This window comes from Carcharodon carcharias, chromosome 19 (genome assembly GCF_017639515.1).
Source record: "Carcharodon carcharias isolate sCarCar2 chromosome 19, sCarCar2.pri, whole genome shotgun sequence".
Taxonomy (NCBI): domain Eukaryota; kingdom Metazoa; phylum Chordata; class Chondrichthyes; order Lamniformes; family Lamnidae; genus Carcharodon; species Carcharodon carcharias.
In genome coordinates, this window is record NC_054485.1 from 92,059,975 (window position 1) to 92,180,528 (window position 120,554).

The window sequence follows — 120,554 nt, forward strand, 5'->3', positions numbered from 1 at the left end:
CTGCTGCCAGGTAGATGGAAAATAGCAGTCTGTTATTTCTCAGCTCCACAAGGCAATATTACAGGTTCTAGCAAAGTGGTAAGCAACCTGCATGCAGCCCAACAGGGTTCTAAGTGCAGCCCATGAGATATTTTGTTGATCGTTGTCCACATGCAGGGCAGCCAGATTCCACTGGTTTCTGCCCGGGTAGCTTTTTTCCTACCGGTATTAAAGCGATACTCACGCAAAGCAAGGGCACATGAAGTGAGGTGCATGCTGATTGCAAACATTGGCTGCGAGAGTCGAGAGCTCCCTCTACGTCCAAAGTGCTGCATTGGTTCAAACGGCATGCCCCACAAATTCTGATTCATGAGGTCATGGTTAGAACACATGCCCGATTTCAATCTTGCAGCCCACTGAGATGGAGGGTGACTCATGCAGCCCACTCACTAGCTTCGGTTGCCCATCACTGTTCCAGCAGCTTGGGAAGGGTGTCATGTGACATGATTCCCACTTCACCTTGGTTTGGACAAAGGATGTTTATTCCTTGTCTCGATTCTTGAGATAGTTAATGTTTCAACAATTAATAATTTCAACAGAGGTTTCTGGGTTCTTTCACACCTGCCCCTGCCCTCCTGCAGACAGATCATCTCCAGTGGCCAAGAGCCTGGCCTTAGAAATGGAAGGGCCTTTGTACAAGTCTTGAGGATTTGATCTCTGCAGTCACAGGGGCATTCACGCCTGTTTAAAGATAATGAGGTTGCTGCCGTTCTGAAGGACAAAAAAATCATTTCGGATGAGTCATAGCCCAACATGGCTTCAGTCAGTTTAAAGCCTTTGTCCAGTGTATATATGAGCCTACCACTCCACAAGCATGGGGCAAGACGAGGAGGCAGGCCTACATGAACTACCACAGCTGGTACAGGGATCGAACACATGTGGTTGGCAGAGTCACCATCTCGCAGGGAAAAAATTAAGGGACACTGATGTGGGGAACCGTATAAGCAGGGGGTTGGGGGGGGGAATGTGCTGGTGAATCTGTCCAATCAGGCAGCCAGGACCACTGCAACTGTGATGCCTGCTGCACATGCACAAAATTTAAATGCAGTGAAATACAATCCGGGGCACAGGTCAATCACCTCTATTACAGGACAAACCCGTTAAACCCAGGACGGTTGGCCATCCTGGCACTTGGTGACATTGTTTAGATGGCTAAAGTGTGATGTACAATCATTCACCACCACACACTTTTTCTTGCCACTCAGCCAAATTTGTATCTATGCTGCCACTATCCCTTTTATTCCATGGGCTTCAATTTGTGGCACTTTATCAAAAAACTTTTAGTAGTCCGTATATACCACATCAAACAACTCAGTAAAGTTAAAAACAATTTGCCTTTAACCAATCTGTGACGACTTTTCTAGTTAATCCACACTTGCTCGAGTGACTACATACATACGAACATACAAATTAGGAGTAGGCAAGCCTTCTCTATTTGATAAGATTGTGTCTGATCTGATTGTGGCCTGAACTTCATTTTCCTATTTACCCCTACACCCTTTGACCCCCACTTGTCAATCAAGAATCTATCCAACTCAGCCTTGAAAATATACAATGACTCTGCCTCCACTGCTCTCTGGGCAAGAGGATTCCATAGAGTAACAACCCTCAGAGAAAAAAATTCTCATCTCCATCTTAAATAGGAGACGCCTTATTTTTAAACTGTGTCCCCTAGTTTTAGTCTCTCCCACAGAGATAAACATCCTCTCAGCATACATCCTGTCAATTACCCTCAGGATCTTACATGTTTCAATAAGATTCTTTTCTTTTCTTTCCAATCATATTCTTTTGAACTCCAATGGATACAGGCTCAGCCTATCAAACCTTTCCTCATAAGTTTACCCTCCTCCGTCCCAGGAACAAGTCGAGTGAACCTTCTCTGAATTGCTTCTAATGGAATTATATCCTTAGGGTCAAAGCTGTACACTGTACTCCAGATGTGGTCTCACTAACAACTGTAGCATAACATCCCTACTTTTATATTCCATTCCCCCTGGCAATAAATGGCAACATTCCACTCGCCTTCCTAATCACTCGCACTGTTAATTTTGTCCTGGAATATCGGCTCTAAAAGCTTTCCCACCACTGAGGTTGATCTGACCAGCCTGTTGTTGCTGGGTCTATCTTTACATTCCTTTTTGAACAAGTGTAACATCTGCATTTCTGAAGTCCTCTAGCACACACCCATATGACTGAAGAAGAGTCATACGGACTGGAAACGTTAACTCTATTTCTCTCTCTACGGATGCTGCCAGACCGGCTGAGTTTCTCCAGCATTTTTCTGTTTTTATTGCAGTGCTCAACTGGTGGTTGTCTCAACTTTACTCTTTACTCTTTCGTAACATTCTTGCATTTTTCTGTAAATAGCATCGAAAGTTTTGCTCTACCTACTGGCCCTAGGAATTCCATTTCACACGTGACTCAGCAATGTTGCCTCAAACACTTCTTGTGCAACTAAATGACAGCCTACATAAAACAAACAAAGACTTGTTCAAGGCCTTTGGAGAGGATCAATAATATGGCAAAACAGGATCACATTGTTCCAAGACATTATAAAGAAACTAGTGTACTAAATGCCACAACTGATCACAGGCAATGTTGAATATAAGCTGAACAGTGGCACTCTATCCCTCGCAGAAATACAATTGAACTGCCCCGCAAGAGTACCATTCAGCCCCCGGTCCAAACTTGACAACACTGCAAAACAGTGGACCAGGTCCTCTTGCATCAGATTGGACTTCTATCCAAGTTTCAAAGTCATTTCTCAATTGAATTAAATAAGTCCTGTTCTCCGGCAGATCAGAAAAGACTGCTGCAGGTGGCAGAAGGTGGGGAACGAAGAATTAAATGAAAGGGATTCTCTCCCATTCCTTAATAGTTGCAAGATATGATTCCTGCTGCCTCCTTGAATTTGGCTTTGGGTGGATTTGAGATTCATCTGCCAATAGATTATAAAGGTAAGCAGGCAGGAACCGCCAGTAGGAAGCACTTTCCTCCCAGGAAATTTGTCCTCAGTTCCGGGAGACTCCTGGTCGTCACATTCGTTCAGGAGATTTCACCGTGAAATTATTACATTCCTCAGTGACTATTTTACTCATGGGTATAATGTGGAAAAAGATGGCACTTCTGACAGTGCAGCACTCCATCAGTACTGCAGTGTCAGCCAGCATAAACCCTTACTTATTTTTCTCAGCCAGTGCGGAGAGCCAGGTTGGAACTCTGGAGTGGCACATCAGCCTCTGACATGTCACTTTCAGGAGAGTTGGGCAGGAAATTATCGAAAGGAAAAACGAACCGGAGGAAAAGTCAAGGTCATTCAACATTTGACTACAAACAAAAACCTTTACAAAGAGCATTAATAGTTAATGGTTATGTAGGCTGTAATTCAGTGAACAGCAATGCCTCAACGTGCAGGGAGCACCCAAGGTAAGAAAGCAGACGAGACCATCAGGGAGTGATGGTTCAGTGGCTTCAAAGACAAAGGAATGTGAGAGCGTTTAGAAATTCCACGAGTTTGAGTGACGAGGAGACCTGAGGAGGAGCAGTCAGACCACACAGGAGTGATCCTACAGAGATGGATGGTATGACCAGCAGACTCTCCATTCTGGCTGATGTGACCGACCAGTCACGTGCTGGGTGCGTCTGTCTGGTTAAGTGTCTGACGCAGCTCTGTTAAATCTACGCTGACGTGTCCCTGTTTTTGAGTCGTTAACAAGCCCTGCCTTACCTCCACCCATGCCACACAACCTCCTCCGGGTCCCAGCCCCCATTCTGCAATGCCTTCAGCACCTGTATGGCGGGGGGGGGGGCCTCTTGCTTTACAACAGCCGGACTCTTACCCAGTGCCCCGCACACGACCCAAGCAGGGCCGTGCTGCCCGCTTTCTCAATGAGGGTGTGGGGATTTCGACTGCCAACATCCCTGTGAAGCATCTTGGACATTTTTACTATGTTAAAGGCAACACGTGTAAATGCAAGTTCCTGACGCTATAACGCGTTGTGCTTTGTTTATTTCTCATGGATCCTGGTTTAAGCCACCATCGCGTGAATGTTCCAAAAACTCTTGACAATCTGAATTTGGTTCGTTTATTTACATAATCTGCAACTGAATATCGTACAGGGCTGGGGGTGGTGGGGTGGAGAAAGAGAGAGAGAGCCCTCGCCCTGCAATCGGCCCATTAGTTGCAAGAAGTAATGCACATTCCGACCGCACTCACAGCCCAGCTGCCACCATGTCCCATCTAACAGTCAGTCTCAGAGGCTTCATGCTGGGGCGAGGCACCATCAAACCAGCTCCTTTAAACCAGTCCAAGCTCCTGCCACACACTTTGAGCTCTCCTGCGATTAGGAGTCCTCCTTTTCTTGGTACCTGAAAGGATGAGATACAACATCAATGCGTTGCAAAGCCAAGATTATGGTTACAGGAGAAACGGTGGTGCAGTGGTCATGTCACTGCACTTGTAATTCAGAGGCCCAGCCTAATGGCTCTGGGGACATGGGTTCAAATCCCATCATGGCAGCCGGTGTCATTTAAAATCAAATAATGTAAAGCTAGTCTCAGTAATGGTGACCGTGAAACCATCATCAATTGGCATAAAAACCCATCTGGTTCACTAATGCCCCTTTTAGTGAAGGAAATCTGGTGTCCTTACCTGGTCTGGTATACATGTGATTCCAGACACCATGTGATTGACTCTGAACTGCCCTCTGCAATGGCAAGTCACTCAGTTCAGAGGCAATTAGGGATGGGCAACAAATGCTGGCTTTGCCAGCGACTCCCACATCCCATGAAGGAATTAAAAACAAAAACACCATTGGTTGAATCTATTGACCAACTGCACCTCGCTCCCACCCTTCCCTGAAACCAGCCAACTCGCCCCACCACCCCCCCCAAATTCCTGGAGACACGTCTCACATAGCCTTAACCGCACTCCACCTCCGCTCCCCCTCCCGAACCTTCCCCACAGCCCCCCAAAACAGGTCTGCGCCACTCTCCGCGAATTCCTCCGTCGACCCCCACCCAACCCTGTACCCACCTGCAATTCATGCACGTGTAGAACACAGTCTGTCCTTCATCTGCTGAGCGGGTCTGCCGTGTGTGATACACCATCCCGTCGTGTCCACAGCGTGAGCACTTCCGGTCCACCTGGAGGCAGAACACACTCTGGTTTGAAAGCAGCAAATATCACCACTCCACACCCACGCCCCCCATCCCCCCCCCCACCGCCCCCTCCTTTAGTGTCTGAGACTGGGGAGCCACCACCGATAGTTTGCACCCTCAAGCCCCTGCGCCTCTTCCACCTCTTCCACCTTCCCACAAGTGGGTCTTAACCTGTTCGCACAATTCCACACACCTCCGCCCCCCGCCCCCCCATTCACCACCTAACACACCATCCCCTCCATTCACATGGAACAGGAGATGGGAATGAGGAGAAACTCTCTCTCTCAAGAGGGTCGTGAGCCTTTGGGACTCTCCTCCCCAGCGAGTGGCAGAGGCAGGGTCAGTGAATATTTTTAAGGCAGAGGTAGACAGATTCTTGACTAACAAGGAAGTCAAAGGTTATCAGGGGGTGGGGGGGTGGTGAGGAGAGTGGACTTGAGGCCACAGGTAGATCATGTGGCAAAGCAGGCTTGAGGGGCTGAATGGCCTACTCCTGCTCCTAATTTGTATGTTTGTATATACGTCATTTAAGTCTCCTCCTGAGACTCTTCCGCCATTCTTGGCTGATCTTTGACCCAAATCCATTTACCCTCTGTTGCCGGATATCCCTTAATACCGTTGGTTGACAAAGCTTTATCAATCACAAATTTAAAATTATCAATTGACTTCACAGAAGAGTGGTCCAAACTACCACAACACTTTGTATGTAGAGGTGTTTCCTAACTTCACTCTTGAAAAGTCTGGCTCTTAGTTTGTAGACCAGAGCTCCTTTGTCCTAAAGCAATGCCCCACCCCTCCCTCTGCCATCCCCATTTCCCCCAAAAACAGGTAGAGGAAATAGTTTCTATCTACCCAATTAGTGTCCCTAAATATCTTGAAAACTTTGATCAAATCATCAATAATCTTCTAAATCACAGGGAATACCACCCGAGTTTGTGTAGTCTCTCTTCATAATTTAACCCTTGCAAGTCCAGATTTCATTCTGCTGAATCTCTGCTGCACTCCCCTCCAAGGCCAATATATCCAGGATTCCCTTTCAGGGAATCAAGGGATTTGGGGAGCGGGCAGGAATGTGAAGTTGAGGCCTCAGTTGACCCTCCCACTCACCGCCTATCTAGCCTCTCCCACACTGCGCTCCTCCTACTGCCTCGTTCGCTTCTTTGCTCACTTCCTCCACCCGCGAGCCTCTCACAAGCCCAGAGCCACAGCAAAGAAAACACAACAAGAGAAGGGGCAGATCTTGATTTTAAGGGAACGAGGATGGGCAGGTGGAAGAGGTCATCAATGGGAGCGCACAATTCAGAATTCAGTTAGATTTAGCACACTTATGGAAAGAGAATTGGCAAATGGAAGCGAGCGGTTGGGAAAGGCAGCGCTGTGTTTAAAAAGACAAACCGAGCATGCACAGTTGCCACGTGGCTCCCGGCACACACGTAGTAACAACGCTAAAACGTAAAAGGGGACAGCGGTATTGGGGTAAGTTCCACAATTTACAAATCCCGCTTAAGTGAAAATGCGTTATTAGAATGCGCTTTAAACGGGGGTATTCCCCTATAAATATAGGTGCGAAATTAAAAATTAAATTAGGAAAACAAAGAGGGGGCTTGAAAAAATATTGGCAAATAAGATCATGGAAAATCCAAAGGTGTTTTATAAACACTGGACATTGCGTCTCCTGCCAACGCAAGACGGCCCCGAAGATGGCTCCTGCCAACAACAAAAATGGCTGCCGATAGCTGTCCGCACACGCTCAGAAAACCAATGATGTCATTCCGCTGCGCCCGGCCTGCCAAGGAACTTGAGATAGAAACTTAAGCCTGATTTCATTGCCCTGCTGCCCATCCACTTTTCGGGATGATGGCGAGAACTCTGGGTTGTGCATTTACATCCAAAAACACATCTCCTCCCGTTTCATTAGGTTTTACATGTTTTGGGAACGGGCTGTCAAAACATTTTATGTAACTCCGGGTAAGCCCCTTAAAGTGTCCACTAGATCCGGGCGATGAGGGAATACCAGTTAAAGAAGCAGAAGTTGCAAAATACCGCCCTGCAACTCCAATAACTGTTTGATAAGCACCTCTGCTCCTCCTGGCCGCTGCCTACTCTGTCGCTCGCGGTGACATCACGGAACAAAACACCAGAGCTGCGCATGCACGGCATTGGCCACAAACGCAGCCAACTCTTAAAGAGCAAGAGGACAACGAAGGCAAGTGTAGAGCCTATTCAAGGAAATCATTATCGTGACCTGTGTGCGGAGGTGCAAAACGTGGGCATGGTTCCAAATTAATACTTTGTGACTGTCATCACAAAAAGAGGAGGAAGGTACGGGAATTGCAGTTCAGGAGGAGTGTGAAATATTGGATGGGGTAAACACAGTGAGAGGGGAAATATTAAAGGAGTTTAGCATCTTTGAAATCGGATAAACAACTAGGCCTGAATGAAGTGTATCCCGAGCCATTCAGAGAAGCCAAGGCAGAAATAGCAAAGTCTCTGGCCATTTTCCAATTCTCTCGTCAACAGTCCTGCTAACATCGTGCAGTTGCTTAAGCAAGGGAGGAAGGGATAAACCGAGCAACGACTGGCCAGTCAGCCTAACCTTGGGTGGTAGGCAAATTATTAGAAACAATTTTGAGACAGGATAAATCTTCATTTAGAAAAGCACAGATTAGTCAGGGCCAGTCAGCGTGGATTTGTTAAAGGAAGATCACATCTGACTAACTTAACTGAATTTTTTGACAGAGATCACATGGTGTGTCGGTGAGGGTAGAGTGTTTGACATGGCCTGCATGGGCTTCTAGCAAGGCTTTTGACATGGTCTGACATGACAGACTGGTCAGAGAAGTAAAAGCTCATGGGTCCCAAGGTAAAATGGCAAGCGGGTCTAAAACTGGCTCAGTATGCTGGGAAACTGTTTCCACCGATTGGGGAATTGAAAACATGGGGGCAGTGTCTCAGGATATGTGGTCGATCATTTAGGACTGGGATGAGGAGAAATTACTTCACTCAAAAAATGGTTACAAATCTTTGGAATTCTCTACCCCAGAGGGTTGTGGATGCTCCATCGTTGAATACATCTACGGCTGGGATAGGCAGATTTTTGGTCTCTCGGGGATATGGGAAGCAGACAGGAAAATGGAGTTGAAGTCCAAGATCAGCCACGATTGTACTTCATTGCAGAGCAGGCATGTTGGGGCATGTCGTCTATGCCTGCCCCTATTTCTTTTGCTCTTACGTTCAGTGGCAGGAAGCCCCATCTGGTGGATGGGGGTTTCTATGACTGGCAGGCAGTTTGCAGTGGGGTTCCACACGGTTCAATACTAGGCCTCTTGCTCTCCGTGGCATATATCAACAACGTCGATTTAAATGTAAGAAGCACAATTTAGAAGTCTGCAGTTGATAGAAAAATTGTCAATTTATCCCCTTGAGCCTGTTCTGCCATTCAATAAGATCATGGTTAATCTGCGACGCAGCTCCACATACCCACCTTTGCCCCTTATCCCTTAACACCTTAATGCCCAAATTTAAAATTATAACTGATCAACTACAGTCCGTCGAAGAGAGTTCCAAACTTCTCCCGCCCTTTGTGTTTCCTCATTTCACTCCTGAAGGGTCTGGCTCTAATTTTTTACACCGTGTCCCGTTAGTCTTAGATTCCCCGGCCAGCAGAAATAGTTTCTATTGACCCCATTTGTTCCTCTTAATGTCCTAAAGTCTTTAATCAAAACACCCCTTAACCATTTAAATTCCACTGGATACAATCCTAGTCTGTGTAATCTCTCTCTGTAATTTAACCCTTGGAGTCCAGGTATCATTCTGGTAAATCTATGCTGCCCCAAAAGGCCAATATATCCTTCTTACAGAGATATAAAGGACAGCATTCTATTGGCCTTTTTATGTTACTTTCTGTACCTGTTCCTGACACTTTAGTGATCTGTGTAGAAGGGCACCCACCACAACCCCAGTCTCTTTGGATAGTCACTGTTTCTAGCTTTTCAGCATTTAGAATGTATTCTATCTTTTTAAGTCTAGTGAATGGCCTCACATTAGACTCTATATTGATAACCATTTACTATAGATCTGCCCATTCACTTAACCTATCAATGGCCCTGTAATTTTAAACTTCTATTGACACTTACAATACTGCCTATCTTTGTGTCAACGCTTCCCCCAACACATTTAAATTGCTCAACACACCTGTCATTACAACGTCCCAAAGTTCCCTTCTATTATGCCTCCTGATTAAAGGGCTCTTTTAATAAGTCCTCCCATTCAAAGACTGTTCCAAAATGGTCTCCCAAAGCCCACAGTGCCCCCACCACCCTGCCCGCGCCAGCCACATTTAAGTGTCTCCCTTCCGGTTGTCTCTGATTCACAAAAGCTCACGGCATCCCTGGTAACTCCATCATGGCCACTCACCACAGGTCCTTTCAGTTCTCCTTCCTCAACTGCAGCTGCCATGTTTAACTGCATAACTTCTGGATTGTTAAACACCATCTCCGAGCAGACCTCAGTTCCTTCAAACACTGCAAAAGAACAAAGGTAGCAACATGGAGCTCAGATTTAAAATACAGGCCATGGGCCTCAAGCCACTTCCAGACCAGTTGAAATCTAGGTCAAAATCAAACCCATCCCAACCTGGGGCCCTCAAACTGAAGGCGGCCTGAACCAGGGCCCTTAAACTAAACTCAGCCCCAAATAGGCCTCATATTAAACCAAACCCAGACTGTCAAACTAAACTCACCTCAAATCCAGGCCAACAAACCAAACCTGGCTCAGAGGGAGGCTTGCAAACAAAAACTTGACACCTCAAACTAAACCCAGTTCAAACTTGCCTTGGTTTCATGGGACAGAGTTGATAGCGGTGTCACTCTGTAACCATCCCTGTGCTCTATCTGCCCTGGGAGTGTTTGATGGGACAGTGTAGAGGGAGTTTTACTCTGTATCTAACCCCGTGCTGTACCTGTCCTGGGAGTGTTTGATGGGGACAGTGCGGAGGGAGCTTTACTCTGTATCTAACCCATGCTGTACCTGCCCAGGCAAGGTTTAATGGGACAGGACAGAAAGTTTTACTGTGCGCACAGCTCCTGTAACATTTACCCAAACAATCTTAAACACTCACTGTGAATACTGATTTGGAAATCACACTTGCGACAAACGACGTACTCCTCAAGGCCAGGCAGTGGCAGGATCGTTCCGCACTCAGGGCAGAAATCCGGGTCAGACTGGAAGCAAGAATCAGCCATGGTACTTCTGGAGAGGCCGAAAGAATTAGATTTTTAGTGCACATGGGACATGAGCTGCATGTACCCTCGTCTCCAGCAATGCAGCCTCTACCTCTCAGCTTCTAAATACTCTTGTTACCCAAAATCATTGCAAACTGTCTCTCCTCTCCCTCCATATTGCCGATGACTAATTTGGATTTCATGGTTCGCTTGGGGCTCCGGAATCGAGACTGCCATTCTCCAATGTCTCAGCCTCCACATGCCACAGAATCCCGAGTACACAGGTTTACAGTTAGTAGAAGATCCCATGCTGATGTACAGCAGGGGAGTTCTTCCTGGTGTCCTGGGCTAATACTTGCGGCTCAACCAACATCACAAAAACAGATTACACGGTCATTATCACATGGCTGTTAGTGGGAGCTTGCTGTGCGCAAATTGGCTGCCGCGCTGCCTACATTAGGGCAGTGACCGCGCTTGAGAGGGGCTCCAGTGGCTGAAAAACACTTTGAGACGTTGTGAAAGGCGCTATAGAAATGCAATATCTTCCTTTTCCCTTCGCTCCCCCCCCCCCCCCCCCCCCGCCAAATCTGCTGTTCAAATTCATTCCCTCTTCCTTCTCCAGCTGCTCCCATCGGGGCCAACCCAGCCCCATTAACCCGAACTGAAACATGAAAATCTGCGCCCCGGACAAAATCACCTTCGGCCTGCGACTCAGGCGCTGGGCCCAGAAATAGGAAACATCGCCCCCCTCCTCCTCCTCCTCCCTACCCACTCCGCCCCGCTCCAGGCGCAGCGCCACCGGGCGGTGGGGAGGAGGAGCCGCCAGCGACTGCGCCACCGGGCCGAGGGGAGGAGCCGCCAGCAACAGCGCCACCGTCCGAGGGGAGGAGCTGCCGCCAGCGGCGGCGCCGCCGTACGGAGGAGAGGAACCGCCAGCGACAGCGCCACCGCGCGGGAGGGGAAGAGCCGCCAACCACAGCGCCACCTGGAGGAAAGGAGAGAGGAGCCGCCAGAGACAGCGCCACCCGGCGGAGGGGAGGAGCCGCCAGGGACAGCGCCAAACGGCGGAGGAAACCCGAGAGAAATGATGGGGATTGTTGGATCAGTTATTTTGGTGAATGGCTGGTATTACGATCCCAGCTGATATTACTACTGAACAATTCCGTTCCCAGAGGCGAACCCTCGATAAATCCAAGCCTTTTTTTTAAAGAAATCGCGGAGGAAAGTTATTCAACAAATTCACTGGAATCTGGTGAATTTTTAAGCAAAAAATAAAATATTTATTAAACAAGAAAAATGAACTATATTACACCAGACAAAAATGTTAGAAAGATCTTAATACAAACATAAGAAAACGATTCAAATATTCACTATTCCCTCACCCAGCTATACCTTTGCAGACACATACAAACTCGGAACGAGAGAACATACCATATCTATCTTATACTATAATATTTGTGTTACATATGAACCAACTGTTGAAGTGTGGACAGATGCAACACGCTCCAAAGTAAATGACAGATGTGACCAAAGCCGAGTCTATGGATTTCTCAACAACCCACCCGGCAGCTTGTCGCACCGTGAACCAACCGGTCTCCCTGAAACTCTTGTTTTTCTCATGAGGGTTTCCAATCTCCACATTTGAGGAGCTCGCTCACCCGGGAATGCTCCTCACTGCCGCTCCCACTTGGACAACTTCAACAAGGGCCCACCCCGCCAGGGTTTCAATCCTGCCTTCCGAGATTCCTTTCCCTTGGACCTCCGAGGACACTCACGCTTCACCTTCCAAAGCACACTTCCAGATCTTTGGCCGTGCCAAACAGAGCACCACTGCTCCAAAAGGGTACCTTTGCCCCTAATGGCCCGCAGCACGTGGTCACCAACCTTCGGCCGCCTCCTTGGATCTCAACCCCGCTTCGCTTCAAATCTACTCCTCACAGCTCTTTCTTTAACTTGGAGCCTTTTTCCCAGTTCCTTTACCTTGACTCAGTGGGTGCTTTCTTTGATCTCCGTCTTTAACCCTGCCTGGGACTTTCTTCTGGGGCCTTTTTCTGTCACACTCCCTGGTTTGGGACTTCCTCCTTGATTTAAAATTTTTTTTCCCTAACTCCCCCCTCCATGTCCTGCTCCCTGGGACACTTTCTCTCTAATGGTGTTCCAGTTCCAGGTCACCTGACCTGCACTTTCGCACTGTTTCACTTCTGTGTAACTCTTTTCGCGATCAGAGTTTCCGAACACTGGAAATAGATAAAACGTGTGGCTGCAATTTTTTTTTAAACGATCTGTTCTCACCAACAACTTATATTGATATAGCTCCTTCACTGTAATAAAATGTCCCAAGGTGCTTAACAGAAGCATTATAAAACAATTTTTCTAAATTCATTCATGGGATGTGGGTTTCGCTGCCTGGGCCAGCATTTATTGCCCATCCCTAAATGCCCTTGAGAAGGTGGTGGTGAGCTGCCTCCTTGAACCGCTGCAATCTACGAGGTGTAGGTACACCCACAATGCTTGCTAGATAGGGAGTTCCAGGATTTTGACCCAGCCACAGTGAAGGAATGGTGATATATTTCCAAGTCAGGATGGTGAGTGACTTGGAGGGCAACTTGCAGGTGGTGGTGTTCCCATCTATCTGCTGCCCTTGTCCTTCTACATGGTAGTGGTTGTGGGTTTGGAAGGTGCTGTCGAAGGAGCCTTGGTGAATTCCTGCAGTGCATCTTGTAGATGGTACACACTGCTGCTACTGTGCGTCAGTGGTGGAGGGAGTGAATGTGGATGGGGTGCCAGTCAAGCGGGCTGCTTTGTGCTGAACGGTGTCAAGCTTCTTGACTGTTGTGGGAGCTGCATTCATCCAGGCAAGTGGGGAGTATCCCACCACACTCCTGACTTGCGCCTTGTCAATGGTGGACAGGCTTTGGGGAGGTGAGTTACTCATCGCACTATTCCTAGCCTCTGACCTGCTCTTGTAGCCACAGTATTTATATGGCTAGTCCAGTTCAGTTTCTGGTCAACGGTAACCCCCAGGATGTTGATAGTGGGGGATTCAGTGATGGTAATGCCATTGAACGTCAAGGGGTGATGACAACAAGCCACATAAGATGATAGTAAGGTCAGATGACTAAATGCTGGGTCAAAGAGAGAGGTTTGAAGGAGCATTTTGAAATAGGAGAGAGAGGTGTATGGAGGATATACCAAAGGTTAGAAACTTGGCAGCTGAAAGCACAGCCACCAATGATGGAGCAATTAAAATCGGGGATGCGCAAGAGACCAGAATCAGATGAGCACAGAGATCCTGGAGGACTGTCGATCAGAGATAGGGAGGGATGAGGGATTGGAAAGCTTTAAAAACAAGGTTGAGAATTTTAAAAACGAGGCCTTGCTTGGCCGAGAGTCAGTGCAGGTCAGCGAGTGCCGGGGGGTGATGGGTGAAGTGGAATTGATGCGAGTAAGGACATGGGAAGCTGCTGCCAGGATTTCCTCACAAAGTCACGTTTATCCATGTACCTTGTCCTTACTGACCTCCTTGGCTCTGCATTCCTCAGTGCGTTAACTATCAAGTTCTCGCCATCGCTTTACAAATCTCTCCATAATCTCAATGTTCCCTAATCTCGTCCACTGTATTCGCCACCACCTCCCCGCCCCCACCCCAAACCCCTCCTTCAGACCCTCTGTGGCACATAAGCCCTGCTGCCTCACCACATCTCTCTCCTACCACTGTCCTAAATTCCACCTTAACATCACTGCTTTCAGCCTCCACATCACCCCCCAGCCCCCTGTACCGTGTCCATGCTGTCAAGGAAGCATCTGCATTCAGGGTACAGCGTACAGACATTGGCAGTAATCACATGAATATCGTTCTGACTGTGAAGGATCCTCACACCTTCTATTAGGGGTCACTGACTGCAGTACTGAAGGAGCCCAGTGATGGGAGCCTCCCTGTCCTGGTTCACTGACGGCTGGGAGATCCTTGGTCTTCTAGCACTGAGGATAGCTGAGGCCGCTGTGTTAATAGTCACCAACTACAGCTCGTGAGGGAATCCAGTGGCAAGGCCTCTCAGTCCCGTCACTGAGATACTTTGACTTTAGGCCCCTGAGGGAATCCAGTGGCGAGGCCTCTCAGTCCTGTCAGAGACACACTGGCTTTAGGCTGCTGAAGGAATTAACGGATTTGTTTAGTAGTAAATTCCTCCCAGGGGCGAGAGGGGGTCGTTCCATTAGTAAAAGCTCCATTGCAAGTATTCTACACGAGCTACAGATATTAACAAACGAAAGACCGAGCTTTAACGGGAAGACAAGAGCATTTTTTTTTACACAAGTGGCAAACTTTATTTAAAACCTCAATAATCAGCAAGTCCAGGCTGCCGAGACACCCCGTGCTGCAGAAACTACACAGGTACAAAAGTGAACGAGTCCTGAGAATCAGTCACTGCTGCTGACTGAAGCTGAGCCCGGCTCTGTGATACCTGCTCCTGCGCCAGGCTCCCAAAACCACTGGGTTTTTGTCCCCGGTAACTCGCCCCGCTTGGTTATCTCGACCCAGTGCCTCTGATCCACCAGGGTGATTGCGGCATGGTGCCACAAGAGACTGCCAGGCCGCGGCCTGGTTATGGTGGGAGCCACCGTTGGTCGCGGGCCTTCTTCGCCCAGCCCCGAGCTGCCGCCTGCTGGGGCGAGGTAGAGTCCTCCCAGGGGCAAGAGGGGGGTCGCTCCAATTCAATCTGACCTAGGCATTGGACGCAATCCCGGGAACGTCAGTGGAACCCGTATTCAAGGTTATCTTCCATACGATAGTCAGTCTGTGCATAATGAACGACCAAGAACATTGACAGTGGTCCAAGGGTGACATGGAACTGCCCTGGGAGAGGGTGGGTGGGGGGGTGGGGGGGAGGGGAGGGTAGGACACACACGGCTCATGTTCCTGGCACAATAGGTTTGACCTCTGGGAAGCGCTGTCACCCTCAGCCCAGCTCCTCCCGGGTCTTCCCCACCTTCTTGGGCATCTTCTTGCTGGCCGCATCCTGCAGCTCTTTGGACTTGTAGTAATGGGGAGCAACCTCCAACAGCCATCCACTGTCGATCTCAATCACCTGCAACAGAAGGGCAGATTGAGATGGGTTGCGCGGAGTTAAAAGGTACCCGGCGTGCTGCGCAGACAGAGATACAGAAGGTGGTATGCTCAGTGAAGGGCTGGAGGGGGGGGTGGGCTGACTCATTACAAACCGAAAAGGCGCCAACACCATCATCAGGCTCCATCCATAAGATGGGGAACCCTTCCTCATTGGCCAGGTGTCGGTTGTGGCTCGGTGGGGGGTGCTCTCCGACTGAGTCGGGAGGTTGTGGGTTCAGGTCCCACTCCAGGGGCTTCTCCTGGTTGACACACCCAGCGCGGTGCTGAGGGAGTGCTCTTTTAGGAAGAGACATTAAACGGAGGCCCTGTCAGCCTTCTCGGGTGGGGAGGCCCTGTCAGCCTTCCCGGCTGGGGAGGCCCTGTCAGCCTTCCCGGGTGCGGAGGCCCTGTCAGCCTTCCCGGGTGCGGAGGCCCTGTCAGCCTTCCCGGGTGCGGAGGCCCTGTCAGCCTTCCCGGGTGCGGAGGCCCTGTCAGCCTTCCCGGGTGGGGAGGCCCTGTCAGCCTTCTCGGGTGCGGAGGCCCTGTCAGCCTTCCCGGGTGCGGAGGCCCTGTCAGCCTTCCCGGGTGCGGAGGCCCTGTCAGCCTTCCCGGGTGCAGAGGCCCTGTCAGCCTTCCCGGGTGCGGAGGCCCTGTCAGCCTTCCCGGGTGCGGAGGCCCTGTCAGCCTTCTCGGGTAGATGTAAGATCCCATGTAGCCACTACTTTGAAGAGCAACAGGGCGATTTCTCTCGCATCCACTGATTCTTCGTCAACCAATACCACAAAATATATATTTAGACCGGCTGAGCTAAACGGCCTCTTTGTGTGTTGTCTGAACATAAGAAACAGGAGGAGTAGGCCATTCAGCCCCTTGAACCTGCTCTGTCATTCAATAAGATCATAGCTGATATGATATGATTGCGGCTTTAACTCCACTTTCGGTCTGCACCCACTCCAAAACAACCCTTAATTCCCTTGTCAATCAAAAATCTGACAACCTCTGCCCTGATTATATTCAGCAGCCCATGCAGTCCATGTCTTAATGCAGCAAGACCCTGAACAATATCCAGGCTTGGGCTGACAATCGGCAAGGAACATTTGTGCCACACAAGTGCCAGGCAATGACCATCTCCAACAAAGGAGAATCTAACCATCTCCTCTTGACATTCAATGGCATTACCATCGCTGAATCCCCCACTATCAACATCCTGGGGGGTTACCATTGACCAGAAACTGAACTGGACTAGCCATAGAAATACTGTGGCTATAAGAGGTCAGAGGCTGGGAATCCTGTGGCGAGTAACTCACCTCCTGACTCCACAAAGTCTGTCCATTATCTACAAGGCACAAGTCAGGAGTGTGATGGAGTACTCTCCACTTGCCTGGATGAGTGCAGCTCCAACAACACTCAAGAAGCTCAACATTGTCCAGGACAAAGCAGCCCGGCTGAGTGGCACCCTTTCCACAAACACTCATTCCCTCCACCACTGACGAACAGTGGCAGCAGTGTGTGTACCATCTCCAAGATGCACTGCAGAAATTCACCAAGGCTCCTTCGACAGCACTTTTGAAACCCTTGACCTCTACCACCTAGAAGGACAAGGGAAGCAGATGCATGGGAACATCACCAGCTGCAAGTTCCCCTCCAAGCCACACACCATCCTGACTTGGAAATATATCATCATTCCTTCACTGTCGCTGGGTCAAAATCCTGGAACTCCTTCCCTAACAGCACTGGGGGTGTACCTACACTGCATGGACTGCAGCTATTCAAGGTGGCAGCTCACCACCACCTTCTCAAGGGTAATTAGGGATGGGTAATAAACACTGGCCTAGCCAGCGATGCCCACATCCCATAAATGGAAAAAAAACAGCCTCCACTGTTCTTTAGAGTAGAGAATTCCACAAGCTAACGACTCTGAGAGAAAGAATTCCTCACTTCCCTCTTAAAAGGGTTAGGCCTTATTTTCAAACTGTGCCCTCTAGAGGAAACATCCTCTCAGCATCTAGCCTGTCAAGTCCCCTCAGGGTCTTGTGTGTTTCAATACGATCACCTCTCATTCTTCTAAACTCCAATGAGTATAGGCCCGACCTGGTCAGCCTTTCCTCATAAGACAAGCCCTTCCTTCATCCCTCTCTGTGCTTCTGAAGTTGCCTCGGTGTGGGGATTGAGTTTGGGTTGGGGGGGTTGGGGAAGATGAGAGGGCAGGCTGGCCTGGCAATGCCCTCCACAGGTGAATAGCTGCCAATTCTCACTGGGCTGGGCTTATGCCCCAGGGTACTCAGGATGAGGCACCAGAGTCAACCAGCGCCCTGAAGGCTCCTGCAGAAGAAGCAGGAAATAGTAATGTAGAGAGAGAGAGAGAGAGAGAGAGAGAGAGAGAGGGAGGGAGGGAGGGAGAGAGAGAGAGAGAGGATAGAGGGAGAGAGAGAGAGGGAGGGAGAGAGAGAGCGAGAGAGAGGGGGAGAGGGAGAGAGAGGGAGAGAGAGAGGGAGGGAGGGAGAGAGAGGGAGAGAGAGAGGGAGAAAGAGAGAGAGGGAGGGAGGGAGGGAGAGAGAGAGAGAGATAAGGGGAAACCATACCTGTCTCATGAACTCCTTAGTAGTGAAGACGAGCTCGTGGTAGATGAGCCATCGGGGTTGCTCCTCGAACAGGCTGCTATTGGGGTGGATGTAGACCGCTTGCTGGTGCTTCACCGTCTTGTAGCCAGTGCGTGTGAGCCGGGCCGTGTGATAGAAGAAGCCAGCGGTGATGGCCTTGAGGCAGGGGAGTGAAGAACTGTATGTAAGGACACTGTCTGAACGCACCATCTACCCAACTGGTTCCAGTCACTGGGAGCCCATTACCCAGACCGGCTAATGTCCAGAATCAGCTATTCCCCCCTCATTCCCACTCGCAAATGACCACATCCGTTGAATAAAATTTCAAACAGCTGGACGTGGCGGGATTTCACAGAAAAATATACCAAAGAGGCCATTTGGCCCCTCGTACTCGTGCCGGCTCTTTAGCAGATCTATCCAATTAGCCTCACTGCCTCCGGCTCTTTCTCCGCCATCCTGCAAAAATGTTTCCTTTTCAAGTATTTATCCAAATCTCTTTTGAAAGTTAAGATTGAATCTGCTCCCCCCCTGCCCTTTCAGGCAGTGCATTCCAGGTAAAACAAAATGATCATCTCTCCCTCTAGTTCTTTAGCCATTCACCTTAACTTTACCAAACCCTCCTGCCACTGGAAACAGTGTCTCCTCATTTACTCAGTCCAAACCCCTCATAATTTTGAACAGCTCGATCATATCTTGCCGGAACCTTCTCCACTCTAAGGAGAGCAATCACCACTTCTCCAATACCTACACATAACTGAAGCCCCTCATCCCTGGCACCATTCAGGACTGGCCAATTTGAATTCACATCTAGCTGACACTATAATCACTGCACAACTGTATCCAATGCTCAACTCCAGTCAGACTGCTGTAGGATACAAAATCAACACCGGAATTGGTGCAAGAAATTTCATAACAGTTTCCCAACCAGAGTAATATGACCAGTCCCGTGTGCGGTTAGACAGATCTGGGGTAGGCAGCCTGGCTAGAGATGAGCACATTCAATGGTCCCCCAACTCTGCACAAACACGAGCAGCAGCCTCACTCTACCTGAATGTGACCACACTCCACAGTTTGTCACAGTCTGGGCCCACACAATGTGGGCTGAGGAGATAGGGAGGCCCCCACAGCTGCTTCCACCACCAAGTAGACTGGAGCAGGCTTCTGCATGCCCTTCGTTCACAGTAGCACCTCCTACTGATTCCCCATCCTCAATAACAGAACCACCTCCTCCCGACTCCCCACACCCTCAATAACAGGACCACCTCCTCCTGACTCCCCACACCCTCAATAACAGGACCACCTCCTCCCAACTCCCCACACCCTCAATAACAGGACAACCTCCTCCCGACTCCCCACACCCTCAATAACAGGACCACCTCCTCCCGACTCCCCACACCCTCAATAACAGGACCACCTCCTCCCGACTCCCCACACCCTCAATAACAGGACCACCTCCTCCTGACTCCCCATACCCTCAATAACAGGACCACCTCCTCCTGTCTCCCCACACCCTCAATAACAGGACCACCTCCTCCCAACTCCCCACACCCTCAATAACAGGACAACCTCCTCCCGACTCCCCACACCCTCAATAACAGGACCACCTCCTCCCGACTCCCCACACCCTCAATAACAGGACCACCTCCACCCGACTCCCCACACCCTCAATAACAGGACCACCTCCTCTCGACTCCCCATCCTCAATAACAGAACCACCTCCGCCCGACTCCCCACACCCTCAATAACAGGACCACCTCCTCCTGTCTCCCCACACCCTCAATAACAGGACCACCTCCACCCGACTCCCGACACCTTCAATAACAGGACCACCTCCTCTCGACTCCCCATCCTCAATAACAGGACCACCTCCTCCTGTCTCCCCACACCCTCAATAACAGGACCACCTCCACCCGACTCCCCACACCCTCAATAACAGGACCACCTCCTCCCAACTCCCCACACCCTCAATAACAGGACCACCTCCACCCGACTCCCCACACCCTCAATAACAGGACCACCTCCTCCTGTCTCCCCACACCCTCAATAACAGAACCACCTCCACCCAACTCCCCACACCCTCAATAACAGGACCACCTCCACCCGACACCCTCAGTAACAGGACCACCTCCTCCCAACTCCCCACACCTTCAATAACAGGACCACCTCCACCCGACTCCCCACACCCTCAATAACAGGACCACCTCCTCCTGTCTCCCCACACCCTCAATAACAGAACCACCTCCACCCGACTCCCCACACCCTCAATAACAGGACCATCTCCTCCTGTCTCCCCACACCCTCAATAACAGGACCACCTCCATCCTGACTCCCCATCTTCAATAACAGGAACACCTACCCCCTTTCCCCCAGTACCGGGACCAACTCCCACTACCCCCCGCAATACCTAGACAAGCTCCCCCTCCACCCCTCAATACAGGCAGCAGCACCCTTCCCCCCATACTGAGACCAGCCCCCCAATACCGAGACCAGTTCCACCTGCCCCCGATACCGAGACCAGCTCCCCTCCCCTGAAACGGAGACCAGCTCCCCTCCCCACAATACCGAGACCAGCTCCTCCTGCCCCCGATAGCGAGACCAGCTCCTCCTCCCCCTCAATACCAAGACCAGCTCCCTCCCGATAACGAGACCAGCTCCCCCTCCCCTGACACTGAGACCAGCTCCCCCTCCCCCTCAATACAGAGACCAGCTCCCTCCCCCACCGATACTGAGACCAGCTCCCCATCCCCCCTGATACCGATACCAGCTCCCCCACCCCTCAACACTGAAACCAGCTCCCCCTCCCCTCAACACTGAGACCAGCTCCCCCTCCCCTCAACACTGAGACCAGCTCCCCCTCCCCCTCAATACCGGGACCAGCTCCCCTGCCCCCTCAATACCGGGACCAGCTCCCCTGCCCCCTCAATACCGAGACCAGCTCCCCCTCCCCCTCAATACCGATACCAGCTCCCCCTCCCCTCAACACTGAGACCAGCTCCCCCTCCCCTCAACACTGAGACCAGCTCCTTCACCCCCCATCCGATGCCGAGACCAGCTCCCCCTCCCCCTCAATACTGAGACCAGCTCCCCCCACCCAATACTGAGACCAGCTCCCCCTCCCCCTCAATACTGAAACCAGCTCCCCCTCCCCCTCAATACTGAAACCAGCTCCCCCTCCCCCTCAATACTGAGACCAGCTCCTCCTCCCCCTCAATACTGAGACCAGCACCCCCTCCCCCTCAATACTGAGACCAGCTCCCCCTGCCCCTGATACCGAGACCAGCTTCCCCTGCCCCCGATACCGAGACCAGCTTCCTCTGCCCCCGATACCGAGACCAGCTTCCCCTGCCCCCGATACCGAGACCAGCTTCCCCTGCCCCTGATAACGAGACCAGCTCCCCCTCCCCTGATACGAAGACCAGCTCCCCTCCCCACAATACCGAGACCAGCTCCTCCTGCCCCCGATAGCGAGACCAGCTCCCCCTCCCCCTCAATACCAAGACCAGCTCCCTCCCGATAACGAGACCAGCTCCCCCTCCCCCGACACTGAGACCAGCTCCCCCTCCCCCTCAATACAGAGACCAGCTCCCTCCCCCACCGATACCGATACCAGCTCCCCCTCCCCTCAACACTGAGACCAGCGCCCCCTCCCCCCTCAATACGGAGACCAGCTCCCCCTCCCCCCTCAATACGGAGACCAGAACCCGCTCCCCCCGATACCGAGAAAAGCTCCCCATCCCCCTAATACAGAGACCAGCTCACCCTTCCCCTCCCCCAATACCGAGACCAGCTACCCCTCCCCCTCCAATACCGAGACCAGCTCCCCCTCCTCCCGATACAGAGACCAGCTCCCCTTACCCCTCCCTCTCTCAATACCGAAACCAACTCCCCCTACCCCCCGATAACGAGACCAACTCCCCCTCCCCCCCGATACCGAGACCAAAACCCCCTCCCCACCAATACCGAGACCGGCTCCCCCTCTCCTCCCCGCCCCCCCTCCCCCCCGATACCGAGACCAGCTCCCAATCCCCCCGATACCAGCTCCCCCTTCCCCCTCAATACTGAGACCAGCTCCCCCTCCCCCTCAATACCGAGACCAACTCCCCCTCCCCCTCAATACCGAGACCAGCTACCCCTCCCCCTCAATACTGAGACCAGCTCCCCCTCCCCCTCAATACTGAGACCAGCTCCCCCTCCCCCTCAATACCGAGACCAGCTCCCCCTCCCCCTCAATACCGAGACCAGCTCCCCCTCCCCCTCAATACCGAGACCAGCTCCCCTCATCCTCAACGCTGAGACCAGCTCCTTCGCCGCCCCCCCCACCGATACCGATACCTGCTACCCCTCCCCCTCAATACCGAGACCAGATCCCCCTGCCCCTGATACCGAGACCAGCTCCCCCTCCCCTGATACGGAGACCAGCTCCCCTCCCTACAATACCGAGACCAGCTCCTCCTGCCCCCGATAGCGAGACCAGCTCCTCCTCCCCCTCAATACCAAGACCAGCTCCCTCCCGATAATGAGACCAGCTCCCCATCCCCCCCGATACCGATACCAGCTCCCCCTCCCCTCAACACTGAGACCAGCTCCCCCTCCCCTCAACAGTGAGACCAGCTCCCCCTCAATACTGAGACCAGCTCCCCCTCCCCCCAATACAGAAACCAGCTACCTCTCCCCCTAAATGCTGAGACCAGCTCCTTCACCCCCCATCCGATGCCGAGACCAGCTCCTCCTCCCCCTCAATACTGAGACCAGCTCCCCCTACCCAATACTGAGACCAGCTCCCCCTCCCCCTCAATACCGAGACCAGCTCCCCTCGCCCTCAATACTGAGACCAGCTCCCCCTCCCCCTCAATACTGAGACCAGCTCCCCCTCCCCCTCAATACTGAGACCAGCTCCCCCTCCCCCTCAATACTGAGACCAGCTCCCCCTCCCCCCCAATACTGAGACCAGCTCCCCCTCCCCCTCAATACTGAGACCAGCTCCCCCTCCCCCTCAATACTGAGACCAGCTCCCCCTCCCTCTCAATACCGAGACCAGCTCCCCTTCCCCCCCGATACCGAGACCAGCTTCCCCTCCCCCCCGATACCGAGACCAGCTTCCCCTGTCCCCGATACGGAGACCAGCTCCCTCTCCCCTGATACGGAGACCAGCTCCCTCTCCCCTGATATGGAGACCAGCTCCCTCTCCCCTGATATGGAGACCAGCTCCCTCTCCCCTGATACGGAGACCAGCTCCCTCTCCCCTGATACGGAGACCAGCTCCCTCTCCCCACAATACCGAGACCAGCTCCTCCTGCCCCCGATAGTGAGACCAGCTCCCCCTCCCCCTCAATACCAAGACCAGCTCCCTCCCGATAACGAGACCAGCTCCCCCTCCCCTGACACTGAGACCAGCTCCCCCTCCCCCTCAATACGGAAACCAGCTCCCTCCCCCACCGATACTGAGACCAGCTCCCCATCCCTCCGATACCGATACCAGCTCCCCCTCCCCTCAACACTGAGACCAGCTCCCCCTCCCCTCAACACTGAGACCAGCTACCCCTCCCCCGCAATACCGAGACCAGCTTCCCCTGCCCCCGATACCGAGACCAGCTCCCCTCCCCTGATACGGAGACCAGCTCCCCTCCCTACAATACCGAGACCAGCTCCTCCTGCCCCCGATAGCGAGACCAGCTCCTCCTCCCCCTCAATACCAAGACCAGCTCTCTCCCGATAACGAGACCAACTCCCCATCCCCCCCGATACCGATACCAGCTCCCCCTCCCCTCAACACTGAGACCAGCTCCCCCTCCCCTCAACACTGAGACCAGCTCCCCCTCCCCTCAACACTGAGACCAGCTCCCCCTCAATACTGAGACCAGCTCCCCCTCCCCCCAATACAGAGACCAGCTACCCCTCCCCCTAAATACTGAGACCAGCTCCCCCCACCCAATACTGAGACCAGCTCCCCCTGCCCCCGATACCGATACCAGCTTCCCCTGACCCCGATACGGAGACCAGCTCCCTCTCCCCTGATACGGAGACCAGCTCCCCTCTCCACAATATCAAGACCAGCTCCCCTCCCCACAATACTGAGACCAGCTCCTCCTGCCCCCGATAGCGAGACCAGCTCCCCCTCCCCCTCAATACCAAGACCAGCTCCCTCCCGATAACGAGACCAGCTCCCCTTCCCCTGACACTGAGACCAGCTCCCTCCCCCACCGATACTGAGACCAGCTCCCTCCCCCACCGATACTGAGACCAGCTCCCTCCCCCACCGATACCGAGACCAGCTCCCCCACCCCTCAACACCGAAACCAGCTCCCCCTCCCCCTCAATACGGACACCAGAACCCGCTCCCCCCGATACCGAGAAAAGCTCCCCATCCGCCTAATACAGAGACCAGCTCACCCTTCCTCTCCCCCAGTACAGAGACCAGCTACCCCTCCCCCTCCGATACAGAGACCAGCTTCCCTTCCCCCTCCCTCTCTCCTCAATACTGAGACCAACTCCCCCTCCCCCCCGATACCGAGACCAACTCCCCCTCCCCGCGATACCGAGACCGGCTCCCCCTCTCCTTCCCGCCCCCCCCCGATACCGAGACCAGCTCCCAATTCCCCCCAATACCAGCTCCCCCTTCCCCCCCCGATACCGAGACCAGCTCCCAATCCCCCCGATACCAGCTCCCCCTCCCCCCTCCCGATACCGAGAACAGTTCCTCCTCCCCCCAATATCGAGACTAACTCCCCCTCCCCCCGATACCGAGACCAGCTCCCTCAACCCCCGATACCGAAACCAGCTCCCTCAACCCCCGATACCGAAACCAGCTCCCTCAACCCCCGATACCGAAACCAGCTCCCTCAACCCCCGATACCGAAACCAGCTCCCCCTCCCCTGATACCGAGACCAGCTCCCCCTCCCCCGATACCGAGACCAGCTCCCCCTCCCCTGATACCGAGACCAGCTCCCCCGATACCGAGACCAGCTCCCCCTCCCCCCGATACCGAGACCAGCTCCCCCTCCCCCGATACCGAGACCAGCTCCCCCTCCCCCTGTCACCGAGACCGGCTGCCCCTCCCACCGATACCGAGACCGGCTTCCCCCCGCCACCGACACTGAGACCGGCTCCCCCTCCCCCCGACACCGAGACCAGCTCCCCTCCACCACCAATACCGAGACCAGCTCCCCCTCCCCCCGACACCGAGACCAGCTCCCCCTCCCCCCGATACCGAGACCAGCTCCCCCTCCCCCCGATACCGAGACCAGCTCCCCCTCCCCATCAATACCGAGACCAGCTCCCCCTCCCCCTCAATACCAATACCAGCTCCCCCTCCCCGATACTGAGACCAGCTCCCCCTCCCCCCTCAATACCGATACCAGCTCCCCCTCCCCCGATACCGAGACCAGCTCCCCCTCCCCCGATACCGAGACCAGCTCCCCCTCCCCCCACTCAATACCAAGACCAGCTCCCCTTCCCCCCAATAGAGACCAGCTCCCCCTCCCCCAATACCGAGACCAGCTCCCCCTCCCCCTCAATACCAATACCAGCTCCCCCTCCCCGATACTGAGACCAGCTCCCCCTCCCCCCTCAATACCGATACCAGCTCCCCCTCCCCCGATACCGAGACCAGCTCCCCCTCCCCCAACTCAATACCGAGACCAGCTCCCCTTCCCCCCAATACAGAGACCAGCTCCCCCTCCCCCAATACCGAGACCAGCTCCCCCTCCCCCGATACCGAGACCAGCTCCCCCTCCCCCAACTCAATACCGAGACCAGCTCCCCTTCCCCCCAATACAGAGACCAGCTCCCCCTCCCCCAATACCGAGACCAGCTCCCCCTCCCCCGATACCGAGACCAGCTCCCCCTCCCCCAACTCAATACCGAGACCAGCTCCCCTTCCCCCCAATACAGAGACCAGCTCCCCCTCCCCCAATACCGAGACCAGCTCCCCCTCCCCCTCCCCCAATACCGAGACCAGCTTCCCCTTGCCACCAGTAACAGAACCAGCCTCTCACCCTCCTCTCAATAACGGGGAATGCCCTCAGGATCTAATCGAGAAGTTTAGGACTATTAAAGGAATCGATAAGACAGATGGGAAAAATTTTCCTCTAGTGCCAGGGTCCAGAATCCGGGGGAAATGACCTTAAAGTCAAAGGATAGCCTTTCAGGGGCGATGTGAGGAAGTACTTATTCACACAAAAGGCTTGTGAAAATTTATACCTCTCTGGCCCCAAATAACTGTGTAGGCTGGAACTCAAGTGGAAATTTCAGAACTGAGATTGAATGATTGTTAATGGTTATGGGTATTAAGGGTTACAGGCCCAGATGGGGTTAAGGTACAGATCAGTCATGGTCTAACTGAATGTCTCAAAGGACTGAATGATCCTCTTCTATTCTGATGTTCTGGCTCTAACCCCCCCCACCCCTCCGATAATGGGAGCAGCTCCTGCACTCGCCGAGCTGCTTACAGCGAGGTCTTGAGATCCAGTGAGCCACTGCTTCAGATCCACACACCCACCTTGCGGATGAGGATGTTATCGCCAGCGGAAGATTTCATCTCAACCTCAATCCTTTCCATCAGCCCCTCAAGCTGTTCACGCACATCCCTGGCTCTCCGCATGGAACGAAACTGAATGAAGTTCTCATAACACCACTGCGTTGAATAGCCGCTTTCAACCCACTGTAGGGGAGGGGGTACAGTTGGGTTTGGTGGGGGGGGGGGGGGGGGGGGGGGCGGGGAACAGAAAGACAGGTTTACATAATCCCTGAATACGAAGACATTTACACAGTCCCCAAATACAGAGAGAAATAAACAGTCCCTGAACACAGGGCGAATTACACAGGCCCTGAATACAGGGAAGATTACAGTCCCCGAATGCAGGGAAGATTACAGTCCCCGAATACAGGGCAAATTACAGTCCCCAAATACAGGGCAAATTACAGGCCTCGAATACAGGGCAAATTACAGTCCCCGAATACAGGGAGAATTACACAGCCCCCTGAATACAGGGAGATTTACACAGAACCCTGAATACAGAGAGATTTATACAGCCCCCTGAATACAGAGATTCACCTAGCCCTTGAATGCAGGGATTTACACAGCCCCCTGAATACAGAAAGATTTACATAGTTCCCTGAATAAAGAAAGATTTATATAGTTCCCTGAATAAAGAAAGATTTATATAGTTCCCTGAATACATAAAGATTTACATAGTTCCCTGAATACATAAAGATTTATATAGTTCCCTGAATACAGAAAGATTTACATAGTTCCCTGAATACTGAAAGATTTACATAGTTCGCTGAATACTGAAAGATTTACATAGTTCCCTGAATACAGAAAGATTTACAGTTACCTGAATACAGGGGAAATTACATAGTCCCCAAATACAGGGAGAATTACACAGTTCCCTGAATAAAGAGAGATTTACACAGACCCTGAATACAGAGATTCACACAGCCCACACACTTGGGTGACCTGCTCACCTGTGTATAAACATTCAGCAGCACCAGGTGGTCCCCTCCAGGTAGGAAGAAGTTCATGCGAGCATTGTCCGCATGCACCACCTTGTCTTTGGGTCGATAGAAAATAGCATTGTTGACCGACAGCATGGCTGCGATGGTTAGGATTTCCTCCGAGCATTGGTACCTATGGGGGCAGTGGAGCAGCAATGAGTGCATGGGAGTCAGAGGCAGCAGCCTGTTCACTTGGCTTTCCCCTCCAACACTCCCACAGCCAGGCATTCAAACATAGCTACGAGGAAACATTAGAAAGAATGAGGTTGTTTTCTTTGGAAGGCTGAGGGGAGTTTTAAAGGAGGTGTATAAAATTATGAGGGACATCATTAACCAGGGGGCATAGATTTAAAGAAATAGATGGAAGGGTTAGAGGGAAATTGAGGAGTAATTTTCTTTCACGCAGAGGTTGGTGGGGATCTGGAACTCACTGCCTGAAAGGGCGGTAGAGGTACAGGCCATCACAGTTAAAAAGTACTTGGATATGCACTTGAAGTGCTGAAGCCTACAAGGTTACAGACCAAAAGCTGGAAAGTGGGACGAGACTGGATAGCTCTGGATAGCTCTTTTGCGGCTGGCACAGGCACGATGGGTCAAAAGGCCTCCATCTGCGCCATAAACCTTCTATTTTTCTATGAAATGGTGTGAACAAATTAGCTGCTGCAAGATTCCACAAAAAGCAGTGGGGCTACAACCAGATAATCTGTCTTAGGTGTTTGTTGAGGGATAAATATTGGCCAGGGAGAGCTCCACAGCTGTTTGAACAGGGCTGTGGGATCTTTTACATTCACTCCCTCAGTACTGCACTGGAATATCAGACAAGATTTTGTGCCCAAGGTCTCTCGAGTGGGATTGATTCCAGAAGTCAGAGTATTAGTCACTGAATCATGACTGACGCCAAACAACAGAGACTCTGATCCACAGTGTGAGTACAGCTTTGAGATAAGGTATCAGCCATGATAATATCGAATGGCAGAGCAGGCTCGAAGGGCCGAATGACCTACTCCTGTTCCTATTTTCTATGTTTCTACATAAGTGGGATAAGCTGTAATGGTTAGAGAAACCAAATAGGTGTTTATAACTGAGATACACTAGCTGTGGAGGTGATGTTATTGAGGTATTTAAAAAAATTAAACAATACAGGTGAAGTAAACGCTAGATTACTACTAGCTAATGACAAGAACCAAACAGATTTTAATTAATCAAAAGCAACAGTTACAGATATCAAGAGGTACTGATCTCCCAGCAGGCTGGCTGAGTCAAACCTGAGAGGTGCTGGGAATAGTGGGTCGCTCAGCTAATTGAGTTAGAACAACCCTCACTGAGTTGAACGGCCATTTCTCTCCCTTACCCATGGCGCCAACAAGCATTAATCACTACTTACTTCTCAGAGGCCAGGATCATTTTGGACAGCATGGGGTCCACAGGGAGCTCTGCCATCCTGCGACCAAGCTGGAAAGACACAGAGACAAGGAACGTTAGGGAAACAGGACACAAGAGAACACTGCCTGGAATCGGGAGAGATGCCATAAGGGGAGCAGGAATGTTGTTGTAACGCTGCATTGAGGAACTCAGGTGGTGGGGGGGATAAAATTAAGCCCCTCTCCCTGAGATATATAAAATAATGCAACGATGCAGATGAATTAAATCCTTACAACAGCACCAGGGCTGACGCAAATCTGGAAGTTACAGTGAGTTGACACCAAGCTTGAGTTCTCTAAGCCTGCAAATTGTAAGAGGAGAGCACAACTGGAGGTGGTTAAAAGCTCTTGGGAAGAACAAGTTAGAAGTAGAAAATGGTGCAATTGAGTCTCGATTGCAATGTGGTGAAGGTGATGGATGGATGGGAAGGGGTATTTGCAGCTTTGTGGAGGGGAGGGTAGAGAGAAGGGAGGTTTCAGAAGGGGTTCAGGGTAGGAAGAGTTCCCACTAAACTCCGCTATCCCACCCTCCCCAGCCTCGTGCCTTACCTTGGTGAGCTCTCCGAGGTGGTTAAGAGCTCCCAGGGCGTACAGCTGCTCCAAGGCCAGCACTAGGGTCTCATGAGGAGGGGGGTCCATGAAATCAAAGTGGATCAAGTCGTTGATTCCTGGAAGAAGCAGAGGGCAGGTGTTAAATGGGCTCCCTGCTGCTAGCACCGTGAGATGGGCAGCAGGCAAAAGGTGCTGAACAAACAATAGCTGCGTTGTAACAGGAATCCAGGCAGCAACAGGCAGATCGGTTGCTGGGCAAGACCAAATCCACATCGGCTGCTCGATCATTAAACTCACCGTGCAGGGGGTCGGATAGTGGAAAGTCAAAACACAGACACAGGTGCTTTCTGGTCAACTCCTGAACTCACTCCATTCACCTGGATATTGGGCCAGTCAAGACACATTCATTGAGAGCAAGTGCCGGGTCACTGAAAGGATTTGTATCAAGCACTGAACAAAAAAACTCAAGCGTGAAACCCCAAAATATTACCAGGTTGAGCCGCACAAGTGACCATTTCCCCCATCACTCTCTCAAAGGTGTTGTTAAGGGGCCCTATCCTCATCCCACTTCCCCAAATACCCTCTTCCTTCCTTTAAGGCGACTCGCTGGGCAGCACACTGGCCTCCCAGTCAGAATGTTGTGGGTTCAATTCCCATTCCAGACACTGGAGCACAAAATCTGGGCTGACATTCCTAGGGGAGCAGTGAGGGAGTGCCACACTGTTTGGAGGCGCTGTCTTTCGGATGAGACGTTAAGATGTTTTCTCTCTCAGCGGATGTAAAAAGACCCCGTGGCACTATTTTGAAGAGGAGGAGGGGAGTTCACACTGGTGCAACGGTGCAATATTTATCCATCAGCCAACAATAGCATATAAAAATTGCTGAAAAGAGAGACATGTTGCCTAAGGTTCTCGCCTTGCACTCCATCAGGACAAATGCAAAAATGCCAAACTTCAGACGATCCCAACAATTTATACTACAAGAGAAAAGGGTGCTGATTCATTGGCAAGTCGACACTGACTGACCAAGGCGTTGCCATGGAGAAAGCAACAGGGGAGCTATAAATTCCCCAAGCTCTCGGGTAATTCAAAAATAGGGTACACAGTGCTGATTGTGGAATCTTGCTGTACACATTAGGCTGCTAGAGTAAAAGCAGTGACTATATTTGAAAAGGGCCTCATTGGTTGTTAAGCACTTTGAGGTTATGAAAGGTGCTGTATAAAAGCAAGTCCTTCCTCTCCTTACCTAAACTCTTCAGCAGCAGCACCACGTTGCCCAGGTTTGTTCGCTGTATTTCCGGGATGGATGTTTCCTCCATCTCATGCTTGAAGGCCCATGCTGTGTAGAGACGGAAGCACTTCCCTGCTGCCACTCGGCCGGCCCTGCCAGCTCGCTGGTTAGCCGACGCCTGGAGATACAAGGATTAGAGCGTCAATGCCTCTTGTGCCCAGCTTCCGCACAGGGGCTAATGCTTCTGGTGCTGTACGTGACTCCCCCACACGTTAACTCTGATGGCTGGGAAAATCAGGGCTGGGGCTATGGAGCGGTCAAAAATAATCGCTGTTCGATGGTCGTTCTTCCTACACCTCACAAGGCCCACTTCCCTCACGTTTTATACCCACTGCTTAAACATCAACTTGCCTTGCTTCTAACAGATTTAATGTATGCTGATGTCACTGGGTAGCTCTCTTGCCCCTAAGTTAGAAGGTTCAAGCTCCTCTCCAGGGCCCTTGAGCGCACAGAAAGACAGACATCTTTATATACTGTCTGTCACAATCTCGGGTCATCCCAAAGCGCATTACAGCCAATGAAGCACTTTTTTTGAAATGTAGTCACTGCTGTAATGCAGGAAGAGCAGCAATCAATTTATGCACAGCAAACTCACACAAACAGCAATATATTAATAACCAGATGGTCTTCTTTAAAGATGTTGATTGAGTGATAAATATTGGTCAGGGTGGGTAAGGAGTGGCAGGGGAGAAATAATCTAGGCTGACCCTCAAGTGCAGTGCTGAGGGAGTGCTGCGTCGCCAGAGGTGCCAACTTGCAGGTCCGATGTTAAACCGAGGCCCTGTCTACTCTCTCAGGTGGATGTAAAATATCTTGTGACACTATTTTGAACAGGAGTGGTTTTGTGTGTGTGTGTGTGTGTGGGGGGGGTGGGTGGGCGCATTGGTGAATATCTCTGGTGTCCTGAGCCAATATTTATTCCTCAACCACTCAACCAACGTTGCAGACTGATGATGTGGTCATTATTACATTGCTTTTTGTGGGAGCATGCTGTGCTCAAATTAGGTTGCTGCATTTCCAAGACTAAAACAAAAATTAGTTCATTGGCTGTAACACGCTTTGGGATATTCTGAAGTTGTAAAAGGGGCTCTGTAGACAAGTCCTTTTCTTTCCACGTTTTTCAGTTTTGCATTTCTCCCTGCCACTTGTGCTCCCCCCCCGCTTCCCAACCCCCAACACTTCCCACCCCCACCAGTGACCCTAACCCAGGACCTTCCACTAGGTGAATGTGTCACTTCAGTACTTACCTTGGAGCAGGGTGTGACGATGAGAGACTCCATGCCTGTACGTGCGTTGTAACTCTTCTGCTTGCAGAAGCCGGGGTCAATCACGTAGATGATCCCGTCAATCGTTAGGGAAGTCTCCGCGATGTTGGTGGCCACGACGACCTGATTGGTGAAGAGGCAATTGGGGAGGTGGGGTACCGGGGGAGAGAAGAGGGAGCTTGCATTAATAGAACAACGTCGAGCTTAATCGCAGTAGTGTTTCCATGTTCGGGGAATTAGGTCCCTGGAGGCAGCCTCAATCAGGTCTTGGGAGTCACAGACATCCTGTTATGTGCCACCCAACTTGCTCTTGTGTATGCTCTTTCTCGAAATCAGTGTCATGAAGCTATTAATCTGTATAAAGTTATTGGAAATTATTTTAAATTGGACTTGTAGGGTCTGTGGGTGTGTGTGTGTCTTAATTGGTTGAAAGCCAGCTAGGTGATTTGATGTATATTAGTTTTGCGACGTTAACAGTAAGGTAAAGGGTATGGTAAGGTAAAATGTATTTGCATTTTGTTGAATAAACATTCAAAGACTGGGGGTGAATTATTGCACCTAGCTAGGAGACACCAAGCAATATATTTATATTATGAATAAAACTGGTACTATGAAAGGGGTTTTATTGTTACAAGAGGTGGAGTTAAAAGGGCCTGGTGATACAATGAGCATTTACATTCAAAGGGAAGGCTAGGTATATACAAAAGAGCTTTGTGTAAGGCAGAGGCATGTAAGATCTAAGCCTGTAAGCCTACCACTGTGTCTGCGAAGGAACAAACTGAAAGGAACCTTATTTTGAATTCATAAGATAAAATGTGCTTTGCCTGGTGTCTATTTAAGTCTATGAGTTATTGTTGCTTTGGGGAAGATCACTTGGGAGTGATTAATTTGGAGATTTGTTTAGTAGTTATTATGGTAGACATTTGTAAACATGTGTATGTATTTAATACCATGTAAGATTAATAAACGTTTAACTTATATAAAAAACCTCTGGAAGCTTGGTGGTTTCATTTCTGAATTCAGAATTGTGTCTCAAACATACTAATTGAAAGTATAGGTTATGACAGTTGTTTAAAGTTTCCCTCTGGGATTTTAAATACCTCAGCCTTTACCAACTGCTGCGTCATAACACTCAGGATGAAAGTTTTTAAACATAAGCAACCTACTGACAAGGGAAATCTCCATCCACCCCCTGAGGGTGTTTGTTCCTAAAATTCTAGGTTCATTAGTCTTTTTTAAATTTATTCTTTCATGGCATGTGGACTTCGCTGGCAAGACCAGCGTTTGTTGCCCAGCCCTAATTGCCCTTGAACCTAGTCACTTGCTCAGCCATTTCAGAAGGCAGTTATAAGTTAATCACATTACTGTGAATTCTAGAGTTACATTTAGGCCAGACCAGGTAAGGATGGCAGATTTCCTTCCCTAAAGGACATTAGTGAACCAGATGGGTTTTTACAACAATCAGAGTTGCTTGGTCAGCATTACTGAGAATAGCTTTATATTCCGGATTTGTTAATTGAATTTAAATTCCACCAACTGCTGTGGTGGGATTTGGACCTGTGTCTCCAGAACATTTGCCTGGACCTCTGGATTACTAATCCAGTGACATCACCACTATGCCACCGTCTCCCCCAGAGAGAGATAACCAGTACACCTGGGACAGCTGCCAGTGCTTCAAGGGCTGGATCGAGGCCTGGGATGGGGTGCGGATGAGGCGGGAGTGGGTGGTGTGGGGAGAAGTTTTGATACGGCCCTAGGGTGATGCTCCTGTTCGAAATCAAGCTCTTCTGCATCTATCTGCTAATCTATTACTTTGACAAATCAGCAAGCCCAACAATTTATGTTGTGACCCGCAAACAATGTGCCCACCATGTGCACTTTTTATCAGCCAGATTTGGCACACCCTTCTTTATTCCTCTGTTATAGTTCATTGGGTAATCCTTGTACCCGAGCCCGAGGGTCATGGGCTCACGTCCCACTCCAAAGAGACTTGAGCCTAAGGTCTAGGTTGATGATGAGATGTTAAACCGAAGCCCTGTCTATCTTCTAGGATGGATGTTAAGTGATCCCATGGCACTACTTCTAAAACAGCAGAGGAGTTATGCAGGGTGCCCTGCCCAATATTTATCCTTCAATCAATATCACTATTTGGTCATTATCATATTGCTGCTTATGGGGGCTTGCTGTGCACAGATTGGCTGCCGCATTTCCCAACGTTACAATGCCTACACTCCAGTGAAGTACTTAATTGGCCGTAAAGTGCTTTGGGATGAAATGAGGTCACGATGGGTGCTACATAAATGAAAGTATTTCTTGTTCAAGGACCCTCACGTGAGTCATTCTTCCTGACTGACACAGTTGCCTCCACTTTCCCTCATTAGGGAGTGACGATCCAAATTGTCAGCTTTGCTAAATCTCGGTGGCCACTATTCTGTCCCTCATTTTCAACCCTCCATACACAAGTGAACGGCGCCAATTTAGGCCAAAAAAGTTATGAATTGTGAGGGTACGGGGCTCTCGCAGGTCAGTGGCAAGTGCCACTTCGAAGATAATGTTGGCAATCTTGGCCAAAGGAGGAAGCATCATGGCATTGCAGTTGAGGCGACAGAGGACAAGGTAAATCACACAGTGGTTGTTTATGGATGCCAAGCTGGTTTTTGTTACTGTTGGAGAAACAGGTACATGAGTGAGGCATTTTCAGCCCCTCCAACCTGCTTGACCATTCACATGCATCATGGCTGAGCGAGACTAGGTGATGTGGAAAATTTAGGGAGGTGAGGAGTCGCACATCGAGGAGGCCCTGGGAAAGAATGAGTGGAAGTAACAGGTCAAAGAGACATAGATAGCAGATTGAATGCAAGTGAGGCGGTTGGAATGCACCACTACCAAAGACCACGCCACTAGGTGGTCGAAGGGAAAAAAGAATAAAGGGGCACAGGTAAAGGCAGAGGGCACATGGATCATGGTTCACGTGAAGGTAAAACACCAAAGTTGACCAGTTAGGCCCAGCGCGCTGTTCGCCTGTTTTAATATCTATGAAATTCTACGTAAAGAGTGCCTATAATTTTTGTTATTGATACAATCATACCCCAGAAGGATATTTATTGAGCTATCGTGTCCCCATGCAACCATTAGTGACATAGGCACATTTCAGATGGATCCTAGCATTCTATACTTCAGCAAAAGGAAGTTTCCACGAAAAGTATCACATTAAAACAGTCTTATTGCAGGGATGCTTGCTCCTTACCTTCCTAGCACCTGACGGGGTCGGCTCAAAGATCTTGGCCTGCATGTCCGAGGGAAGGTTGGCGTAAATGGGCAGAACCAGCAGCTCAGCGATCTTGGAGCCCAGTCGACGGCATCGCTCCTGCAACATTTCGCAAGTGGTCTCAATCTCCTCCTGCACAGGAAGCAGAGCGGTCAGAACAACTAAACTCTGGAGTTCACACAAACCAAACGAGGCTGGGAATTCTGCGGCGAGTAACTCACCTCCTGATCCCTCAAAGCCTGTCCATCGTCTACAAGGCACAAGTCAGGAGTGTGATGGAATACTGTCCACTTGCCTGGGTGAGTGCAGCTCCAACAACACTCAAGAAGCTCAACATCATCCAGGACAAAGCAGCCCGCTTGATTGGCACCCCACCCACAAACATTCACTCCCCTCCACCGCCGGCGCACATTGGCAGCAGTGTGTACCATCTACATCACTGCAGCAACTCACCAAAGGTCCTTCGACAGCACCTTCCGAACCCGTGACCTCTACCACCTAGAAGGACAAGGGAAGCAGATGCATGGGAACATCACCAGCTGCAAGTTCCCCTCCAAGCCACACACCATCCTGACTTGGAAATATATCGCCGTTCCTTCAATGTCGCTGGGATAAAATCCTGCAATTCCCTCCCTAACAGCACTGTGGGTGTACTTACACCACATGGACTGCAGTGGTTCAAGGCTGCGGCTCACTACCACCTTCTCAAGGGCAATTAGGGATGGGCAATAAATGCTGGCCTAACCAGCAACACCCAAATTCCGTGAACAAAAAAGTGGAAAAAAAAGCAAACACTGGATAGTCAATGGGCCGCCAGGTCTGATTCAACACAACAAATGCAGGAACCAGGATTAACAGCATAATATTGGGTGTCAAGGAGCACCAAGTATGACTCACCACCACTGACGGGCACCAGCGGGGACAAATCCAGTCAGCATGTGGGTTTCCTGCGTAAATTGCTGACCCATGACCTTCCTTACCTGACCAGTGAGGAACACCAGAATGTCGCCAGGAGCTTGAGTGACGTGAATCTGTAGGACGGAAACCACGCAGGCTTCCAAATAGTCCGCTTCAGGGGCCTAAACAAAGAGCAACAGGGTCCTGTCAGTCAACAAAAATCTACTTGAGCAATTCAGAGTTTTCAATCACTTCCTTTCTGAGAATCAGCAAGATATTCAACCTTGGGCAGGGAGTCCAATGTACCAAGATTCTCATGTGCTATCTATGCACACAATCTGGTGCAGGAGCGAAGAACTCAACTGATTTTTATCCTCCTCAGCCCTGTGCTGAGGCCATTAGTGGCAAGCTAACTGCTGCTCCACCTGATGAGCTCAGGCACAGACAAGCGATCCACCCTGGGATCTTTCTAATCCACTGTTAGCTCAATTAGGAGTCTGAAAAGCAAACCGCTGAGGAATCACCAAGGATTCCGCACAACAGGGAGGTCACACTCTGCTTCCATGTGGATGACCCTATTTAGACATTCTCGGAGCGCAGGAGGTCATTTGGTCCATCGTACCCATGCTGGCTCTCTGAAACAGCTATACAATTAGTCCCACTCGTCTGTTCTTTCTCCATTCCCCTGCATGTTTTGAATTCCCTCTTCAAAGTTATGACTGAATCTGCTCCCGACGCCCTTTCAGGGTCATTCTGGATCACTGCGACTCGCTGCATAAGTAAATTTGCCAGTCTACTCTGGTTCTTTTGCCCAATACCTTAAACCGTCTGGTTACTGACCAACCTGCTGGTGAAGAGTCACCTCTTGATCTACTCTTAACAAAATCCTTCACGATTTTGAACACCTTGTGGACATCTCCTCACAAACCTCCGTGCTCTAAAGAGAACAACCCCAACTCCTCCAGTCTCTCCACGTAACTGACTGCTTCATGACTGATACCATTCTGGTAAATCCCTGCACACTCTTCAAGGCCTTGACATCCTTGTCTAAGCGCAGAGAATTTAAACACCAGTTACCCAGAGCCAAGGCTGACGGACAGCCCAACTCCTGCATCCCAGGGTTTAACACCAGAATAGAGCACTTTTCAGCTTTTTTGGCCAGCTGGTGCTAACCTGTTCGATAGGACTTGGCGCAGTTATCTCTTGATAATAGCTCATGAATGTACTCAGAAGCCCAGCCTGAACACCACCTGCACCTCTGGGTGTGAGTTGTCCGATTTTGTACGGAGGACCCCAAATCTGGGGAGGGAGCAATAGCCTCGGGTTCACCTTTCCCAAAACGCCTCACACCATCCCCACCCTTATACCTTTGTGTAGTAAATGTCGACAGGGAACCGCCGTCCCGGGATACGGAAGATTGGAGCTTCGTCGAAAAAGGTTGAGAATTTATCTGTGTCCAGCGTCGCACTCGCAATCAGGACTTTCAGGTCAGGGCGGAAGCGAGAGATGTCTTTAATCAGCCCAAAGAGAATGTCAGTATGAAGAGTGCGCTCGTGGGCTTCGTCGATGATCACAACACTGTAAAGATGCAGACACCCACATCAACCAGCACCCTGTGAACAGGCAAGGGCTATCCAGCACTACATGAATATAAGTGCGTTACCCGGCATCATGTGAAGAGACACACGTTACCCAACGCCGCGTAAAGAGACACACGTTACCCAGCACCGCGTGAACAGACACACGTTACCCAGCACCGCGTAAAGAGACACACATTACCTAGCACTCTGTAAAGAGACACACGTTACCTAGCACCATGTGAACAGGCACACGTTACCTAGCACTATGTGAACAGGCACACGTTGCCCAGCACCATGTGGACAAACACACATTGCCCAGCACCACGTGAACAGACACACATTGCCCAGCGCCGCGTGAACAGACACACATTGCCCAGCGCCGCGTGAACAGACACACATTGCCCAGCACCACGTGTACAGACACACATTGCCCAGCACCACGTGTACAGACACACATTGCCCAGCACCACGTGTACAGACACACATTGCCCAGCACCACATGTATAGACACACATTACCCAGCACCACATGTACAGACACACATTACCCAGCACCACGTGTACAGACACACATTACCCAGCACCACGTGTACAGACACACATTGCCCAGCACCACGTGTACAGACACACGTTACCCAGCACCACGTGAACAGACACACGTTACCCAGCACCACGTGAACAGACACACATTACCCAGCACCACGTGAACAGACACACATTACCCAGCACGTGTACAGACACACATTGCCCAGCACCACATGTACAGACACACATTACCCAGCACCACGTGTACAGACACACATTGCCCAGCACCACGTGTACAGACACACATTGCCCAGCACCACATGTACAGACACACATTACCCAGCACCACGTGTACAGACACACATTGCCCAGCACCACGTGTACAGACACACATTGCCCAGCACCGCGTAAACAGACACACATTGCCCAGCACCACGTGAACAGACACACATTGCCCAGCACCACGTGAACAGACACACGTTACCCAGCACCACGTGAACAGACACACATTGCCCAGCACTGTTTGAACAGGCACACGTTACCCAGCACCACGTGAACAGACTCAGATTACCCAGCACCACGTGAACAGTCACACATTGCCCAGCACCGCGTGAAGAGACTCACATTACCCAGCACCACATGAACAGACTCACATTGCCCAGCACTGCATGAACAGACACACATTGCCCAGCACCGCATGAACAGACACATCTTGCCCAGCACCGCGTGAACAGACACACCTTGCCCAGCACCACGTGAACAGACACAAGTTACCCAGCACCGTGTGAACAGACACACATTGCCCAGCACCGCGTGAACAGACACACATTGCCCAGCACCGCGTGAACAGACACACATTGCCCAGCACCGCGTGAACAGACACACACAGCCCAGCACCGCGTGAACAGACACACATTGCCCAGCACCACGTGAACAGACGCACATTGCCCAGCACCGCGTGAACAGACGCACATTGCCCAGCACCGCGTGAACAGACACACCTTGCCCAGCACCGTGTGAACAGACACACCTTGCCCAGCACCGTGTGAACAGACACACCTTGCCCAGCACCGTGTGAACAGACACACATTACTCAGCACCGTGTGAACAGACACACATTGCCCAGCACCGCGTGCACAGACACACATTGCCCAGCACCGTTTGAACAGACACACATTACCCAGCACCGTGTGAACAGACACACATTGCCCAGCACCACGTGAACAGACACACATTGCCCAGCACCGCGTGAACAGACACACATTGCCCAGCACCGTTTGAACGGACACACATTGCCCAGCACCGCGTGAACAGACACACGTTGCCCAGCACCACGTGTACAGACACACATTGCCCAGCACCACGTGTACAGACACACATTGCCCGGCACCACGTGTACAGACACACATTGCCCAGCACCACGTGTACAGACACACATTGCCCAGCACCACGTGTACAGACACACATTAACCAGCACCACGTGTACAGACACACATTGCCCAGCACCACGTGTACAGACACACATTGCCCAGCACCGTTTGAACAGACACACATTACCCAGCACCGCGTGAACAGACACACATTGCCCAGGACTGTTTGAACAGACACACATTACCCAGCACCGTGTGATCAGACACACATTACCCAGCACCGTGTGAACAGACACACATTACCCAGCACCGTGTGAACAGACACACATTGCCCAGCACCGCGTGCACAGACACACGTTGCCCAGCACCGTTTGAACAGACACACATTACCCAGTACTGCGTGAAGAGACACACATTGCCCAGCACCACGTGAACAGACACACGTTACCCAGCACCGCGTGAACAGACACACATTGCCCAGCACTGCGTAAACAGACATACCTTGCCCAGCACCGCGTGAACAGACGCACATTGCCCAGCACCGCGTAAACAGACACACATTGCCCAGCACTGCGTAAACAGACACACATTGCCCAGCACTGCGTAAACAGACACACATTGCCCAGCACTGCGTAAACTGACACACATTGCCCAGCACCGCGTGAACAGACACACGTTACCCAGCAGTGCGTAAACAGACACACGTTACCCAACATTGCATAAACAGACACACCTTGCACAGCATCGCGTGAAGAGACACACGTTGCCCAGCACCGCATGAAGAGACACACGTTACCCAGCACCACGTAAAGGGACACACATTACCCAGCACCGCGTGAAGAGACACATATTGCCCAGCACCGCGTAAAGAGACACACATTACCCAACACCGCGTGAACAGACACACATTACCCAGCACGTGAACAGACACACCTTGCCCAGCATCACGTGAAGAGACACACGTTACCCAGTACTGCGTAAACAGACACACATTACCCAGCACCGCGTGAAGAGACACACATTACCCAGCACCACGTGAACAGACACACGTTACCCAGCACCGCGTGAACAGACTCACGTTACCCAGCACCGCGTGAACAGGCACACATTACCCAGCACCATGTGAACAGACACACGTTACCTAGCACCGCGTGAAGAGACAAACATTACCCAGCAGTGCGTAAACAGACACACGTTACCCAGCACCGCGTGAACAGACACACATTACCCAGCACCGCGTGAACAGACACACATTACCCAGCACCGCGTGAAGAGACACACATTGCCCAGCACCGCGTGAAGAGACACACATTGCCCAGCACTGCGTGAAGAGACACACATTACCCAGCAGTGCGTAAACAGACACACGTTACCCAGCACCGCGTGAACAGACACACGTTAGCCAGCACCGCGTGAACAGACACACATTGCCCAGCACCGCGTGAACAGACACACATTGCCCAGCACCGCGTGAACAGACACACATTGCCCAGCACCGCGTAAAGAGACACACATTGCCCAGCACCGCGTGAAGAGACACACATTGCCCAGCACCGCGTGAAGAGACACACATTACCCAGCACCGCGTGAACAGACACACGTTACCCAGCACCACGTGAACAGACACATGTTACCCAGCACCACGTGAACAGACACACGTTACCCAGCACCGCATGAACAGACACACCTTGCCCAGCACTGCGTAAACAGACACACCTTGCCCAGCACGTGAACAGACACACCTTGCCCAGCACCGCATGAACAGACACACCTTGCCCAGCACCGCATGAACAGACACACCTTGCCCAGCACCGCATGAACAGACACACCTTGCCCAGCACCGCATGAACAGACACACCTTGCCCAGCACCGCATGAACAGACACACCTTGCCCAGCACCGCATGAACAGACACACCTTGCCCAGCACCGCATGAACAGACACACGTTACCCAGCATTGTATTGAGAATGATGTTCAGAATTTGTTGCTGGAAAAAACTCCTCCTAAGATACTTGAGATGTTGTGGGATCTTTTGTGGAAACCTTTCTCACCTATATCCAGCCAAGTCTGGCTCCGTGAGGAATTCGCGCAGTAACATCCCATCTGTCATGTATTTCAGCACTGTCCGTTCTGATGTGCAGTCTTCAAACCGGATACTGTACCCAACCTGGAAAGTTACAATTATAGGGTTCAGATGGCTACCTGCATTAATGCTCACAACACGTGAACTGGAAACATTTGAGCAGCAACTGCTCCTTTCATTATGCTCAACCAATCCTCCCTTTGCTATTTTTGTCCAGTGATATCTCTCTCCAACAGCTAATATTCCCACTCATTTCTCCTCCATCATTATTTTGGATTTGGAACAGGAATAGGCCATTAGGTTTTTGAGCCTGACCTGCTAATCATTTAGATAAAGCCTTTTTCTCCTAACTCCATTTACCCTTTTTGGCTCATTAATACCTTTGGCAAACAAAAAAATGTCTGCCAGCCGCCGCTCCCAGCCGCCGCCTATCACCGCTCCCAGCCGCCGCTTGTCACTGTCCCAGTCGCCGCCTGTCACCGTTCCCAGTCACTGCCTGTCATTATTCCCAGTTGCTCTCCTTAATTATTCTCTTTGCCCCTTTACTGTCTCTATTCTCAGTCACTGCCTTTCACTATTCCAAGTCACTCTGTCTAACCCTTCACTATCTTCAGTCTTAGTCACTATTCCCACACACTCCTCATTCTTATTGAAGTTCACTGTCCCTCCCCTGTATTTATTCCTGGTCACTCTCCCTTGCCCTTAGATGGGCCACTAATTCTTTAGATCAATACTGCTCCTGTTCCCGAGTTACGCTTTTCTTGGCTCTGCTCTCTCCGTAGCTTCTCTCAATATTCCACAGCTACATGGCGCGACAACTTACCTCATTTCCCAGTTTGACCCCGATCTCCTGTGCCACTCGAGATGCGACACTCATGGCCGCCACTCGCCGAGGCTGCGTGCACCCGATCTTCATCCCCCCGGCAGTGTAGCCCTGTGGAGACAGCATGGAAGCTCAAGACCAGCAGGTCAGGGAACGAAAGCATAGTAAAGCTCCAATTCAGTGCTAAAAACAACCAGCTCAGCACTGCTACTCAACCAAAGCTGCAGATAACACTGGCCACATTTTTAACCTGACCTAATCTGTCCAATGAGACACTGAGCGATAGGGTGTGCCCAATTTAAAAGCCAATGTCATTCTCCATTGAGGTCAACGACAATCAAAATTGAGTAGAGTGTAAATCCGGCAATCCACAAGATCCCATGGGATCTCCACCTTGCAATTTAAGTTTTAATCGGCCCAATATTTCAGGAAGTGAGTGGCCAATCTACAGAACGGGCTCCCGTGGGAGACGGAGGTGGGGGCGAGCACTCAGCATCAACTGATTCTGTTTGATGAATTTTTCAAACAAGCAACATTTCAGGGTACAGCACACAAGTAATTTGAGGCAAGACATGTGGTAAGTGTAGCAGGCCTGGGAGGAACAGTTTACTTTGTTTTCCAAAGCTCTCCACCACTGGGGTTTTATTCTGGACAACGTCCGAGACTGTTGCAGACAAATTGATAGACAATGACTGCTGTGATCAGCCGACAACTCTATTATCATTATATCGAGCAACTTCCAGTTGGGAGAAGGTGAAGTAGCTGAACCTTGGCCTCTCTTCATCAACAATTCCTGTGTATCACAATACTTTGTCCCTCCCACTGTCACACACATTCAACACAGTGCTGTGTCTTTCCCGCTGTCTCAGGTTGAACACAGTACTGTGTCCTCTCATTGTCTCACAGGTTTAACACAGTACTGTGTCCCATCTGCTGTCTCACAGGTTGAGCACAGTGCTGTGTCTTTACCGCTGTCTCACACGTTGAACACAGTACTGTGCCCCTCCCACTGCCACTCACAGGTTGAACACAGTACTGTGTCCCTCCCAATGTCTCATAGCTTGAACACAGTAATGTGTCCCTCCCACTGTCTGAGGTTGAATGAAGTGCTGTGTCCCTCCCATTCTCTTTCAGGTTGAACACAGTACTGTCTCCCTCCCACTGTCTCACAGGTTGAACAAGTAATGTGTCCCTCCCACTGTCTCACAGGTTGAATAAAGTACTGTGTCCCTCCCAATGTATAACAGGTTGAACACAATACTGTATCCCTCCCAATGTATAACAGGTTGAACTCAGTACTATGTCCCTCGCACTGTATAACAGGTTGAACACAGTACTGTATCCCTCCCACTGTCTCACAGGTTGAACACAATACTGTGTCCCTCCCACTGTCTCACAAGTTGAGCACCATATTATGTCTTCCACCCATTCAATCCAATGCACCGAGTGGCTCCCAACTCAAATGGATGCTCACCTCCTCGTACAGGTACTGGGGGATCTGCGTTGTTTTGCCAGATCCTGTCTCGCCCTCGATGATTAGGATCTGGTGCTCAGTGATGGCCGTCAGCAGGTCCTGGCGGTACGGGAAGACAGGTAGACTCCTCCTCACCTCCTGGAGGGACAACTTCTGCTTCTGTGCCTCCGACAACTCGGCTTTTTCATCCTGATGAGGAAAGGCAGGTGAGGGAAGTGTCACTCAGGAACGAGATGATAGCGTTTCTGGATCCCCGATGCTCCACATCACGCTGGAACATCCAGGTCCAGTTTGAAATTCAGGTACTCTGTTCTGAAATGTGTAGCTCCGCAAGGTCAAATAATAGAACCATTTCGCTTTCTCTATTACTGGACGTTTATCTGTGACGCTGCCCTTGCGCACATATTACATTGGCTCCTGGTCACCAAACGTCTCAACTTTAAAATGCTCACCCCTGTGCTTACATCCTTCCATGGCCTTTACATGACCCCACCATCAAACCCCCTATCCACCATCTCCAGCCCTACAACCCTCTGAGAGCTGCAGAACTGCACTTAAGGAGAAGGTAGATAAGCACACAAGGGAGAGAGGAATAGAAGGTTATGTTGATCGAGATGGTGTAGGGTGGGAGGAGGCATATGTGGAGCTAGCAGGGAGCAGCTGGGCTGAATGGCCTGTTTCAGTGTTGTTAAGTTCTGGGTATTTGACAGGCTGATGAATGAAGGTAGACGACGGACCTTTTTAAATTCACTGCTGGGATGTGAGCATCTCTGACAAGGCCAGCTTTTACTGCCCATCCCTAATTTCCCTCCAGCCGATGGTGGTGAGCTGCCTCCAGCTGCGTGGCCTGTTATAAATTTGCTGCTCCTTCACTGAGTAGGGGAAGAATCTGGAGCCAGTCTTTCCTTAACATAGGTTTATCCAACAAAACCTAGATGTAGGCACAGACTCCCTTTACCTTCCCCCCCCTACACAGGCAGAAACTGGTTCTTATATATACTTTAGAATAATGCCCTTACTTTTTCCCAATTAGTAACGGTTGCTCTCACTTACAACTAGAGCCATGCACTTCGTTGTGACAGGATTGCAACATGAACATGACCTTACAAGGGCATTTTTCAGGGGACAGCTAAGAATCTACCACATTGCTGGGAGTCTGGAGTCACAGGCAGGCCTAGGCCAGGTAAAAATGGCAGACTTCCCTCCCCTGGAGGATATTAGCGAACCAAATGGATTTTCATGGCAATCAGTCATTTCATGATCCTTATTGATGAGACAATAATTTTATTCCAGATTTATTAATTAAATTCCCCCAGTGACCACGGTGGGATTTGAAGTCATGTCTCCAGAGTATTAGTCTGAACCTCTGGATTACTAGTTCAGTGACATTGCCACTGCTGCTGCCATGCACCCTCTATTCAGCATAGCTGCCCTACCTTGGTCACGGTCCCTTGCATGGTCACAGAGGTCACAAAGTCAATCATCTCATCCTCCTCCAGCACAAACTCATACTCCTTCTGCTTGTTACGCTCCCTGGCATCCCGGGCCCCGAACTTCAGCAGCGCTGCGTCCATGTGCTCCTCCTCCCAGCGTTTCTGCTCATCCCGTGGGGCATGTTTGTCGTCCGCCTTGGGCTCCTCATAGCGATCTGGAACTTTCTTTTGAAATACAAAGAAAAACGCCACTTAAAAAAATGAAAGCTGTGTTACAGGACCACGGGGCGGAGCCAGAAAGAGGCAACAAAGAGTGAAAGGCGATCAGCAGTCAAACACGATGCAGGGGGAGCAACCAGCTTACAAACCGCTACAAGCCAAAATTCAGAGAGATTAAGCCAGAGGACAACTTGACACAGCGCAAAGCAAAATCAGGGTCAGAAGGCTAAAATTCAGGTTTCGCCCCAAGACTGAGATACATAATCCAGACCAATAATGCTGCCATGCTCACGAAGATATTGTCGCGCTGTGCACGCTCCCCGTGTACGCAGCACCGCGCACGCTCCTTATGAAACACATTGCCAGCATAGCTCACCATACACGTGCCACCAGCACTGTTAAGATGAAAGCAAAATGCTGCGGATGCTGGAAATCTGAAACAAAAACAGAAAACGCTAGAAAAACTCAGCAGGTTTAACAGCATCTGTGGAGAGAAAAACAGAGTTAACGTTTCGAGTCCGTCTGACTCTTCTTTAGGGCTAAAGAGAAGTAAAAATGTGATGAAATTTACGCTGTTTAAGGCGGTGGAGCAGGTGAAGCTCGATAGAAGGCTAAAGAAGGCACGTTACAGCCTTCCAGACTTAACATTGAGTTCAACAACTTCAGACCATGAACTCTCTCCTCCATCCTCAGCCCTTTCTCATCCCCTTTTTTCAATACTCATTTTTATTTTTTCATTTTTATACACTTATTTTTATTGCTATTTATTTTCATTTTTTTCATTGTTTTATCCTATTTTCAATCCCTTTTCCCACCTCATCCCCTCCCCCAACCCCACCCCCACAAGGGCCATCTGTCACTTGTTCATGTTGTTCTTTCGAGAGTGCTTACCCTTGTCCTGCTACTTTCACATTCTGCTTTTCTGACCTTAATGCCACCATCAGCACCTCCTTTGGCCAGTATCACTCTCATTAACACCCCTTTGTCCATGACATCTTTGACAGTCTCTCCTTTGCCCCCAGCTATCGCTGGCCTTCTATCCAGCTTCACCAGCTTTACCTCCCCCACCTTAATCAGTATAAATTTCACCACATTTTTACTTCTCTATAGCTATGAAGAAGAGTTATACGGACTCGAAAAGTTAACTCTGTTTTTCTCTCCACAGATGCTGTTAGACCTGCTGAGTTTTTCCAGCGTTTTCTGTTTTTGTTCCACCAGTACTCTTGCTGCGTGCCAGCCCTCCTACCCTTTGGTACCTACCTTGTTGCGGGACTCCTCAGGCATGTAATAGCGGTTGCTCTGTTCCTGCTTCTCCTGGTCTCCTGCCGCCTTGTACTCCTTGGCCAGGTCACGCACTTTCTTCTTGTAGTCCAGCTGCTGCTTCTCCCGGGCGCTGAGTTCACTCGAGGAGAACAAGTACTCGTCATCCAGGATTTCCGCCTCCAGGTCCTCCAGTTTCTCCTGCTCTCGCTTGCCCAAGTAATCCCATCGCGACTTCTTGCGCAGCTCAGGTATCTAGAAGGGGCATTAGTAACATTGATCAGATACTTGCAATGCTAAACAGCGGACAACTTTACACGCACTCCACGCCTCACACACATACATATTCCACGACAGTCCAAGGAGGACTTCATTTATCTATCTTTTCCCACTGCTTCTGTTACAAATTTCCCGCGCCTTTGGGAATCTTGCGCTCACCAGTGAAGGGAAGCTAATATTGGAGAATGGAACTTTCTTCCATTTCAGATGTACACTGACGGCATCAAGGGGACTGAATGAATCTGATGCAAGCGTCCCATTAAACAGTCCCAGGATAAGTACAGTAGAAAGCAGAGCTCCCTCTACAGGAATGCAGTAAACTCTCTTGGATCATTTGCAGTGTGGGTTAAATGTAAAGCTCTCTCTACATTGTGCAATCAAAGACTCCTGGGCCAGGTACAACACAGGGTTATGTACAGAGTAAAGCTCCATCTACACTGTCCCATCAAACACTCCCAGCGCAGGTGCAGCATGGGTTAGGTACAGAGTAAAGCTCCCTCTATAGTGTCCCCATTAAACACTCCCAGGACAGGTACAGTACGGGTTAGATACAGAGTAAAGCTCCCTCTATAGTGTCCCCATTAAACACTCCCAGGACAGGTACAGTACGGGTTAGATATAGAGTAAAGCTCCCTCTACACTGTCCCATCAAATGCTCCCAGGACAGGCACAGCACGGGTTAGATAAAGCTCCCTCTACACTGTCCCATCAAACACTCCCACGACAGGTATAGCATGGGTTAGATACAGAGTAAAGCTCCCTCTACACTGTCCCATTAAACACTCCCAGTGCAGGTACAGCACGGGGTTAGACACAGGGTAAAGCTCCCTCTACGCTGTCCCATCAAACACTCCCAGTGCCAGTGCAGGCCCGGTTAGATACAGAATGAAACTCTCTCTTACGTTGCCAAACATTTTGCCTCAGGTCTGCAAGGACATCACATACAGCCTGAATGGATGGTTTCGCCATTTCGGCCATCCTGTGGCCTCTGAATGTGACATGGCTGTCGAGTCGTTAGCAGTTCTGTGCCTCGGGCAGTGGACCTCAATGCTCATTTCACATTGAATCCCTTCCGGCCATCAGACAGAAAAGGCCTTCCACTGCAGCTTGTCTTTGGGAGGTGAACCCAGAGTGCAGAGATGGATGGTCAGTGACTAACATGCTGAGCCAACCAGTGCCCACCTCATTGCTTAATAAACTAAACTGGCCGTGTGACTGAAGATCTACTTCCCCACCTACTGGGGAAAGCTGCCACAGAACCACGCTGGGCACCTGGAAAACAGCGGGAATGAACGTCACTGAGGCCGGCTGAGGTCACTCATTCTTTCCGATTCTTTTACACAATGAGAGCACGGAGCAAATGTAGCCACAGGCCCTGACTGCAGCTGACCGCAACATGTGGCAGCGTTAAGCCTTGCAGAGAGGCGATGCTCTCCAGCTAATGGACTGAAAGCCAACAGTACTGCTTTTCGTACCATTGCCCGCCGATCCTCCTCTCCCATCTTCAGCCGTTTCTGAGCTTCTTCGTAAGCCTGGAACAAAATAAAGCAGCAAAGTCCCTCATTAACCATATAGCTAATGCTTTTCACATTTATACACCCATATCCCGTTCTGCAACCTGACACCCTAGGGTACAGCAAGTAACTCACTCCCAGATATTCATTACTCTATACATGAGCCATCTGAGCCCCTCAAGTAGATTCCAGTCTGCAACTCGCTCCCAGGTATCCATTAATCTATATATAAACCAGCTGAACCTCTCGATTAGATTCAAGTCTGTAACTCACTCCCAGGTATCTATTATTGCCAATATTATCCACATTAATCCACGTTCATATATAACACATGTTTATAAGGGACATGAGGTCATGAACTGACAAAACTCTCGACCATGGGCCAACTGAAGCTGTGTATAAATATATGCTATTATAACTGCTTTTTCGAGGGATTTTGCAGCTTTGAATCTTTCCCTTAGAGTCATAGAGTCAGAGGTCTACAGCACAGAAAAAGGCCTTTCGGCCCATCAAGTCTGCGCCGGTCAAACAAGTACCTAACTATTCTAATCCCATTTTCCAGCACTAGGCCCATAGCCTTGTATGCCGAGGCATCGCAAGTGCACACCCAAATACTTCTTAAATGTTATGAGAGTTTCTGCCTCTACCACCCTTTCAGGCAGTGAGTTCCAGATTCCCACCACCCTCTGGGTGAAAAAATTCCTCCTCACATCCCCTCTAAATCTCTTGCCCCTTACCTTAAATCTATGGCCCCTGGTTATTGATCCCTCCACTAAGGGGAAAAGTTCCCTCCTGTCTACCCTATCTATGCCCCTCATAACGACCCTTGCATGGTCATGATAAATACCTTTCTCTGGCCAATTCCAGACTCCGAGTGGTGTTTGTCCCACAACACTCCTCATCAGGATAATACTCCAGCTGCTGGTATAAAAGTGGCTAGATGGGAGATAACAATCTGCCATGATCCAATTGAAAGTTGGAACAGGCTCAAGGGGCTGAATGGCCTACTTCTGCTGTTCCTATGTTCCCGGGTTTCTACTCCTACCTTCTTATCAGACCGCTCCAGGATGTTACGGGTTCTGTCCTTGTCCCGTTGTTTGATACGTTCAGCAAATGCGTCTCGCTCCTCCAGATCTTTCAACCGATCCTTCTCCTCCTTCTCCCATTCTTCTTCTTCCGATCCTGACAGTTTCTGCGGAGATGGGGCCGTTTTCCTGATCACGAAGGTTTAGGTTGATCAATTGGATTCATGCCACACACAACCAACCCCGCACCCCAGCATAACAGGCTGCTGATTGGCAGGCAATCCCCTACACCCCTTTGCTCCCCTCACACGCGCAAAGGGTTCAGTTTTGATCTGCATCAGGCTGCACTTGAGCAAAGTGCAGTGTCAGGCTGCCCCTAAATGTAAAGATAGTGTCAGCCTTTTCCCCCACATAGTATCAGACAGTCCCCGCATGCCCCGGCCACCAGTGTCATACTGTTCTGTGCCCCCCCTCCCCCCCAACACACACACACAGTATCAGACCATCCCCTGCACCCTACCCATTGTCAGACTCCACCCCGCACCTGCCCCCCAACACACACTGTCAGACTGTCTGCTACCCCTCACCCAGTGTCAGACAGGGCCCTGCACCCCCCTCCCTACACACATACACACACTGGCATACTGTCCCACGCCCCACACAGTGAGACAGTCCCGTCTCCCGATTGTCAGACTGCTCCCAGTCCCCACAGTGTCAGACTGTTTCCTGCACCCCATCCCACAGTGTCAGACTACTCCCTGCTCCACACACACATTGTTAGTCTGTCCCCACACAACGTCAGACTGTGCCTTGTCCTCCCAACCACACAATGTCAAACCGTCACCTGCCCCTACAGTGTCAGACTGTCCCCTGTACCCCCAGCCACACACAGTGCCAGATTGTTCCCTGCCCCCACACACACTGTCAGGCTGTCTCCTGTCCATCGTCCCTGCCCTCCACACAGTATCTGATTGACCTCTGCCCCCAGACTGTCTCCCGCCCATTCCCACCGCCCCCCACGACAACAGTGTCAGGCTGCCACACACCACCCCCACCACACAGTGTCAGACTGGCCCCTACGCCCCCAGACAGTGTTGGCTTTTCCCCTGCACCACCCCCCACAGAGTGTCAGGCTGTCCCCTGCCCCCTACACACAGTGTTAGACTGTCCCCTGCCTCCCCACATAGTTTCAGACTGTCTCCTGCCCTCCTCCCCACACATACACACACAGGGACACCATGTCAGACCACCTCCCCCTTATTCCTCACTGCAGGGACGTACGCTTTATCATCGGAGTCACTCTCCGAAGATGCCGCCCTCTTTTTTCGGATGTGCTTGCGTTTCCTTTTGCCTTTGTGCTGGCTCTGCTTCTCTTCGGGTTCGCTCTCCTCGCTGTCCTCCAGCAACAAGTAGGTCCGATTCTTCTGCTGGATGGCAAGAGCCTCTCGCTCAACAGCTCGCGATGCCTTTTCGACCTGCTGCTTCCTGGGGATCTTGCCAAGGAAAGACACGAGAAAGTCAAGTCCACACACGAGATCATCAATAAACCAACAGAACGCAACACAAGTTGTACAGCATGGAAAGAGGCCCTTCGGCCCATCACATCCACGCCAGTTATCAAGCCCCTATCTACTTTAAGCCCATTTTACAGCATTTGGCCCGTAGCCCTGTATGCTATTGCACTTCAAGTGTTCAATTATATACTTCTTGAGTGTTGTGAGCGTCCCTGCCTCTACCAACCCCTCAGACAGTGAGTTCCAGATACCCCCCCCACAATCCTTTATGTGAAAAGTTTTTTTCTCAAATCCCCTCTAAACCTCCTGCCCCTTACCTTAAATCTATGCCCTCTGGTTATTGGCCCCTCCACTATGAAAAGAGGTTTCTTCCTATCGATGCCCTTCATAATGTTGTACGCTTCAATCAGGTCCCCCGTCAGCCTTCTCTGCTCCAAGGAAAACAACCCCAACCTATCTAGTCTCTCTTCATAGCTGAAACGCTCCAGCCCAGGCAACATCCTGGTGAATCTCCTCTGCACCCTCTCCAGTGCAATCACATCCTTCCGATAATGTGGCAGCCAGAACGGCACACAGTCCTCCAGATGTGGCCTAACTAATGCTTTATACAGCTCCATTATAACCTCTCTGCTCTTGTATTCAATGCTTCGAATAATAAAGGTAAGCACCTCATAAGCCTTCTCAACCATGTTATCTACCTGCCCTGCTGCCATCAAGGATCTATGCACATGCACTCCAAGGTCCCTCTGATCCTCTGTACTTCCTAGGATCCTACCATTTATCATGTACTCCCTCGCCTTGTTACCCTTCTTGAATAATGCTACCGCATTAGCTGCCCTCCATTCCTCTGGTATCTCTCCTGTGACCAGAGAGAATTTGAAAATTAATGTCAGGGTCCCTGAAATCTCCTCCCTTGCCTCCCACAACAGCCTGGCATACATCTCATCTGGGCCTGGGGATTTATCTACTTTTTAGCCCGCTAAAACCACGAATACCTCCTCTCTCTCAATGCTAATTTGTTCAAGTATATCACAGTTCCCCCTCCCTGATTTCTATAGTTATATTGTCCTTCTCTTAAAAAAAGGTATTGGCAATGTACTGCCCATGGAGTGGGGCACCTTCAAGCCCAGCCGAGAGGGGAAGGCAATGCCCAATGGGGGGGATCCCAATATACCTTGCATCACCCTTCATGTCCCAGTACTCAGACTTGAATCCCCGATAAAAGACGCCATCAGGCTTCCTTACGAACCCCCGTACCCCACCTTCGTCCAGAGCTCGCTGGCAAACAGTTGGACTTTCTGTGTGATGTCAATGGTTCCCGTCTCCTCCAGGCGTCGAATGAAGTCCGGCACGCTGCTGCTGCGCTGGGCTGTGCCAATCAGGAACTGCGCCACATACTTGTCGCTCAGCCCCAGCAGCTGGTGAAGCTGGTCGTTCACCCACTTCTCCAGCGAGCCCATGGCGTCTCTGTAAAGAGGAAGTACACAATCCAATAAGTAACTATAGGAGAAGCTGGGGGGAATCTGTGAGCTAATATGGATAGATGGCCCGCTGGGGGACGAGAGACAGAGAGAGAAAGAGAGGGGTAAGTGGTGATGACTCAAGGAGTCCAAGCAGACACTGGGGTAATGCCGGGGGGGGGGGGGGTTAACGGGGACCCTGGTTAATAAGGAACCCTGGTTAATAGGGTTCCAACCTCTGACAGCCCGCTTCTACCTCCTACCCAAAATCCACAAACAGGACTGTCCCGGCAGACCGATCGTGTCAGCCTGTTCCTGCCCCACGGAACTCATTTATTGCTATCTTGACTCCATTCTCTCTCCCCTTGTCCAGTCTCTCCTCACCTACATCTGCGATTCCTCTCACGGCCTACATCATATCAACAATTTCCAGTTCCCTGGCCCCAAATGCCTCCTCTTCTCCAGGGACATCCAGTCTCTATACACCTTCATTCCTCACCAGGATGGTCTGAGGGCTCTCCGCTTCTTCCTCGAACAGAGGCCCAAACAATCCCCATCTAACACTACTCTCCTCCGTCTGGCTGAACTTGTTCTCTCACTGAACAATTTCTCCTGAAACTCCTCTCACTTCCTCTAAATAAAAGGTGTGGCTATGGCTACCCGCATGGGCCCCAGCTATGCCTGTCTCTTTATGGGGTATGTGGAACATTCCTTGTTCTGGCCCCCTTCCACAACAATCGATGACTGTTTCAGTGCTGCTTCATGCTCTTGTCTGGATCTGAAAAAATGTATTAATTTTGCTTCCAATTTCCAACCCTCCATCATTTTCACATGGGCCATCACTGACACTTCCCCTCCCTTCCTTGACCTCTCAGTCTCAATTTCTGGTGATAGACTGTCCACCAATATTCATTACAAGACTACTGACTCCCACAGCTACCTTGACTACAGCTCCTCACACCCCGCTTCCTGTAAGGACTCCATCCCATTCTCTCAGTTCCTTCACCTCCGTCGCATCTGTTCCGATGATGCCACTTTCAAAAACATTCCTCTGACATATCTTCCTTCTTTCTTAACTGAGGTTTTCCACTCACGGTGGTTGACAGGGCCCTCAACCGTGTCCGGCCCATCTCCCGCGCATCTGCCCTCACACCTTCCTCTCCCTCCCAGAACCATGATAGGGTCCCCCTTGTCCTCAATTATCACCCCACCAGCCTCCACGTTCAAAGGATCATCATCCACCATTTCCGCTAACTCCAGCATGATGCCACTACCAAACACATCTTCCCTTCACTCTCCCTGGCGGCTTTCCGCAGGGATCGTTCCCTCCAGGACACCCTGGTCCACTCCTCCATCACCCCCTACACCTCAACCCCTGCCCATGGCACCTTCCCATGCAACCGCAGAAGGTGCAACACCTGACCCTTTACTTCCCCCCTCCTCACAGTCCAAGGGCCCAAACACTCCTTTCAAGTGAAGCAGCACTTCACTTGCACTTCCCTCAATTTAATCTACTGCATTCACTGCTCCCAATGCGGCTTCCTCCACATTGGAGAGACCAAACGCAGACTGGGTAACCACTTTGCGGAATGCCTTCGGTCTGTCCGCAAGCATGACCCAAACCTCCTGTTGCATGCCATTTTAACACTCCACCCTGCTCTCTTGCCCACACGTCCATCCTTGGCCTGCTGCATTGTTCCAGCGAAGCTCAACGCAAACTGGAGGAACAACACCTCATCTTCCGACTAGACACTTTACAGCCTTCCGGACTGAATATTGAATTCAACAACTTTAGATCATGAACTCTCTCCTCCATCCCCACCCCCTTTTGTCCAATAATTTATAGGTTTTTTATTATTTTTTTTTTACACTCTATATTTTTTCTTTTCCCTCCTATTTTTAAATGTATTTCCATCCATTGTTTTATCTATACCTTTCAGCCTAATTCGATCCCTTCCCTTCACCCCACCTCCACTAGGACTATCTGTACCTTGCTTGTCCTGCTTTCTACCCTTAATTAGCACATTCCTTAGATAATATCACCACCTTCAACACCTCTTTGTCCTATTGTCTGTGACATCTTCTGGTTATCTCCGCCTATCACTGGCCCTCTATCCAGCTCTCCCTGACCCCGCCCCCCCCCCCACTCTTAAACCAGCTTATATTTAATCTCATTTCTATATGTTTTAGTTCTGATGAAGGGTCATACGGACTCGAAACGTTAACTGTGTCCCTCTCCGCAGATGCTGTCAGACCTGCTGAGTTTTTCCTGGTATTTTTGTTCTGGTTACTAGGGAACCTGGGTTAACGGGGACCCGGGGTTAACGGGGACCCGGGTGGATTTTGTTTCCACTGACGAGCACCGGGTGCATCCCCACCGCGTACTCACCGTCTTCAACCTACAGGCTCCAGAGAAGCCGACTAGGCCACTCGCGTTACCCCCAACAACCGCACCTGTGACCTCGCACCTCCGACCCGGAACTTCACCGGCGACCGCCGTTCCAGGGCTCCGGTTCCCGGCTGAGGGAGGAATATGGGTGGATGCCGTTAATAGCGCCCTCGCCGTCCTGGAGGTGGGAGGGGGGGGGGCGGTGGAAATGCTCAGACTACGTCCACAGCGCCACCTCTGCTGGGGAGGAATGTGCGCAGACTCCGTCTACAGCGCCTCCTCTGCCAGGGAGGAATGTGCGCAGACTCCAACTACAGCGCCTCCTCTGGCGAGGAGGAATGTGCGCAGACTCCGACCACAGCGCCTCCTCTGCCGGAGAGGCATGCAAAGCAATGACCATTTCCAACAAGACATTAAGTGAGTATCAAACCATCTCCCCTTGATGTTCAATGGCATTACCGTTGCTGAATTCCTCACACTCAACACCCTAGGGGTTATCATTGACCAGAAACTGAACTGGACTAGCCATATAAATACAGTGGCTTCAACAGCAGGTCAGAGGCTAGGAATCCCGTGGGGAGTAACTCACCTCCTGAGTCCCCAAAGCCTGTCCACCATCTACAAAACACAAGTCAGGAGTGTGATGGAATATTTCCCCCCTTTGCCTGGATGAGTGCAGCTCCCACAACACTCAAGAAGCTCGACACCATCCAGGACAAAGCAGCCGGCTTTGATTGACACCCCACCCACCACCTTCAACATTCACTCCCTCTACCACTGATGCACAGTGATAGCAGTGTGTACTAACTACAAGATGCACTGCAGCAACTCACCAAGGCTCCTTTGATAACATCTTCCAAAGTAGTGACCTCTACCACCCAGAAGGACAAAGGCAGCAGATACATGGGAACACCGCCACCTGGAAGTTCCCCTGCAAGTCACACATCATCCTGACTTGGAAATATATCACCGTTCCTTCACTGTTCCTTCAAAGTCCAGGAATTCCCTCCCGAACAGCAATGTGGGTGTGCCTACACTAGATGCACTGCAGTGGTTCATGAAGGCAGCTCACCACCACCTTCTCAAGGGCAATTAGGGATGGGAAGCAAATGTTTGGTGAGCATCTACCAAAATTCTTTAGATTCTGGAATGGTTCCTGCAGATTGGAAGGTAGCAAATGTCACTCTACTGTTTAAGAAGGGAGGGACAGAGAAAACTGGCTACTATAGACCTATTAGCCTTAGTGGGGAGATACAGGCAATGTGGTAATGCCATTGAACTACTAATCTTCAAATCCTATCATGGAAGCTCGTGGAATTTAAATTCAAATGATAAAAATCTGGAATACAAAGCTAGTCTCAGTAATGGTGACATTAATTGTTGTGAAGACTTATTTGGTCCACTAATGTGCCTTAGGGAAGGAAATCTGCTGTCCTTACCCGGTCTGGCCTACATGTGACTCCAGATCCACAGCAATGTGGTTGACTCTTTACCGCCCTCTGAACTGTGGGCAACAAATGCTGGCTTTGCCAGTGACACCCACATCTCATGAAAGAATAAAGAAAAAAGTACATCAGTAGGAGGGAAAATGCTAGAATCTATTATAAAGAATGTGATAAATGGACACTTGGATAATAATGATCTGATTCGGTATAGCCAACATGGATTTATGTTTGACGAACCTTTTGGGTCTTTTGAGGATGTTACTAACAGAATTGATAAAGGGGAGTCAGTGGGCATGGTATACTTGGATTTTCAGAAGGTTTTTGAGAGGTTGGTTAGCAAAATTAAAGAACATGGGATAAGAGGTAACATACCAGCATGGATTAAGAATTGGTTAACAGGCAGAAAAAAGAGAGTAGGAATAAATGGGTCATTCTCGCATTGGCAGGCTGTGACTAGTGAGGTACCGCAGGATCATCTTTTGGTTAGGTGGTTTACAGCCTTAGGGACTCAATGTTGATTTCAACAATTTTAGGCCATAAACTCTGCTCCCATTTTGTTACCTTTATCTTTTGGAGTTTTCTTTTTTAGTCTCGTTTTCCCCTTGCTTTCACTTTTGGTTGACAACTGTTCATCATTCTGCCATTCACACCTCCTCTAGAATCATCTTTTCTTTCTGTACTTGTCCCATTACTACTTCCTTTGGCCCTGCGCCACCAACTCTTTTGTCATTTAATTTCTCCTGTCGTCCACCCCTATCCCTTCCCTTTTGTTCTTTTTCCACCGTCCCCGCTTTCAGTTGCTTAAAACCTGTAACGTTTGTAACTTTTCCTGATTCTAATGGACCTGAAGCAATAACTCTGTTTTTCTTGCTCCGTAGATGCTGCCAGACATGCTGCAAGTATTTCCAACATTTCCTGTTTTTATTTCACCTTGAATCTGTGCCTCTAGTTTCTCTCTACAGTCTTTCATCCCTGGTACCATTCTAGTGCATCTTCTCTAAAGTCTAAGGCCATGTTGTCCCCCCTGAAGTGTGGTGCTCAGAATTGGACACAGTACTGCAGCTAAGGCCTAACCATAAGTGTATAAAGATTTAGCACAACGTCCTTGCTTTTGAACCCCATTCCTCTGTTTGTAAAACCAAAAGCAAGGATGCTTTTTAAAAGCCTCCTCAACTGGTTCTGCCACCTCCAAAGATTTACACACCCAGTGTATCTATCTCTTTAAAATTTTTCAGTCAAGCTCATATGGCCTGTCCTCGTTTTTCATTTCACTCCTCTCCGGTTCACCAGCCTGTCAGTGTCCTCCTGAAGTCCGTCACTGTTTTCCTCACTCATTTCCAAGTTGCGTGCTGCCTACAAACTTGGAAGTTGCACTCAAGTCCAGGCCATTCGTGCACAGATCGGCCCCAACACTGACCTCTGGTAAAGCCAGGGAACATTTCCTCCTCCCGTCTGAAAAACAGATGCTCGCCACAACTCTGTGTCCCTCAGCCAGTTTCGATCCATGCAACCACTTCCCCGATTTAATTTGAGTTTATCATGTAAAATGTGGTCAGCAAAGGTACAGCTCTGTCATGGAATCATAGAATGGTTGCAGGACAGAGGGAAAACATTTAGCCCATCGTGTTGTTGCCAGCTGTTTGCATGCACAACTCGCCTAGTCCCACTCCCCTGCCTTTTCCCCAAAGTGCTGCAAAATCCTTTTCTTCAGATAATTGCTCAATTCCCTTTCGAAAGCCACAATTGAACCTACCTCCACCACACTCTCAGGCAGTGCATTCCGGATCCTAACCACTTGGTGAGCAAACTACGTTTCATCGTGACACCATTTTGCCAATCACCTTAAATTGGTGTCCTCTGGTCCTCACCGATGGAATGAGTTTACTTCCATTGACTACGTCAAGACCTCTCATCATTTTGGACACCTCTGTCAAATCTCCTCTCAACTTTCTCCAAGAAGAACAGCCCCAGTTTCCTCAATCTATCCCTGTCACTGAAGTTCTTCATCCCTGGAACTATTCTCGTGAATCTTTCCTGCACTCTCTCCGATCCCTTCACATCCTTCTGAAAGTGCGGTGCCCAGAACCAGGCACAATGCTCCATTTGAGGCTGAGCCAGTGTTTTATACAGGTTCATCATAAATTCCCTGCCCTTGTACTCTATGCCCTTATTTATAAAACCCAGGATCCCGTATGCTTTATTCACCTCTTTCCTAATCTGTTCTGCTATCTTCTCAATCTATGCACAAATACCCACATGTCCCGCTGCTTCTGCAACCCCTTTAGAATTGTACCTTTTACCTCATATTGCCTCTCCCCATTCTTTCTAACAAGATGAATCACTGCACACTTCCCTGCATTAAGTTTCATCTGCCACTTGTCCACCCATTCTACCAACCAGTCCACATCCTTTTGAAGTTTATCACAGTTCACAATGCCTCTTTATAATTGATTTTAATTTCCTATGGCCATAATCTCCTATATAATGCCAATTAGTTTATTCTACCCAAGGAAGTTATATGAATCCTCTATAAAACACTGGTTTGGCCTCAACTAGAGTATTGTGTCCATTTCTGGGCACCACACTTTGGTGGGAAGGATATGAAGGCACCAGAGATGGTGCAGAAAAGATTCACGAGAATGGTTCCAGGGATGAGGAACTTCAGTTACGTAGATAGATTGGAGAAACAGGGGCTGTTCTCCCTGGAGAAGAGAATGTTGAAAGGTGATTTGATAGATGTGCTCAAAATCATGACGGATCTAGACAGAGAAGATAAAGAGAAACTGCTCCAATTGGTGGAAGGATCAGGAGCCAGAGGGCACAGATTTAAAGTAATTGGCAAAAGAAACAATGGCGACGTGAGGAAAAGCATTTTCACACAGTGAGTTGGTAGGACCTGGAATGCACTGCCTGAGAGCATGGTGGAGGCAGATTCAATTGAGGCTTTCAACAGGAAATTGGATCATTACCTGAAAAAGAAAAATGTGGAGGGCTACAGGGAAAAGGTAAGGGAGTGGCACTAGGTGAATTGCTCCTTCAAAGGGCCAGCACGGACACGATGGGCCAAATGGTCCTTTTTGTGTTGTAACCATTCTATGATTCTATTATTGCAATTGAAATGTCATGTGGAAGCTTGCAATTCCTGCTTCTCACCAGTGATGGTGATGCAGTGATGTTAAACTAGTGGACGATACCATTGCAGTATGATAAGCTTTATATATTTTCCACTATGGAGGGGACACAGATTTGTTGATGGCGAATATGATCAGGACTGCATGCAGGATTTCAAGATATTTTATTTTCTTTATATTTAGAAACAGTGTGAGTTGGATATCGAGTAAAAATCTCCACATAGCCCTCTTCAAGCACTTGTTATATTCAAAGACAGGCTGATCAGGACAAAAGACTCCGTTGTTCACTATGGGAGGGCTCTGACACTGGCCAGGAACACTGAGGGAATGTGATTTTTTTTTTTTAAAAGTCATTTGTTCATGGGACGTGGGTGTTGCTGGCTAGGCCTGCATTTATTCCCCAATCCTAATTGCACTTAAGAAGGTGGTGGTGAGCTGCCTTCTTGAACCGCTGCAGTCCATGTGGTGTAGGTACACCCACAGTGCTGTTAGGAAGGGAGCTCTAGGATTTTGACACAGCGACAATGAAGGAATGGCGATATATTTCTAAGTCAGGGTGGTGAGTGGGTTGGAGGGGAATTTGCAGGTGGTAGTGTTCCCATGCATCTGCTGCCCTTGTCATTCTAGGTGGTAGTGATCACAGATTTGGAATGGACTGTCGAAGGAGCCTTGGTGAGTTGATGCAGTGCATCTTGTAGATGGTACATACTGAGGCCACTGTGCGTCAGCAGTGGAGGGAGTGAATGTTTGTGGATGGAGTGCCAGTCAAGCTGGCTGCTTTGTCCTGGATGGTGCCAAGCTTCTTGGGTGTTTCTGGAGCTGCACACATCCAGGCAAATGGGGAGCATTGCATCACACTCCTGACTTGTGCCTTGTGGATGGTGGACAGGCTTTAGGGAGTCAGGAGGTGAGTTACTCCCACCAGAATTCCCAGCCTCTGACCTGCTCTTGTAGCCACACTATTTATATGGCTAGTCCAGTTCAGTTTCTGTTCAATGGTAACCCTCAAGATGTTGATAGTGGGGGATTCAGCGATGGTAAAGCCATTGAATGTCGAGGGGCGATGGTTAAATTCTCTCTTGTTGGAGAGAAAAATATCTCTTGTTGGATTCAAAAGACTACACCCAGTATCTCACTGGGTAGATTGCCAAGTGTGGGAATCATAAAGACTAGGGAACCCCCAGGTACTGTGCATGGTTAAGCTCATCTCAGCTGAGGCAGCATTTTAACAACAGCTTGCATTTACAGAGTGCCTTTAATGTAAAAATAAATCCCAAGGCGCTTCACATGGGGTATTATAGAACATTAGTATGACACTGAGCCACTAAAGGGGATATTAGGGCTGATGACCAAAAGGCTTGGTTAAAGATGTAGGCCTAAGGCGAAGGATAGAGAGGTGGAGAGGTTTCAGGGAGGGAATTCCAAAGTTTTGAGCCCAGGCAGCTGAAAATGTTTTTATTAACATATCCATTCAAAGGATGTGGGCATCGCTGGCAAGGCCAGCATTTATTGCCCATCCCTAATTGCCCTTGAGATGGTAGTGGTGAGCTGCCTTCTTGAACCGCTGCAGGCCATGTGGCGTAGGTACACCCGCAGTGCTGTTAGGGAGGGAGTTCCAGGATTTTGACCTAGCGACAGTGAAGGAGCTGTTGGAGCGATGAAATGGTGCAGCGATGAAAAGCGAAGGGACGAGGCCACAAAGGAATACAACAGCAAGGATAATCATTTTTAAAGCTTTCTCTACCTTGCTTCATGAAACTCTCATTGCTCAGGTACAGAACGGGTTTGAAACAGAGTAAAACTCCCTCTGCATTGTGCCATTAAACACTCCCAGGGCAGGTAAAATACAGGTTATGAGTAGAGTTAAGTGCCAAGTATCCATTGAGGGTTGCTTAGGTGCATACAATGGAGTCTAATGTATCGATCGGAAGCTATTGATACCAACAGGTCTTTGTGTTCCAATTTAAGACCTTACCCAACACACAATAGCAAGAACAATAGCCCTTTCCAAACCGCAGGTGCAGTATTGCGTCTAGTCCTGGACACCACACTTTAGGAAGCTTGTGAAGGCATTAGAGAGAGTGCAGAAAGGATGCAAAAGAATGGTTCCAGGATGAGGGACTTCAGTCCGTGGAGAGATTGGAGAAAAAGGGACTGTTCTCCTTGTTGAAGGGAAATTTGATAGAACTATTCAAAATCATGAGGGGGTTTAGACAGAGCAGATAAAGAGAAACTGTTCCCATTGGCGGAAGGATCTGGAACCAGAGGGCACTGATTTAAGGTAATTAGTGAAAGGGAAGCAGAGCAAAGCAGCCAGTAAGAAATTCACGTGCAATTGAGTTTTGTAGATGCGTTATGGGACACAGGCTGGACACCACAATGAGGAGCTCCTGCCTCTGCGCTTCCAGCACATGATGGGAAAAAATTGTGAAAAATCCCCATGAGATTGGCTGGCCACAAAAATTAATGGGCGGAAAATTCACAGATTGGATGTGGAATTTGCCAACAAACGCTCACGGGTAAAGAAAATCCCAGCCTATAGGCTACTGTGGCCCAATGATGTGGCTCAGCATCCACCTCAGAACAGCAGCCTACACGATACAGATGGAGATATAAAGTTAAAGACTTGGGTCAAGATCCTGGAACTCCCTCCTGAACAGCACTGTGGGTGTTCCTACACCGCATGGACTGCAGCGGTTCAAGAAGTTGGCTCACCGCCACCTTCTTGAGGACAATTAGGGATGGGCAATAAATGCTGGCCTAGTCAGTCTCGCTAACATTCCCAAGAAAGAATATTTTTTAAAAAGCTGTGACATTGAACAGGGATTCTTTCCCACAAAGAGATTATGAGTTGGCAATTGAAGCAAAGATCGTTCCAACGTATAAGAATAGGGTCAATAGGTTGAATGGAATAAAAGGAACATGGGAAGAGGGTGGTACGTGGGATTAAGTCTGTTGCTAGTGTGGAGGATAAACACGACATGGACTGACTGGTTGGGCCTGTTTCAGTGTTGTAATTTCTGTGTAACTCTTAAATGAACGTGACGTTTAAACCCTGTTCAACATGTGTGGGCATCCTTCGTCGCTGCGAGATAATGCTTCGACTCAGTAACTAGCGTGAGGGAATGAGCAAGACTGAAGAGCTAGCTAGTTGCAGGTAAACAGTGATTAACTGCAAACCAGGGTGCCAACACCAGCAAGGTTGAACAGAAGGGGAAAGGATTACGAGGTGGCAGTTACAAGGCCAAGCTTGGGTTTGTAGGTCAGAGGAAGAAGGGAGCCAATTATGGAGATAAGGAGCTCTGTAGATTTGAGACCTGGGCAAAAGAAATGACTTAAGAGGAGGAGACGGTGTCTTATTTAGTGTCGTCAGAGCAACGACACACAGAGAAGGAAGCATTGTACAAAGCTCTGGTTAGGCCCAATCTGGAACGCTGTGGTCAATTCTGCGCACTGCACCTCAGGAAAGATATAGTGGCCTTGCAGAGCATGCAGTGCAGATTGACCAGCATGACACAGGGGCTAAAAGGGTTAAATCATGAGAACAGGCTGCACAGTCTCGGCTTGTATTTATAGAGAGGATCAAGAGGCTATTTAATTAAGATGAATAAAGGATTTGGTGGTGTAGAAACTATTTCCCCTGGTGGTGGGGGAGTCCAGAACAAGGGGAGGGTAACCTTAAAAATAGCACTAGGCCATTCAGAGGTGACGTCAGAGGGCGCTTCTTCACTCTCCACCCCCAACACCCCACCGTCCCCGCAAAGCTGTTATGTTGAGGGCCAACTGAAAATTTCAGAACGGAGATAGAAAGATTTTTTTGTTTGGGTAAGAGTATTAAGTGATATGGAACCAAGCCAGGTAAATGGAATTAAGGTACGGATCAGTCACAATCCAATTGAATGGCAGAACAGGCTGGAGGGGCTGAATGGCCTCCTCTCATTTTAAGGTTCCTAAGGGGACTTAAGGGAAACAACGGAAGAAAGTGCCAGGAGAACAAGGAGAGAGTTGCAACAAAATGCAAACGAGCTCACCCCGGGGCGCCCAGTCCTGCCCTTTGCTGAGCCAGGACTCCCTTAATACCACAATGTCATATCCCCATGTGGTTATCTGTGCCTGCGGCTCACCAACTTTTCTCACCATGCTTTGTGCATTTACATACATGCACTGTAAAACCAATTTAGAGCTTATTGCATTCCCTTTTTTTTAGCATATTAAGTGGAGTCAGAATATTTCTTATTTTGTTGCTATATCTGTCTTTCCCAATCCTTTGTGCACCTTGTTTCTCCTTTCTAATGCTACAAAGGAGGAGTAGGGCCGATTAGGGACCTAAGAGGGAATTTACACATGGACGAAGGAGCCATGGCTGATGTATTGAATGAATACTTTGCATCCGTCTTTACCACGGAGGTAGATGCTACCTAGGTCATGGTGACAGATGAGGAAATTGTCCTAGAAGGGTTCAGAATTGATAAGGAGGAAGTGTTGAACAAACTGTCGGTACTCAAAGTTGACAAGGCACCGGGACCAGACGTGATGCATCCAAGGGTATTGAAGGAAGTGAGAGTAGAAATTGTAGGGGCACTGGCCATAATTTTTCAATCTTCACTAGACTCAGGGGTGGTGCCAGAGGACTGGAGAATTGCAAACATTATGCTATTGTTCAAAAAAGATCATAAGGATAAGTCCAGCAATTACAGACCAGTCAGTTTAACTTCAGTGGTGGGCAAGATTCTAGAAACGATTATTTAGGATAGAATTAGTAGTCACATGGAAAAATATGGTTTGACGAGGAAGAGCCAGCATGGATTTCTAAAGGGGAAATTGTGTTTAACTAACTTGCTGGAGTTTTTTGAAGAGGTAACAGAAAAGGTTAATGAGGGTAATGCTGTTGATGTGGTGTACATGGAATTTGAAAATGCATTTGACACAGTGCCACACAACAGACTTGTGAGAAAAGTTATTGCTCAAGGAATAAAAGGGACAGTAGCAGTGTGGATACAAAATTGGCTGAAAAATAGGAAGCAGACAGTAATGGTCAATGGATTTTTTTGGGCTGTAGGAAGGTTTATAGTGGAGTTCCCTAGGGGTCAATATTGGGACCCTTGCTTTTCCTGATATATATTAATGATCTAGATCTTGGTGTGCAGGGGACAATTTCAAACTTTGCTGATTATACGAAGCTTGGGAGTGTTGTGAACTGCAAGGAGGATGATGTGGAACTTCAAGAGAACATAGCCAAGTTGGTGGAGTGGGCAGGTAGGTGGCAGATGAAGTTCAATGTGGAGAAGTGTGAGGTGATGCACATTGGTAGGAAGAACATGGACAGATAATATAAAATAAGGGGTGAAATATTGAAGGGGGTGCAGGAGCAGAAAGACTTGGATGTATATGTACATAGATCATTGAAGGTGGCAGGACAGGTGAAGACAGCAGTTAATAAAGCATATGGTATCCTGGGCTTTATTAATAGGGACATAGAATACAAGAGCAGGGAGGTTATGCTGAATTTATATCAGACCTCAGCTGGAATATTGTGTGCACTTCTGGCTGCCACATTATAGGAAGGATGTGAACACATTGGAGAGAATGCAGAAGAGGTTTTTAAGAATAGTTCCAGGGATGAGAAACTACAGCTATGAGGATAGATTGGAGAGGTTGGGACTGTTCTCCTTGGAGAGAAGAAGGGCTAAGAGGAGATTTGATAGAGATTTTCAAAATTATGAGGGGGTCTGCACAGAGTAGATAGGGAGAAGCTGTTCTTGCTTCTAAAAGGATCAAGAATGAGAGGGCACAGATTTAAAGTGATTTGCAAAAGAAGCAAGTGTGACATGAAAAAAAACTTTTTCACAGGAGTGTTTCAGGTCTGGAATGCACTGCATGAAAGTGTGGTGGAGGCAGGTTCGATCGAGGCATTCAAGAAGATGATTATTTGAATCGAAACAATGTGCAAGGGCCTGGGGGAAAAGGCAGGGCAATGGCACTTAGTCATAATGCTCATTTGGAGAGCCAATGCAGACACGATGGGCCAAATGGCCTCCTTCTGTGCCTTTAAGATTCTGTGATCTTGGCTCCCAGCAAGTTCCAAAGCTAGCATTTGTTGCTGAACTGAACTGAGTGGCTTGCTAGGCCACTTTAGAGGGCAGTTAAGAGTCAACCAAACTGCTGTGGGCCTGGCATCAAGTGTAGGCCAGACCAGGTAAGGATGGCAGATTTCCTTCCCTAAAGGGCAATCAAGATAGTTTCATGGTCATTTGACTGACATTAGTTTTTAGTCTGCAGATTTTATTAACTGAATTTAAACTCCATCAGCTGTCGTGGTGGGATTTGAACCCATCTTCCCAGAGGATTAGCCTAGGTCTCTGGATTACTAGTCCAGCGACATTACCACTATGCCACCGTTTCTCCCTTACAACATTAGCAAACTGCCCTGCCAGGGCATTAGCTCCTCAGCTCTGTTCAGGTGTGACCTGTCTGGCCTGTACAAGTCCCATGCCCCCGCTGAACCAACGTGCCAGGAATCTAACACCCTCCCTCCTGCAGCATCTCTCCAGCCATGCTCTATTCTCCTATTTCTATCCTCACTAGCACATGGGAGTAATGTGGACATTCTTAACCGTGAGGTCCTGCTTGTTAACCTCTTTCCTAGCTCCCTAAATTCTGCCTGAAGGACCCCATCCCTCTTCACCTATGATGTTGGTACCAAGAACGAGTTGAGGGTCCAGAGCTGAGGTTTTGACTCAAAATAGTCAACTTCACAAGTCTACAGCCTGGGTGCCAGTTACAAAACTTTATTGAGGTTGAGGCATGCGTACAGTTTGAAGGATGCAAGAATGTGAGATTTGAAGTGCTGGCGTGCAATGTTAAAACCGTTTATATCGAACTAATACAAAAAAAATCATATATTTTTTAAAAAAACAAACAATACAGATTGTACAAAACTGCCCATGCTTAAAGGAGCCTCAGAAGCCCCCCCAGCCAGTCTTTTTTTAAAAAAAAACACACACACAACAGCTTGTTAAGCCCATCAGAGCATGACTTTGATACAAAAGTAACATCAGCCAGTGATGCTGTCCGAGGTCAGCTGCAGAGATTTCACACCCGGGCCAGGAGACAGGAACTCCGCAGCCACTGCTGGAACATCGGAACACAACTCGAGTGCAAATAAAATAACAGTGACTTCTAACCACAAACAATTCCATCTCACCTCCCAGTCTGACGCCGAGGATAATTGTGGAGGAAATCCCAGGATGCTTTTCCGATGATCTCAGGATGGTTGCAAAATGGCTTTAAGGCTGATTTAGGGCCAGAGACAAACAGTGATCTCAGGGTAGGTTCATGGATTGCGGGGGTGAATTCAGCAATGTCGTTGAGAATCTCGTGATTGTGGGTCGAATTCTGCGACCGCTCGAAGAATCCAGTGATTTTGGAGTGAATTCCATGGTTTTGGGACGAATTCTACGATTGCAGGGAAAATCCTGCGATTTCTGGGTAAATTCTGATTTTGGGGGAGAATTCTATGTTGGCAAGGAGACGTCCATGATTTCGGAGTGAATTCTGTGATTTTTAGGGAGAATTCTCTGATTGTGGGAGAATCCCAGGGCTGCAGGGAGAATGCCGTGTGTGAGAGATGCTCTTTTTCTTGCACAACTCTTGGTGTTTGTTGACCTCTGCATTGTCCCGCCCCACAGTAACAGCAACAGAAATCACTGCCCGAATCCAGACCCTGGTGCTCCTCCTCACTGCTTTTACCAAATCACGTCCTGTCCTGTACATGCTACTGCCAACGGGGCAGTTGGAAGCGGGGGAGGAGGGGGTTGGTTGTATGTGCAAAGGGGACGTTAGAAAATCTGTACAGCCCCCAGCCCAGGCAGAGCAACAGGTCCATCGAATCACATGACAAAGGTGCTACACTAAATCTATGGGGAGATGGTTTTTATTTTTTATAAGACTGGGCATCAGTATGTTCAAGGGATTAGCATTCGGGCAATGCGTGGGAAGGGCAGAAACCCGCCAACTGCCCCCCCCCCCCCACCATGAAACAGTCCTATACTCCTGGTGAGGCACATCCAAGGGCCAGAGGTAGTGGTCAGATCTGTTCTTGGTGAATTGCAACAAGACTGGTGGGATTTGGAACTCTATGCCAACCTCTCTCAAAAAGAACACAAACAGAATGAAAAACAATCTGGACAGAATCATTCACCACTCCCTCAACCCCTCATAATTTGTTCCTGGCACACTCCCCATCCCCCACCCCAGTCAGAATCCATTTCCAGGGCACTGAACCCCACATCACAATCTTAACTCTGGGTTTAGTGCAACTATCAGAAACTATCCCTGGGGCCTGCTCATGTCTGAATCAGTGTCCATGGAGTCTGGGCCTTGGTAGAATCCATCCCTCCCCTCCCGTCAAGAATCTGGAATATATTTATATGCCTTTCGCCAAATATCCTCTCACATCTCGATTAGCACCCTCAGAACTTCCTATCACATATCAGTGCTGCCTCAGCTTACACACACGGTGACAAGGGGAATAAATGTTATTGGAATACCAACCCCTGACACACAAAGCGCACAAACACGTAGGTTACTGTGGCAACTGGCCTCCTCCAGTGGCCTGAGTTCTTGAAGTAATTCAAATGATCCAGCGGATAAAGCGATAAAAAGGTAGCGAACATGGGAAATCTCTTACAGCGCACATTTTAAAACATCTGAAAATTTCTTCTGGGGTGTAAAGGCCCAATGTCTGTCTTCTCCTGACAAGGTAACTTGAGGCCTACACAGCCTACTGGAGTTCAGTTTAATCCTGAGAAACGTCTGCTGGAAATAGGCCGCTGGAGGCCCAGCGGTTTGTTTGAAAAAAGTCATTTGCTAAAGTTCCATTGAATAAAATGCAGGAACGCGTAGGACTGTTTGCTTGTCCTTTCCCTTGTCACAAGGCCCTCGGCAGCTTACAGGAGCGAAAGCAGATTTTGGCGGCAGTTTCCAAAGACAAAAGTCGTGTCAACGCGCTCTTAGGTTGTGTCATCACCTACAGCTTTCATCTGCAGAGAAATAAGAGCGAAAAAGCACAACTGTTATTCAGTGGCAGGATTGTGTCGTCAGGGAGCGGTCTTGGAGTGAGGATGGAACGAGGCTGGCAGGAGACCCAAGGCGCGCAGCAGGGCCGAGACTTCCGTCAGCCATCCCGCCTCAGTACTCCTGTCGGAATGTGACTGAAGCGTTTCCAGTATTTTCTGTTTTTAATTCCTGTTTCCTTCTGTCGCTGACCCAACTTACAAACTTCCAGGCTCTTGGCACCATAGAAATTGAGTCCCGGACGAAATATTTTCTTTCAAGTTTCTGCTCATACTCCACACTGCAGTTCAACAGAGTGGGACTAGGAAACTGGGAAAAACCTGCATTGTGCACAGGCAAAGTGAGAGGTGTGCCCCAAACCCTCAGCTTTCCAGTGTCAAGACTCTTCCCTGTATCTTTATGGGTGATGTGCAGTTTAAAGCTCCCTCTATACTGTCCCATCAAACACTCCCAGGACAGGTACAGCACGGGGTTAGATACAGAGTAAAGCTCCCTCTACACTGTCCCATCAAACACTCCCAGGACAGGTACAGCACGGGCTTAGATACAGAGTAAAACTCCCTCTACACTGTCCCCATCAAACATTCCCAGGACCTCTACAGCATGGGTTAGATACAGAGTAAAACTCCCTCTACACTGCCCCCATCAACACTCCCAGGGCAGGTACAGAATGGGTTGGATACAGAGTGAGACTCCCCCTGCACTCTTCTCCAGCCATGTACTCAGCGGCAAAAACAAAAACAGAATTTTCAACTCTTTCTTGGACTCGAACTCAAGTTCTGTCGAAGGGTTATGAGGACTCGAAACGTCAACTCTTTTCTTCTCCACCGATGCTGCCAGACCTGCTGAGTTTTTCCAGGTAATTCTGTTTTGGTTTTTGTTTTGGATTTCCAGCATCCGCAGTTTTTTTGTTTTTATGTACTCAGCGGCGGTTGATGACCTTTCTGTGAGCTGAGGCACAGATGCTCGTGCCTAATCTCAGCGGCATGGTACATAAGAACATAAGAAATAGGAGCAGGAGTAGACCATTCAACCCTTCGAGCCTGCTGCACCATTCAATAAGACCATGGCTGATCTGATTGGGCCTTAACTCCACTTTCTTGATTGCTACCCATAACCCCTGACCCCCTTATCAATCAAAAATCTGACTAACTCAGCCTTGAATACATTCAGTGACCCAGTGTCCACTACTTTCAGGGGTAGAGAATTCTAAAGATTCACAATCCTCTGAGAGAAGTTCCTCCTTACCTCTGTCTTAAATGGGAGAACCTATATTTTGAAACTGTGGATCCTAGTTGTAGCTTCCCCCATGAGAGGAAACATCCTCTCAGCATTTACCCTATTAAGTCCCTTCACAATCTTATAACTTTCAATAAGATCATGTTTCATTCTTCTAAACTCCAATGAGTACAGGCCCTTCTCAACCTTTCTTCATAAGATAAACTTCTCATCCCAGGAATCAGCTTAGTGAACCTTCTCTGAATTGCTTCCAATTCAAGGATGTCCCTCCTTATGTAAGGTGATCAAAACTCCAGGTGAGGTCTCACCTGTACAGTTGTAGCAAGACATCCCTACTTTTATACTCCATTCCCTTGCAATAAAAGCCAACATTTAATCTTGCCTTCCTAATTATTTGCTGTACCTGCAAGCTGATTTTTTTTGTAATTCATGTACAAGGTCACCCAGATCCCTCTGTACTGCAGCATTCTGTAGTCTCTCATCATTTAAATAATATTCTGCTTTTGTATTCTTCCTGCCAAAGTGGACAACCTCACATTTTCCCAGATTATACTCCACTTGCCACATTTTTTGCCCTTTCACTTAACCTATCCGTATCCCTTTTCAGGCTCTTTGTATCCTCCTCACAACTTGCTTTCCCACCTATCTTCTTATCATCAGCAAGGGTGGCCAATGGTGGAGCTCAAGAGTATTGGATATTCTGGGATAATCTAGGATCATCTTCCATCTACACTTAAAATGATTTCCAATCTCTCACTTGTTTGTGTGGGTCGAAACGGAGGCTATGAATCCAAAGAACTTTTCTTTAAGGTCCATTTGAACTACCAGGTCTGGAAGATGGAAATTTAATGCCAAAGGGAGTAATCCCTTCAGAAGAACTTGGAGTGTGGATTAAAAAAAATAAAAATCTGGAAAAGTCAAAAGCAGCACTTATTTGCATATTGACACCTTCAATGCCGAACATCACAGGTCAAGTCGTGTATCTCATTCTATAGGATCCATTATTTTATACGAATGGAGGCTTTGGTTGAGATACATGATCTGTCTTGTGATGTTCAGCATTGAAGATGTCAATATGCAAATGACTGCAGCTTGTGACTGAGTGGTTGCCTGAGAGTTTGGTGAGTGGGGGGGAGTTAAGTGAGGAGGAGAAGGAGGCGCTTTGATTTTGCTTTTCCTAACTTTTTCACCCTGTAGGAACTGGTTCTTACTCTACTACAGGGAAAGAAGCTAGCTGTTTGGTGAGTACCTGGTAAGTGGTTAAGGTCTATTATATTCCAATGGTTTAAAATAGTACAGAACTGGTACTGGTAAGGTTAAGAAATATATAAAAAAGAAAATAAATAAGTGAATAAAATAATTAAGTAGTTAATTAAAACACTTTAAGGATGGCTGGACAGGTGATGCACCAAGGCTGCAGCATGTGGGAGCTCTGGATGCCAGTGTGATCCAGGACAAACACGTCTGCGCTAAGTGTTTGTGGCTTGAGAGCTTCAGCTCAGAGTCATTGAGTGGGAGGCTGAGCTGCAGACACTGCAACACATCAGGGAGGGAGAAGGTTACCTGGATGCTTTCTGCCAAAAGACAGTCTCACCCCTTAGGATAGGGTCTTCTGATTTGGTCAGGGACACGAGAGTGTGGCTGCAAGTGAGGCAGGTAAGGGGACCCAAAAGGGCAGGAGTGCAGGAGCTTAAGTTTTTGCAATTATCCAACAGATTTGAGGTTCTCTCAGCTTATTTGATCGAGACTGGGGGGGCTGCAGCATTGATGAGCTGACTGACCATGGCATTGTGGTACAGGAAGCCATTCTAGTGGTGGTGGGGGGGAGCAAAAAGAAATGTAGTGGTAATAAGGGACAGTATAGCGAGGGGGAGTGACTGTTCTCTGTAGCAAGGAGTGAGAGTGCAGAAAGCTGTGTTGCCTGCCCAGTGCCAGGGTTCGGGATATCTGCTCAGGGCTGGAGAGGAACTTGCAGTGGGAGGGGGGATCCAGTTGTCATTGTAAAAGTAGGTACCAATGACATAGCTAGGACAAGGAAAGAGGTTCTGCGTAGTCAGTATGAGAAGCTAGGTACCAAATTAAGAAGAACCTCAAGGGTAATAATCTTTGGATTAATACCTGAGCCATGTGCAAACTGGCATAGGGAAAATAAGATTAGAGAAATAAAAGTGTGGCTCAAAGACTGGTGTGGGAGAAGTGGGTTCTGCTTCGTGGGACGCTGGCACCAGTACTGGGGAAAGTGGGATCTGTACTGTTGCGACAGTCTACACTTGAACCATGCTGGGGCTGGTGCCCTTGCAAGCCATCTAACAAGGGAAGTAGAGAGGGTTTTGAACTAAATAGTGGGGCCAAGGGATCAAATTTGGGAAGATGTGGTAAACCAAAGAATAGATACAATACAAGAGAGAAAGGTATTAATATGGGAAACAGACTGTGACAGGAAGGGATAGAGAGTATAATTCTAAGAGTAAATCAGCAGATAAGGCTAGATGTTATAAAAATAATATTAGGACAAAACTAAAGGCTCTGTGTCTGAATGCACGTAGCATTCATAACAAAACAGATGAACTGAGAACGCAAATAAAAATAAACAAATATGATCAATAGACATTGCAGAGACATGGCTGCAGGATGTCATAGATTGGGACTTGAATATTGAATGGTACATAATATTTAAGAATGGCAGGAAGCTAGGAGGCTCTGGTAATTAATGATTGTATTAGCACAGTAGAGAGGGATGACCTAAGTTCAGGAAACCAGGATGTAGAAGCGGTTTGGGTAGAGATGAGAAATGATAAAGGTAAGAAGTCAATTGTAGGAGTAGCCCCCTACAGGCCCTCTAACAGTAACCACATGGTAGGATAGAGTATAAAGGAAGAAATAATGGGAGCTTGTCAGAAAGTTACGGCAATAATCATGGGACCCCTTAATCTACATATACACTGGAAAAATCAGATGAGCAAAGGTAGCCTCGGTGAGGAGTTCATAGAATGTTTTCAGGATAGTTTCTCAGAACTGCATGTTCTGGAGCCAACCAGAGAGCAGGCTATATGGACCTGGTATTGTACAACAAAATAAGATTAATTAATTACCTCTCAGTGAAAGTGCCCCTAGGTAGCAGCACTCGTAATATGATTGAATTTTACATTCAGTTCAAGGGAGAGAAGAGTGGGTACAAGACGAGTATTTTAAACTTAAATGATGGCAATTATGAGGGCATGAAAACAGAGCCAGCCAAAGTGAACTGGCAAATTAGGTTAAGGGATAAATCAATAGATGTGCAGTTGCGGACATCTAAGGCGCTTTTCAGAATATGCAGAATAGATAAATTCCAACGAGAAAAATTCCAAGGGGCGTTGGTCTCTTAAGGTCTGCTGCAACCATATATGTTGAGGGTCTTGATTTAGATCTCAAGGGATCTGTCTCCATGCTACCTATGCTAGGCAAGATATTGAGACTGACAAGGGTTCTGGTTGAACACAATTACTTGAAATTTATTACTGGCAAAAACTATATACAGCTCTGCACAGGGCTTGATCTAGCCTGGGTCCTAACAGATACAGAGGCTGATTACTTGACTAGAAGCCTGACTCATAAGGCATACATGAAGTCTTACTGATACAGAGTCACAGGCAGCAGTGAACATCTGCAGTAGAGATCACAGGCAATAGTGAACATCTAACACCGAGGCTGTACCTTTTATCCTCCAGCCTTATACACAGGGATGTCATAGTGATGTCACTATGCAGTTTCTTAAAGGGACATGTCATTGTCTGCATTGGCATGCATACAATATCACAACAAGGAGGACCCGCCATCCATGGTTAACTAAAAAATGTTAACGATAATATCAAACTTAAAGGAAAAGTATATAATTGTGCAAGGATTGATGGCAGGCCGGAAGACTGGAAAGAATATTAAAAACATCAAAGAACGACTAAAAGATTAATAAGGAGGGAAAAATTAGAGTATGAGGAAAAGCTATCTAGGAAGAGTGTCCTGCAGTCAGCATCGCGGTGAAGCAGTCTGGGAAGAGTGTTCTGCAGTCAGCATCACAATGAATGTCTGCATTGAATACTAATTGTATTATAATTGCATTGAAGCACCTCAGAATGCAACATGATGTATGTTGATAACTCCAATACCATTGTCTGTAATGACCATATTGAAATGATTGCAATATTCATTGATTGTATTGAAGCACCTTGTGATCCATGTGTAAAAGTTGAATCTGATTGTACTTTTTGTGATGGTGATTTTGAAATGTTTTGTAGTGTTCTTCCAGATATTTTATGAATAAAGTATATTTTTCGACCAAAGAAATGTCTGGGAAGAGTGTCCTGCCGTCAGTTCTTGTTGAAAATAACAAGAGTGACATCACAAGAAAGCGTGAGAGCGCGATGGAGAGATCAGGACCAGCGCAAGTGTGTGGAAGCTTCAAAAAGTGACGTTAGCACAAAGGTGAGAGCTGACTGGTGAGTAGTAGGTAAGTGTTTATCTCCAGTTTTTCTCCAGGTTAAAATAGATTAAGCTAAGGAAAGGTAAGAGTTCTAGTTTTTATTTAAAATACATAAATAATTTAACTTTTTTTACTGTATTTAATTTAAAGTAAGGGGTTTTTTTTCAACTAGAGGCAGGGCAGGGCAGCTCAGTCCTGTGTTATGCACCCCCTGTACCTTGTGGGAAGTCTTGACACTCCTTGCGCTCTGACCAACCACGTGTGCAGGAAGTGCCACCAGCTGCAGCTACTTGAGCTCTGAGTTTCTGAGCTTGAGCAGCAGCTGGAGACACTGAGGTACATCCGCGAGGCTGAGAGTTTTGTGGATAGCACGTTTTTAGACGGGGTCACCCCACAGCTTACGGAAGTGCAGACAGAGAGAGAATGGGTGACCATCAGTCAGAAGAAAGGTGTCAGGCAAGTAGTCAGGAAACCTGAGTGCATCTCGCTCGAAAACTGTTTTTCTGTGTTGGAAAACGCTGAGTGACAGTTCCTCTGGGGAATGCAGCCATGCTCATGGCACTGTGAGTGGCTCAGCTGCACAGGGTGGGGGGGAGGAAAAAGAGGGGAAGACCAATAATGGTAGGAGGCTCAATAGTATGGGGAACAGACAGGCGTTTCTGTGGCCGTAGACGTCACCCCAGGATGGTATGTTGCCTCCCTGATGCCAGGGTCAAGGATGTCACTGAATGGCTGCAGGGCATTCTAAAGGGGGAGGGCAAACAGACAGAGATCGTTGTACATATTGGTACCAAGGACATAGATAGAAAGAAGGATGAGGTCCTCCAAGCAGAATTTAGGGAGCTAGGAAGCAGATTAAAAAAACAGGACCTCAAAGGTAGTAATCTCTGGATTACTTCTGGTGCCACATGCTAGTGAGTATAGAAATAGGAGGTTAGTCCAGGTGAATGTGTGGCTGGCGAGATGGTGCAGGAGGGAGGACTTTAGATTTCTGGGACATTGGGACTGTTTCTGGGGGCAGTGGGACCTGTACAAGGCGGACAGGTTGCACCTGAACCAGAATGAGACCAACATCCTTGTGGGGAGGTTTGCTAGTGCTGTTGGGGAGGGTTTAAACTAACTTGGCAGGGGGGATCCTGCCAAGGATCCTGAGGTTCAGCAGGGGGAGATGCACAGCCAAAATTAGAAGAGAGAGCAAGTGAGTCTGGAAGGCATAGAAATTATAGACCAGTTAAGGCACAAGGGAGTTTGGCATGGTTGGATGGTATTTATTTTAATGCAAGGAGTCTGACAAATAAGGCAAATGAGTTGAGGGCACAAATTAACACATGGAAGTATGATGTCATTGCTGTCACAGAGACATGGTTGACAGAGGGGCAGGATTGGTAGTTCAATATTCCAGGATATAGAGTCTTCAGGTGAAACAGGGAAGAAGGTAAAAGAGGAGGGGGTATCGCAATATTGATCAAGGAATCAATTACAGCAATAAGGAGGGATGACATCTTAGCAGGCTCCTCATATGAAGCCATATGGGTGGAACTGGAAAACAAAAAAGGAGCAATCATATGGAGTATACTACAGGCCTCTGAGCAGTCAGATAGAAATAGAAGAGCAGATCTGTCAGCAAACTTCAGAGACATGTAAAAATAGTAGGGTAGTAATAATGGGGGATTTCAACTTCCCCAGCATTAACTGGGTTAGTCATAGTGTTAGTCATAGCTTTAGAAGGAGTGAAATTCTTAAAATGCATCCAGGAGAGCTTTTTAAGCCAGTAGGTAGAAGGTCCTACAAGAGAGGGAGCAGCCCTGGACTTAATTTTAGGCAATGAAGCCGGGCAAGTGGTAGAGGTATCAGAGGGGGAGCATTTTGCAGATAGTGATCATAACTCTGTTAGATTCAAGGTTGTTATGGAAAAGGACAAGGATGGGCCGGAAATCAGAGTTCTAAATTGGGGGAAGGCCGATTTTAATAAGATCAGATATGATTTGGCCAGAGTGGACAGGGAGCAGCTCCTTTTAGGTAAATCTGCATCAGAGCAGTGAGACTCATTCAAGAAGGAAATAGGGAGAGTACAGGGCCAACATATTCCAGTAAAGATAAAGGGTGGGACCAACAAATCCAGGGACCCCTGGATGTCAAGGGATATATAGGATTGGATAACGAGAAAAAGGAAGGCTTATGGCAGATACTGAGGGCTCAAAACAGTGGAAGCCCTACAGCAGTATAGAATGTGTAGGAGGGAACTTAAAAGGGAAAATTAGGAGAGCAAAAAGGGGGCATGAAAAAACATTGACAGGTAAAATAAAGGAAAATCCAAAGTTATTTTACAAGTACCTTAAGAGTAAGAGGATAATTAGGGAAAGAGTAGGGACCATTTTGTGTGTGGAGCCAGAAGACATAGGTAGGGTACTAAATTAATACTTTGTGTCAGTGTTCACAAGTGAGAGGGACGATGTGGGTATTGTAATTAGGCAGAAGAACAGTGATATAATTAAAGAAATTAGCATAGAAAGAGAAGAGGTTCTAAGTGGTCTGGCAGGCTTAAAAGTAGATAAATCTCCAGGCCCGGATAAAATGTTGAGTGAGGTAAGGGAGGAGATAGCAGGGGCGCTGGCAATAATTTTCAATACCTCTCTGGCCACAGGAGAGGTGCCAGAGGACTGGCAGACGGCCAATGTGGTACTGTTATTCAAGAAGGGAGGAAGGGATAAACCAGGGAACTACAGGCCTGTCAGTCTAACCTCAGTGGTGGGGAAACTATTGTAAGCAACTCTGATGGACAGAATTAATCTACACTTGGAGAGTCAGGGATTAATCAAGGATAGTCAGCATGGTTTTGTTAAGGGGAGGTCATGTCTGACCAATTTAATTGCATTTTTCGAAGAGGTGACCAGGTATGTGGATGAGGGCAATGCATTTGACGTAGTCTACTCTGTTAGATTCAAGGTTGTTATGGAAAAGGACAAGGATGGGCCAGAAATCAGAGTTCTAAATTGGGGGACGGCCGATTTTAATAAGATCAGATATGATTTGGCCAGAGTGGACAGGGAGCAGCTCCTTTTAGGTAAATCTCTAGGTAAGGCTTTTGATGAGGTCCTGCATGGGAGACTAATAAGGAAGATAAGAGCCCATGGAATCCAAGGCAATTTGGCAAATTGGATCCAGAATTGGCTGACTGGCAGGGAGCAGAGGGTGATGGTCGAGGGTTGTTTTTGTGACTGGATACTTGTGTCCAGTGGGGTTCCACAGGGATTGGTGTTGGGTCCCTTGCTGTTTGTGCTATATATAATTGAATTAGACTTGAATGTAGGAGGGTTGATCAGTAAGTTTGCGGATGACACAAAAATTGGTGGGGTGGTAAATAGTGAGGAAGATAGCCTTAAATCACAGGAGGATATAGACAGGCTGGTCAGATGGGCTGATCAGTGGCAAATGGAATTTAATCCAGATAAGCGTGAGGTGATGCACTTGGGCAGGACAAACAAGGCATGGGACTACACAATGAATGGTAGGACCCTGGGCAGTACTGAGGATCAGAGGGACCTTGGTGTGTATGTCCACTGGTCCCTTAAGGTAGCGGGATTGGTAGATAAGAACCGCCTTCTTAACTGGTGGTTAAGAAGACGTATGGGATACTTGCCTTTATTAGCCGAGGCATAGAATATAAGGTCAGGGAGGATATGCTGGAACTGTATAAAATGCTGGTTAGGCCACAGCTAGAATATTGCGTGCAGTTTTGGAATCCACATTATAGGAAGGATGTGATTGTATTGGAGAGAGTGCAGAGGAGATTTACCAGGATGTTACCTAGGCTGGAGAGTTTTAGTTATGAGGAGAGATTGGATAAACTGGGGTTATTTTCCCTAGAGCTGAGGAGATTGAGGGGGGACATGATTGAGGTGTATAAACTTATGAGCGGCATAGATAGGGTAGACAGGAAGGAACTTTTGCCCTTGGTAGAGGGATCAATAACCAGGGGGCATAGGTTGAAGGTAAGGGGCAGGAGGTTTAGAGGGGATGTGAAGAGGAACTTTTTCACCCAGAGAGTGGTGGGAATCTGGAACCCACTGCCTGAAAGCGTGGTAGAGGCAGAAACCCTCATAACATTTAAGAAGTATTTGAATATGTACTTGCGATGCCTCGGCATACAAGGCTATGGGCCTAGTGCTGGAAAATGGGATTAGAATAGTTAGGTACAAAAACAAAAATAGCTGGAAAAACTCAGCAGGTCTGACAGCATCTGCGGAGAGGAAGACAGTTAATGTATCGAGTCCGTATGACTCTTCAGCAGATGTTCTGCAGGACACTGTATACAATATCGGGCTCCTTATTAAAGGAGGGATGTAAATGTTTTGGAAGCAGTTCAGAGAAGGTTTACTAGACTAATACCTGGAATGGGAGGGTTGTCTTATGAGGAAAGGCTGGACAGTCTAAGGTTGTACTGCTAGAGCTTAGAAGAGTAAGAGGCGACTTGATTGAAACATATAAGATCCTGAGGGACCTTGACAGGGTGGATGTGGAGAGGATGTTTCCTCTTGTGGGAGAACCTAGAACTAGGGGGCACTGTTTAAAAATAAGGGGTCACCCATTTAAGACAGAGATGAGGAGAAATTTTCTCACAGAGGGTCGTGGGTCTTTGGAACTCTCTTCTTCAAAAGGCGGTGGAAGCAGAGTCTTTGGGTATTTTTAAGGCTGAGATAGATAGATGAGCAAGAGTGTGAAGGGTTATTGGGGGTCGGTGGGAATGTGCAGTTGAGGTTACAATCAGATCAGCCATGATCCTATTTAATGGCAGAGCAGGCTCGAGGAGCTGAGTGGCCTACTCCTAATTTGTATGCTTGTCTTTTGAGGTGATTCAGAGCTGAATTAAATGCTCTTGAGATCCCAGGCACTAAACTCATTTAACATTCAGGGACCCTTGCAACATTTTCCTCCATCATTGTCCCTGCTCCCCAAGCTCATTTGGGATCCATTAAAACATAAATATAAAATAAAATGGATACAAAGGCCTATACATTGCATTAGTAGTGGAGCAAATCCTATCATAATATACCAAGCTTAAAAGAAACATATTGTCATAGGTACCAATTGTGGGTGTGTGTGTTAGTCTGCCTTGAGGTGATTAGAGGATATGAGGGACAGATAAATGTTCTGGGGTTTTGTTTAACTCTCATTGGGATTACATAGGATATATGGCACATAAACAGCCCATTTGACCCAAAGTAGTCCATGCCGGTGTTTATGTTCCACTCGAACCTCCTCCCGTCTTTTCTAATAGAAATCTACCATCGTAGTCCCTTTTCTGTGCCACTATCTCCCATCATCTTTCCACCAATCTGTTTCTGCCTCGCAACTAAAATTTAACTGAATTCTGAATTTAATAGCAGCACCTTTTCTGTGGGATGCCAACCAGTCAGATTGTGAGTTGGGCAGTCCCAACATGTCCATGCAGGTGTTTCTGCTGCACACAGGCATCCTCCCACCGGACTTCATATAAACCTGTCACAGCATCCTTGTATTCCCTTCTCCCTCTTGCGTTTACCAAGATTCCCCTTAAATACACCTATACTATTTCCCTTAGTTATTCCCTGTGGTAGCAAGTTCCACAGTCCCACCAGTCATTGGGTAAAGAAGTTCCTCCTGAATTCCCTACTGAATGTATCAGTGACTATCTTATATTCATGGCCCCTAGTTCTGGGCTCCCTCACACATGGTAATGTATTCTCTGCCTCTACCCCATCAAATCCTTCAAAATCGTGAAGACTTCTGTCAGGTCACTCCTCAGCCTTTTCTTTTGGACAAAGAAGGACCCCAATCTGTCTAAACTTTCCTGATGGGTATAAACCTCTCAGTTTTGCCATCATCTTCAATGTACTATTTATGTTCCAGGGCGTTTCACCAGGGCCATGATTTTTAGGCGTGGTTTCCCTTCCTGCCGTTCGCAGATTGAGCGGGGAACACATCCCTGCTGTTACTGCCTGCCCCTCAGCCACCTCGCACTCGGGAGAAGTCCCCACCTCAGAGCACAGATGACAAATCCGTTTGGCCAGCAGCTCTCTAGTCCCTGCAGTGCCAGGAGCTACAGTGGCCAGGACTGGAACTGCAAGCAGTCCCCAGAGCCGAAGACCCGGGAGTCCAGGACCAGGTAGGTTTTGGGGGGGTCTCAGGACGAGAAGCGTAGATGAGGCCTGTGGGGACGGACAGATGAGGATTGGGGTGTCGGTGGAGGGGGAGGGGGTTGGGAGGGAGAACCTGAGGGGACTGGGCCTTATGGGGGAGGAGGGGGGGGGAGCGCCAGATGTTAAAAAGGGGGCTGCTGATGGAGGTGCCACCTCCTTCCCTCCCAAGGCCTGAGCCCAGTTTATTTTTGGGCTTCCCCCCTGCCCCCAAACTCCTCCTGCCAACCTGAAAATTGAGACTGGGCAGGAAATGGCCCTTAAGCGGTCAATAATTGGCCATTTAAGGGCCTCAACTGGGGCAAGGGCGACCAAACCGACCTTGGCCTCCCCTACCCCAGCGTGAAATTATGGAGAGGTCGTGTTGGGTGGGAACCTAGCGGGAAGCCCATCCGAGGAATTGTACTCACCCACCCCCTCTCCCCCCCCCCCACCTATGTTGGTGTGGGCATGTAAAATTCTGCCCCGGGGTGTAAATCAGACTAAGTGACGCTGAGCCATGTAAGATGTCAGGGGTGGACTTTCCTGCAGGCTGGTTTGAATTTAGGCAGCTCTATCCTCGTCAGCATGGGATTCACGCCCATTGTCCCCCTCCCTCATTTCCCTCACATTCCCACTCCCCAACTCCACTCCACACCACCTAGATCCCCACCCCCACACCCTCTCACCCAGACCCCTGTATGAACCCGCAACCCTCCACACCCCAAACTCCCACCTCCACCTCCATTCCCCCCTCACCCAGATCTCCGCATGCACCCACCCCTCACCCACACCACCGCCCTGCCAGAGCCCCCACTCCCTGAGCCACAGACCCCACCACACCACACCATCACCCCCCTCTGCATCAACACCCCACCAAACCCCCCATGGACCCACTCCTCCCGCCCGCACTCTCACTCCCCAACAAGCACCCCCACTCCCACCCCCGCCCCCAACAATCCCTACCCCTCCCCCACGACCAAACTCCCACACAAGTTCAGTTAGAGCCAAGTTCAGCTTCTCCTGACTGAAATGCAGAAGACCTACCAACAATAAGTGGTTTCCTCCGGATCGCTGTGCTAACCGTAGATGTTTTGTCTACACCGAGGCGACGGACCAGGACCTTCTCTTCCACCTCCTCCTCCTCATCAGGCTCTCGGGCCTGGGCCGGCTCCTCATCCTTGTCTGGGCCTAGCTCAGCCAGTAGCGTTAGCTCTGACGGGTACTCGAATGTAGACTCCAGCTCACAGTCATTAAAGGAGATCTTCAACTGAAAGTCAGGAAAGGAACACAACCACATAAGGAAGGAGACATGTCACAAGCCCAGACCAGACTGCCCCAGACTGTCCCCAGTCAGTCCCCAGCCCCAGACTGTCCCCAGTCTTTCCCCAGCTCAGACTGTCCCCAACCCAGACAGTGCCCAGACTGTCCCTAAACAGTCGCCAGAATTCCCCAGCCCAGACTCTCTCCAGACTGCCCCCAGCTCAGACAGTGCCTAGACTGACCCAAGCACAGCCTGCCCTAAGCCCAGCCTGACCCCAGACTGTCCCCAGCTCAGACTGACCCCAGCCCAAACTGTCCCAAGCCCAGACTATCCCCAGCCTGTCCCCAGCTCAGGCTTCCCCCATCTCAGACTACCCCAAGCTCTGGCTGCCCCCAGCTCAGACTATCCCGAGACTGCCCCAAGCCCAGAAAGTCCCCAGACCATCCCTAGCTCAGTTGTCCCCAGCCCAGACTGTCCCCAGGTCAGACTGCCCCAGTCCAGATTGTCCCCCAGCCCAGACTGTCCCCAGTCCACACTGTCCCTAGTCCAGACTGTCCCAGGCTGCCTCTAGACCAGACTGTCCCCAACTGAGGCTGTTCCAACCGAGACAGTCCCCAGACAGTTCCCAGCCCTGACTGTCCCCAGAACAGGCTGTCCCCAGACTAGACTGTCCACAGATTAGACTGCTCCGGCCCATCCCCAGTCTGTCTCCAGCCAGTCCCCTATCCATCTGCAGCCAGTCCCGTCCACCCGTAGCCAGTCTCCAGTCTGTCTGCCTCCAGCCAGTCCGTCCCCAGTCTGCCTCCAGCCAGTCCGTCCCCAGTCTGCCTCCAGCCAGTCCGTCCCCAGTCTGCCTCCAGCCAGTCCGTCCCCAGTCTGCCTCCAGCCACTCCGTCCCCAGTCTGCCTCCAGCCAGTCCGTCCCCAGTCTGCCTCCAGCCAGTCCGTCCCCAGTCTGCCTCCAACCAGTCCGTCCCCAGTCTGTCTCCAGCCAGTCCGACCCCAGTCTGCCTCCAGCCAGTCTGTCCCCAGTCTGCCTCCAGCCAGTCCAGCCCCAGTCTGTCTGCAGCCAGTCTGTCCCCAGCCGGTCAGTCCCCAGTCTATCCGCAGCCGGCCCATCCCCAGTCTGTCCGCAGCCAGTCAGTCCCCAGTCTGTCCACAGCCAGTCTGCCTCCAGCCGGTCCGTCCCCAGTCTGCCTCCAGCCAATCCATCCCCAGTCTGCCCGCAGCCAGTCCATCCCCAGTCTGTCCGCAGCCAGTCCGTCCCCAGTCTGTCTCCAGCCAGTCCGTCCCCAGTCTGTCTGCAGCCAGTCCGTCCCCAGTCTGTCCGCAGCCAGTCCATCCCCAGTCTGTCCGCAGCCGGTCCGTCCCCAGTCTGCCTCCAGCCAGTCTGTTCCCAGCCTGTCCGCAGCCAGTCCATCCCCAGTCTGTCCGCAGCCAGTCCGTCCCCAGTCTGTCTCCAGCCAGTCCATCCCCAGTCTATCCGCAGCCAGTCCGTCCCAGTCTGTCCGCAGCCAGTCCGTCCCCAGTCTGTCTGCAGCCAGTCCGTCCCCAGTCTGCCTGCAGCCGGTCCATCCCCAGTCTGTCAGCAGCCAGTCCGTCCCCAGTCTGTCCGCAGCCAGTCCGTCCCCAGTCTGTTTGCAGCCAGTCCATCCCCAGTCTGTTTGCAGCCAGTCCGTCCCCAGTCTGTCCGCAGCCAGTCCGTCCCCAGTCTGCCTCCAGCCAGTCCGTCCCCAGTCTGTCCGCAGCAAGTCCGTCCCCAGTCTGCCTCCAGCCAGTCCGTCCCCAGTCTGCCTCCAGCCAGTCCGTCCCCAGTCTGCCTCCAGCCAGTCCGTCCCCAGTCTGCCTCCAGCCAGTCCATCCCCAGTCTGCCTCCAGCCAGTCCATCTCCAGTCTGTCCGCAGCCAGTCCGTCCCCAGTCTGCCTCCAGCCAGTCCGTCCCCAGTCTGCCTCCAGCCAGTCCGTCCCCAGTCTGCCTCCAGCCAGTCCGTCTCCAGTCTGTCCGCAGCCAGTCCGTCCCCAGTCTGTCCGCAGCCAGTCCGTCCCCAGTCTGTCCGCAGCCAGTCCGTCCCCAGTCTGTCTGCAGCCAGTCCGTCCCCAGTCTGTCTGCAGCCAGTCCGTCCCCAGTCTGTCTCCAGCCAGTCCGTCCCCAGTCTGTCTGCAGCCAGTCCGTCCCCAGTCTGTCTGCAGCCAGTCCGTCCCCAGTCTGTCTCCAGCCAGTCCATCCCCAGTCTGTCCGCAGCCGGTCCGTCCCCAGTCTGCCTCCAGCCAGTCTGTTCCCAGTCTATCCGCAGCCAGTCCGTCCCAGTCTGCCCGCAGCCGGTCCGTCCCCAGTCTGCCTCCAGCCAGTCCGTCCCCAGTCTGCCTCCAGCCAGTCCGTCCCCAGTCTGCCTCCAGCCAGTCCATCCCCAGTCTGTCCGCAGCCGGTCCGTCCCCAGTCTGTCTCCAGCCAGTCCGTCCCCAGTCTGTCCGCAGCCAGTCCATCCCCAGTCTGCCTCCAGCCAGTCCATCCCCAGTCTGTCCGCAGCCGGTCCGTCCCCAGTCTGTCTCCAGCCAGTCCGTCCCCAGTCTGTCCGCAGCCAGTCCATCCCCAGTCTGCCTCCAGCCAGACCATCCCCAGTCTGTCCGCAGCCAGTCCGTCCCCAGTCTGCCTCCAGCCAGTCCATCCCCAGTCTGTCCGCAGCCGGTCCGTCCCCAGTCTGCCTCCAGCCAGTCCGTCCCCAGTCTGCCTCCAGCCAGTCCGTCCCCAGTCTGCCTCCAGCCAGTCCATCCCCAGTCTGTCCAAAGCCGGTCCGTCCCCAGTCTGCCTCCAGCCAGTCCATCCCCAGTCTGTCTCCAGCCAGTCCGTCCCCAGTCTGTCTGCAGCCAGTCCATCCCCAGTCTGCCTCCAGCCGGTCCGTCCCCAGTCTGTCCACAGCCAGTCCGTCCCCAGTCTGTCCGCAGCCAGTCCATCCCCAGTCTGTCCGCAGCCAGTCCGTCTCCAGTCTGTCCACAGCCAGTCCGTCCCCAGTCTGTCTCCAGCCAGTCCATCCCCAGTCTATCCGCAGCCAGTCCGTCCCCAGTCTGCCCCCAGCCAGTCCGTCCCCAGTCTACCTCCAGCCAGTCCGTCCCCAGTCTGCCTCCAGCCAGTCCATCCCCAGTCTGCCTCCAGCCGGTCCGTCCCCAGTCTGCCTCCAGCCAGTCCATCCCCAGTCTGTCTCCAGCCAGTCCGTCCCCAGTGTGTGCGCAGCCAGTCCATCCCCAGTCTGCCTCCAGCTGGTCCGTCCCCAGTCTGTCCGCAGCCAGTCCGTCCCCAGTCTGTCCGCAGCCGGTCCGTCCCCAGTCTATCCGCAGCCAGTCTGGCCCCAGTCTGTCCGCAGCCGGTCCGTCCCCAGTCTATCCGCAGCCAGTCCGTCCCCAGTCTGTCTCCAGCCAGTCCGTCCCCAGTCTGTGCGCAGCCAGTCCATCCCCAGTCTGCCTCCAGCCAGTCCGTCCCCAGTCTGTCTGCAGCCAGTCCGTCCCCAGTCTGTCTGCAGCCAGTCCGTCCCCAGTCTGTCTCCAGCCAGTCCATCCCCAGTCTGTCCGCAGCCGGTCCGTCCCCAGTCTGCCTCCAGCCAGTCCATCCCCAGTCTGTCCGCAGCCAGTCCATCCCCAGTCTGTCCGCAGCCAGTCCGTCCCCAGTCTGTCTCCAGCCAGTCCATCCCCAGTCTATCCGCAGCCAGTCCGTCCCAGTCTGTCCGCAGCCAGTCCGTCCCCAGTCTGTCTGCAGCCAGTCCGTCCCCAGTCTGCCTGCAGCCGGTCCATCCCCAGTCTGTCCGCAGCCAGTCCGTCCCCAGTCTGTCCGCAGCCAGTCCGTCCCCAGTCTGTTTGCAGCCAGTCCGTCCCCAGTCTGTTTGCAGCCAGTCCGTCCCCAGTCTGTCCGCAGCCAGTCCGTCCCCAGTCTGCCTCCAGCCAGTCCGTCCCCAGTCTGTCCGCAGCAAGTCCGTCCCCAGTCTGCCTCCAGCCAGTCCGTCCCCAGTCTGCCTCCAGCCAGTCCGTCCCCAGTCTGCCTCCAGCCAGTCCGTCCCCAGTCTGCCTCCAGCCAGTCCATCCCCAGTCTGCCTCCAGCCAGTCCATCCCCAGTCTGCCTCCAGCCAGTCCGTCTCCAGTCTGTCCGCAGCCAGTCCGTCCCCAGTCTGCCTCCAGCCAGTCCGTCCCCAGTCTGCCTCCAGCCAGTCCGTCCCCAGTCTGCCTCCAGCCAGTCCGTCTCCAGTCTGTCCGCAGCCAGTCCGTCCCCAGTCTGTCCGCAGCCAGTCCGTCCCCAGTCTGTCCGCAGCCAGTCCGTCCCCAGTCTGTCTGCAGCCAGTCCGTCCCCAGTCTGTCTGCAGCCAGTCCGTCCCCAGTCTGTCTCCAGCCAGTCCGTCCCCAGTCTGTCTGCAGCCAGTCCGTCCCCAGTCTGTCTGCAGCCAGTCCGTCCCCAGTCTGTCTCCAGCCAGTCCATCCCCAGTCTGTCCGCAGCCGGTCCGTCCCCAGTCTGCCTCCAGCCAGTCTGTTCCCAGCCTGTCCGCAGCCAGTCCATCCCCAGTCTGTCCGCAGCCAGTCCGTCCCCAGTCTGTCTCCAGCCAGTCCATCCCCAGTCTATCCGCAGCCAGTCCGTCCCAGTCTGCCCGCAGCCGGTCCGTCCCCAGTCTGCCTCCAGCCAGTCCGTCCCCAGTCTGCCTCCAGCCAGTCCGTCCCCAGTCTGTCCGCAGCCAGTCCGTCCCCAGTCTGCCTCCAGCCAGTCCATCCCCAGTCTGTCCGCAGCCGGTCCGTCCCCAGTCTGTCTCCAGCCAGTCCGTCCCCAGTCTGTCCGCAGCCAGTCCATCCCCAGTCTGCCTCCAGCCAGTCCATCCCCAGTCTGTCCGCAGCCGGTCCGTCCCCAGTCTGCCTCCAGCCAGTCCGTCCCCAGTCTGCCTCCAGCCAGTCCGTCCCCAGTCTGCCTCCAGCCAGTCCATCCCCAGTCTGTCCAAAGCCGGTCCGTCCCCAGTCTGCCTCCAGCCAGTCCATCCCCAGTCTGTCTCCAGCCAGTCCGTCCCCAGTCTGTCTGCAGCCAGTCCATCCCCAGTCTGCCTCCAGCCGGTCCGTCCCCAGTCTGTCCACAGCCAGTCCGTCCCCAGTCTGTCCGCAGCCAGTCCATCCCCAGTCTGTCCGCAGCCAGTCCGTCTCCAGTCTGTCCACAGCCAGTCCGTCCCCAGTCTGTCCGCAGCCAGTCCGTCCCCAGTCTGTCTCCAGCCAGTCCATCCCCAGTCTGTCCGCAGCCGGTCCGTCCCCAGTCTGCCTCCAGCCAGTCCATCCCCAGTCTGTCCGCAGCCAGTCCATACCCAGTCTGTCCGCAGCCAGTCCGTCCCCAGTCTGTCTCCAGCCAGTCCATCCCCAGTCTATCCGCAGCCAGTCCGTCCCAGTCTGTCCGCAGCCAGTCCGTCCCCAGTCTGTCTGCAGCCAGTCCATCCCCAGTCTGCCTGCAGCCGGTCCATCCCCAGTCTGTCCGCAGCCAGTCCGTCCCCAGTCTGTCCGCAGCCAGTCCGTCCCCAGTCTGTTTGCAGCCAGTCCGTCCCCAGTCTGTTTGCAGCCAGTCCGTCCCCAGTCTGTCCGCAGCCAGTCCGTCCCCAGTCTGCCTCCAGCCAGTCCGTCCCCAGTCTGTCCGCAGCAAGTCCGTCCCCAGTCTGCCTCCAGCCAGTCCGTCCCCAGTCTGCCTCCAGCCAGTCCGTCCCCAGTCTGCCTCCAGCCAGTCCGTCCCCAGTCTGCCTCCAGCCAGTCCATCCCCAGTCTGCCTCCAGCCAGTCCATCCCCAGTCTGCCTCCAGCCAGTCCGTCTCCAGTCTGTCCGCAGCCAGTCCGTCCCCAGTCTGCCTCCAGCCAGTCCGTCCCCAGTCTGCCTCCAGCCAGTCCGTCCCCAGTCTGCCTCCAGCCAGTCCGTCTCCAGTCTGTCCGCAGCCAGTCCGTCCCCAGTCTGTCCGCAGCCAGTCCGTCCCCAGTCTGTCCGCAGCCAGTCCGTCCCCAGTCTGTCTGCAGCCAGTCCGTCCCCAGTCTGTCTGCAGCCAGTCCGTCCCCAGTCTGTCTCCAGCCAGTCCGTCCCCAGTCTGTCTGCAGCCAGTCCGTCCCCAGTCTGTCTGCAGCCAGTCCGTCCCCAGTCTGTCTCCAGCCAGTCCATCCCCAGTCTGTCCGCAGCCGGTCCGTCCCCAGTCTGCCTCCAGCCAGTCTGTTCCCAGCCTGTCCGCAGCCAGTCCATCCCCAGTCTGTCCGCAGCCAGTCCGTCCCCAGTCTGTCTCCAGCCAGTCCATCCCCAGTCTATCCGCAGCCAGTCCGTCCCAGTCTGCCCGCAGCCGGTCCGTCCCCAGTCTGCCTCCAGCCAGTCCGTCCCCAGTCTGCCTCCAGCCAGTCCGTCCCCAGTCTGTCCGCAGCCAGTCCGTCCCCAGTCTGCCTCCAGCCAGTCCATCCCCAGTCTGTCCGCAGCCGGTCCGTCCCCAGTCTGTCTCCAGCCAGTCCGTCCCCAGTCTGTCCGCAGCCAGTCCATCCCCAGTCTGCCTCCAGCCAGTCCATCCCCAGTCTGTCCGCAGCCGGTCCGTCCCCAGTCTGTCTCCAGCCAGTCCGTCCCCAGTCTGTCCGCAGCCAGTCCATCCCCAGTCTGCCTCCAGCCAGTCCATCCCCAGTCTGTCCGCAGCCAGTCCGTCCCCAGTCTGCCACCAGCCAGTCCATCCCCAGTCTGTCCGCAGCCGGTCCGTCCCCAGTCTGCCTCCAGCCAGTCCGTCCCCAGTCTGCCTCCAGCCAGTCCGTCCCCAGTCTGCCTCCAGCCAGTCCATCCCCAGTCTGTCCAAAGCCGGTCCGTCCCCAGTCTGCCTCCAGCCAGTCCATCCCCAGTCTGTCTCCAGCCAGTCCGTCCCCAGTCTGTCTGCAGCCAGTCCATTCCCAGTCTGCCTCCAGCCGGTCCGTCCCCAGTCTGTCCACAGCCAGTCCGTCCCCAGTCTGTCCGCAGCCAGTCCATCCCCAGTCTGTCCGCAGCCAGTCCGTCTCCAGTCTGTCCACAGCCAGTCCGTCCCCAGTCTGTCTCCAGCCAGTCCATCCCCAGTCTATCCGCAGCCAGTCCGTCCCCAGTCTGCCCCCAGCCAGTCCGTCCCCAGTCTACCTCCAGCCAGTCCGTCCCCAGTCTGCCTCCAGCCAGTCCATCCCCAGTCTGCCTCCAGCCGGTCCGTCCCCAGTCTGCCTCCAGCCAGTCCATCCCCAGTCTGTCTCCAGCCAGTCCGTCCCCAGTCTGTGCGCAGCCAGTCCATCCCCAGTCTGCCTCCAGCTGGTCCGTCCCCAGTCTGTCCGCAGCCAGTCCGTCCCCAGTCTGTCCGCAGCCGGTCCGTCCCCAGTCTATCCGCAGCCAGTCTGGCCCCAGTCTGTCCGCAGCCGGTCCGTCCCCAGTCTGTCTCCAGCCAGTCCGTCCCCAGTCTGTCTCCAGCCAGTCCGTCCCCAGTCTGTGCGCAGCCAGTCCATCCCCAGTCTGCCTCCAGCCAGTCCGTCCCCAGTCTGTCCGCAGCCAGTCTGCCTCCAGCCTGTCTGTCTGCAGCCAGTCCCCAGCCAGAACAGAATGTCCTCGCACTGTCCCCAGCAACATCAACTTGCGTTTATTTAACATCTTGAACACAAAGCACTTCACAGAAACATTATAAATCAAAATTTAAAACCAAGTCATATTAGGGCAGATGATTGTAATGCATAGCATATAAGGCACAGAAACACGCCATTGGCCCAACCATGCTGGTGTTAATGCTCTGCTCTAGTCTCCTCCCACCTTTCCTCATCTAAATCTACCTGGTAACCGTCTATTCCATCTCCCTCATATGCTTGTCTAGCTTCCTCTTACACGCGTCAGTACTATTCACTTCAACCACCCCCTGTGGTAGCGAGTTCCACATTCTCACTACTCGTTGGGTAAAGAAGTTTCTTCTGAACTCCCTATTGGATTTCTTGCTGACTATCTTATATTGATGGCCTCTGGTTACACTCTGCCTCACAAGAGGAAATGCGCACTCTTGATCCACTCTATCAAAGCCTTTCATAGATTTCCATTAGGTCACTGCTCAGCCATTTTTTTCCCAAGAGAAAAGAGATCCAGCCCATCAATCCTTTCCTGATGCATAACCCAATCATTTCTGGTCTGGCATCATCTTTGCAAACCTTCTCTGCACTCTCTCCAGGGCCTCTATATCCTTTTTATAATATGGTTACCAGAACTGCACACAATGCTCTAAGTGTGATCTAACCGAGGTCTGATACAGGGTAACTCCCCTACTTTTCAATTCTCTCCCTCTAGAAATAAAGCCTAGAGCTTGGTTTGCTTTTTATGGCCTCAGTAACCTGCGGAGCAACTTTTAATAATGGGTGTATTTGTATTCCAAGGTTCCTTTCTCTATCCACCCCGCCTAGACTCGCACCTTTCAAGGAATGACCAAGGAGGTGGGTGAGAAGAAGCATCTTAAGGGGGAAAGCAAAGTAGAGACATGGAGAAGTTTAGGGAGGGAATTCCAGAACTTAGGGCCTGGGCAGTAGCCAATGGTGGAGTGATTAAAACTGGAGATGCTTAGGATGCTGGAATCTGAGGAGTGCAGAGACCTCATCAAGTTGTGGGGCTGGAGGAGGTTACAGAGATAGGAAGGGGTGAGGCCATGGGGGGGATTTGAAAACGAGGATCAGAATTTTAAAATTGAGGCATTGCTTAACTGGGAGCCAATGTAGTTCAGCGAGCACTGGAGTGATGGGTGACTGAAACTCAGTGTGAGTTTGTACACAGGCAGCAAAGCTTTAGATGACCTCAAGTTTACGAAGGATGGAAGGTAGCGGGCCGGCCAAGAGCGCATTGGAATAGTCAGGTCTAGAGGGTTGACCACACCATCTTCCTCCAATGCCTCTCTATTTTGTCCAGCTGGGTGGGACTACTGTCATCTGGTTCCACTCTTGTCTATCTAGTCATAACCAGAGAGTCGCTTGCAATGCTCCAGCATGAATGAGGGTTCAGCAGCAAATGAACTGAGACAGGGGCAGACACGGGCAGAGTTTACGAAGGTGTAAACAGACTGTCTTAGTGATGGTATTTAAACGTGGTCGGAAGCTCATCTCAGGGTCAAATCTGGCACCAAGGTGCCAAGCAGCTTGGTTCAGTAGTTGCCAGGGAGAGGGATGGAGCCAGTAGCAAGGGAACAGAGTTTGTTCTGGGCTGAAGACGACAATTTTAATTGGAGGAAAACTTCTGCTCAGAGCTGGGTGCCGAATAAGCAGTCTGACAACTTTGAGGTGTGGAGGGGTCGAGAGAGGTGGCGGTGAGAGAGAGCTGAATTTCGTCAGCATGCAATGTGGCAACTGACATTGTGTTTTCAGATGATGGTGCTGAGGAGCAGAATGTAGCTGAGAAATAGGAGAGAGGCAAACATAGATCTTTGAGGGACACCAGAGATAATAGTGCTGGAGCATTGCAAGCGACTCTCTGGTTACGACTAGATAGACAAGAGTGGAACCAGATGACAGTAGTCCCACCCAGCTGGACAAAATAGAGAGGCACTGGAGGAAGATGGTGTGGTCAACCACGTTAGAGACTGCAGACAGGTCAAGAAGGACCAGGAGGGAAAGTTTACTTTAATCATAATCGCAATGGATGTCGTTTGTGACTTTGATAAGAGCTGCTTCAGTATTGTGGCAGAGCAGAAACCTGATTGGAGGGATTCAAACATGGAGCTCCAGGAAAGATGAGCACAGATTTTGGAGGCGACATCATGTTTGAGGACATTGGAGAGGAAAGAGATGTTGGTGATGGGGAGGTAGTTTGCAAGGACAGTGGATCAAAGGTTTTTTTTTAAAGAAGAGGGTTGATGACGACTGTCTCTTCTCGAGGTGGAGACCAGAACTAGGGGTCACAGTTTAAGAACAAGAGGTCTCTCTTTTAAGGAAGAGGAGAAATTTTTTCTCCCAAAGGGTCATTAGTCTGTGGAATTCTCTTCCCCAGAAAGCAGTGTTGAATTCATTCAAGGCTGAGTTAGACAGATTTTTGATAGACAAGGGAGTCAAGGGTTATGGGGGCAGACAGCAAAGTGGAGTTGAGGCTACAACCAGGTCAGCCATGATCTTATCAAATGGTGGAGCAGGCTCAAAGGGCCAAATGGCCTACTTCTGCTCCTAAGTCCTATGCTCCTATGTTTGGAAGGTGATTGGGACAGTACCTGAAGAGAAAGAGAACCATTAATAATATCAGCTAACATGAGGGCCAGGAAGCTTAGTGGTAATAGGGTTGAGGGAGCAATAGGGGAGGTCTCATGGACAAGGTGAGCTTGGACTGGTGTGAAGAAAGATGGAAGTGAAACTAGAGAGTGATGAAACACAGATGGTAACCAGTCCAGACTGTCCCCAGACAATCCCGGCACAGACAGTACACAGTCAAGACTGTCCTCAGACATTCCCTAAGCAGAGGGTAACCAGTCCAGACTGTCCCCAGACAATCCCTGCACAGACAGTACACAGTCTAGATTGTCCCCAGACACTCCCTACACAGATGGTACCCAGTCCAGACTATCCCCAGCCCTGCACAGATAGTACCCAGCCACACACATAGCAACAATACCTAATCAATTTGCAGCCAGTGTGGAAGAGAAAATTATGCCTGGCATGTAACAGGCAGCAAATGTGAATCACCTGAAGTTAGAAGAACCTTGGGGTCCTTAGAGAGAATGATGGAGAATTTCAACGTGCTAACAAGTCCAATAAATTGGTGCTTGTAGAGGAGCCCCTCAACACTGCCCAATGTTCATTTACATTAACCCCAAAGGGGAAGGTGGGACTAAGGCTTCTGTAAGTGGTGGCAAATCCACAATGCCAGTCCCTTATAGAAGGGTAGCCCATTGAAAAGCTACCCCAGAGGTTTGAACTGTGAAGGGGTGAAGTACTGGTGGTTACAGCTTTGATACATGGGTGGTAAGTACCGAACTTGTCTGCGTTGCCTACATTCCAGGGAGGAAGACGTTTAACATACACTTTGGCAGGATCTCTTCTCGTGTTGCAATGAAGATTTCAATAAGTCACACTGGAGTTCCTGCTGCAAATGAAGCAATCATTTGTTCATCAGGAAAAACCTGCCTGGGTGTTGTTGAACAGGTATGCAACCAGGAAAACAGCATGTATTAATGGGATAAAAGCAAAATACTGCGGATGCTGGAAATCTGAAACAAAAACAAAAATAGCTGGAAAAACTCAGCAGGTCTGACAGCATCTGCAGAGAGGAATACAGTTGACATGGGCTGAAACCTTTTAACTCATTTCGATCCCTTCTCCCCACCCCACCCCACACTAGGGCCATCTGCCACTAGCTTGTCCTGCTTGCTACCTTTAATGTCCCCATTAGCACATTCCTTAGATAATATCACCACCGTCAACACCCCTTTGTCCTTTTGTCTATGACATCACTTCTTTGCCTCCACCTATCACTGGCCCCCTTTCCAGCTCTACCTGTCCCACCCCCCTCTACCAGCTTATATTTCACCTCTTTTCTCCATTTCCTTAGTTCTGATGATGAGTCATACAGGCTTGAAATATCAACTGTATTAATGGGAGACCCTTTCATCTTAGAGATTACAGCACAGAAATAGACCTTTCAGCCCAACTGATCATGCTGTTGTTTATTTTCCATCCAAGTCTCCTCCCAGCTCACTTCATCCCACTCCATCAACATATCCTTCTTATAACTAACTCATGCCTAAATACAGCAACACCACTTAGCTCAACCACTCCTTGTGGTAGCAAATTCCACACCGCTCACTAACTCTGTGGGTGAAGTTGTTTCTCCCGAATTCCCTGCTGGATTCATTAGTGACCATCTTATATTGATGGCCCCTGGTTTTGAACTCACCCATAAATGGAAACATCTTCACTACACCCATCCTATCAATAATCTTAGGGACCTCTTTGAACTCACTCAGTCTTCCCTTTCCTAGAGAAAAGAGCCCCAGCCTGTTCAGTCCTTCCCAACAGTTGTGACTTCTCAGTTCCAGCATCATCCTTTCACATAGGAACATAAGAAAAGAAATAGGAGCAGGAGTAGGCCATTCAGCCCCTCAAGTCAACTCCACCATTCAGTAAGGCCATGGCCTTAACTCCACTTTTCTGCCTGCCCTCCATAATCCTTGACTCCCCGGTAGAGGAAAAATCTGTCTACCTCAGCCTTGAATATATTCAATGACCCAGCCTCCACTGCTCTCTGGGCTAGAGAATTCTAAAGATTCACCACCCACTGAGAGAAAGAATTCCTCCTCTTTGTCTCTGGCTTAAATGGGAGACCCCTTCTTTTGAAACTGTGACCTAGATCTAGATTCCCCAATATAAGAAACATCCTCTCGGCATCCACCCAGTCAAGCCCTCTCAGAATCTTATATGTTTCAATAAGATCACCTCTCGTTCTTTTAAACTCCAATGTGTACAGGCCAAACCTGCTCAACTTTTCCTCACAAGACAACCCCTTCATCCCAGGAATCAGCCTAATGAACCTACTCTGACCTGCTTCCAATGCAAGTATATCTCTTCAGTGAGGAGACCAAAACTGTACACGGTACTCTAGGTAGGATCATTGGAAAACAGTAGGAGCAGGAGAAGGCCAATCGGCCCATCAAGCCTGCTCTGCCATTCAATTAGATCATGGCTGATCATCTACCTCAATGCCACTTTCCCACACCATCTTCATCCCCTTGATGCTATTAGTATCCAGAAATCTATCGATTTCTCTCTTGAACCTGCTCAATGATCGAACTGCCACAGCCCCCTAAGGTGGAGAATTCCAAAGATTTGCCACCCTCTGAGTGAAGAAATTCCTCCTCATCTCAGTCTCAGAATAAGGGCCAGGCCATTTAAGACTGTGTTCCCTAGTTTGAGACTCACCAGCCAGGGGAAACATCCTACCTTCATCTGCCCTGTCACTCCCTGTTAGGATTTTGTAAGCTTTAATGAGATCACCTCTCATCCTTCAAAACTCTAGAGAACACAGGCCCAGTTTTCTCAATCTCCCCTCATAGGACATTCCAGCCATCCCTGGGATTAGTCTGGTGAACCTTTGTTACACTCTCTCTATGGCAAGCATATCCTTCCTTAGATAAAGAGATCAAAACTGTACACAACACTCCAGGTGTGTCTCACCAAGCTCTATACAATTGCAGCAATACATCCTTACTCCTGTACTCAAAGCTTCTCACGATGAAGGCCAACTTACCATTAGCCTTCCTAATTGCTTGCTGCATCTACATGCTAACTGTTAGTGACTCACGAACGAGGACACCTAGGTCCATTTGGACATCACCACTTCCCAACCTCTGTTTAAGAAATACTCTGCATTTCTGTTTTTTCTACCAAAGTGGATAACTTCACATTTATTCATATGACATTCCACCTGCCCATGTTCTTGCCCTTTCACTTAGCCTGCCCAAGTCCTGTTTATTCCTTCTGTCTGTTTATGTCTGTTAGAGCGTAGATTTCACCAATGCCCCCTATAGTTGTGAAACTCCATTACTCAATTCTTCTGTAAATATATTTACTTTTTGTAATATGGTGACTAACACTGTGCACAACAGTCCGTGAAGGGCCTTGTCCCATAATGCGAGACCTCATCGGGATTGGAAATTGGAAGATGGAGGGGGGAGTGATACGGAGGGGACTATACAATTGATTAAACAGAAGTGCTCAAAATTATGAGCGGTTTTGATAGCGTAGACAGGGAAACCATTTTCACTGCCATGAAGGTTGGTAACCAGAGGACACAGATTTAAGATAATTGGCTTAAAATTCATGGGGGAGGTAAGGAGAATTGTTTTTTCTTCATGCAGTGAGTTGTGACGATCTGGAATGATGGTGAAAACAGATTCAATAATAACTTGCAAAAGGCTGAGCTGCAATTTTCACAAGTTGAACAATGAAGCGTGCAAACAGTCCACTGACTTGTGACGATTTGCAACTCACAGGGTATTACTTCCTTGCCACAAGTTGCTGGGTGATTCGTAAAAATGAACAGCGGTCAATCCCACTGTTATTTTGGCAGCAGAATCTGGCCCATTGTTTCCACACCAGCACCGTTCATACAGTAAAACATCCCAAGGTCCTTCATTCTTATGACAATTTAACACCATGCCGCATAAAGAGCCTTTAGGTCAGGTGACCTAAAAGCTTGGTCAAAGAGAGAGGTTTTAAGGAGTGTCGTAAAGGAGGAAAGTGAGGCAGAGAGGTGTGGGGAGAGAATTCCAGAGCTTGGGGCCCAGGCAACTGAAGGCACAACTTCTAATGGTGGAGCAAGTAAAATTGTGAGTGCTCAAAGAGGGCAGGATTAGCTGAACATTGAGCACACTTATCGGGGCGGGTTGTGGGGCTGGAGGAGGATACAGGGATTGGGGAGTGGAGGGCGAAGCTGTGGAAGAAATTTGAAAATAAGCTGTGGAATCGACACATCACCCCCATGCCGGACTGCACCAGAGTGACAGCCTAGACCAGGAGCTCTTAGGCGTGGGTATTGCAAGAACATGGGCAAACTGGGCCTACAAAATGTGTGGAGCCTGTTAAGAGGATGGAACAACTGAGGGAGGTGAGGTGCTGCAAAGTGTTGAGGCCTTTGGAATGAAGGAGTTCGAGTAGGAGCCTGAATGATGCTTCTTCATTTTCAACACAGTAAGGTCAACATGATGACTGCATCACCAGGCCAAGATTCTCGCTCACAAGCCAGGGCAATGACAAAATTAAAAGTTGCATTCCTATCTTCCAGCTCATTACCAAATTCAGAAATGCCAAACATCAGTGTTGCAACCCATGCACCATCTTGTCAGTGTTTCACAATGCTGCTTTTGTTTTCTTAAGTTTACATTGAATCACAAAATGATACAGCACAGAAGGAGGCCATTTGGCCCACCGAGCCTGTGCTGGCTCTTTGAAACAGCAATCGAATAAGTCCCACTCTGTCCTTGGCTCTTTCCCCAGAGCCCTGCATCTTTTTATTTGCACTTCAAGTATTTATCCAATTCCCTCGGGGAAGCTAGTAGTGAACCTGCGTTTGCCACCCTTTCAGAGAGTGCACTCCAGATTAGAATAGCTCACTGCGTGAGAACAATTTCACAAGTTTTCTCCTCTAGATTTTTTTGTTTTTTGCCTATTACCTTAAACCTGTGTCCCCTGATTACTGGCCCTCCTGCCAAAGGTAACAGTTCCCCCTGAATGACTCCAGTAAAACCACTCGCGATTTTGAGCACCTCTATTAAATTGCCCCTTTACTCCAAGAACAACCCCAGCTTCTCCAGTCTCTCTGCCTCAGTGAAGTCCGTCTTCCCTGTTCTCATTCTGGTAAACCTCCTAACTTGCACTGATACAAAAGAACCCTGTTCAGGGCTGTTTCTGAGCAGTCACCTTTCTGGGGATCAGTTTTTTTCTTGCGGGGGTGGTGGGGGGGTGGGGGGGGGGGTGCGCGGTGGTGAACCATGGAACGTTTTCCAATTTTTCTTTCTCAGTCAGTCTCTTGATTGATGTTAACTCGCACGCAAACTAAAATGACTGCTGTTCCCAAAGGAAATCTCCTTCCCTCAGTCACTTCCCGAGATTCCACCTCTGGTGCAGTTAATCACGCGGATTACAGTAGAGAGTAACTGTGGCCGGTTTAAATCCCCAACTTGCCTCCACTTGAAGACCGAGGGGTGCCCTGTATCCGACCAAACTAGGATTTGGAAAAGGGGACGGGCACTTGCAACTGGGGTGAGGCGCTGAGGACAGCCAATAGTGGGAGGGGGAATTACAAGGGGTGAACGCAGAAGGTCACACGAGAAGCATATTGGTCAAGGTTAACATCAGGCTAAATGGTCAGCCGTGGCTCAGTGGGTAGCACTCACACCTCGGAGTTAGAAGATTGTGGGTTCAATTCCCAGCCTTGAGGCTTAAGCACCTGATCTAGGGTGATGGTACTGTTGCACAGTCAGAAGCGCTGTCTATCGGTTGAGGCTTTAAAACAAGGCCCCGTGCACATTCCAAGGACCCCGTGTTGAAGGAGGCAGTGAAGCTTGGGGCAGCTGCTGCAAAGGCTCCATGTGAAAAGGACACTGTCTAATTCTCTCCTGCCAAATTTACATGGAGGAGCATGTAAAGAGAATGTTTGACATGAAATATGAATGTACATTGTAACCTGTAATGGCAGGTCTAACAAGGCACCTCATGTACAGTATTGAAAGAGACGGAACTGTGTTGCACTTTATGTAAGGTCAAATTTGAACTGTTATGTAAAGTACTTTAAAAAAAATTTGTGAATAAGGTATAATTTTGGAAAAGTGAAGTAAACAATGCCATTTTGAAGCAGAGCAAGGGAGTTCTCCCTGAGTGTCCTGGCTCTAACAACATCACAGAAGCAGATATATCAGGTTCTTGCTGTTTGTGGGTTCGTGGTGTTTGCAAATTGGCTGTGGCATTTCCTCTACATCAAGAGTACCTCTTTGGCTGTACAGCACTTCAGAATGTCATGAAAGGCACTACAAGAGTGCAAATTCTCTCTTTAATTTATGTTTTATCGTCTTCTGCAAAATACAAAAACAATTCTTGTATCATCACAAACACTCTTGGCATTAAATTGCCTGAAAAACACCACACAGCTCGGGATTGGATGGGTCGGGGTGGGGGGGGGGGGGGGTGACTCTCAGCTCACTCTCCAATAGGGCTTATCATCTAATGTTAACACTAGACGGCACTCAGTGGAAAAATAAGAATGAAGGAGGCCATTCAGCCCCTCAAGCCCTCACAGTTGATCTGTATCTTAACTTTGTTTACCTGCCTTAACCCCATACCCATTGATACATTTGCAGAAACTAAAATCTATCAATCTCAATGGTCAAAGCTCCAACTGGCCCCCAGAATCCACAACATTTTGGGGGAGAGAGTTTCAGATTTCCACTAACCTTTGCGCTTCCTGATTTTGTCCGTGAATGACCTGGCTCTCATTCAAAGATTATGTTCCCCCTCACTTTTAATTCTCTCCCCCCTCCAACATCAATGGAAATAGTTTCCCCATGTCTAACCTATTGGACGCTTTTAACATTTTAAACACCTCGATCAGATCCCCCTTCAGTCTGCTATACTTAAGGGAATACTGGCCAAGTATACGTGAAAGGCTTCATAATTGAATTCTCTCTGTTCCTGGCTCATTCAGGTGAACTGACATAATGTCGCTAAGATGCTTCTCCATATCTTTATCATCTCCAGGCTTAATTGCGCCAATGCTCCACCATTCATCAACTCAACGTGCCCCGAAATGCATTAAGTTGAAAATCCTCGGGCTTGTCTTGGAATCGAGACGAGGCTGCCCTCTGCCAATTGTTCCTGCCTCCCACAGCCCGCCAGCTCTTTCCCTCCTGCGGGTCCTTCTTTTCCCTTTATCCCACTAATCCCTGGCGGCCCTTCCTTCAGCCAGGGCCCTGCCGCCTGGAGCACCATCACCAATTCTGCGAATCCCCTTCCTGGCGGTCAGGCCCCCACGCTGACTTGCAACTATGGGCTGCATTTTATGGTAGCAAATTGGGTGGCTTGCCCCAACTCCCCCCAACATCCCCACACCCCACCCCTACCGCAATTACGTAAAATATGGTGTAACGACATTGGGGTCAGCAATCCGAAGTCACCCCACCAGTCTTTGACAATAAGGGTGCCAAAACCAAAAGATTTGAGATACCAAATGAACAAGGTATTGAGCTGGCTAAAAAGCCAATCGACTGCAATTTTTGGTTGCCCGCTATATTGTTCGCTCATCGCACGGTAAAAACTGTGGGAGTGAGCTACGCAACTTATGAAGAGACGGCACAAGGGCAGATGAAGGGGCCTGCAGATGGGACCATGGCTGTGTGGAGCAGCAGAGTTTGCATTTGGTTGTTGGCAGACTTTATTTGTTCAGTTTGTTTTTTATATATATAGGCTGACATAACAATTAAGGAGAGAGTGTGAGAAAGGTGGGGGGGGCCCCTCTAAATTGGCGGCCAGAACTGACTTCCAGTTCACAGCCCTAACCCCCCTCCCACTGGGTGGCCCCACCCTAGAGACCCCGATTGGGCACGTGGCCCCCACTTCACAAAGCTAACTGGCCGGCACTCCTGCTGGCTGGCCAATGCACCATTCTTCTGAAACGCTAGAACAGCTTGTTTGGGGGGGGGGGGCGGGCAGGAGCAAGCGGACCACATACTTCCTATTCCGCCTCCCTCACCCTGTCCGGAAACCGCAAAATACAGGCCTATATCGCCGTTCCTTCAGTGTCACTGGCTCAAAATCTGAGACCTGCCTCCCTAACAGCACTGTGGGTGTACCTACATCAGACGGACTGCAGCGGTTCAAGAAGACAGCTCACCACTACCAGCTCAAGGGCAATTAGGCATGGGCACTAGATGGTGGCTTTGCTAGCAACACCTACATCCTATGAACGAATTAAAAAAAACGCGTTGTCCTCTCACTACTTCTCTCTGTTAAAAGTTCCCTCAACTCTAATTCTTTGCTCCAATCACAGAATCACACAGCGCAGAAGAGGCCATTCGGCCCATCGAGTATGCACCAACACCGTAAGAAACACCTGACCTACCTACCTAATCCCATTTACCAGCGCTCAGCCCATAGCCTTGAATGTTGTGATGGGCCAAGTGCTCATCCAGTTACTTGTTAAAGGATGTGAGGTAACCTGTCTCCACCACCCTCCCAGGCAGCATGTTCCAGACCATCATCACCCTCTGAGTAAAAAAGTTTTTCCTCACATCCCCCTTAAACCTCCTGCCCTTCACCTTGAACTTGTGTCCCCTCATGACTGGCCCTTCAACTAAGGGGAACAGCTGCTCCCTATCCACCCTGTCCATGCCCCTCATAATCTGGTACACCTTGATCAGGTTGCCCCTCAGTCTTCTCTGCTCCAACGAAAACAACCCAAACTCCCTCCCCCTGCTCTGTATTTCAGTTTCTCTTCATACTCCTCAGCAAAGACCCGCTATAAACACAGGTTGCTGATGACTATAACTAGAACATTCCACTCTAGGGACTGTAGAATACAATGTAAACCCTCATTTGCCAATCCCCAAAGCGTCTATAGGCTGGAGCATAAACACATATCACTGCCCTCCACAATCACATCTATAGGCAACAGTGTAAACAATAGCTGTCACGCCCACAGCAAGGTTATTGGAACTGTCGTGTAATTTGTATAAGCATAACAGAAAAGTAGATGGTATTATCTATCTCTCGCAGTCTTACTTTAGGTTTATTGCACTGCAGAGTTACAAAGGCACAAAGAGGCAGTGCCCCACCATGTGTCTTCAAATGAACTAGATGTGTCTATAATATATGGAGCTGTGCCGAGGAATGCAGCAGCGCATAACTATCTGATTACAACAGACACATGAACAACTCCAGTGGCAGAGACTAGCCAGCTGTTAGCAGGAAAATGAGTGTTGAGAATATGGTAGAGCCACATTCATTCACTGAGAGAGAGATAGAGAGAAGTGGCCAGAGGGAGAGGGGGAGAAAAACAGAGAGACATAGAGAGAGAGAGAAGAGTGAGCAGAGACAGAGATTTGGAAGGGGTGAGAGGGAGATAAGGAAAAACACAGTAAACTTGCATTCATGTAGCATCTTTCACATCCTCAGGGCATCCCCAAGCAAATCATAACCAGTTAACAGAATCCCTCTGAAGCGCAGCTACTGTTGGCAAACACGACAGTCACTTTGCACAAAGATAATCCCACAAGGGGAAAGCAGGAAGTGAATGGAGTAAAAGGCAGGATGAAAGAGAGGGGAGATGGGTACACACAGAAAGGAAAGAAAGACAGACGGACAGAGGGAGAGTGGTGTACATGCACGCATACACGCATGTACACGCAGACTATGCACACATACGTTGACATACACTTGAGCACGCACACACATGCATACTCTCAGACATACACATGCACACAGACACATACACGTACACACACACGTGTATACACAGACACACGAGCACACAGATGAGAGAGGCAGGGAAGGGAAAGACAGGCTTTCAGTTGATGGAACATTGGAGGTTAACAATGTCATCCCTAATGATGCCTCTCTGAGCTGGAGAAACTTCACTGCCTGAACCCATTTGATGCCTTCAATGACAGTATGGCCACCTATCCCCCCACCCTACACACGGCCTCCGACAGCCTGGTTCCCTGGTGCATCTCTTACCTTTCCCCGGCTGCCACCCGTCTTGACCAGGCACGACCTCTGTAGGCTCAGGTAGCCGCCAATCACCTGGATCTCCTCAACCGTCGGGTACCGCTTCTTCGTCGGAGCCCCAGGCACGGCAGTGGGCTGCGTTCCCGCTGACGGGGCCACACCGTTCTCTGCCGTCACCGCACTCGTGGGCAGGGTCTTGTTGGCCGCCATCTTGCGGGGGTTGATGGTTATTGTCTTGCCCGATTTCCGTTGCGGGCCTGGCCGACCGGCCCTGGTGGTGGTTGCCGGTGGGCTTTCACTTCCCGCTGACGGGCCTTCTCTCGACCCTGCTTGAGCCCAGGTTGCTTTCCACACCTGCCCATCGGAGGCCTCTGTCTCGGGGCTGCTTTGCTGCGCTAGGGGTTCACTGTTACTGGGGGTGGGGGTGGCCTGACCTGCCCCCTCCGATCGGCTGAATAGACTGCCACTGGCTCTGACACTGTAGGCCGGAAGCCTCACTTCCTCTGGGCTGGCTGCTGGAGCCCGGGCTGGGCCCACAGAGGGAGGCTTGACGCCGTACAGCCTGCTCATGCTGGGCTCCCCCTCGGCTTCCTCCCCAGCGGCGGGCGGCTCCTGCCGAAACTCTGGGAGCAGTGGCCTCTCCGGGCCTAGTTCAGCCTCCTGGTCTCGGGAGCCATTGTCTGTGCCTCTCTGGTCGGGTGCAGCAGAAAGGCAGGAAGCGGCAGCAGCAGCAGCTGCAACAGTAAAACAGACCGAGGCCTGCTCGCCACAGGAAGAGGAAGCCGTGCTGACAGGCTGCGGTTTTGGAACGCTGATGCTGCTGGCTGCTGAGTTGCCAGGTCCGGAGGAGACAAGGGCCTCGACCTCTTGCTCGGGTGGAGCGTCCTGCCTGCAGCGGGGAATGGTGGCAAAGGATTTCTTGGGGTGGGCCCTCGGTTCGGTCGCAGCTCGGGCCTCCGCTGGGACTGGCTTGGTTTCCACGGCGTCGTCGAGGCTGGCAGGGGCCGGAGGCCTCCACTTCTGGCTGGGGTCGGCCCTCGGCGGCTGTTCACCGGCCGGGGTGTCTTCGGTGTTCGCCACCTGCCGCTCCTGGGGCCCTGCCCTGGCAGGCTCGGCAGCGGGCACAGCGGGCAGGCGGTCGGCAGCGTGGCCGGCCTCACCCCGGTCCTGGTGCCGGCGCGGCGCGGCTTGATCGCGGGCCTCTGGGGTCCCCCGACCGGGCCCGGCTGCATCCTCGACGGGGAGTCCGGCCGTCCGCTGATCGGGCTGCCCCCCCTCGGCGGGGCGGTGAGGGGAATCCGCCCGCTTGGCCCCTGGCACCCCAGCCTCCGCGAACCGGGCTTCGAAGCGGCTGCGGAAGGCAGCTACCGTGTGCGGCAGCGCCGGGCAGGGCCCCTCCTCCGCCGACGCGCTGCACCGACGGGTGGCCACCGGGGCCGGGGAGGGCGAGCGGTCCAGGGGCCTACGCCCCAGGCGGGGGGCCGTAACCCCGCTGCTCCGGCTCCTGGTGCCGCTGTGGGACGGGCGCTCGATGATGTTCTCGGTGCTGCGCGAACGGGTGGGGCGCGGGTGTGCTCCGGCGCCTCCCCTCTGGCCGAACTTGAAGAGCAGCCGGCTGACCCTCCCCCGCCCAGAGGTCGCCGCCACCTCCTCCTCCTCCTCCTCGCCCTCCTCCTCCTCGTCCTCCTCCTCCTCCCGGCCTCTCTCGAAGGTGTTCAGGTCCTCCACACTCCTGCTCAAGGAGGATTTGATGTGAAGCTGATTTGCCCCTGGCTTACTGGACAGTCCATTCAGAGCCTCCTGCTCCCCCTGGCTGTCTAGGCGGGCAGGGACGGACTCGACGATGGTGATGTTGTCCACCCGGATGGTCTTCGCCCCGGTAACCTGGTTGAACAGCTCGGCCAATTGGCGGCCGCGAGGGGCCTGTTCCAGCTCAGGGGCCTCCTTCCTCTGTTTCTCTCGCTGGATGAAGTGGTTCTGGTGCAGGGGGCCGATGTTCTCCCGCAGGACCGCGTCCTCCTGCGCCTTGGCGTCGCAGGCCTCAGGCTCCAGGCCGGAGGGCCGCTCCATCCCTTCAGCCTCCGCGCTGCCACCAGGGCCGGCCTGGACGCTGGGCCTGGCCTGGGCCTCGGCCGGGCTTTCGGACTGCGAGGAACCCGAGCACAGCCTGGCCCGCCTCCTCTCGATGATCTCCCTCTTCCAGGCCGGCATCCTGGCCAGTCTCTCCAGCTCTTCCTGCTCTTTGCGCCTGCCCTCTTCCTCGTCCCTCCGCTTCCTCTCCAGGAGTTGAACCTTCCACTGGGGCAGAGCCGCCATTCTGAAACCCGCCACTGGCCAGGCCCGGTTGTGGACGGAGTGTAAATGGGAGGCCCCTAGACCCAAACCCACCTCAGCCACCCCAACTACCACGGCCCCCTCACGTCAGTCCCTCACTGGAAATCAATGGAGTCTCTAAGACAAAAGCCTTCAGATATCTCCACAAGGCACAATCCCAGACCTAGGTACCCAAACCCCTGTGCCAATATTTTCACACCTATTCCCAAACTCCAAGTTCCTCGCCCTGCCACATTACAAACACCAAGACCCTCACGCCCGGCCCCGGACACTCAGACCCTCAATCCCAGTCTCGGACACTCAGACCCTCACACCCAGTCTCGGACACTCAGACCCTCACACCCAGACCCTCACACCCAGTCTCGGACACTCAGACCCTCATGCCCAGCCCTGGACACTCAGACCCTCACTCCCAGACCCTCACACCCAGTCTCGGACACTCAGACCCTCACTCCCAGACCCTCACACCCAGTCTCGGACACTCAGACCCTCACTCCCAGACCCTCACACCCAGTCTCGGACACTCAGACCCTCACTCCCAGACCCTCACACCCAGTCTCGGACACTCAGACGCTCACACCCAGTCTCGGACACTCAGACCCTCACACCCAGTCTCGGACACTCAGACCCTCACACCCAGTCTCGGACACTCAGACCCTAACACCCAGCCCCGGACGCACAGACCCTCACACCCAGCCCCGGACACTCAGACCCTCACACCCAGTCTCAGACACTCAGACCCTCACTCCCAGACCCTCACACCCAGTCTCGGACACTCAGACCCTCACACCCAGCCCCGGACGCTCAGACCCTCACACCCAGTCTCGGACACTCAGACCCTCACTCCCAGACCCTCACACCCAGTCTCGGACACTCAGACCCTCACACCCAGTCTCGGACACTCAGACCCTCACACCCGGCCCCGGACGCTCGGACCCTCACACCCGGCCCCGGACGCTCGGACACTCACACCCGGCCCCGGACGCTCGGACACTCACACCCGGCTCCGGATGCTCGGACACTCACACCCGGCCCCGGACGCTTGGACACTCACACCCGGCTCCGGACGCTCGGACACTCACACCCAGCCCCGGACGCTCAGACCCTCACACCCAGTCTTGGACACTCAGACCCTCACACCCAGTCTCGGCCACTCAGACCCTCACACCCAGTCTCGGACACTCAGACCCTCACACCCAGCCCCGGACACTCGGACCCTCACACCCAGTCTCGGACGCTCGGACCCTCACTCCCAGACCCTCACACCCAGGACCAGATGCCCTGACCTCTCACTCAGCTCCATCCCCACACTCACCGACCTCATGATCTGACACACACGCACACATTCTTTAGATTCGTTCAGGTCCCCATCCGTCTCTGGACGAATTCCCCCTTCCGGACCCCGGGGTAAATCCTTCCTCTCTCGGGGTCTTGGCCAAATCTTTCCCGGTCCGGGATAAATGCCTCTTCCTGACCCGGGATGAGTTAGATTGCGATGAGTGTGAAGTTAGCTGCCTATGTGTGTGTGTGTGTGTGTGTGTATGTGTGTGTCCCGGGTTAGATTCCAGTCTGGCTCCTGGGCTGTCCCGGAATAGCCTCTGCCCCGATCGCTTGGTCCTTGCGCTCCGGTCCCGCCCGCTTCAGAGACAAAAGGAGAGAATTGGTGGAGCGAGTCTGCCCCCCGCCGCCGCCGCCGCCGCCCCCGCTCCCGCTCCCGCTCCGAGGCTCCGTGTCCCGGGCGGAGGATCCGGCTTATCCCCGCGTCAGGTGCGGGCGCAAACCCGGAGCTCAGGCTGAACCCGCGGTCGCTTGTCCGGTTCCGGCACCACGGCAAAAAACCCTGAGATTTAATGTCAGGTTGGAGCCGCCACCCACACTGACCGAGGGAGAGTGAGACGGCATCCGGGAGTGGCCAGGAAATGGATGGAGAGAGGATTGGGATTGAGGGGGGTGGGGGGGAGAGAGAGAGAGGATTTGGTAGGGGGGGGGGGACAGAGGATGGGGGGTGGAAGAGGATGGGGGTAAGAGGGTGGGGAGTAAGAGGTTGGGGGGGTTGGGGTATAAGGGGGGGGGGTAGGAGTATAAGGGTTTGCTGCTTAAGGGGGGTGGGGATTAAGAGGGTGGGGGGGATTAAGAGGGTGGGGGGTGGGGGGGTTAAGAGGGTGGGGGAGTGGGGGGGGTTAAGAGGGTGGGGGAGTGGGGGGGGTTAAGAGGGTGGGGGAGTGGGGGGGGGGGTTAAGAGGGTGGGGAGGGTTAAGAGGGTGGGGAGTGTGGGGGGGTGGGGGGGTTAAGAGGGTGGGGGAGTGGGGGGGTTAAGAGGGTGGGGGGGGTTAAGAGGGTGGGGGGGTGGGGGGAGGTTAAGAGGGTGGGGGAGTGGGGGGGGGTTAAGAGGGTGGGGGGGTTAAGAGGGTGGGGGGGTGGGGGGGAGAGAGGACAGGGGGTTGGGGGAGAGAGGATCGGAGGTTGGCGACAGAGAGGATAGGGGTTGGGGGGGTAAGGGGGTGGGGTGCAGTGGGGGGTGGGGGGGAGAGAGGACGGGGGGTGGGGGGGAGTGGATCGGAGGTTGGCGAGAGAGAGGATAGAGGGTGGGGGGTAAGAGGGTGGGGGAGAGAGAGGATGGGGGTGGGGGAGAGAGAGAGAATGGGGGTGGGGGGGGGGAGAGAGAGGATGGGGGTGGGGGGGGAGAGAGGGGGTGGGGGTGGGGGGGGGAGAGAGGGGGTGGGGGGTAGAGAGAGGATGGGGGTGTGGGGTAGAGAGAGGATGGGGTTTGGGGGGGAGAGAGAGGACGGGGTGGGAATTGAGGCAGGACAGGGGTGGGGGGAGAGAGGATGGGGGTGCAGGGGAGAGAGGGTGGCGGGTAGAGAGGACGAGGGTGGAGGTCAGAGAGGCTGGGGGGTGGGGCTGGAGAGAACATGGGGGGTGGGGGGAGAGCGAATGGGGTTGGGGGAGAGGCTGAGGGTTGACGGGGAGAGAGGATGGGGGTGGGGGAGAGAGGATGGGGGTGGGGGAGAGAGGATGGAGGGTTGGAGTGGATAGAGAATGGGGGGTTGGGGTGGAGAGAGGATGGGGTTTGGTGGGGAAGAGTGGATGGGGGTTGGGGGGAGAGTAGATGGGGATTGGGGGGGAAGAGTGGATGCGGGTTGGGGGGAGAGAGGTTGGGGGTAGAGAGGATGGGGGTTGGGGAGGAAGGGAGGATGGGGGTTGGGGAGGAAGAGAGGATGGGGGTTGGGGAGGAAGAGAGGATGGGCGTTGCGGGGGAGAGAGGATGGGGGTTGGGGGGAGAGTGGATGGGGGTTGGGGGAGAGAGGATGGGGGTTGCGGGGGAGAGAGGATGGGGGTTGCGGGGGAGAGTGGATGGGGGTTGGGGGGAGAGTGGATGGGGGTTGGGGGAGAGAGTGGATGGGGGTTGCGGGGGAGAGTGGATGGGGGTTGTGGGGAGAGAGGATGGGGGTTGCGGGGGAGAGAGGATGGGGGTTGGGGGGAGAGAGGATGGGGGTTGCGGGGGAGAGAGGATGGGGGTTGGGGGGAGAGAGGATGGGGGTTGGGGGGAGAGAGGATGGGGGTTGGGGGGAAGAGTGGATGGGTTTGGGGAGAGAGTGGATGGGGTTGGGGGGAGAGTGGATGGGGGTTGGGGGGAGAGTGGATGGGGGTTGGGGGGAGAGTGGATGGGGTTGGGGGGAGAGTGGATGGGGTTGGGGGGAGAGTGGATGGGGGTTGGGGGGGAGAGTGGATGGGGGTTGGGGGGGAGAGTGGATGGGGGTTGGGGGGAGAGTGGATGGGGGTTGGGGGGAGAGTGGATGGGGGTTGCGGGGGAGAGTGGATGGGGGTTGGGGGAGAGAGGATGTGGGGTTGGGGGGGAGAGTGGATGGGGATTGGGGGGGAAGAGTGGATGGGGATTGGGGGGGAAGAGTGGATGGGGGTTGGGGGGAGAGTGGATGGGGGTTGGGGAGAGAGGATGGGGGTTGGGAGAGAGGATGGGGGTTGGGAGAGAGGATGGGGGTTGGGGTGGAGAGAGGATGGGGGAGAGGGGAAGAGAGGATGGGGGTTGAGGGGGGAGAGGGGATGGGGATGGGGTGCGAGAGAGGATGGGGTGGGGAGAGTGGAAGCAAGAGATAGGAAGGCTGGGAGAGGGAGGGGGAGATAGGGAGACGGAGGGTAGGGAGGGGGGAGAGAGGGAAAGGGAGGGGCTGAGAGGGAGAGGGAGGGGGAGAAAGGGAGGTGCGAAGAGATTGAGAGGGTGGGAAGATGGATGGAGAGAGGGAGAGAGAGGAAGTGGGAGAGAAAGGGGGGAGAGAGGAGGAGAGAGTGGGGGAGAGGGGGAGGGATGTGGAGAGAGGAAGAAAGGGTGGGGGAGTGGGGGAGGGTGAGAGGGGGAGAGGCTGGGGGAGTGGGAGAGGATGGGCGAGGGTCGGGGAGTGAGGGAGGGGTGAAGAGAGGGAGGGAGAGAGGGAAGAGAGAACGAGAGAAGGAGAGGGAGGGGAAGAGAGGGAGAGAGAGGGAAGAGAGAGCGAGGGAGGGAGAGAAGGAGAGGGAGGGGAGAGAGAGGAAGGGGAGAGAGGAGGAGAGAGTAGGGGAGAGGGACGGAGAGTGGGGCAAGGGAGAGAAAAGGGGGTGAGGCAGAGAGAGGGATGGGGGAGTGAGTGGGTGGAGATGGAGAGAGAGAGGAGAGGGAGGAAAGGGAGAGAGAGAGAAGAGAGAGGGAGAGAGGGGGGAAATGGAAAAACAGGGAGAGAGGGAAGGGGAGATAGAGAGGGAGAGGGTGGAGGTAGAAATGGGGATGGAGAGGGAGAGGGGTGGGATAATGAGGGAGAGGAGGGAGAGGGGAGAAAGAGGGAGGGAGAGAGAGAGAGACAGTAGAGGGAGAGAGGGTGAGAGATGGGAGAGGGAGGAGAGGCAGGGAATGTGGGGAGAGGGAGGAGAGAGGGTGATGAGGCAGAGTGAGGGTGTATAGGCAGAGGTAGGGGTGAGATGGGGAGAGAGGAAGGGAAGAGGGAGGGAGAGAGGGGGAGAGGGAGGGGGAGAGAGAGAGAGGAGGGAGAGGGAGAGAGGGAGGGAAACTGGGGAGAGGGAGGAGAGGGAGGGAGAGAGAGGGAGATGAGAGAGAGGGAGAGGGGGAGAGTGCAGGACGAGGCAGGGTGAGGGAGAGAGGTGGAGAAAGAGAGAGGGTGGGGAGAAGGGGGAGAGGGAGAAAGAGGGATAGAGAGGGGAGAGAGGGAGAGAGAGATGGGTGAGAGTGAGTGAGATGGAGAGAGAGGGGGAGAGAGAGAGAGACACGGGGAGGGGGAGCGAGAGTGGGAAAAGAGCAGAGGGAGGAAAGGGGCAGAGGGAGATAGAGGGGCAGATGGAGGGAGATTGGGAGAGGGAGGAGAGGGGAGACGAAGCAGAGAGGGGGAGAGGGAAAGAGATGGAGAGAGAGGGGGACAGAGTGTGAGGAGACGGAGGAGAGGGAGAGAGAGAGGGAGGGAGATGGAGGGAAGGGAGAGAGGGAGAGGGATAGAGGAAGGGAGAGTGGGGGGTAAGGCAGAGCAAGGGGGAGATGGAGAGAGAGGGTGGGGGATAGGGAGAGAGAGAGTGGGAGAGAGTGGGAGAGAGAGGGAGAGAGATGGGGAGAACGAGACAGAGGAGGGAGAGTGAGGGAGATGGAAGGAGAGGGAGAGGGGGAGGGAGAGAGGGAGAGGGGGAGAGAGAGTGAGAAGGGGAGAGGGAGTGAAAAGGGGAGTGGGCCAGAGGGAGAGAGATTGGTAGAGGGAGGAAAGTGGGGGTGAGGCAGAGAGAGGGGGAGATGGAGGGAGATGGAGAGAGAGGGTGAGAGAGGAAGGAAAGGGGGAGATGATGGGGGGAGGGAGATGAAAGAGAGAGAGGGAGGGAGAGAAGTAGGGTGATGGAGAGATAGGGAGAGAGAGGAGAGGGAGGAAGGGGGAGGGGAGGAAAAGAGGGGGTGATGGGGGAGAGGGATGGAGAGGGGGGACGAAGCAGATAGAGGGGGAGAGGGACAGAGATAGAAAGGGGGGCAAGGGAGAGGGAGAGAGGGTGGGAGAGTGGGGAGAGCGAGAGAATGGGGGATGAGGGAGAGAAAGGAGTAGAGGGAGGGAGAAGGTTGGGAGGGAGAGAGGGAGGGAGAGAGTGAGAGATTGGAGGGGGAGAGCAGGGAAACAGAGCGAGTGGGAAGGAGAGAGGGATAGAGGGAGGGAGATGGAGAGGGAGAGAGAGGGGAAAGAGGGGAAGAAGGGGGAGAGCGAGAGAGGTAGGGAGGGGGCGAGGGAGAGAGGGGACAAGGGAGAGGGGGAGAGGGAAGGGGGAGAGGGAGAGAGCGCGGTCAGGGGAAGGGAGAGTGATGGGCGAGGGAGAGAGAGGTGAGAGAGGGATAGAGGGTGGGGAGCAGGGAGAGAGAGGGGAGTGGGAAAGAGATGGGGGGTATAGGCAGAGGAAGGGATGAGATGGAGAGATGGTGGAGAAAGAGGGAAGGAGAGAGGAAGAAGGAAAGAGGGAGCAGGGAAACAGAAAGAGGGGAGAGGTGGAAGGGGTGAGAGAGAGGGGGCAGAGGGGGAGAGTGGGGTAGAGGGACAGGGGGGAGAGGGAGAGAGGGGGGAGGGAAAGATGGGGATGGGGGGAGAGTGAGAGAGCAGGAAGAGAGACAGAGAGAGTGGGAGAGGAGGAGAGAGGGTGTAGAGAGAGAGTGAAGGGGTATAGGCAGAGAGAGGGGCAGAGGGAGGGGTAAGATGAAGAGAGTGGAGAGAGAGGGTGGAGAGAGAGGGAGGGAGAGAGAGAGAGGAAGAAGGAAAGAGGGATCAGGAAAACAAAGAGCGAGGAGAGGGGGGAGAGAGACGGGGAAAAAGGATGGAGGGGGAGAGGGGGGTAGAGGGAGAGGGAGAGAGTGGGGAGAGGGACAGAGAGAGTGGGAGAGGGGGAGAGAGGGTGTAGAGGAGAGAGGGGGCAGAGGGAGGGTGAAATGGAGAGAGGGTGGAGTGAAGGGGAGAGGGGGAAGAGGGAGAGAGGTGAGATAGTGAGAGAGAGGGAGAGGGAGAGAGAGAGAGTGGGGAGGGAAAGGGGAGAGTGTGAGAGAGGTGGAGAGGGAGTGGGGAAAGGTAGAGATTGTGGGGAGAGGGAGAGAGAGGGAGGGGGAGAGGGAGAAAGAGGGGTGAGATAGAGGGTGGGAGGGAGGCAAGAGATAGAGAGTTGGAGCAAGGGTTGGAGATTGAGAGTGGGAGGGGGGAGATGGAGGTAGAGAGTTGGGGATGTGGTGGAGGTAGACAGTGGGAGGGAGGGGTGGAGATAGGGAGTGAAGATAAGGAGAGGGAGGGAGGGATGAAGATAGGGAGAGTGAGGGAGTTGGTGAAGATAGGGAGGGGGAGATAGGGAGAGGGGTGAAGAGGGTTGGAGAGAGGGAGAGGGGTGGGGAGAGGGAGAGGGGTGGAAAGAAGGGGAAGTTTGGGAGAGAGGGGTGAAGAGGGTTGGAGAGAGGGAGAGGGGTGGGGAGAGGGAGATGGGTGGAGAGAAGGGGAAGTTAGGGAGGGAGAGGAATAGAGCGGGAGATAGGGAGGGAAATAGAGGGAGGGGAAAGGTGGGAGAGATAGGGTGGGGAGAGAGATGGGGAGATAGAAAGGGAAGGGGGGAGAGAGAGGGGGGAGGGGGCTGGAGAGGGAAGGTGAGGGGAGGGAGGGGGAGAGAGAGAGAGGGAGGGAGAGAGAGAGGGGGAGCGAGTTAGGGGGGAGTAAGAGATGGAGAGAAATTGGGGAGATAGATAGAGAGGGAGAGAGAGTGAGGAAGGAGATAGAGAGCAAGAGATGGAGTCGGGGGGGGAGATAGCAAAGTACAGGGTGAGAACAGGAGAGATGGGGAAATAGACACGGGATAGAGAGGGAAAGAGTTAGAGGAAGAGAAAGGGGGGGCAAGTTAGAGGCAGAGAGAGGGGAGAGGGAGGCAGAGAGAGTGGGAAAGAGTGAAGGGCAGAGAGATGGAGAGAGAGGTGGGAGACAGAGAGGGGGTAGATAGAGAGAGCGAGAGAGGGGGTGAGATAGGGCGAGATGGGGGTGAGATAGAGAGAGACGGGTTGGGGGGTAGAGAGAGAGACGGGGGAGATAGAGAGAGAGAGATGGGGAGAGAGAGAAGGTGGGAGAGAGAGGGAGGGGGCCACAGGGGGGATGGAGAGATTGGGGGAGGGGGAGATGGATAGACTGTGTGAGAGAGAGGGGAATACTAGAGTATATGGAGAGAATATAGAAAAATAAAGATAGGGAGGAGGAATAGAGAGAGAGACAGTATGAATAGAGAATATACAGAAAGTATAGAATATAGAGGAGGTGGGTGGAGAAAGAAGGACACAAACATACACATATACAGATAGGGGATAGACAGACACAGAGAGAATAAATAAAGAGATGGAGAGAGACCGGTTGCTCGAGGAACTCCAGCTCAGAGTTGATGAGCTGCAGTCTGAGCTTCGGACACTGCAACACATCAGGGAGGGGGAGAGTTACCTGGACGCTGTGTTTCAGGAGACAGTTACACCCCTTAGATTAACTACCTTAAATTCGGCCAGTGGTCAGGGACAGGAGAGTGTGACTATGAGTGTGGCAGGTAGAGGGATCCAGGAAGTAGCACTGCAGGAGCCTCAGCCCTTGCCCTTATCCAACAGGTTTGAGATTCTTGTTTCCTGTGTGGATGAGAGCAGGGACTGTAGGGAGGATGAGCAAACTGACCATAGCACCGTGGTACAGGGAGCCATTCAAGTGAGGGGAGAAAAGAGAAATGTAGTTGTAATTGGGCATAGTATAGTTAGGGGAATAGATACTGTTCTCTGTAGCCAGGATCTAGAGTCCCGAAGGCTGTGTTGCCTACCTGGTGCCAGGATTAAGGATATCTCATCTGGGCTGCAGAGGAACTTGAAGTGGGAGGGGAAAGATCCAGTTGTCGTGGTCCATGTAAGTACCAATGATATAGGCAGAACGAGGAGAGAGGTTCTGCTGAGGGAATACGAGCAGCTAGCGGTTAAATGAAAAGGCAGAACCAAGAACGTAATAATCTCTGAATTACTACCTGAGCCTCGAGCTAATTGACACAGGGTCAATAAGATTGAAGAGGTAAATGCGTGGCTGAAAGATTGGTGTGGGAGAAATGGGTTTGAATTCCTGGGACATTGGCACCAGTACTGGGGAAAGAGGGAGCTATTCTGTTCAGATGGGATCCACTTGAATCATGCTGATACCAGTGTCCTGGTGAATCGCATAACTAGTGTTGTAGATAGGGTTTTAAACTAAATAGTGGCGGGGGGGAGGGTTCAGTTACATGGAAATATAAAAAATCAAAGTTTAAGGAGAGGGTAAGATTTAGTGAAGAGGCTGACTGTTACCAAAAAGTGAAAGGAATGGACAGAGTGTGTGAACGCCATTTTGCACCAAAGAATCATATAAGAGTAGGGAAAATTAGCAACAGGGCAAACTTAATGGCTTTGTATCAAAATGTGCGTAGCATTCGAAATAAAACTAACGCGTTAACAGTGCAAATAGAGATAAATAGGTATGATTTGGTGGCGATTATTGAGATGTGGTTACAGGGAGAACAGGTTTGGGAGTCGAATATCCAAGGGTACTCAGTGTTTCGGAAGGATAGGCAGGAAGGAAAAGGAGGTGGTGTAGCTTTGTTAGTAAAGGAAGAGATCAGTGCTATAGCGAGGAATGATATAGGCACTGGAGAGCAAGACATAGAGTCAGTCTGGGTAGAAATAAAAAATAGCAAGGGAAAGAAGTCCCTGATGGGAGTAATCTATAGGTCCCCAAACAGTAGTTCAGCAGTAGGGCACGGTATAAACCAGGAAATACTGGGAGTATGTAAGAAAGGCACGGCAATAATCATGGGTGATTTTAATATGCATGTATACTGGACTAATCAAATTGGCAAGGGTAGCCCCCAGGGAGAGTTCATAGAGTGTATTAGAGATTGTTTCTTGGAGCAATATGTTGTGGAACCAACCAGGGAGCAGGGTATTCTGGATTTGGTTCTGTAATGAGAAGGGATTAATTAATGGTCTCATAGTAAAGGATCCTCTAGGGAAGAATGATCATAGAATGCTAGAATTTCAAGTTCAGTTTGAGAGTGAGAAACTTGGGTCCCACACTAGTGTTCTGGAGTTAAACAAAGGTAACTACATAGGCATGAAGAAAGAAAACTAGCGCAAAATGTAAAAACTGATAGCAAAAGCTTCTACAAGTATATAAAAGGAAAGAGATTAGCTAAAGTGAATGTTGGTCTCTTGGAGGATAAGACTGGGGAGCTAATAGTGGGGAATGCAGAAATGGCAGAGACGCTTAAGCAATATTTTGCCTCAGTTTTCATGGTGGAGGACACTAGTAACACCCTAATAGTAACAGGTAGTGCAGAGGGTATAGAGAAGGAGGAACTTAGAACTATCACCATCACTAGAGAAAAAGTACTGAGCAAACTATTGGGATAAAGGGTGACAAGTTCCCAGGACCTGATGGTCTACTTCCCAGGATCTTAAAGGAAGTGGCAGCGGAGATAGTGGATGCATTGGCTATAATATTCCAAAATTCCATGGATTCTGGAAAGGTTCCAGTGGATTGGAAAGATTCTAATATAACACCCTTATTCAAAAAGGGGTGGAGGAGGCAAAAAGTAGGAAACTAAAGACCAGTTAGTTTAACATCTGTCATTGGGAAATTGTTGGAATCCAATATTCAGGAAGTAGTAATGGGGCATTTGGAAGGTGAAAATGCAATCCATCAGAGTCAGCATGGTTTTATGAAGAGTAAATTGTGTTTGACTAATTTGCTAGAGTTCTTTGAAGATGTGACAAGCAAAGCGGTTAATGGGGATCATGTAGATGTAGTATATCTGGACTTCCAGAAGGCCTTTGATAAGGTTCCACACAAAAGAGTAGTACGCAACATAAAATCTCACAGAGTTAAGGGTAATATATTAGCTTGGATAGAGGATTGGCTAACCAACAGAAAGCAGAGTCAGCATAAATGGGTCTTTCTTTGGATGGCAAGCTGTAACTAGTGGGGTATCACAGGGTTTGGTCCTTGGGCCCCAACTATTTACAATCTATATTAATGACAGATTCAGGGATAGAAGGTACTATAGTTAAATTTGCAAATGACACCAAAATAGATGGGAAAGTAAGTTTCAAAGAAGAAATAAATTTACAATTGGATATGGACAGGTTAGGTGAATGGGCTAAAATTTGGCAGATGGAGTTTAACATGGATAAGTGTGAGATTATCAATTTTGGTCGGAAGAATAAAAAGGTGACTTATTAATTAAATGGAGAGAAACTTCAGAAGCTTCAGTGCCGAGGGATCTGGGTGTCCTCGTGCATGAATCACTGAAAGCTAGTATACAGGTACAGCAGGTAATAAGGAAGGCGAATGGAATTTTGACATTTATTACTAAAGGAATAGAGTATAAAAATAGGGAAGTTTTGTTGCAACTGTACAAGGCATTGGTGAGACCACACCTGGAGTACTGTGAACAGTTTTGGTCCCCTTACATGAGGAAGTTGCATGTAGTTGCATTGGAGGCAGTTCAGAGGATGTTCACTAGATTGATTCCAGAGATGTGGGACTTATCCTATGAGGAGAGATTGAGCAGTTTAGGCCTATACTTGTTAGAGTTTAGAAGGATGAGAGGAGATCTAATTGAGATATATAAGATGCTAAAGGGGATAGACAATGTAGAAGTGGAACAGATGTTTCCCTTTGTGGGGCATTCTAGAATGAAAGGCCATAGTTTTAGGCTAAGGGGTGGTAGATTTAAATCAGAGATGAGGAGGAATTACTTTTCTCAAAGGGTCGTAAATCTGTGGAATTCACTACCTCAGAGTGCAGTGGATGCCAGAATGCTGAATGAATTTAAGGAGGAGATAGACAGATTTTTAATTAATAATGGGTTGAATGGTTATGGGCAGAGGGGAGGAAATTGGAGTTGAGGCCGAAATGAGATCAGCCATGATCGTATTGAATGGCGGGGCAGGCTCGAGGGGCTGAATTGCCTATTCCTGCTCTGAGTTCTTATGTAGAAGAAGTAGAATGAGAAAGAGAGAGAAAAAAATACAGAGTGGGAATAGGGAGAGAACTGAGAGAGAGAGAGGGAGTGTGTGTGTGTGTGTTGAGGAGGAATATATAAAGTGTCAGGGATAACTGTCACAACTCACTGGGGATAGTGTGCTGTAATATCACGGCCCCCAACCCACGACAAATGTGAAAAGTTTGACCAAACCACCAGATTGCCCCAATTCTACCTAATTTAGGTTAACAGAATACGAGCAACCAGGTTTGTAAACTCAACAAGTAAATAACTTTAGTGAACAAACTGTCTTTAATTAGTGGCGAAAGAAAGAACTATGAACTAACATCTAACACTGTAATTTAAACTGTACACACTTCTTAAATCCACACAGACACACATGAGACACAAAATGTAGATTTTAAGGGTGTGATAAAACAGTTCAATAACACCAATCTGGAGTACGGGATTCAATGTTTCAATTTTAATCAATGTCTTCCAAATTCCTTTCAGTTCTTTGTTGATGACAGAAGGTGTCGTCCAGCACTTTCAGTCTGTAGTTCACTGGTTGAGAACTTGCATTTCAATGTCTCTAATAGTGGTTTTCCCCTTTTCCTTTTTACAGGGGTTTCATCAGAGAGAGATAGCTATATGAGGAAAAGAGATTTTTAGGTGTTTTCTCTTTGCAGGTCAGGAGTTTTATGCTGTACTGCTACCATACCAAACCTGGTCACCTGGTCAGCAGCAGATTAAAATGCCATTGTCAGGCAGCTCCCTTGGTCCAGGATTCCCCTTTCTGGCAATATCCTGTCTTTCATGGCACACTCTGTTCCAGGACTGCAACATTGTATATATTTCTCATCCTGTTCCAGTCGACATTTCTTTCAAACTTGCAGCCATTGTAGTTTTAAATCCATAGTCCAACAGAAATAGAGAAAAATAAAAAGGATATGTCTTTACATTATAGACACAGGTTTCTCAGTCTCACTTTCCCCTGGGTCTCTTGCTCACTCCATCTCGATCGATGGTAACCCCAGGATGTTGATAGTGGGGGATTCAGCGATCGTAATACCATTGAATGTCATGGGGAGATGTTTAGATTCTCTTTTGCTGGAGATGATCATTACCTGGCACTTGTCTGGCACAAATCTTACTTGCCATTTGTCAGCCCAAACCTGGATATTGTCCAGGTCTTGCTGCATTTGGACATGGACTGCTTCAGTATCTGAGCAGTCATGAATGGTACTGAATGCTGTGCAATCACCAGTAAACATCCCCACTTCTGACCTTATGATGGACAGAATGTTATCGATGAAGCAGTTGAAGTTGGTTGGGCCTAGGACACTGCCCTGAGGAACTCCTAAAGTAATGTCCTGGTGCTGAGATGATTTCAACAACCACATCCATCTTCCTTTGTGCAAGGTATGACTCCAAAGCTCCCCCCCAACCCCTCCCCCCAACCCTGATCCCCATTGACTTAAATTTTGCTCGGGCTCCTTGAAACCACAGTCGGGGAAAATGCTGCTTCGATGTGGAGGGAAGTCATTCTCACCTCACTTCTGGGATTCAGCTCTTGTCGTGTTTTGATCAAGGCTGTAATGAGGTCCAAAGCTCAGTGACTCTGCTAGTTTACTTTTGTCACATATTGGCTGTGTCCATGAGGTACTTTGGTAGGGGAGCATGATTGGAGGGATTCAATTTTTCTTTTATTCACTCAGGATGTGGTATTCGCTGGCTGAACCAGTATTTATTGCCTATCCCTAGTTGCCCTTGAGATGGTGGTGGTGAGCTGCCTTCTTGAACCGCTGCAGTCCATGTGGTGTAGGTACACCCACAGTGCTGTTAGGGAGGGAATTCCAGGATTTTGACCCAGTGATAGTGAAGGAATGGTGATATATTTCCATGTCAGGATGGTAAGTGACTTGGAGGGGAAGTTCCAGGTGGTGGTGTTCCCATCTATCTGCTGCCCTTGTCCTCCTAGGTCTTAGTGGTCATGGGTTTGTAAGGTGCTAAGGAGCCTTAATGAATTCCTGCAGTGCATCTTGTAGATGGTACACGCTGCTGCTATTGTGCATTGGTGGTGGAGGGAATGAATTTTTGTGGATGGGGTGCCAATCAAGCAGGCTGCTTTGCCTTGAATGCTGTCAAGCTTCTTGAGTGTTGTGGGAGCTGCATTCATCCAGGCGAGTGAGGAGTATCTCACCAGATTTCTGATTTGTGCCTTGTAGATGGTGGACAGACTTCAGGGAGTCAGGAGGTAAATTACTTGTCACAGAATTCCAAGCCTCTGATCCACTCTTGTAGCCACAGTATTTATATGGCTAGTCCAGTTCAGTTTCTGGTCAATGGTAACCCCCAGGATATTGATAGTGGGGGATTCAGTGATGGTAATGCCATTGAATGTCAAGGGGTGATGGTTAGATTCTCTCTTGTTGGAGATGGTCATTGCCTGGCACTTGTGTGGCGCGAATGTTACTTGCCACTTGTCAACCCAAGCCTGGATATTGTTCCAGTCTTGCTGCATTTGGACATGAACTGCTTCAGTATCTGAGGAGTCGTGAATGGTGCTGAACATTGTGCAATCATCAGCCAACATGCCCACTTCTGACCTGATGATGGAAGGAAGGTCATTGACGAAGCAGCTGAATATGGTGCTCTGGGAAAGATGGGGACAAATATGAGAGGTGCAACATGTTCACAAGGACTTTGGAAAGAGAGGCTTGAGATGGGATGGTAGTTTGCAAGGACAGTTGGGGATGGGGGCTCAAGGGCTTTTTTGAGAGTGGTGATGGTGGCAGATTTGAACAACAGGGGGACAAAGCCTTAGGAGAGAGAAAATCACTAATGAGATGATCGAACAAGGAGACCAGGAAGAGATGTTCGGTGCTCTGTGGTTTAATAGGAATAGGGTCGAGGGTCGAGTGTGGAGGAGGTGGGTGTCCTGACAAGATAAGCTCAGGGAGGGCGGAGGGAAGATGTCAGCTCTAACAGTGCAGCGGTTCCTCAGTTTTGTACAGGGAGTGTTCTCCTGTCAGCCTGGATAATGTGCACAATTCCCTGAAATGTTGACTTGACAGCAGAAGTACAACTCAATGAGTCACAGATGACAAAGCCATTTAAATAAAAGCCCCAGAGCTAAACCTCCGGTGTGCATCACCTTTATTGAATATGTAACTTTTGCCATTATACAATCATCATTCATGAGGTAAACTGTACCAAAATTCTACCCAATAATTTCCTGTAACTGCTCCTAAGTGTTCATTTGTGGTGTGCGAGAGTTCTCGTGACCAAAGGCTATTAAATCTAAAAGAACCATTACACTTTTCATTTACAAGGCAAACTTTATGCAAAGTTTTTCCAACAATTCTGTAAACTGACCACTTTATCGAGTCATTTAGTCTCTGACTGACAGGTAAAGGGGTGGGGGAAGGGGACAGAGAAGGAGGGGAGGGATGGATGGATGAAGAGAAGGAAGCAGGGAGTTGGGCAGAGAGGGTGGGAGGCAGGAAGCGAGGGGGAAGAGAGGGAGGGGATATAGGAGGCAGGAGAGCAGGGGAAGTACAAGGGCTGCAGAGAGGGGGCAGTGTACGGGGGGTGAGATTTTTTTCAATTCTTTCATGTGAAGTGGGCATTACTGGTAAGGCCAGTATTTGTTGCCCATCCCTAAATGTCCTTGAACTGAGTGACTTTCTAGGCCATTTCAGAGGGCAGTTATAAGTTAAAGATATTGTGAGTCTGGTGTCACATATACGCCAGACCAGGTAAGGGCAGCCGATTTGTCAAAAGACGAGAGATTGCAGAGCTCTGAGATGCAGAGGGATCAGGGTGTCTTAATGCATGAATTGCAAAAGGTTAGTATGCAGGTACAGCAGGTAATTAGGAAAGCTGATAGAAAGTTATTGTTTTTTGCAAGGGGAATTGAATACAAAAGTAGGGAGGTTATGCCTCAGTTACACATGGTATTAGCGAGATCACATCT

At 50.8% G+C, this 120,554-nt stretch overlaps 3 protein-coding genes across 6 annotated transcripts; all 3 read right to left on the bottom strand.

Annotated features, from left to right (window-relative positions):
* Positions 1–4,110: 4,110 nt before the first annotated feature.
* On the bottom strand, positions 4,111–11,255 carry polr1h (RNA polymerase I subunit H). Its single transcript, XM_041212582.1, has 5 exons — positions 11,119–11,255; positions 10,319–10,449; positions 9,616–9,722; positions 5,075–5,184; positions 4,111–4,407 (listed from the first exon to the last, which is right to left on the bottom strand). Exons 2-5 carry the CDS (start codon positions 10,440–10,442, stop codon positions 4,383–4,385), a joined length of 366 nt encoding a protein of 121 aa, XP_041068516.1. The 5' UTR covers positions 10,443–10,449; positions 11,119–11,255; the 3' UTR covers positions 4,111–4,382.
* A 2,832-nt stretch (positions 11,256–14,087) lies between these two features.
* dhx16 (DEAH (Asp-Glu-Ala-His) box polypeptide 16) lies at positions 14,088–55,494 on the bottom strand. Its single transcript, XM_041212581.1, has 21 exons — positions 55,265–55,494; positions 52,678–52,882; positions 51,183–51,394; positions 49,922–50,090; positions 48,838–48,894; positions 47,084–47,338; positions 45,608–45,829; positions 44,172–44,360; positions 42,698–42,808; positions 41,843–41,958; positions 37,685–37,895; positions 36,401–36,499; positions 35,400–35,552; positions 32,135–32,275; positions 30,843–31,005; positions 29,595–29,713; positions 29,009–29,076; positions 27,595–27,757; positions 26,627–26,788; positions 18,111–18,284; positions 14,088–15,508 (listed from the first exon to the last, which is right to left on the bottom strand). The coding sequence occupies exons 2-21, from the start codon at positions 52,873–52,875 to the stop codon at positions 15,380–15,382; spliced, it is 3,111 nt and encodes a 1,036-aa protein (XP_041068515.1). The 5' UTR covers positions 52,876–52,882; positions 55,265–55,494; the 3' UTR covers positions 14,088–15,379.
* Positions 55,495–66,612: 11,118 nt separating this feature from the next.
* LOC121291856 (phostensin-like) lies at positions 66,613–104,935 on the bottom strand. Of its 4 annotated transcripts, XM_041213459.1 has the most exons (4): positions 102,227–104,935; positions 93,027–93,089; positions 81,816–82,038; positions 66,613–68,881 (listed from the first exon to the last, which is right to left on the bottom strand). In XM_041213459.1, exons 1-4 carry the CDS (start codon positions 104,531–104,533, stop codon positions 68,865–68,867), a joined length of 2,610 nt encoding a protein of 869 aa, XP_041069393.1. In that variant the 5' UTR covers positions 104,534–104,935; the 3' UTR covers positions 66,613–68,864. The 4 variants fall into 4 exon arrangements, with proteins under 4 accessions (XP_041069393.1, XP_041069394.1, XP_041069395.1 ...); XM_041213460.1 differs by lacking the exon at positions 93,027–93,089; XM_041213461.1 differs by lacking the exon at positions 66,613–68,881 and having other exon boundaries at positions 81,913–82,038; positions 92,977–93,089.
* Between the last annotated feature and the right edge of the window lie 15,619 nt (positions 104,936–120,554).

Excerpts from the sequence above, each read along its gene's own strand:
- polr1h (XM_041212582.1), bottom strand. The coding sequence starts at position 10,442 with ATGGCTGATTCTTGCTTCCAGTCTGACCCGGATTTCTGCCCTGAGTGC. Across the intron at positions 9,723-10,318 it reads TTTCCAAATCAGTATTCACA|TGTTTGAAGGAACTGAGGTC; the intron begins GTGAGTGTTTAA and ends GTTCTTTTGCAG. Across the intron at positions 4,408-5,074 it reads TACACGTGCATGAATTGCAG|GTACCAAGAAAAGGAGGACT; the intron begins GTGGGTACAGGG and ends TCATCCTTTCAG.
- dhx16 (XM_041212581.1), bottom strand. The coding sequence starts at position 52,875 with ATGGGCTCGCTGGAGAAGTGGGTGAACGACCAGCTTCACCAGCTGCTG. Across the intron at positions 51,395-52,677 it reads CCAGCGAGCTCTGGACGAAG|ATCCCCAGGAAGCAGCAGGT; the intron begins GTGGGGTACGGG and ends TTCCTTGGCAAG. Across the intron at positions 18,285-26,626 it reads ATAACATCCTCATCCGCAAG|GCCATCACCGCTGGCTTCTT; the intron begins GTGGGTGTGTGG and ends CCCTGCCTCAAG.
- LOC121291856 (XM_041213459.1), bottom strand. The coding sequence starts at position 104,533 with ATGGCGGCTCTGCCCCAGTGGAAGGTTCAACTCCTGGAGAGGAAGCGG. Across the intron at positions 93,090-102,226 it reads CGGGTGGCAGCCGGGGAAAG|CAGGAACTCCAGTGTGACTT; the intron begins GTAAGAGATGCA and ends CTTCATTTGCAG. Across the intron at positions 82,039-93,026 it reads AGAAGAGATCCTGCCAAAGT|TTGAAGATCTCCTTTAATGA; the intron begins GTATGTTAAACG and ends CCTGACTTTCAG.